This window comes from Anolis sagrei, chromosome 10 (assembly GCF_037176765.1).
Source record: "Anolis sagrei isolate rAnoSag1 chromosome 10, rAnoSag1.mat, whole genome shotgun sequence".
NCBI classification, from domain to species: domain Eukaryota; kingdom Metazoa; phylum Chordata; class Lepidosauria; order Squamata; family Dactyloidae; genus Anolis; species Anolis sagrei.
Window position 1 is genome coordinate 12,376,680 of NC_090030.1, and position 144,179 is coordinate 12,520,858.

The 144,179-nt window shown below is 43.8% G+C and overlaps 2 protein-coding genes across 2 annotated transcripts; both read left to right on the top strand.

The window, feature by feature from the left end:
- Positions 1-570: 570 nt before the first annotated feature.
- Positions 571-42,379, top strand: LOC132762995 (sodium/hydrogen exchanger 2-like). The gene is made up of 12 exons (XM_060756299.2): positions 571-964; positions 3,663-4,126; positions 7,280-7,530; positions 9,912-10,129; positions 11,976-12,172; positions 16,274-16,363; positions 20,369-20,439; positions 21,427-21,591; positions 23,189-23,300; positions 24,283-24,417; positions 39,576-39,642; positions 41,571-42,379. Exons 1-12 carry the CDS (start codon positions 706-708, stop codon positions 41,708-41,710), a joined length of 2,169 nt encoding a protein of 722 aa, XP_060612282.2. The 5' UTR covers positions 571-705; the 3' UTR covers positions 41,711-42,379.
- A 4,552-nt stretch (positions 42,380-46,931) lies between these two features.
- Positions 46,932-68,111, top strand: LOC132763156 (transmembrane protein 182-like). Its single transcript, XM_060756545.2, has 5 exons — positions 46,932-47,206; positions 48,829-48,949; positions 57,630-57,728; positions 60,675-60,812; positions 67,229-68,111. The coding sequence occupies exons 1-5, from the start codon at positions 47,054-47,056 to the stop codon at positions 67,456-67,458; spliced, it is 741 nt and encodes a 246-aa protein (XP_060612528.2). The 5' UTR covers positions 46,932-47,053; the 3' UTR covers positions 67,459-68,111.
- Positions 68,112-144,179: the final 76,068 nt, after the last annotated feature.

A 144,179-nucleotide genomic window follows, 5' to 3' on the forward strand; every position in this document is an offset into this window, starting at 1 on the left:
GTGATACCAGATGAGAGACTCCCTCCTGGGCACACAGAAGACTGGGTGACTTGGAAGGCGCTGAACAGACTGCGCTCTGGCACCACGAGATGCAGAGCCAATCTTAAGAAATGGGGCTACAAGGTTGAATCCACGACATGCGAGTGTGGAGAAGAGCAAACCACTGTCCACCTGCTGCAATGCACCCTGAGCCCTGCCACATGCACAATGGAGGACCTTCTTGCGGCAACACCTGAGGCACTCCAAGTGGCCAGATACTGGTCAAATGACATTTAATCAGCTACCAAGTTTGCAAAATTTGTGTGGTTTTTTTTATCTGTTTGTTTGTTTTGTTCTGTTAGAAATGTGGTACAATGTTCTGGTTGCAGATGACACGATAAATAAATAAATAACCACCATAATCTTCTTTGCAGAGCAGTAAAAGAGAAAAGGTTAGGCACAGGATTGCTGCAATTCAATTTAAAGATAATTATGCTATTTTTCTCACAAGGTGAGGAGTCCAGTGTCAGATGCCCTCTCCGCCCAGCCCAGTGGTTGCTTTCCTCTCTCATGCCCATCTGTGTCATTTGGAGCAGGCTGCAGGGTGCATTTAACTAGAGCAGCCTCCAGAAGAACAGCCAGGCAGAAAGAGCTCTAAGAGCGGGCATCAGCCGGGCAGCCAGTCCTCTCAGAACTTCCCCCAACAGAGAAGGGTTCAAGAGGGAAATGCAGAGCCCGATCCCTGGAAAGGTGGCACTGCCAGGGTCATGGCTCCTGGGACCCTCGGCTTGCATTCTCCTCTCCATCCGGGCAGCTGCGGGTCTCCAGAAATCTGCAATGCTGCAATCTCTTGAGGACCTGGACTTGGAGCTGAAGGGGAATGAGTCCCAAGCTCACCCAATGTTCTTCTCTTTGGACTACCAGCATGTCCAAGTACCCTTTGAAATTACCTTGTGGATCATGTTGGCTTCTTTGGCCAAAATAGGTAAGTGGTTGGAATGTTATCCAAGGCCAGAAGAGGGCTTTCTAAATGGACATTGAGGGTAATATATTTTATTGGTGATGTATATGACCTGTCAGAACTCCTTATCATTGTTGTTGCTCTCGATGATGCTAACTTTACAAAATGAACTTCATACTAGACACGTAGAACGTCAATATTCAGAGACAGTATACTCCATTGCTTCTATATATTTGACAGTGAGGAACTAGATCCATCATTAAACAAAATAAGCATGTATTTAGGGTATCGAGGGAAGAAGGACACTAAAGAACTTTTCAATTGCTGGATTTTCTATGGATCTTATGGCGCCAAACTGCAAAGGTTGCAGCTGAACTAGGTTCCACAATAAACAACTTTGCATTTAGTACAAAAGTAGGAGAAATATTGTCAAAAATAAATAAAATGGAAGTATATAAGAATAAACATCATTTTCCATCTTATTGTAAGTTTTGTTTCTTATTGGAAAAAATACATAGTTTTATTTTACAGTTTATTACTGTTAATATTTTGAACTAGATATATATGGAGGCATCAAAATCTTTTAAGTTCTTAGGGCCTCTAAAGGTCTTTTGTCACTGGCTTGCACTTCAAAGAAGTTGGCAGGAAAGGTTTTGGTAAAAGGTTTTCAAATCTGATCAGGAAGGCCTTAAACTGAATCATCTGGGGGAATTATTTGCAAAGGCAGGACTTGATCAGGAGAGAATTCTCCAATTGTCATAGAGTGAACTGGGCAAGAAGAACAAGAATTCAACAAAGAGAAGGCGAAACACTTAAATAGGCAGCTGCGGGGATGGCCCATGGTCTTTGGTGTCTCTGCATTAAATCACAAAGCATGAGAAATAAACAAGATGAACTTGAACTCTTCATGCAACAGAACAAATTGATACAATTGGTATCCTAGTGGGGTGAGTCTCATGTTTGCAATGTAGTAATAGAGGGGTATAACCTCTATGGAAAATAAAATATAGACCAAACAGGAAAGGCAAACTCTCTGCTTTTGGGTCTGTTTCAACCATGATTTAGTCTGGTCTCTAACAGAGCCCAAGTGGCAGTATTGGGAGTCTCTAGTATCTAGTTCTGATGTTTATCATTTCAGAATTAATATCTTGTGACTTGTATACTGTATTCATTTAGACCAGTGGGACCACTTTGACCAGGGACAACTTGACCAGGGACTACTCTCCAACATTAGTACCAAAAGGGTTACAAATCAGTTTTTGGTCATCTTTAGATTTGGTTTGGTTACTTGGGGTGCTGATTCAGAAAATTGCATTGGATAGCTCTAGTTTCTGATACAGAACATATACCATCCAGTAGTTGCCATCTGCTCACCCACAGAAAACCATATTCAATAAGCCTCGTCACTATAAGAGGGTTTTGCAAGACCAGCCGCTCTTGTTGCAATGGTGTAATAATGATGAGCCCGCAGACCATATTTTAGTTCTTGCAGGCCAGTGGTGGTCCATGGACCACAAGTCGGGAACCACTGATTTAGACCCCGCGTTAGACTAGAGCTCCCATCATCCCTGACCATTGGCCCTGTTGGCCAAGGCTGATGAGAGTTGGAGTCCAAAACACATTTGGAGCCCAAATTAATCAACCAAATTGAGGCGATGTATTGAGAACAAGCTTCAGAAGATACACGGACATTTTCCTCCTTCTTAAAAGCTCAACCTGCTTTAAGAATAATTAATAAACCAGTCTGATTATGGGCACTCAAAAGCCTTGAGAAGCATGGGCCAGCCGCAAAACTCTCTTTTGAAAAAAGCAGAACAATTTCCCTAAACATTAGGCTGAGATAACCACAATGAGCAGCTTTTAGGTATCTAATGAGCAGCTATTAAAATATACATAATTCTAGCTATTTTGGAACACACGGTCTGAGGTCCACAGAGCTGCTTTGGACACAAAGACATAAGAGCTCCCAGTGAAAATTTTAATGTTATATTCCTTTAAAGGTCCCTTTTCCAGTGTTGTCTGTAAAACTCAAGCCATAACCTTTCTCTCTGTGGAATTAGGTTGTGTTGATTTTTGGACCTTGGTTATCAGTGTTAACTTGCATGTAGGCCATGGAACAGAGTGAGGGAAGAAAATCTGTTTCTGTCATGTCTGTTTGGATGGAATTTTGGATGGAATTTTCTCCTTAGATTCCTATTAGGCTTGTCCTATTACTCAAGCGTGTATGCTTTCATCTATTCTCTCTCTGTAAAAATCAATGTATATTTGCATGGTTGTATCAAAAAGGCAGTTGCTAGGTGAAGTGGCCCTCTGTGATGAGCAGCTATTAAAATATACATAATTCTAGCTATTTTGGAACACACAGTCTGAGGTCCACAGAACTGGATTGGCTGGTGCTAGGTGAAGGGTTAGCTGCTGCCATGGAATCATGGGAGTTGTTGTTTTATAAGGTCTTTATCCTTCTCTCGCCAAACTACAAATCCCAGGAGTCCATGGTAGATAAAGTGGTGTTAAAATGCAGTGTAGATGCACCGTAAGGCATAGTGAACTTGGTTAAATGCACCATGCAAATGAGAAGAGACCCAAAACTCACACTACACTGAGAAGGGTGGCAAAGTGGTAAGAAGTTAGCGCATAAGACAAACTAAATGGAATGAGGATACACAGCCATTTTCTGTAAAGGTCTGGAATTCCCTGTTCATGTTGACTCTTCCCTTGGCAGGCTTCCATCTGTTTGAAAAGCTACCTTCTGTCCTGCCTGAGAGTTGCTTATTGATCTTTGTGGGACTGATCATGGGTGGGATCATTTACGGCCTCAATGATAAATCCCCTCCGGTCATGGACAGCGACATCTTCTTCCTCTACCTCCTTCCACCCATTGTCTTGGATGCCGGATACTTCATGCCCAGCCGCCCCTTCTTCGAGAACATTGGGACCATCCTCTTGTACGCTGTCGTGGGGACGATATGGAATGTCTTTGGGATTGGATTCTCGCTCTATGGCATTTGCCAAGTGGAGACTTTCCAGCTGAGCGACATCTCTTTGCTCCACAACCTTTTGTTCAGCAGCTTGATTGCAGCCGTGGACCCCGTTGCTGTATTGTCCGTCTTCGAAGAGATACACGTGAACGAAAAGCTTCACATTTTGGTATTTGGAGAGTCCCTCCTCAACGATGCTGTAACAGTTGTAAGTAGATGGAAAGCAAGGATAATAACAACAATAATAGTATACTTTATTTATATTCTGCTCTATCTCCCTGAGGGGACTCAGAGCGGATGACAGAATACATATATGTCCCACAAACAGGATATAATTAACAAAGAAAGACAATACATAGATCAGTGTTTCTCAACCTGGGGGTCGGGACCCCTGAGGGGGTCGCAAGGGGGTGTCAGAGGGGTCGCCAAAGACCATCAGAAAACACAGTATTTTCTGTTGGGCATTGGGGTTCTGTGTGGGAAGTTTGACCCAATTCTATCAGTTGTGGGGTCCAGAATGTTCTTTGATTGAAGGTGAACTATAAATCCCAGCAACTGCAACTCCCCAATGTCAAGGTCTATTTTCCCCAAACTCCACCAGTGTTCACATTTGGGCATATTGAGTATTTGTGCCAGGTTTGGTTCAGATCCATCATTGTTTGAGTCCACAGTACTTTCTGGATGTGGGTGGACTACAACTCCAAAACCCAAGATCCATGCTCATCAAATCTTTCCAGTATTTTCTGTTGGTCTTGGGAATTCTGAGTGCCAAGTTTGGTTCAATTCCATCATTGGTGGAGTCCAGAATGCTCTTTGATTGCAGGTGAACTATAAATCCTAGCAATTATACCTCCCAAATGATAAAAATGAATCCAGCCCCCGACCCCACCAGTATTCAAATGTGGGCGTATCAGGTATTTGTGCCAAATTTGGTCCGATGAATGAAAATACATTCTGAATATCAGATATTTACATTACATATTAAACCGAGGCTGGATGGCCATCTGCTAGGGGTGCTTTGAATGCAATATTCCTGTTTCTTGGCAGGGGGTTGGACTGAATGGCCCATGAGGTCTCTTCCAACTCTATTCTTCTATCATTCATAACAGTAGCCAAAATTACAGTTACGAAGTAGCAACGAAAATAATTTTATGGTTGGGGATCACCACAAAATGGGGGGTTGTATTAAGGGGTCATGGCATTAAGAAGGTTGAGAACCACTGACATAGATAGAGGCAAGGCTTCTTTCATTTTCACTTCTGGCATCTGGAGGCTGCCTTGGGGAGGTGCTGTTGTCCCATTTTCCATGCCGAGGAACCTGTTGTCCATGGACACCTTCCTGATCGAATTGCCATCATGACTTCTTCAGGGTGCCTTTAACCTCCCCCCACAGCGGTACCTATTCATCTATTCACATTTCTGTTTTTGAACTGCTAGGTAAGCAGAAGCTAGGGCTGATGGTGGGAGCTTACCCCACCTACGGTTTGAACTGCCAACTTCCAGTCAGCAATTTTTTTTGTAGCTGGTGGTTTAACCCACTGTGCCTCCACATGGCCTCCATGTTGGCTTATGAGATGGCCATGTTGGCTGATGAGTAAACAATTCATAATATAAGCTCTATTGCAGGCATGGGCAAACTTTGGCTCTCCAGGTGTTTTGGACTTCCACTCCCATAATTCCTAACAGCCTGTTAGGAATTGTGGGAGTTGAAGTCCAAAATACCTGGAGGGCCGAAATTTGCCCATGCCTGCTCTATTGGATTCATCCTGTATGGGAACTGGAGGGGGCTGGGTAAATGAGCCAGGCATATTCTCCAACACTGTGTTATTGTCCCTTCATTGATCCACATGTGCATTTGAGTTGTTTAACATTTACATGAAGCTGCTGGAAGATGTCATCCAGAATTCTGGAGTTCAATGTCTTCTGCACGCAGATGATGTCCATCTCTATCACTCCTTTCTACCCTGAACCAGTGCTTGCCCGCTGTGACGGTCTGGATGAGGGAATCCAGACAAGACAGAGATTCTCCTGGTCAGTTGCAAGACTGAACAGGGCATAGGGTTACAGCCTGTGTTGGATGGGGTTACACTCTCCCTGAAGACGCAGGTTTGCAGCTTGGGAGTGATCCTGGATTTATCGCTGAGCCTTGAACCCCAAGTCTTGGCGGTGGCCAGGGGAGCATTCTCAAAATTAAAACTTGTATGCCAGCTGCGCTCGTACCTTGGGAAATCAGATTTCACCACAGTGGTCCACACTCATGTTACATCATGAATAGACTACTGCAATGTGCTCTCCGTGGGGTTGCCTTTGAAGACTGTTTGGATGCTTCAAGTAGTCCAATGGGCGGCAGCCGGTCTGAGTCCCTCTACGGAGGTAGAGAAGATCGGGATACAAAAGTTTCAAATAAATAAATAAATAAACAAACAAATGGGTGGCAGCCAGGTTTCTAATTGGAGCAGGGCACAGGGAGCACACAACTCCCTTGATGCACCAGCTCCACTGGTAGCCGGTTTGCAACTGAGCATAATTCAAAGTGCTGGCTTTAGCCTAGGTAAAGGTAAAGGTTTTCCCCTGACATGAAGTCCAGTCGTGTCTGACTTTGAGGTGTGATGCTCATCTCCATTTCTAAGCTGAAGAGCTGGCATTGTCCGTAGACACCTTCAAGGTCATGTGGCCAGCATGACTGCATGAAGCACCATTACCTTCCCACCGGAGCGGTACCTATTGATTGATTGATTTAATTATTTATTTACTTCGCTTATATACCGCAATTCTCAGCCCTTTAGGGCGACTCACATTTGCATGTTTTCGAACTGCTAGGTTGGCAGAAGCTGGGGCTGACAGTGGAAGCTCACGCTGCTCCCTGGATTCGAACCTGCAACCTTTCAGTCAACAAGCTCAGCAGCTCAGCGCTTTAACCCACTGTGCCACTGGGGGCTACTTGGTTTTAGCCTATAGAGCCCTAAATGGTTCTGGCCCAGCTTACCTGTCCGAACGTATCTCCTCCTATGAATGATCTCAGAGATTAAGATTGTCCAGGGAGGTCCTGCTCTCAATCCCACTCCTTCGCAGGCACGACTGGTAGGGACGAGAGACAAGGCCTTCTCAGTGGTGGCACCTCGGCTGTAGAACTCCCTCCCCAGGGAAATTAGATCAGCCCCCTCCCTCCTGTCCTTCAGAAAGAAAGTTAAATCCTGGTTGTGGGACCAAGCGATAGTGCAACAATTGATATCTCAGTGCAATAATAAACAATTACAGGTGACAATTGGAATGGTTCTTGACTTAATAGTATTTTGTGAAATGGGTCTTGTGCTCCTAACCAATGTATTCTGCTTCCTTTCATGGTTTCTGTCTTTCCCAGGTGTTATACAAGCTATTCAGGTCCTTCTGTGAAATGCCATCGATCAAAACAGCAGATGTGTTTGCAGGAATTGGGAAATTCTTCATTGTCGGGATCGGCGGGGTCTTGGTTGGCCTCCTGTTTGGCATGATCGCCGCCTTCACCACACGCTTCACCAACAACATCCGCGTCATCGAGCCCCTCTTCGTCTTCCTCTACAGCTACCTGTCCTACCTGACTGCAGAAATGTTCCATCTCTCTGGCATCGTGGCGTAAGTAAATGGAGGCACTCAGGGGCAGAAAGTTTGTGAGAGGCTAAATATTGATCCAAACTGAACCCATGCTGCAAAAGAGAGCTGAATGTTTCATAGAATTGTGAGAAGGACAGGGGTATAAAAGCTTCTGGAAAATTGGCATAAGGACAAAGCCACCATTCTGTTTCTATAAAGAGGCAGAAATGAGGATTCTTCAAATGAAGTCAGACTATAATATGAGCATTTGGTGTTCGGAAATATATTTTTTTTACAAAATATTGAGAACTTTGAGATTTTCCTGAGCTTGTCAGTGTTTTAGTTGTACACTGTTTGTGAACATTTACTGTTGCGGTTGCTGTGAGTTTTCCGGGCTGTATGGCCATGTTCCAGAAGCATTCTCTCCTGACATTTTGCCCACATCTATGGCAGGCATCCTCAGAGGTTGTGAGGTCTGTTGGAAACAACCTCTGAGGATGCCTGACATAGATGTGGGTGAAATGTCAGGAGAGAATGCTTCAGGAACATGGCCATACAGCCCAGAAAACTCACAGCAACCCAGTGATTCCGGCCATGAAAGCCTTAGACAACACATTCATTGTTGAACTGGGAGCCATAATGGAGAATGTGTCCTGGGGTGCATCTGCACTGTAAAATTAATGCAGTTAGACACCAGTTTCTCTGCCATGGTTCAATGCCATTCAGTCCTGATAAAGACAGGCCAATTTTTTAAAAAAGGAGAAAAGGAAATGAAGACTGGAAATTACAAAGTGATTTCACAATTACACAAATATATTCCTCTTACTTAGTTTCTTAGAAATGCGTTTGTGACCATCAATATATGGAAAACTTGCTTTTATCCATTATAACACAGTGGTTCCCAACCTCTGGTCCATGGACCACCAGTGGTCCCCAAGAACTAAAATATGGTTCACGGCCTCACCGTGGCTACACCGTTGCAACTACTGGATGGCATATGTTCTGTATCAGAAACTAGAGCTGATGTGGTCTATCCAATGCAATTTTCTGAGTCAGCATCCCAAATAACCAAACCAAATCTAAAGTTGACCAAAAACTGATTTGTAACTCTTTTGGTACTAATGTTGGAGAGTGGTCCCTGGCCAAGTGGTCCCTGGTCAAAGTGGTCCCTGGCCAAATGATCCCTGGTCAAAGTGGTCCCTGGTCAATTGGTCCCTGGTCAAAGTAGTCCCTGGTCAAAGTGGTCCCTGGTCAAGTGGTCCCTGATCAAAGTAGTCCCTGGCCAAAGTGGTCCCTGGTCAAGTGGTCCCTGGTCAAAGTAGTTCCTGGTCAAAGTGGTCCCTGGTCAAAGTGGTCCCTGGTGAAGTGGTCCCTGGTCAAAGTGGTCCCTGTCCAAAATGGTCCCTGCTCAAAGTAGTCCCTGGTCAAGTGGTCCCTGATCAAAGTGGTCCCTGCTCAAAGTAATCACTGGTCAAGTGGTCCCTGATCAAAGTGATCCCTGGTCAAAGTAGTCCCTGGTCAAGTGTTCCCTGGTCAAAGTGGTCCCTGGTCAAAGTGGTCCCTGGTGAAGTGGTCCCTGGTCAAAGTGGTCCCTGTCCAAAATGGTCCCTGCTCAAAGTAGTCCCTGGTCAAGTGGTCCCTGATCAAAGTGGTCCCTGCTCAAAGTAATCACTGGTCAAGTGGTCCCTGATCAAAGTGATCCCTGGTCAAAGTAGTCCCTGGTCAAGTGTTCCCTGGTCAAAGTGGTCCCTGGTCAAAGTGGTCCATGCTCAAGTGGTCCCTGGTCAAAGTGGTCCCTGGTCAAAGTGGTCCATGCTCAAGTGGTCCCTGGTCAAAGTGGTCCCTGGTCAAAGTGGTCCCTGGTCAAGTGGTCCCTGGTCAAAGTGGTCCCTGGTCAGGTGGTCCCTGGTCAAAGTGGTCTGATCAATGTGGCCCCTGGTCAAAGTGGTCCCTGGTCAAAGTGGTCCCTGGTCAAAGGAGTTCCTGTTCAAAGTTGTCCCTGGTCAAGTAGTCTGTAAGGATGTCACCCAGGGGATGCCCAGAGGTGTTACCATCCTGTGGGAGGTTTCTCTCATGTCCCTGCATTGGGAGCTGGAGCTGGCAGACAGGAGCTCACCCCACTCTCCAGATTCAAACCGCCAACCTTGCGGTCAGCAGTCCTGCCAGCACAAGGGTTTAATCCATTGTGCCACCAGGGGCTCCTAGTATTGGTTTGAGCACTTGACTATATGCAGACCAGGGTTTGAATCTGTACTTAGCCATGAAACCTTGGACAAGTCACGCTCTCTCAGCCTTAGAGGAAGACAATGGCAAACATCTCCTGGAGAACTCTTGCCAAGAAAAGACAGCAATAGATTTGCCTTCTGTTGGAAATAATTTGGATGTGCACAACATCGTTATTATGCCATTTTTTCCCCTTCCAGAATCATTGCTTGTGCAATGGGCATGAAACGTTATGTGGAGGCCAACATCTCCCTGAAGTCCCACACAACCATAAAATACTTCATGAAGATGTGGAGCAGCGTCAGCGACACCCTCATCTTCATCTTCCTTGGAGTCTCCACCATCGGTGACAATCACGAATGGAGTTGGCCCTACATTTGCTTCACAGTCATTTTCTGTCTCCTTTGGAGAGCATTAGGTAGGAAGGGGTTTACAAAAAGTATCTTTGGGAAGAGGCTCTTGTGGTCAAAGAACATTTCCCTCCAGGAATATAATGGCACACTGGCCTGCGTTCAAGGTTGGCCCTCAATTAAAAGGGGACCCAAGCAAGATCATTGAATGTGTCATTGAGTAGAATATGACCCCCATATCCATGGGACAGGTGCCTGTAGTTTTACTTATCCATGTCCCACAAAACATATCCTCTCTGGGCTTCTCCTGGGTCCTTCAGCATGACTCTATGGTAGTGCTTTCCAAACATTTCATGTTGGTGACACACATGTATACATACATCAATGAATAAACAAAAACATTAAAGCCAACCAATTAAAACATAACATTAAAGCAACAATTAAAATCACATAATCCAGGTCAGTACGGGTCGTCATTAAATTAATTTATAATCTTTTATTGCCTTGCTCCCATTATTGACCGAAAGCCTAATCTCAGAGCCAAGTTTGTAGTTTTTTCTGAAGGCCAGCAGGGAGGGAGCAAATATAATTTCACCAGAGAGGGAGTTCCATAGATGAGGGGCCACCACTGAGAAGGCCCTGTCTCTCATCCACACCAGTTGGGCTTGTGAAGGGGGTGGGACCGAGAGCAGAGCCTTCCCAGAAGATTTTAACCTCTGTGATGGTTCATAGAGGAGATATGTTTGGACAGGTAAGATGGGCCGGAAACATTTAGGGCTTTGAATTCTGCTCGGTAGCAGACTGGCAGCCAATAGAGCTGATGCCACAGGAGTGATGTCTTCTCTTGCAATCTGACTGTTTCCTGTTGGATCAGCAAAGCAGAGGTTTACTAGCAAAGTGGAGGTTAAACCAACCCCTTATAAGAAATACGGACACATACATAAATTGTAATAAGTACAGCTGGCGGGAACGGCTGGCGGGAACGAGGGACAGGGCCTTCTCAGTGGTGGCCCCTTGGCTATGGAATGCCCTCCCTAAGGATATCAGATCGGCCCCCTCCCTTTTAACATTTCGAAAGAGAGTCAAGACTTGGCTCTTTGAGCAGGCATTTCCAAATACAGTGTAATAGACATAGGAAAATGAAATGGTTGGACGATGTGATTGGACAATGTTTTTAATAGGAGACCCTAATGTTCATGTCTTTATTGATTTTGTTATGGTTTTATTATTTGATTGTTTTTATTGTATTGAAATGGTATTTTATGGTCTTGGCACCAATTGTAAACCGCCCCGAGTCGCCTGTGGGCTGAGAGGGATGGTATATAAATATAGTAATTAATAAATAAATAAATAATAACAAAATGTATGAGAACACATCATATCTCATGAAACACTTTCCTATATATGTATGTATGTAAAGGTAAAGGCTTTCCCCTGACATTAAGTCCAGCCGTGTCCGACTCTGGGGGTTGGTGCTCATTGCCATTTCTAAGCCGAAGAGCCGACGTTGTCCATAGACACCTCCAAGGTTATTTGGCCGGTGTGACTGCATGGAACGCATATATATATATGATGTCCAAGATTGTTGTCATTTATGAGTAATAATTGGTAAGCGTTTGCAAGAATTAAAAAAGTATAATTAATTAATAAAAAAACCCCTACCTATTATTTTAATGAGATGTATGAAGTTGATGGGATCAACATAGCTTTTGTATATTAGGTAGAATATTAGGCTGGATCTACACTACCATAAGTTGGACTTGCATAAGTTGTGCTGTAAGCTACAGTAATCATTTGTAACTGTTCAGCATTCATATTTAACATAAATGAATAATAATAATAATAATAGTAATAATAATAATAATAATAATAATAATAATAATATCTTTTGCTATCCCTTTTCATTTCTTTCAGGAGTTCTTGTCCTGACGTTCATCATAAACAGATTACATGTGAATACTGTGACATCCAAGGACCAGTTCATTATCGCTTATGGCGGCCTCCGAGGAGCCATCTGTTTTTCTCTGGTTTTCTTACTCCCCGACTTTCCGAGAAAGAAGCTATTTATCGCTGCAACAACCGTTGTTATCCTTTTCACTGTTTTTGTACAGGTAAGTCCTGGTTGTTTTCTTGGGAGGGAGAGCCAATACTCCAGAGGACAGGAGCAGAATTCAAAATGATCTTGACAGATTAGAGAAATGGGCCAAAACTAACAAAATGAAGTTCAATGGGGACAAATGCAAGATACTCCACTTAGGCAGAAAAAATGAAATGCAAAGAGACAGAATGGGGGACGCCTGGCTCGAGAGCAGTACGTGTGGAAAAAATCTTGGAGTCCTCGTGGACAACAAGTTAAACATGAGCCAACAATGTGATGTGGCAGCAAAAAAAGCCAATGGGATTTTGGCCTGCATCAATAGGAGCATAGTGTATAGATCTAGGAAATTCATGCTTCCCATGCTCTATTCTACCTTAGTTAGACCACACCTGGAATATTGTGTCCAATTCTGGGCACCACAATTGAAGAGAGATATTGACAAGCTGGAATGTGTCCAGAGGAGGGCGACTAAAATGATCAAGGGTCTGAAGAACAAGCCCTATGAGGAGCGGCTTAAAGAGCTGGACATGTTCAGCCTGAAGAAGAGAAGGCTGAGAGGAGATATGATAGCCATGTATAAATATGTGAGAGGAAGTCACAGGGAGGAGGGAGCAAGCTTATTTACTGCTTCCCTGGAGACTAGGACGCGAAACAATGGCTTCAAACTACAAGAAAGAAAATTCCATCTGAACATGAGGAAGAACTTCCTGACTGTGAGAGCCGTTCAGCAGTGGAACTCTCTGCCCTGGAGCGTGGTGGAGGCTCCTTCTTTGGAAGCTTTTAAACAGAGGCTGGATGGCCATCTGTGGGGGGTGTTTTGAATGCGATTTTCCTGCTTCTGAACACGAGGAAGAACTTCCTGACTGTGAGAGCCGTTCAGCAGTGGAACTCTCTGCCCCGGAGTGTGGTGGAGGCTACTTCTTTAGAAGCTTTTAAACAGAGGCTGGATGGTCATCTGTCAGGGGTGATTTGAATGCAATATTCCTGCTTCTTGGCAGAATAGGGTTGGACTGGATGGCCCATGAGGTCTCTTCCAACTCTTTGATTCTTTGATTCTGCTCCTCCTTTTTGACCACTATAGCCCCTATTGGCCTGTGTCCACAGAGGGTCACGGGCATGCCATTGCCTCCATCCCCTAACCATAAATTGCCCTACAAGCACGGAAGCCAGCCAGCTCTCAATGTAGTGACTACACATTCCCAGAACTGAAAGAAAGAAGCTTAATAGCTTTAAGATCTGGGAGAGGGGAGGAGTGGAATCAAAAGAAGCCAGAATTGAGGTTACTGGAACAGAGCAATCATTTACGTGATTGCGTCTCAGAAGTGAACTGCCTTCCTGGCCCTTCCTCCAAGTCACAAGACATTCTCACACATAGACTCTTGACATTTTGGGGAAATCAGTTTCAAATAGCAGTGGAGTTTTACATCCCTATTACAGCCTCTAGGACGGTGTTTCTCAACATTTCTAATGATGTGACCCCTTAATACAGTTCCGCATGTTGTGGTGACCCCCAACCATAAAACTATTTTCGTTGCTCCTTCATCATTGTAATTTTGCTACTGTTATGAATTGTCAGGTAAATATCTGATATGCAGGACGTATTTTCACTCACTGGACCAAATTTGGCACAAATACCCAAGGTGCCCAAATTTGAATACTGGTGGGGTTGGGGGAATCATAGAATCATAGAACCAGAGTTGGAAGAGACCTCATGGGCCATCCAGTCCAACCCCCTACCAAGAAGCAGGAATATTGCATTCAAATCACCCCCAACAGATGGCCATCCAGCCTCTGTTTAAAAGCTTCCAGAGAAGGAGCCTCCACCACACTCCAGGGCAGAGAGTTCCACTGCTGAACGGCTCTCACAGTCAGGAAGTTCTTCCTCATGTTCAGATGGAATCTCCTTTCTTGTAGTTTGAAGCCATTGTTATATGTCCTGGTCTCCAGGGAAGCAGAAAACAAGCTTGCTCCCTCCTCCCTGTGACTTCCTCTCACATATTTATACATGGCTATCATATCTCCTCTCAGCCTTCTCTTCTTCAGGCTAAACATGCCCAGCTCTTTAAGCCGCTCTTCATAGGGCGTGTTCTCCAGACTCTTGATCATTTTAGTTTCCTTCCTCTGAACACATTCCAGCTTGAGATGACTGATTTTGGGAGTTGTAGTTGCTGGGATTTATAGTTCACCTAAAATCAAAGAGCATTCTGAACCCCACCAACTATAGAATTGGGCCAAACTTCCCACACAGAACCCCCACGACCAACAGAAAATACAGTGTTTTCTGATGGCTTTTGGTGACCCCCTCTGACACCCCCTTGTGACACCCCCACTGGTCCCGAACCCCCAGGCTCTAGGACTTGAAGGTACTAGCAACAAGTAATAGGCAGAAGAAGAAAATGAAAATGTGTGAAACAAGGTGGGCTTCGAGTGCCATCTTGTGGTTAAATTAAATCTTTGATTTTAACTGGACCTTATATTCTTACTTTTAACAGATTAGTTTTGTTGTGTGCACCTTCATGTCTTTCTGACCTATACCAATGCTGTTGGACTTAACCAGAGTTGCTGGATGAGAGTTCATCAGGCGCATCTTTTCAGAATGTGAAAGCATGGGTGGTGTCCAAGCTTCACCTTCTGAAATTCTGCTTGCGATGAAGCTACTCATATCAATCATGTCTCCAAAAAAGGAAGACTACTACTCTGTTGTCGAAGGCCTTCATGACCAGAATCATTTGGTTGCTATGAGTTTTCTGGGATGTATTGCCGTGTTCCAGAAGCATTCTCTCCTGACGTTACACCCACAGGCATCCTCAGAGGTTGTGATGTCTGTTGGAAATTAGGCATGTGAGGTTTATACATCTGTGGAATGTCCAGGGTGGGAGAAAGAATCATAGAATCATAGAGTTGAAAGAGACCTTGTGGGCCATCCAGTCCAACCCCCTGCCAAGAAGCAGGAAAATCGCATTCAAAGCACCCCCAACAGATGGCCATCCAGCCTCTGTTTAAAAGCCTCCAAAGAAGGAGCCTCCACCACACTCCAGGGCAGAGAGTTCCACTACTGAACAGCTCTCACAGTCAGAAAGTCCTTCCTAATGTTCAGGTGGAATCTCCTTCCTTGTAGTTTGAAGCCATTGCTCCACTGCGTCCTAGTCTCCAGGTCAGCAGAAAACAAGCTTGCTCCCTCCTCCCTATGACTTCCCCTCACGTATTTATAAATGGCTATCATGCAGGGCCGTAGCCAGAAATTTTTTTTGGGAGGGTTGAAAATTTCGGGGGGGGGGGGGGGGGAGGGAGGGGGTTGAAAATTTTAGGGGGGGTTGAAAATTTTGGGGGGGGGGGGGGGTTGATTCCTGTCTCCTAGCTCACACTGAAGCAAAGAGCACAGCAGGGGGCAGAGCAGCCTTCAATAGCCTGCAGCTCCGCCCCTGTCAACCACCTCCACCAAGTCTGGCCTCCTTAATGAGAACATACAACCCCCCCCCCCCCCACCCAACTTGGTTGCTTTGCTACATTGGCTATTGCTGCAAGTAATGACAGTGTGAATAAATTGTCAATATTTGCTTGAGATAGTGCTTGCAGTTCTGGAGGGACTCTTAGCATGGGAATTTGATTAACCAGTTAAAATTCCTGAGCAAACCAGGTTTTTTTTAACCTGAAAAATTTCAGGGGGGGGGGTGAACCCCTAACAACCCCCCCCCCCCGGCTACAGGCCTGCTATCATGTCTCCTCTCAGCCTTCTCTTCTGCAGGATAAACATGCCAAGCTCTTTAAGCCGCTCCTCATAGGGCTTGTTTTCCAGACCCTTGATCATTTTAGCCACCCTCCTCTGGAACATTCCAGCTTGTCAATATCTCTCTTCAATTGAACTTTTGTCTGGTAGAGGCAAGTGTGAATATTGCAATTGGCCACCTTGATTCGCTTTGAACAGCCTCGTGTGAGGAGGGGGCTTCCCATTTCGTGCTTCCAAAGAAATGGAAGAAATGAAAGAAATGGTAGGAACATTGCCTTTGACAATGCATGGTAGGAACAAATTTTGTGCTCATGCTTAGTGATGAGAAGATATCATGTATTAAATGTGTACATTTTCTTCTTGCTGCGCCTCTGTTTTGTACTACAGGGTATGACCATTCGTCCCCTTGTTGACTTGCTGGATGTCACCAGAGAACAAGAAAGTGCTCCCACTGTGGGAGAACAAATTCACATCCGGGTAAGTCTCCATTCACTGGGATAGGAAATTATGGGTGGCTAAGGAGGTGCGTTAGCCCCCAGAAGACCTTGGAGGGGTATCTGCTCCTATATTTAATAATAATAAATAATAATAATAATAATAATTATTATTATTATTATTATTATTTATTTTATTTTGTTGGCACAAACCAGTAAAGGTGGTCCCAGTGGTGATTGGCACACTGGATGCAGTGCCTAACGACCTTGGCCTGCACTTAAACACAATCTGCACTGACAAGATTACCATCTTCCAGCTGCAAAAGGCCACCCTACCGGGATTTGCACTCATTATTTGCTGATATATCACACAGTCCTAGATACTTGGGAAGTGTCCGACGTGTGATCCAATACAACTGCCAGCAGAGTGATCTTGTTTGCTGTGGACTCATCTTGTTGTGTTTCAAATAATAATAATAATAATAATAATAATAATAATAATAATAGGTTGTTCTAGCTTTTTCGGGTTGCATGGCCATGCTCTAGAAGCATTTTCCTAGTTTCCAACAGATCTAACCTCTGACGATATCTGCCACAGATGCAGGTGAAATGTCAGGAGAGAGTGCTTCTAGAACATGGCCATGCAACCCGAAAAAGCTAGAACAACCTATTATTATTATTATTATTATTATTATTATTATTATTATATTACCCTAGAGGTGGGGAGGGGCAAAATATTACTGTTGGCGGTGTTGCTAATATTATTACTCTAGAGGTGGCGAGGGGCAAAAATATTGTTGGTGGTGTTGCTAATATTATTACTCTTGAGGTGGTAAGGGACAAAAATATTATTGTTGGCGGTGTTGCTAATATTATTACTCTAGAGGTGGCGAGGGGCAAAAATATTGTTGGTGGTGTTGCTAATATTATTACTCTTGAGGTGGTAAAGGACAAAAATATTATTGTTGGCGGTGTTGCTAATATTATTACTCTAGAGGTGGTGAGGGGCAAAAATATTATTGTTGGTGGTGTTGCTAATATTATTACTCTAGAGGTGGTAAGGGACAAAAATATTATTGTTGGCGGTGTTGCTAATATTATTACTCTTGATGTGGTAAGGGACAAAAATATTATTGTTGGTGGTGTTGCTAATATTATTACTCTAGAGGTAGGGTGGGGCAAAAATACTGTTGGTGGTGTCGCTAATATTATTACTCTAGAGGTGGTAAGGGACAAAAATATTATTGTTGGAGGTGTTGCTAATATTATTACTCTAGAGGTGGTGAGGGGCAAAACTATTATTGTTGGTTGTGTTGCTAATATTATTACTCTAGAGGTGGGAAGGGGCAAAAATATTATTGTTGGCGGTGTTGATAATATTATTACTCTAGAGGTGGTAAGGGGCAAAAATATTGTTGGTGGTGTTGCTAATATTATTACTCTAGAGGTGGTGAGGGGCAAAAATATTATTGTTCATGGTGTCGCTAATATTATTACTCTAGAGCTCGTGAGGGGCAAAACTATTATTGTTGGTGGTGCTGCTAATATTATTACTCTAGAGGTGGGGAGGGGCAAAAATATTATTGTTGGTGGTGCTGCTAATATTATTACTCTAGAGGTGGTGAGGGGCAAAAATATTATTGTTGGTGCTGCTGCTAATATTATTACTCTACAGGTGGCGAGGGGCAAAAATATTATTGTTGGTGGTGTTGCTAATATTATTACTCTAGAGGTGGTGAGGGGCAAAACTATTATTGTTGGTTGTGTTGCTAATATTATTACTCTAGAGGTGGTAAGGGACAAAAATATTATTGTTGGTGGTGTTGCTAATATTATTACTCTAGAGGTGGTGAGGGGCAAAAATATTGTTGGTGGTGTTGCTAATATTATTACTCTAGAGGTGGCGAGGGGCAAAAATATTATTGTTGGCGGTGTTGCTAATATTATTACTCTAGAGGTGGTGAGGGGCAAAAATATTATTGTTGGCGGTGTTGCTAATATTATTACTCTAGAGGTGGTGAGGGGCAAAAATATTATTGTTGGTGGTGTTGCTAATATTATTACTCTAGAGGTGGTAAGGGACAAAAATATTATTGTTGGCGGTGTTGCTAATATTATTACTCTTGAGGTGGTGAGGGGCAAAAATATTATTGTTGGTGGTGTTGCTAATATTATTACTCTAGAGGTGGTAAGGGACAAAAATATTATTCTTGGCGGTGTTGCTAATATTATTACTCTTGAGGTGGCGAGGGCAAAAATATTATTGTTGGCGGTGTTGCTTTTTTTTTTACCATGTCAGGAACGACTTGAGAAATTGCAAGTCGCTTGTGGTGTGAGAGAATTGGCCGTCTGCAAGGACGTTGCCCAGGGGACACCTGGATGATTTGGTGTTGCTAATATTATTACTCTAGAGGTGGGGAGGGGCAAAAATATTATTGTTGGCGGTGTTGATAATATTATTACTCTAGAGGTGGTAAGGGGCAAAAATATTGTTGGTGGTGTTGCTAATATTATTACTCTAGAGGTGGTGAGGGGCAAAAATGTTATTGTTCATGGTGTCGCTAATATTATTACTCTAGAGCTCGTGAGGGGCAAAACTATTATTGTTGGTGGTGCTGCTAATATTATTACTCTAGAGGTGGGGAGGGGCAAAAATATTATTGTTGGTGGTGCTGCTAATATTATTACTCTAGAGGTGGTGAGGGGCAAAAATATTATTGTTGGTGCTGCTGCTAATATTATTACTCTACAGGTGGCGAGGGGCAAAAATATTATTGTTGGTGGTGTTGCTAATATTATTACTCTAGAGGTGGTGAGGGGCAAAACTATTATTGTTGGTTGTGTTGCTAATATTATTACTCTAGAGGTGGTAAGGGACAAAAATATTATTGTTGGTGGTGTTGCTAATATTATTACTCTAGAGGTGGTGAGGGGCAAAAATATTGTTGGTGGTGTTGCTAATATTATTACTCTAGAGGTGGCGAGGGGCAAAAATATTATTGTTGGCGGTGTTGCTAATATTATTACTCTAGAGGTGGTGAGGGGCAAAAATATTATTGTTGGCGGTGTTGCTAATATTATTACTCTAGAGGTGGTGAGGGGCAAAAATATTATTGTTGGTGGTGTTGCTAATATTATTACTCTAGAGGTGGTAAGGGACAAAAATATTATTGTTGGCGGTGTTGCTAATATTATTACTCTTGAGGTGGTGAGGGGCAAAAATATTATTGTTGGTGGTGTTGCTAATATTATTACTCTAGAGGTGGTAAGGGACAAAAATATTATTCTTGGCGGTGTTGCTAATATTATTACTCTTGAGGTGGCGAGGGCAAAAATATTATTGTTGGCGGTGTTGCTTTTTTTTTTACCATGTCAGGAACGACTTGAGAAATTGCAAGTCGCTTGTGGTGTGAGAGAATTGGCCGTCTGCAAGGACGTTGCCCAGGGGACACCTGGATGATTTGGTGTTGCTAATATTATTACTCTAGAGGTGGGGAGGGGCAAAAATATTATTGTTGGTGGTGTCGCTAATATTATTACTCTAGAGGTGGTGAGGGGCAAAAATATTATTGTTGGTGGTGTTGCTAATAATATTAGCAACACCACCAACAATAATATTTTTGCCCCTCACCACCTCTAGAGTATTTAACCATGTTGTGGATTTCAAAGAAGGCTTCTCCGTCATTATATGGGTTTGGGAGCCCACAGAATATGATGGAAATACACCCCACACCCCAGTTCTAGTCCCTCTGGGTTCAATGAGATGTAGTCATGCCCGTTAAAGTGGATTGTCAGCACTATAATTGTGTAGTGTGAATGGACACCTGGAATCAAGGTGGCTTTGAACAAGAAAATGTAATAGTATATGTGGTAGTTTTTCAAAGGTTAGAAGAAATTATGAAGGCAACTTGCACTATGTTTTTATTTCTTGGAGTAATATGCTCCATGATAAAAATGTGCCATTGTTTTGTCTGTGGGCTGCTGATGCTATCTCCCAATGCAACCGTGTAAAGCAAATCCTCCTCTCCCTCTTCTTTTCTTTGTTTAGTTCTTGGATCATTTGTTGGCTGGCATAGAAGATATATCAGGACACTGGGGACAGTATTATTGGAAAGACAAGTAAGGATTTGCTAAAAATACAAGTCTCTACATGTGCAAAGCGGAGAGACAAAACAACAACTTGCAAGTCTGATTTCTGTTTGCATAAAGTTCCCGCGAGGGATGGCGCTCAGCACCGTTCAGCCTCATGTCACATAGCAGATAATGGTTGCCTAACAAAAAGAGCCAGTCTTCCCTTTCCTTTGCTTTCTTTAAGCACAAATGTGGGATAGGAATACAGTCAGTCCTCCATAGCTTGATGGGGTTAGGGGCACTGGACTGCCACTAAAGTGGAAAAGACCATGCAAACCCAGTGGACACCAGTGGAGCCCCAGTTATGTAATGGGTTAAACCCTTTTGCCGGCAGGACTACTGACCGAAAGGTTGGTGGTTCGAATCTAGGGAGAAGGGTGAGCTCCCATTTGTCAGCTCCAGCTTCTCATGCGGAGACATGAGAGAAGCCTCCCCCTGGGCAACAACTTGAAGATGGCCAATTCTCTCACACCAGAAGCAGCTTGCAGTTTCTCAAGTTGCTTCTGACATGAAAAAAGTGGACATTGACCGTAGGATTGATCTACAAATGCCTCGAAACTCCACCAATGATAGAATTGGGCCAAACTTCCCAGACAGAACCCTCATGATCAACAGAAAATACTGTGTTTTCTGATTGTCTTTGGTGATCCCTCTGATACCTCCTTGCGACCCCCCCCCCCCCCGGGGTCCCGACCCCAAGGTTGAGAAACACTGACCTAGAGATTCCTAGATAGAACATAGTAATCAAATACATCAACAATCAATTTTGCAAGAGACGTATTTGCAAATGTGGTGGGCCAAGTGTATTTGATTGCATTCCTGTGGCCATATCCCGAAAGGACCATTCTGTTTCCTAATGGCCAACATAATCCTGTTCATGAATCCTTTCTCAATGGAGGTTGAAAAAATCTAAATAAGCCAAAGCCTTGCTCTATTTGCCCAAGAACTCATTCTCCCTTTTTCTTTCTTGGACAGATTGGAATACTTCAACAGCAAATACCTCCAGAAGTTTTTGCTCCGGGAATATGTGCAACCCAAGTCAAGCATTGTGCTTCTCTATGAGAAACTGGAGCGGAAGCATGCCATTGAGCTTGCGGAAGCAGGACAGCTCATCTACGGGCCAGCCCATACTTCACTGCTGTATGTACCTTTGGCTGTTTCTTTGCTGAATTCATGGAACCCTCTTAGGCTGAAAGTATACTCATGCTATCCAGTTGACATGGCTCTTTTCTATGAAATGTGTGGATTTATAGTTCCATGGGATACTTAGACATCTCTGCCAGAGAGCTCTAGCACTGTCATTCAGTGAATTGCACTAAAAGGTTCTAAGTAGGGCCTTGACTCAGAGATTCAGCCATTTGGATAAATTAATTGCCACTCCCTCAAATATACTTGTTCCCTCTTAGTTGTGTTCCTCACAGTAGTCAAGGGTAGAAGGTAGATATTTTTAAACCAGACTGTCATGTGGAGCTGCAGGGAGAGGCGGGTAATACAATTATTATTATTATTATTATTATTATTATTATTATTATTATTATTAGAAACACAACAAGATGAGTCCACAGCAGACACTCTGCTGGCTGTTGTATTGGATCTTACATCAGACATTTCCCAAGTGTCTAGGACTGTGTGATGTATTGGCAAATAATGCGTGCAGATCCCAGTAAGGTGGCCTTCTGCAGCTGGCAGATGGTAATCTTGTCAGTGCCAATTGTGTTTAAGCACAGGTCAAGGTCTTTAGGCACTGCTCCCAGTGTGCCAATCACCACTGGGACCACCTTGACTGGCTTGTGCCAGAGTCTTTGCAGTTCAATCTTTAAATCCTCATATCGTGTCAGCTTTTCCAGTTGTTTTTATTGTTGTTTTATTATTGTCATCGCCACCATCATCATCATCATCATCATCATCACACAACCACCACCACCACTACCAGCACCATCAGCAATTCCTCAACATTTATTGCTGTTCATTAGTTCAGGGGCAAAACGTATGTTTTGTGTACTGAAAGTACTGGGTTTTGTGTATCACATCACCATTTGAAATTACCCTATAGTGAGTGATGAATATGTGTGTTTGTTTGGGAGGCTCACAGAACTGGTGTCATCTTGAGATGCTAATAGGTTTCATGGACACATATTCTGATCTGTTTTATGGCAGTCTTTCATGTAATACTCTGAAAACAAGTTTTCAATCATTTTCCATAATATAAATAAACAAATACATAGTAGCTTTACACATGGCAACCTTCACACTGGAAGGCTTCTCTCACACTGAGGTTTACCTCACACTCCTCAGGAGGACACTAGCTTTTGCCCACTTACTCTAACAGGCTTCAGTCTACTTGCTCATGTCAGGACGACACTAGCTTTGACCTAGTAATTTTTCTATTCCTAATTTCGGTCTATTTTGATATTTTATCTCCACTTAGCATTCATAGCTCTGTTTCCTGTTTGTCTCCTTGCTCCATAAGCACATTTATCATTCTGTATGGTACTGTTTTTATGTTATGTTTTATTGTGATATGTTTTTATTTGGCTTTGTTTTGATGCTATCTTATTGTGTTATGTTTTTAACTTTGTGCTCCCTGGGCTTGTCTCTACTTCAATCTCCTTGAGTCCCTTAGGGGAGATGGAGGCAGGTTTAAAAATAAAATTATTATTATTATTATTATTATTATTATTATTATTATTATTACCACTACCCTTTTCCATAACTTCTGACTTTCTCTCCTTCACAGCAACAGCGACAAACCTGCCTCCACAGTCAATGACTCGGAGAGCCTCACCATAGATATGGTGGATGACATCCAAAAGATTTTGGAGAGGAATCTGTACAAAACAAGGAGAACGGTATGGGGAGGTTTCTTTCCCAGTAGATAATGCAAACCATTACAAACAAGTAGTTGGGCAGAAGCCATTTTCTGATTTACCTGATGCCTGATGACAATGCTGTGTTCAAGAGCATCCTGCAAAATTCAAATGGCAGCTCTGACTCAGCTATTCAAGTTTGAGGGGGCAGAGGCAGATTATAGTCCAATCTAAAATGGTGAGAAGTACGAAGACTAATCATGGAAGACTAATAAGAGGAGATAGGTGGTCACTATGGGCACCATCCTCTTAAATATGTCATCGTAGAAGTCATGGATGGCCAGACCAATGAACCCAGAAGTTGATTTGATATCTAGGATGTCTGGGGTACCTTCACAGTGTGCTCTTGGCATAATAAATTCCTCTGGAGACTTGAGATTACAGCACCCAAAATTCCTTACCTTTGGTGGCTCCTCCACTCTATTCCTCCTCTACTTATATCCCATTTTCCCCCACAATTGGGAGTCAAAGGGATCAATAAATTAAACTTATTATGCATAATTAAAACATATAAAAAAGGCAACACCGAAATGGAATTAGAGCCTCCCATCTTGTTGTTGATGGAGAGGCAATTCAGGTCACAAAGGAACAAGTGGTGTTGGTTTATGTGCCCTCAGTGAGAAAGGAATTTCTTCCCCACTGAGACTAGACCATTTCTTCTTCATTGCTTATTCACTGCATTTTTTCCTGCTTCATCCTCTACATCCTTGGGAACAGTAGTGTTGGGTAGATTGTCAGATTTTGTAGGAGCTGGATGATATGCAGAAGGATGATATGCAGAATAGCTCCTTTTGCTCCACCTAAAAAGAGGAATATGTGTATGCAAGCTACACTGAGATATTTGTAAGTCATGGACAGGATGCCACCACTTGTCTAAAGTACATACACCCCAGGTCATAGTGATTGTGAACAGCAAAACAATGACCAGCCTTTTTTCTATCTTGCTTGGTTTGTACATTGCCAGGTGCCAGCATATAACAGGCATACTCTTCCTGGAGAAACTGAACCAGTGGAACAAGCAAAGCAGATTCTGATCCTCAGACAGAAGAGCTGGCAGATCCACATGAACAGCAGTGACTCTGATCACTTGAGCAAAGAGGTATGAGGAGGAGTATTGGGGGAAGCTGACCAAGATCCCCAATTTTCTTCACATATGCATTTGTCATCTAAACATTGTATCCCAGACATGGGCAAACTTCAGCCCCCCAGGTGTTTTGGACTTCAACTCCCGATAAGCTGTTAGGAATTGTGTGAGTTGAAGTCCAAAACACCTGGAGGGCTGAAGTTTGCCCATACCTGCAATAGAGCTTATATAACAGTTAATATAATATTGCACTGTCCCCCGGATTACCAGGTAGCCCTCAGGGATGGGCAAAGAGAAGCCCATTTGACAGCTAACAGACCTCCATCTTCTAGTGTGATTGCAGTTGTAGGGCTGGAGGTGGTCCAGACAGTAGACTAAACCAAATGAGTGATGTAAAATTTTGGAACCTTTAGCTCCAAAATCCATGGTTGACTCCTAGTTTTATTATGAGTACTATCAAGTATGTAAGTCAGCTATCAACAGTATTTGCATAGCTATTGGCTGGTCCTCATAAAGGTATGGTGTGATTGTATGTTGTGAATTGTTTTCTCATAAGCCAGCATAGCCATCTTCGAAGCCAACATGGGGGCCATGGTTAGCACAGAATGTTAAACCACTAACTACAAAAAATCTTGCTATCTGGAAGGTTGGCAGTTCAAACTGCAAGTGGGGTGAGTTCCCGCCATCAGCCCTAGCTTGGCTGTTATTGTGGGAGTTGAAGTCCAAAACACCTGGAGGGCCGAAGTTTGCCCATGCCTATCAGTGGTGGATGGTGGCTCCCATGTTAGTAGGGCAATGGAACTGCTCTGGGTTTTGATCATTTGAAGGAGCTCTCCAAGGTGCTGAAACCTAGGGTTCAGCTATTTGAATAGCTCCTTTAAAGTATGGACTAATGCAGTGGTTCTCAACCTGTGGGTCCCCAGGTGTTTAGGCCTATAACTCCTAGAAATCCCAACCAGTTTACCAACTGTTTGGATTTCTGAGAGTTGAAGGCCAAAACACCTGGGGACCCACAGGTTGAGAACCACTGGACTAAAGCCTCTACTTCCAGCAGCTGCCACAGCTGCCAAGATTCCTAGGTCCTCATGGTCAACAACATTCACCCCATTCTTCCACCTGAGACTCTGTGGATTGTGTCCAACCAAGATTACACATTTGTTTCCAGGAAAAGAGCTATCTCCTTTCTATTTCTCACAGAACTTCCTTGTGTGATTCATACTAGTACTTCTATGCTCCGGGGGACTGGCTATCATTTTTCCATAACATGTCAAGAACCACCATCATATTTCTGCCTACTAGTTATAATGGTTTCCTTTTTCCTGGACCCAATGGCTTGGAGACTAGCACAAGTCCAAGGGTTGAATTGGTCTGTGCTGTATGTAATCTTTTAAATAGCAGGAATGAGAAATGGAATAATGTCGTGGAGAAGCAAGATATAATATGGTGGCTCAAGAAGTGGAGCCAACTGTTTACTATCTTCACAGATTGACCCATACATGAAGATAACAAACAGAAATGAATTTCAGTGTGTTTCAAATTTTTGTTAAAATTGTCATATTTTCATTGCAAGACCAAGTGTACTTCACATTCCAAATTTGCACATATATTTATTCAGAAAATATCGCACAGATTTTCAACATGCAAGTGGATGAAGAGTATTCAACTGAAAAAAGCCCAGCAGACAATTCAGTCCCCAATTTGGTACAGTCCAGATTACTCCTCGCATACACATCAAAATGCCATTTTTTTTGTAATTCCTAAGGCCTTGTGCGAAGCAAAAATGTATTCTTCATTTGACCACAAGGTGAAGCTGTTGCAATTATATTTGCAAGATCAAAAGAAAAAGGAAAAATAATGAAAAAATGTGGAGAAATAACGTAAATCATGATGCAGCAAACCAATTCAATGGAACAGATAAAAACGTATTAACAGTGAGATATAAGAATTTACTTGATGTGCACTTGCATTTTACTTGTTGCTATGTGCTTTCAAGTTATTTCCGACTTATGGGGACTCATCACACTTGAGCATCTATCCACTTTGAACCCACTTTAAATTCTGTGACTGTCTCCTGCAGAATTCTGGGGTTGGTAGTTTAGGGAAGCCCAGGACTTCTCCAGATGAGAAGGGCCCTTCCCTAAACTACAAACTCCAGAATTCTGCAGGAGGCAGACACAGTGTTTAAAGTGGATTAAAGTGGATAGGTGCTCAAGTGTGATGAGGCCCTTGGGTAAACTTTATCATGGAGTTTTCTTGGCAAGATTTGATTTGAAGGGGTTTGCTTCATCTGGAGAAGTCCTCCTTGCGCTCCCACCTCCATTGCAGGCGTGACTGGTGGGGACGAGGGAGAGGGCCTTCTCAGTGGTGGCCCCTTGACTCTGGAACTCACTTCCCAAGGACATCAGGCATGCCCCAACTCTGGCAGTCTTTAGGAGGAGCCTGAAAATGTGGTTGTTCCAGTGTGCCTTCCCAGAATAATGAATTCTCAGCATTGTGCCCTCCAAATGCACTTTACACTGATTTAGGATTGTTGTACGCTCCCACTAACGCTCCATCTCTCCTACCTTATTCATGCCTAGCATTATTTTTAACTTCAATTACATTTGGCCCAGACATAGATTTTAATTGTGTGTTGTATTATTGTCATTGTATATTGCTTTTTTGTTTATGAGTTTTATTGAATTTGTTTTACTGTTGTTGTTATTGCTTGTACTGATGTATTGTGGGCTCGGCCTCATGTAAGGCGCACCGAGTCCCTTGGGGAGATGGTAGTGGGGTATAAATAAAGATTATTATTATTATTATTATTATTATTATTATTATTTTGCCTTCCTCTGAGGCTGAGAGAGTGTGACTCATCCAAGGTCACCTAGGGGAGTCTCCATGGCTGGGCACTGGATGTGTGACTAGCCTGCTTTCCCCAAAAGTAGACATTTTAGTTTTTCGGTGTACCCAGAGGGGATTCACAACCTCCCTTACATGGAAGACCCATGGAGGAATCCTTGCTGTTGACTAGATGATTAGGGAGAGGTGAGTGATAATGCTTGGTGTCTCAGGATTCAGAGAGGTTTTGCTTTGGGTTAGCTTGTTATCCCTCTACTGCACACAACGGGACCAGAGCGGAAAGCTACAGGCTGCTTTGGGATGTTTTGATATAAATCATCATGATGGGAATGAACTTCGCTTCCCTGGGCTCATGCACTGTGCCCTCACCCTCCAGAACAGGAGCGAGATCCAATTACCGATAGCCTGTGTCACATCGCTTTTGGCTCTTCCTTTAAGAAGATAATATTGCTCTTCCACTGGGAATTCTTTCATTCCAGGGCAAAAGAAAGAAAAAAAGAAGAAATGAAAGAAACGCATTTTGTCAATTGAAGAAAGAGAGTTCTCATAATTGAGCATTTTACTATTGCACCGAGATAGGTGGGAGATCTCAAATCCACTTTGAAAATAAAACGAGAGAACAATTGTTCCTAAATGGGGGCCTTCCAGTTATTTTGAACTTCAGCACCTCAAAGTCCTGGTCACCTTTGGCTGGAGTCCAAAATGGATGGAGGTCCAACATTTGGGAACCACTGGCATACCAAATCAAATTCCGGTAAGATGGCGGACAGCTAACAGCGGAACTTCCGGTAAGATGGCGGACAGCTAACAGCGGACTTGCAGAGCGGGGCCGGTGAGATTATCTATTCGAACCCAATCCCCCTCATCCAGCCTCCCCCCAACCACCAACTGCCACCATTGGCTCCCAGAGGTTCGAAGGAACCGTCTGGGGGGCATATTGGTGAATTTCCATCTAAAGAAGGGAGATAAGAAGGAGAGGAGGGAAGAAAGGGAAGAGAGGGAGAACGCCGAGGCCTTTCCACGCAGGCCTTTCCACTCAGGGCCTAAGCAAGCGTTCCCTCCAAACCAAGACTGTGGCTGCCGGATTGCCTAACCCTCTTTGAAATACAGCTCGAGAGGTGTGCATTGGGCCCCTGCCTGTCCCCTCACGCCATCAGGGAAGCGGGACTGACCTGTGCTCCGTTCCGGACGCCATTGTGGCTGGAGGGCTGCACTGCTCGGCGTTTCGTGGACGCTCTGTTGCCGATGCCGCCCCTCTGCTGCGTCGCCCGCAGCTGCTGGGCGCCCCACCGCTGATGCCTGTTGCCCGGCCACCAGACCATCGGGAGAGGAGCAGGGCACAATCCGTGCTGTTGGGGCGGCCGACGCGCGGGGCCGGCGTGCGGTTTCTTCTCGGCCTGGTTTCCAGCTGTCGCTCCGCCTTCTGCTGCTCCGGCCGTTCGGCGGCCCCTCGGCGGCGCCATTTTCGTCGGCGGCCGCTTTCCCGGGCCCGGGGGGCTGGTCTTCCGTCGTGCTGGTCCCCTGCCGTTGGCAGAGGTGTAGGCGGCCCCTTTCGCCGGCGGCCCCTTCCGCCGGCGCCCGGTGGATGTCTGCGGCGCTCTGGGTGGTGCTTCGGGGCGCCTCTGGCGGCGCCATTTTCAACGTTAGCCGCCTGGTTCCATCGGGGCTGCTGGCTGCTGGCCCTGTGGCTGGCCGACTGCCTTGCCGCCGAGCGCTGGGCCCAGCCACCGTCTGCGTGCCGCGGCTGCCATCCGCTGCGGCCCTTCCATCTGGACTTGTTCATCCTGCTGCGGCCCTCCCATCTGGGCCCTTCCATCTGGGCCTGTTCATCCTGCTGAGGCCCTTCCATCTGGGCCCTTCCATCTGGGCTTGTTCATCCTGCTGCGGCCCTTCCATCTGCGGCCCTTCCATCTGGGCTTGTTCGTCTCACTTCCTGGCCGTTGGGCCAGCTAGGCTTCTTCAACTTTGCCTATGAAATGGTGTGAACTGACCCTTGTGTAGACCGCTATGTGTAGACCGCTGTGTGTAGACCGCTGTGTGTAGACCGCTGTGTGGACCTTTTGCTGGCTATTTTTGTAGATTCCTGTGTAGACTGCTGGCTTTTTCGCGGCTACTTATTGAACAAGAGTGTGATTGACCACCTGTGCTGCCCCATCCCCGATTTATCATCTCCGGAAGCCCATCCGCTGGTTTACCAACCGTCTAGAGACTTACCGGGGTCATAGCAATATTTAGTTAACTACCACTATTTCCACCCATAAGGGGTAGTCATATAATACCAACCAGTACATTCCTGGTCATTTATTGTCATCTGTCTCCATTGTGTTAAGAACGAATAGAGCACTTAGGCGCCTGCCACCTGCTGCTAGATTGCACCAGCACTTACGCCCCTTTCCCGTCCCTCTGTGCCGCACTTTATTATCGCTAAGTAGAGCACTTTAGACCTAGCACTTTATTAACGTGCCCTTTATGAATGTGTGTTGCTGCTGACTAAATACGATCATTTACGATCACTGACGGGCTGCTCCGAAAACCTGTGCACTTTAAGGAACTGTTCCATTGAAGCAGCCGGAAACATCGACTACCATCTGTATCGCTGCTACCCATGTGGTCCCCTGCCCCCATTTGTGTACTGTCACTGTTACTCTTGTGTAGTGGAGGGGGCGGAAGAGGAGGTGGGCTGGAGCCTGAGATTGAAAGTGTGGTGGGGAGGGGGGAGGAGGGGGGGAGGGGATGCTGGCAAGAACTAATAAACCTAACAACAAGCGCAGGAGAATGTAATCTCAGGGCTCTGGACTGCGGCATGGAGGGAGGGAGGTGTTCCACTAGCCGAGGGGCCCCCATAGAGGTCGTGGTGGGAAGGAGGAGATGCGGGAGAAGGAGACCTCGAATTCGGCCTAATTCGGACCGCTTATCCAAATTAACTATTCCCAATCGGTCTCCTAAGGTAAATTGGTGTAACCAGGTGAGCGGGCCCTCTGGCTTGAAGGTGGTGTTGTTGAACGCCAGATCTGTCAACGGAAAAACAATCTGGATTCAGGATTTAATCCTGGAGGAGCGGGCAGATCTGGCGTGCATCACGGAGACCTGGCTGGATGAAGCGGAGGGCGTAAATCTCTCCCAGCTTTGTCCTCCAGGGTTCTCCGTGCAACACCAACCAAGAGCCGGAGGACGGGGAGGCGGTGTCGCAGTGGTCTATAGAGATTCCATCCATCTGACCAGGAGCCCCATCCCACAGACCACAAATTTTGAATGCGTCCACCTGAGGGTGGGTGACCGGGACAGAATAGGGATTCTGCTAGTGTACCGTCCACCTCGCTGCACTACAGTCTCCCTACCTGAGCTAGCGGGGGTGGTCTCGAGCCTGGCGGTGGAGTCCCAACGGCTTCTTGTGCTGGGGGACTTCAACATCCACGCCGAGGCAACCCTCACAGGTGCGGCTCAGGACTTCATGTCCGCCATGGCAACCATGGGGCTGTCCCAACGAATAACTGGCCCCACCCACTGTGCTGGACACACATTGGACTTGGTTTTCTGTCAGGGATGGGAGCAGGGTGGCGGTCTGGAGGAGCTGTCTATCTCTCCGTTGCCATGGACCGACCACTTCCTGATTAGATTTAGGCTCACTGCGCCCCCCAACCTCCGCAAGGGTGGAGGACCCATTAAGATGGTCCGCCCCAGGAGGCTAATGGATCCGAACGGATTCCTGACGGCTCTTGGGGAGTTTCCCGCCACCTCGGTAGGTGACCATGTCGAGGCCTTGGTCGCTCTCTGGAATGGGGAGATGACCAGGGCTATTGACAGGATCGCTCCGGAACGTCCCCTCTCAAGTAACCGAGCTAAACCAGCCCCTTGGTTTACTGAGGAGCTGGCAGCGATGAAGCGAAGGAAGAGGGTTCTAGAGAGCGTGTGGCGCTCGGACCCAAGCGAGCCAAACCGAACACGGTTTGTGTCCTTTTTAAGGGCATATGCCGCGGCAATAAAAGCCGCAAAGAAAACTTTCTTTGCGGCCACTATTGCGTCTGCAAAAAACCGTCCGGCGGAGTTGTTCCGGGTTGTCAGAGGTCTGTTAACTCCCCCTATCTCAGGTGGGAGCCCTGACAATTCGGCAGCGCGCTGTGAAGCATTTGCTCGGTTCTTTGCAGACAAAGTCGCTTTGATCCGCTCTGGGCTGGACGCCACATTAGATGCAGTCTCCGTGGATGTGACACAAGCACCTGCTCGTCCGATTTTGTTGGATTCTTTTCAGTTTGTGAAACCCGAGGATGTGGACAAGATACTTGGAGGAATGAGACCCACCACGTCCATCCTAGACCCCTGCCCATCCTGGCTTCTAAAGGAGGCCAGAGGGGGATTGGCCGAGTGGGTAACGGTGGTGGTTAATGCCTCCCTTCGGGAAGGCAAGATTCCAGCGAGCCTAAAACAGGCTATTATAAAGCCGCTGTTGAAGAAACCATCACTTGACCCCACTAAATTGGACAACTTTCGGCCTGTTTCCAATCTTCCCTTCTTGGGCAAAGTCATGGAAAGCGTGGTGGCCTCACAACTCCAGGTATTCTTGAGAGACACGGATTATCTGGATCCGGCACAGTCTGGTTTCAGACCGGGACATGGTACCGAGACGGTCTTGGTCGCCTTAGTGGATGATCTGCGCCGGGAGCTAGACAGGGGGAGTGTGTCCCTGTTGGTGCTCCTGGACCTCTCAGCGGCCTTCGATACCGTCGACCACGGTATTCTTCTGGGGCGCCTTGCAGAGATGGGTCTTGGGGGCACTGCTCTGCAGTGGCTCCGGTCATTTCTGGAGGGTCGTACTCAGAAGGTGTTGCTGGGGGACTCCTGTTCAACGCCACAGCCGTTGACCTGTGGCGTTCCTCAGGGTTCCATCTTGTCCCCCTTGCTGTTTAACATCTACATGAAGCCGCTGGGTGAGATCATCCGGAGTTTCGGGGTGCGGTGTCACCTGTACGCAGATGACGTCCAACTCTGTCACTCCTTCCCACCTGCTACTAAGGAGGCCGTCGAAGTCCTGAACCGGTGCCTGGCCGCTGTAATGGTCTGGATGAGGGCGAACAAACTGAAACTAAATCCAGACAAGACAGAGGTACTCCTGGTCAGTCGCAAGGCCGAACAGGGTATAGGGTTACAGCCTGTGCTGGACGGGGTCGCACTCCCCTTGAAGGCGCAGGTTCGCAGCTTGGGTGTGACCCTGGACTCATCGCTGAGCCTGGAGCCTCAGGTTTCAGCGGTGACCAGGGGAGCATTTGCACAGCTTAGGCTCGTGCGCCAGCTGCGCCCGTATCTTGGGAAGTCTGACTTGGCCACGGTGGTACACGCTTTGGTCACATCCCGCCTCGACTACTGCAACGCTCTCTACGTGGGGCTGCCCTTGAAGACGGCCCGGAAGCTTCAGCTAGTCCAACGCGCGGCAGCCATGTTGTTAACAGGAGCAGGACGCAGAGAGCATACAACGCCCCTGCTGTCCCAGCTCCACTGGCTGCCGATTTGCTACCGGGCCCAATTTAAGGTGCTGGTGTTATCCTACAAAGCCCTAAACGGTTCTGGCCCAAAATACCTTGCAGACCGCATCTCGGCCTACGAGCCCACGAGGGCCTTGAGATCATCCGGGGAGGCCCTTCTCTCGGTCCCGCCTGCCTCACAGGCACGTCTGGCGGGGACGAGGGAGCGGGCCTTCTCGGTGGTGGCCCCCCGGCTGTGGAACACCCTCCCTGCTGAAGTTAGACAGGCGCCCTCCTTGATGGCCTTTCGTAGGGGCCTGAAAACATGGCTCTTCGAGCAGGCCTTTCACTGAGTGTATATTGGAATGACACGGGAATGAACTAGGACTACGAATTTCGGCTATGACCCCAGGACTTGACGAAGCGGATTTTTAGTATAAGTATATGTTATGTTGTATGTGTCTGGTTTGTATTGTCGTGATTTATTGTACACTGTCTTCTTTGTTGCTGCTCACCGCCCCGAGTCGCCTTCGGGCTGAGAGGGGCGGTCAATAAATGCAAGAAATAAATAAATAAATAAATAAATAAATAATTCAAAGTTTCAGGTTCATTATTTTTCCACATTGAGCATCTGCTGCAGTGGTCCTCAACCTTCCTAATGCCATGACCTCTTAATACAATTCCTCATGTTGTGGTGACCCCCAACCATACAATTATATTCATTTGCTACTTCACAACTGTAATTTTGTTACTGTTATGAATCGTCATGTAAATATCTGATATGCAGGATGCATTTTCATTCACTGGACCAAATTTGGTACACATGCCCGATACGCCTAAATTTCAATACTGGCAGGGTTGGAGGGGATTGATTTGGGAGTTGTAGTTGCTGGGATCTATAGTTCGCCTACAATCAAAGAGCATTCGGAACTCCACCAACAATGGAATTGAACCAAACTTGGTACCCAGAACTCCCATGACCAACAGAAAATACTGGAAGAGTTTGGTGGGCATTGACTTTAAGTTTTGGAGTTGTAGTTCACCTACATCCAGAGAGCACTGTGGACTCAAACAATGATGGATCTGGACCAAACTTGGCACAAATATTCCATATGCCCAAATATGAACACAGGTGAAGTTTGGGGAAAATAGACCTTGACATTTGGGAGTTGTAATTTCTAGGATTTATAGTTCACCTACAATCGAAGCACCCCCTGAACCCCGCCAACTATAGAATTGGGCCAAACTTCTCACACAGAACCCCCATGACCAACAGAAAGTACTGTGGGGTTGGGAGGAATTGACAGTGATTTAGGGGAGAGAATACCAACTGCCGCTTCGGGCCAGAGTGAAGAGAGAGGGGGCCAGGGGACAATTTCACCTTGGCTCCTGTGCTATGCTAATAATATAATGTAAAATAATATATTGTATATACATATAATATTTATAATATTATAATGTAATGCAATATAATACTACTACTAGTAATATGATATTATAATTATATATTTATACTAGCTGTGCCCTGCCACGCGTTGCTGTGGCCTATAGTAAAAGTTTTCGAAGTAGAGGTAGATATCTGGACTATTATGAAAGAATGGTACCTACCTATTCTTTCCCCCCTTTTTCTTCCCCTTCCCCTTTCTCTCCTTTCTTACTTTTCTACCTCTTTTTTTCATTCCTTCTTTTGCTCTTTGGTTTCATCCTTCCTTCTCTCTTTCTTCCCTTCCCTTCCCCTTTCTCTACTTCTTCCTTTGTCTCCTTTCTTCCCTCCCCGTTTCCTTCCTTCTTTCACTTTTTATTTCCTTTTCTCTTTCCTTCCTTCTTTATCTCTTTCCTGCCTTTCCTCCCCTTTTTCTTTCCTTTCTACTTTCTTTTCTTCTTTCCTTCAGTACCTCTTTCTTTCCTTCCTTCTCCCCCTCCTTCTCTCTTTCCTTCCCTCTTTCCTTCTTTCCCTCCCTCCTTCTCTCTTTCCTTCCTTCCCCCTTTCCCTCCTGCATTCCTTCCATTTTTCTCTTTCTCCTTTCTTCTCTCCTTCTTTCCTGTCTGTTCTCCTGCAATACTATGGTAGAGTCCCTTCTAACTCTATTCTATGAGTCTATTTAATATAGTAATATTTTGAATTTAAAGGTATTTTTGTGGAGGGTTTTTTCAGTGATGGTCACTCCTTGGATTGCGAGGAGTTTTGTTGCCAAATTTGGGGTCATTTGGCCCAGTAGTTTTTTTGTTTTTAAGGTGCTCATTACGCACAGAGCATTTTTTTATATATATAGATTACATGAAATATTACTAATAATATAATGGTATAGTACAATATAGTAATATTTAATACTGATATTCTACTATATAATGAGGGAAGGATAGTAGAGGTAAAGATGAAGTACTTTGACCACATAATGAGAAGACAGGAAAGCTTAGAGAAGACAATTATGCTGGGGGAAAAGGAAGGAAAAAGGAAGAGGGGCCGACCAAGGGCAAGATGGATGGATGGCATCTTTCAAGTCACTGGATTGACCTTGAAGGAGCTGGGGGTGGTGATGGTCGATAGGGAGCTCTGGCGTGGGCTGGTCCATGAGGTCACGAAGTATCAGAAACGAATGAATGAATGAACAACAACAAATAATAATATAGTGTGTGTGTGTATGTGTGTGTGTGTGTGTGTGTATATATATATATATATATATATATATATATATATATATATCTTGCAAGCCACTCTTAGTCCCCTTCAGGATGGGAAGGGTGGCATATAAATGTTGTAAATAGATAAATAAATAAATACCTGCTCTCCCCTCCCTGGTTGGAGTCTCAGAAACAGCCCTCCCCTTGGCTGAGAGACCATCTGAGAGGCAAGACAATCACAGCAGAGGAGGGCTTTTGGTGGGAGGATTCGCCGTCTGTTTCCAAAAAGGAAGAGAACTACAGGTGGAGAAATCTTCAACCTTGTCTGTCAAAGGGGTTCCTAAAACTATCAGAAATATGTGCTTTCTGATGGTCTTTGGTGATCCCTCTGAAAGCTCCCTCGTGATCCTTCAGGGGTCTCAAACCCCAGGTTGAGAAACACTGATCCAATGAGATTGACCCCAAAACCCACAATAGAAAATCTCACAGTGTCCTTGATAAGATTGAGAGAGAATGAGAGGATAATATAAGGAACTATAGCAATCTGGAAGGTTCTACCTCTGCGCTGCCCTTTCTGTTTTTCACCCTTGTATTTCTAGAGTCCTTTAGAGCATGTCTGTTGGATAACCTTCTCAGGAGCTATTCAACTGCTGTTCAACTTGTTGTTACTGCAGTTGCAGAGGCTTCAGAAAACAATGGACAAAGAGCACCAGGCCCCTTGTCACCAGGGAAAAGAGACAAAGCTACCTGGAAAACTGAATTGGGAGCCATCCAATGTTAGTTGGCAGGCTAGGTTTTTGGGCCCAGTTGCCAGGTCGCACCTCCGTCAAAGGCTGACTCTTTGCTTTAGAAGCACAGCAGACACATTCAGGCTTTCTGTCTGTGAGCAGGAGTTCTTGAGGAGTGAAGATTAGCGTTTTAGCAGAAAGGACGGCGCTCTCATTTGCTCTTCTTAGCAAACTCTCCAACAGCTACTTGTCTCTGAGCCAAGAAACCCCTGTGTATAAGAAATGGGCCAAATTTAGTTCTATTTTGCTCAGTTGGCAGGTAGGCTGCTTTCCAGATTATGTTAGGTGAGTGTGTCTAAGACGGATTCAATTTTTTACATCAATGGAAGGAAACAAAATTGTCTGTAAACATAGTTTTCGCTGTCCTCTTAACCTGTGATGTGCGGGTTTTGTGTATATTTAGTCAGTCAGTAGCCTTTATTTCGGTCAACAAACCATCGGCTAAGTCAAGTGAAAGTAGAATGATGAAATACAACATCATATTTAGAACTTCTTCACTATCTTGGAAACAAATGGAAACAGGCTGGTTGGGAGAAGTTCAGATGGAGGTTTATACAAGTAGTTTAAAAGCAGTATTCAGAAACGAGAAGATTAGAGTTGGAAGGAGCTTCATGAGCAGCCAAATTCAACCCTCTTTTGGAATCGGAGACCCTATTTGAAGTCTTTCTATCCTACCCACTATACCCACAAAAGAGTACTATGACCACAGCTCTAGATAAATAAAAAATAAATATGGTTGTCTGTTAAACCATTATTTTGTGGATTTGATTATTCACAAATCTTATGAATATGGTTAAATATGGTTTTCTGTGGGCAAGCAGATGGCGACTACTGGATGGCATATGTTCTGTATCAGAAACTACAGCTGATGTGGTCTTTCCAATGCAATTTTCTGTAACAGCACTCCAAACCACCAAACCAAATCCAAAGTTGACCAAAAACTGATTCACAACCCTTTTGGTACTAATGTTGGAGAGTGGTCCCTGGTCAAAGTGGTTCCTGGTCAAAAAAAGATTGGGAAGCATTGAGTTAAGTCAGTGGTCCTCAACCTGGAGTCCCCAGATGTTTTTGGCCTTCAATTCCAGAAATCCTAACAGCTGGCAAAGTGGCTGGGATTTCTGGGAGTTGTAGGCAAAAAACATCTGGGGACCCCAGGTTAAGAACCACTGAGTTAAGTGATGGAACCAAGGCATGTCTCCTGTCCTGACCCTCTCCAGCTTACTTTAAGAGCCAGCTGCTGGATTGGATTCGGCAAGTTCATTCAACTTCTGAGTATAATGAGGGTGGTGTTTCCTCCCCTCTCCTGTCAGTGAGCAACGATACAACAAAGACTTAAGACGAGGATCCTGGTTCTGATTGTCGCAGCCAAACTTGCTGGCAGGAGGCAGGGTTAAAATGTCCTCTTCCTTGCACCCTGATTGGAAGCTGGCTCTTAAGATGGACATAGTGGCATTTACATAGGTTTCCAGTAAGACTAATCAATGCAGAACAGTTACGGATCTATAACTCTAGGCTATATAAACATAGTTCCAATACAGAATATCAACCATAATTATGTATTTATTTGATTCATACATATTTCAACTAAGGACCTGAGGGTGATAGTAATAACTTAGCTGCAAAAGTTCTAACTGCCAAAGGCGCCAAACGTCTGGACGTCAACACAGCATACCTCCTTTCTGTCTGTTCTGTCCTGTCTGTCCAAATGACATTGAATGTTTGCTGCTTATGTGTACTGTGTTCCACCCCGAGGCCCCTTGGGGAGATAGACAATATAATATATTGTATATACATATAATATTGATAATATTATAATGCAATACAACATAATACTACTACTAATAATAATACGATATTACAATTATATATTTTATATTACATGTACTATTACTAATAATATTACTGTATAATAGTATAGTACAATATAGTAATATATAATACTAATATTATGCTATAGTAATAATATAATATATTATATTTATATATTACTTGTAAGCTGTTTTGAGTCCACTTCGGGGTGAGAAGGGCGGCATATAAATGTCATAAATAAATAAATAATAAATAAATAGGGTGGTATATAAATAAAGTGTTATTATTATTTGAAACACAACAAGATGAGTCCACAGCAGACACTCTGCTGGTTGTTGAAATGGATCACACGTCGGACACTTCCCAAGTATCTAGGACTGTGTGATGTATTGGCTAATAATGCGTGCAGATCCCAGTAAGGTGGCCTTCTGCAACTGGCAGATGGTAATTTTGTCAGCGCCGATTGTGTTTAAATGCAGGCCAAGGTCTTTAGGAACTGCACCCAGTGTGCCGATCACCACTGGGACCACCTTGACGGGTTTGTGCCAGAGTCTTTGCAGTTCGATCTTTAAATCCTCATATCGTGTCAGCTTTTCCAGTTGCTTCTCTGTAATCCTGCTGTCATCTGGGATTGTGACATCAACGATCCATACTTTGTTTTTTAACACGATTGTGAGGTCAGGAGTGTTGTGCTCTAGAACTCTGTCTGAATTCGGAAGTCCCAGAGGAGTTTGGCGTGTTCATTCTCTGTAACTTTTTCCGGCTAGTGATCTCACCAGTTCTTTGTTGCAGGCAGATGGTATTTGTGGCACAAGTTCCAATGAATCATTTGAGCAACGGTGTTGTGCCTCTGCTTGTAGTCTGTCTGCGTGATCTTCTTGCATCTTCTTGTGATCTATTGTTTCATCTGCTTCCTTGCAGAGTCTACATTTGGGATCTGTTGTTGACTTTTCAATTCTGGCTTTGATGGCATTGGTTCGAATGGCTTGTTCTTGGGCTGCCAGTGTTGTTGTAGTTGTAGTTGTTGTTGTTATTATTATTATTATTATTATTATTATTATTATTATTATTATATTGGCCTGAATATCTCCATGAAAAGCTGGAATGTTAAATAGCCTCTGACTGTCTGTCTATATGTGCCGTGTGTCTATGGCATTGAATGTTTGCCATGTATATGTACATTGTAATCCACCCTGAGTCCCCTGCGGGGTGAGAAGGGCAGAATATAAATACTGTAAATAAATAAATAAATATTAATTGTATTGGTTGCAACTACCATGCCTACCAGTCCTAGGGAATGGACTCATATGACCAAGCGTTGAATGCCATGTCCACATTTCTATAACTATCATTGATTCAATGGATATACTATACTTGAGACAAATAGTGACTCCAGTGGTTCTTAACCTGTGGGTCTCCAGATGTTTTTGCCTTCATCTCCCACAAATCCAAACAGTTGGTAAACTGGCTGGAATTTCTGAGAGTTGTAAGCCAAAACACCTGGGCACCCACAGGTTGGGAACCACTGAGGTAGTTGGAAATCATAGAAATCATCTTTGTAATTCTGTTCTTTCCAAAGGCCAGTCTTTATGATATTGTCTCCAAAACCATTATTTCTAAATTATGACATAATTCTCTTTCTTCCTCCTCACAGAAGGATGGATCCTATTCATTGGACGGTGGAGCTAACTCCAAACTCAAGTTGTGCAGGTCCCTTACTGGTAAGTTGCATTATTAGTTAGTTAGATAAATCAATCAATGAATTGGCTGACAATTTAAGACAGTGGTTCTCAGCCTTCCTAATGCCGTGACCCCTTAAAACAGTTCCTCATGTTGTGGTGACCTCCAACCATAACCCTAACATTATGAATCGCCATGTAAATAATGATCTGCAGGATGTATTTTCATTCACTGGACCAAATTTGGCACAAATACCCAGTATGCCCAAATTTGAATACTGGTGGGGTTGGCGGGGGGATTGATTTTGTCATTTGGGAGTTGTAGTTGCTGGGATCTATAGTTCACCTACAATCAAAGAGCATTCGAAACTCCACCAACAATGGAATTGAACCAAACTTGGTACCAAGAACTCCCATTACCAACAAAAAATACTGGAAGAGTTTGGTGGGCATTAACCTTAAGTTTTGGAAGTGTAGTTCACCTACATCCAGAGAGCACTGTGGACGCAAACAATGATGGATCTGGACCAAACTTGGCATGGATACTCAATATGCCCAAATCTGAACACAGGTGGAGTTTGGGGGAAATAGACCTTGACTTTTGGGAGTTGTAATTTCTAGGATTTATAGTTCACCTACAATCGAAGACCCCCTTGAACCCCACCAACTATAGAATTGGGCCAAACTTCACACACAGAACCCCCATGACCAATAGAAAATACTGTGTTTTCTGATGGTCTTTGGCGACCCCTCTGACACCCCTTTGCGACCCCCTCAGGGGTCCCGACCCCCAGGTTGAGAAACACTGATTTAAGATATATACAATTGGTCCTCCGTATCTACATATTAAACTTTTGTGGATTTGATTATTCACAATTTTTTTTATGAATATCATTACTCAAAAAAAATCTCTAGATCTTCCAGTGTGATTCTATGGTCAGCTTCTGCCAGAGATTCCTAGAGATATATTCTTTCAGTTCCATTTTCACAAGAATTCTGCACTCCTAACCCCAGTGAAACCAACAAATTCAACAACAGCCCTATAGCTTCTAAAATTTGAAGCAAGTGATTTAATAAATCCCTAAAATAAATAAATAGGAGAAGCATTTGTGTTTGTCGCTTGGTCTATTGATTCATCTACACTGTAGAATTAATACAGTTTGACATCAACTGTATTGATGCCTGGGCTTAGCACAGCAGGTTAAACCGCCTGCTACAGAAAATCTTGTCGATCAAAAGGTTGGCAGTTCAATCTCGGGGTCGGGGTGAGCTCCTGCCATCAGCCACAGCTTCTGCTTACCTAGTAGCTCAAAAACAGCAACATGAGTAGATAAATAGGTACCACTTTAAGCGGGGAGGTAATAAAAGGCACCCATGAGGACATGCCGGCTATTTGATCGGGAGGACGTCTACAGACAACAAAGCTCCTTGGCATGGAAGATGGCGCGACAGCACCTACCCTTGGCTGGAGTTGAGCACAGCCTCCAGATGCTGGAGATGGAAAAGATGGGAAAGCCTTTGCCTCTGTTTATGTATTGTCTGTCTTTGTTAGTTGTATAATAGCATTGAATGTGTTCTGTAATCCGCCCTGAGTCCCCTCAGGGAGAGAGAGTGGAATATAAAATTATTATTATTATTATTATTATTATTATTATTATTAATCACTTAAGCTGCCAAGGCTGAATGCTGTGGAATCATGAATTTTGTAGTTTTACAAAGTTTTTAGCCTTCACTACCAAAGAGTGCTGGTGCCTTTCCCAAATGATAACTCCTATTATTCCATTGCATTGAGCCATGGTAGTTCAAGTGGTGTCAAAGTGCATTTATTCCTCAGTGTAAACGCACCCTTTGATGCAAGATATCCTAGCTACCATGCTAATTTTTTTAAAAAATCTTGTCAAAATTTTGTTTGGATCCTTTTTCTTTCCATTGACTAACAACAAGTGCCATATTTTTTCTTCCTTCTGCAGCCAAACATGCCAGGAAAGCACCAAACGTAAAATCTAACCGGTCAAGATCAGTGGGTTTTATCATACCTCTGCAGAGAGATTCTTCCCAGTGGATTAATGATGAAGAAACAGCCAAAAGTCCAATCTCAGAGGAAAAGTAACATTGTACCATTCTTGGTTTTTCTTTTCCCTCCATTTTGCTTGTATTTATATCTATATTTATTTCTTGATTCTGTAGATATCATAGAAACAGTACAGTACAATACTTGTACATATGGAGGATATGTTCCTGTACTTACCATGGATGTACAGGACATTAGGAATGAGAATCCAGAGGCTGCACAGATATTGTTGACAAATATCAACAACGTTGAAGGAGGCTGCAAGTTGTAGTTTAATACCACATTAACTGCTATGGCTCAATGCTATGGAAACCTGGGAATTGTAGTTTTGTGAGCTATTTACCCTTCTCTGCAGAGAGCGCTAGTGCCGGAACAAATCCCAGCATTCCCTAGGATGGAGCTAGGGCAGTGAAAGTGGCATCAAACTGCTATAATTCTGTAGTGTGGATGGTCTCCAAGAGACGGTGCAATGAGTTGATCTGTAGGTTGGCAGATCAAAGATGTGGGCTCCATTTCGTCTTTCCTAACCATCTGTCAAATATCATGAACATGATGAACAGAACAATGTTGCATAATGGTTAGTGTGTGAGACCAGAATTGGTCAGGGATTTCATATGGGACAATCATGTTTGCTTGTAAGTGTTAAGATGCGCTTTATTCTATGCCCAGCATGTATATCTGTAAATAAACTCAAATAACACCAAAATACTATAAGTCTCCAGTATCTTCTAAAGTGAGCAAAACTCATTGATGGGTTGATGAAGCTTCAGCAAAACAACGTGACAGGTATAGAACAGAGGATCCCAAATAGGATTCCCTTCTTTCAGCCTTGGAATCTGTTTGCCATCAACAGAGGTGGCCCATTTGGATAATATCAAATAGTTTAAGAATCCAATCTTCTATACTGGGTATCTCCTTCCGTTTCCAGGACTTGGCCAATATTATCCTCGCTGCCGTACTCAGTAGAAACAGGATTTTGTCCTGATTTTCCAAATGGAAGAACTATCCCAAAGATTAAAAGGAACAAACAAAAAGACTGACTGGTCAGGACTCAAGGACTTTATTACAAAAAGAGGTTTTCCACTATTGATAGACTGGTCCAGCACATAAGAAAGGCTTTCGACAGAGACTACGCCGGTAAAAAAGAAGGAAGAAAAATACAAATATTGGAAATTAGAACAGAGGAATCTACATTCCTCTCTTCTCCACGATACGCACAGAGGACGTTGGGAAGTCAGACCACAGACACAAAAGGGTAGAGGTGGAGGGAACCTCTGTATTTATTCATCATCTCTCACTATTATTTCCTTTATTATTATTATTATTATTATTATTATTATTATTATTTCTTCTTTTATTTTTCTTTTCTTATTTTTTTTCTATTCTCTCTACGCTGCATTACTGTATGAAAACATAATAAAAATTATTATAAAAAAAAAAACAGAGGTGGCCCTAGGTAATTTTCAATGGTAAGCAAACAGTATTTTGCCCCCCACCCCCACCCCCAACCAATCACTGATATATATTTTCTGTTTGTCGTGGGAGTTCTGTGTGCCATATTTGGTTCAATTCCATCATTGGTGGAGTTCAGAATGCTCTTTGATTGTAGGTGAACTATACATCCCAGTAACTACAACTCGCATATGTCAAGGTCTATTTCCCCCCAAGAGCGCCTCAAGAGCGCACCTGGGCAAAATCAACTATACTGCAAATCCTTACTTTGCGTAATGGGTTGAGCCGCCCCGGCCATCAAGAAAGGTTCATAGTTGTGATTAGAGATGTCAGCTCAGGATTGTCCCAGGTCCTGATGTTTCTGGGCAAAAACCTGAGACTTGGGCACAACCCCTGATGATAACATTAAGCATTATGCATTAAGTGCCAACCATACCTGCTCATAGCTAGTTGGCCAAGCATGAAGTTTCAATTAGTGCAGTTTTTCTCAACCTGCCATGATCCCTTAATACAGTTCCTTATGTTGTGATGAACCCCAACTATGAAATTATTTTTGTTGCTATTTCATAATTGTCATTTTGTTACTGTTAAGAATTGTAATGTATATACCTGATATGCAGGATGTGTTTTCAGTCACTGGACCAAATTTGGGAGACATACCCGATATGCCCAAATTTGAATCCTGGTGGGGTTGCGGAGGATTGATTTTGTCATTTGGGAGTTGAAGTTGCTGGATTTATAGTTCACCTTCAATCAGAGAGTATTCTGAACCCCACCAATGAAGGAACAGAACCAAACTTGGTACACAGAACTCCCATGACCAACGGAAAATACGGGAAGGTTTGGTGGGCATTGACCTTGAGTTTTGGAGTTGTAGTTTACCAACATCTAGAGAGCACTGTCGACTCAAACAATGATGGATCTGGACCAAACTTGGCATAGATACTCAATATGGAGAAATGTGAACACTGGTGGAGTTTGGGGGAAAAAAGAGCTTGACATTTGGGAGTTGTAGTTGCCGGGATTTATAGTTTGCCTACAATCAAAGAGCCCCTTGAACCCCACTAACGATAGAATTAGGCCAAACTTCCCACACAGAATCCCCATGACCAACAGAAAATACAGTGTTTTATGATGGTCTTTGCTGACCCCTCTGATATCCCCTCATGACCCTACTGGGGACCCCCAGGTTGAGAAACACCGAATTAGCGATTAGTGTATTGATACAGTGCATATAAGCCAAGTTTACCCAAACAACAGCAACAACATACTTTATTTATATTCCATTTCAACAGCACAATAATAATATACTTTATTTATATTCTGTTATATCTCCCTGAGGGAGCTCAGAACAGATTACAGAATACATATATGGCAAACATTCAATGCCATCATACAATAACAACAAAGACAGACAGTACAGACAGTGCTAATGGCTTCCCCCCTTTCATCTCCGGCACCTGGAGGTTGTGCTCAATTACTGCCCATGGGGAGGTGTTCTTGTTCCATTTCCATGCCAAGGAGCCTATTGACCATGGACATCTTCCTGATCCAATTGCTGCCATGTCTGCATTGGTGCCTTCTACCTCCCTGTTAAAGTGGTACCTATTGATCTACTCACATTATTGTTTTTGAACTGCTAGGTTTGCAGAAGCTAGGGCAACAGCAGGATCTCATCCCAACCTGCAGCTTTGATCTGCCAACCTTCCGGTCAGCAATATTTTCTGCAGCTGGCAGTTTAACCCACTGGTTACACACAGGGATTTTTTTATTTCTGTTGAAACACTGCCCAAAAGCATCAAAGAGCATCCTTTTGGCGACATTCCTTCTGATGGTGTTACTTGAAACACCCTTAGTGATACCACTGCTTTGCACACCCGAATGAGCACTTATTATTTGTTTTGATATTCAGTTGTGCAGTGCAACAAGTCGTTAATGCATGGCATCAATGAGGTCCCTTCCACACAGCCCTATATTCCAGTATATCAAGGCAGAAAATCCCACATTATCAGAGTGTGGATCTAGATAACCTAGTTCAAAGCAAATAGGATGTTTATTTAGCACAGCTGATAAATCACCAGCAACTAGAAGATCTGTCAACTGAAAGGTTGCAAGTTCAAAGCCCTGGGTCGGCGTGAGCGATTTACTGTCAGCCCTGCTCACTGTTTACCTAAGCAGTTTGAAAACAGCTTTAGCTGTAATTAGAGAAAGTAAGTACTGCTAAAAGTGGGAGAGGTGTTTTATGACACCATAAAGTAAGAATATCAGAAAATGCTGGATGACCAAAAAGGAAGGAGGAAGTCCTGATGGCTCTTCGCCATAGAGAATGGAGCAATAGCACCTCCTGTGGCTTGACACACCTTCCTGGCTTGACACAAAGAAAACCCCCAGCTGGACACTGAGTCAACACTTCCTTTCTGTTCTGTCTGTCTGTGTATTATCTATACAAAAGTGGCACTGAATGTTTGCCGTGTTATGTGGTCCCCTTCGGGGTGAGAAGAGCAGAATATAAATAAAGTATTATTATAATTATAATTATTATTATTGTGGGATTTTCTGCCTTGATATTCTGGGATATAGGGCTGTATGGAAGGGCCCTGAGTGGGCCCGTAGCCGGGGGTGGGGTGGTGGTGGTGGTGGTGGTGGGTGGTTGAGGGGCTTCAGCCCCTCCCCCCCCAAATTCTCAGGGTGGTCCGTGAGAAGGCCTTACTGGTACATTATTTAAACTGTTATGTTATTCATATCATGATCTGATCACCATGCTCAATATATCCCATATGCATGGGGGTATTGCGATAATGATACAAAAGGTTTGCTAGGGTAGATCCTGAGCCCCCCCTGAATCAAACTCAGCCCCCCTGAATCAAACCCAGCCCCCCTGAATCAAGCCCAGCCCCTCAAATCAAGCCCAGCCCCCCAAATCAAACCCAGCCCCCTAAATCAAACCCAGCCCCCCTGAATCAAGCCCAGCCCCCCTGAATCAAGCCCAGCCCCCCAAATCAAACCCAACTCCCTGAATCAAACCCAGCCCCCCAAATTAAGCTCAGCCCCCCGAATCAAACCCAGTCCCCTTGAATCAAACCCAGTCCCCCTGAATCAAACCCAGCCCCCCTGAATCAAACCCAGCCCCCCTGATTCAAACCAGCCCCCTCGAATCAAACCCAGTCCTTTGAATCAAACCCAGCCCCCCAAATCAAACCCAGTCCCCCAAATTAAGCCCAGCCCCCTGAATCAAGCCCAGCCCCCCCGAATCAAACTCCCCCTGAATCAAACTCAGCGCCCCCCCCCCCCGAATCAAACTCAGCCCCACCAAATCAAACTTAGCCCTCTCAAATCAAACTCAGCCCTCCTCCCCTCCCCGAATCAAAATCCTGGCCCTGAGTGTAAAGTTTTTGCTTCGTCTTCTTGATGGAGAATCCCGCTTGTTTTCTTGTGGGTTTAATTCCTTCGGATTCGATTACTTGTAGATTTGAAAGATATGGTCTCTAAGAATCTCTCAATCTTCCAGTGGGACTTTATGCTCAACCTTTCTAGAGATTCCTAGAGATATGTTTTCCCAGGTAAAATATAACATTTTTTTTATTTGTGGTTTTCCCCACTTAATGTGGTTTCAGTGCCCTGTACTTATAGGGCACACATTTTGGATTATCTCAGTGCAGAATGCCAGGGCTGTGTACAGCCAATGGCCCTGCCTTAATGCCTCAGCTGTTTGGCAGCCCCAAGTCATCTGCTTTTCATAGCCCTCTCCTTCGTGCCCCATGAAATGCACACCAGTCGCGAAACGATGCCAACCTAGTATCTTAAAATAGAGCTCCATTTTTTCATGTTCCCTTCCCCTATCTATCTGTCTGTCTGCAATACTCAAGAGCTTTCCCATCTTGGCTCCTTCGCTTCCTTTTGTGCCCCCTTCCTGCTCTTTGCCTTTCTACCATGAAGATCAAAATAGCTGCCTTTTTAGCAGGGATTCTTGGAGTCCTCGGCGTCCTCCTTTTCCTTGTAGCCTTTGGGACTGACTACTGGCTCCTCGCCACAGAGACGTGTGGAGGATTTGAACCTGAGAACAGTACTCTTCATGCCAAGGAGGTAAAAAAACAAACTACAAACACCCCAAGAAATAGTTTTCAGATAGCCTTTTGTAGTCTTAGGAAATTCCCATCCACTGGGAATGAGAGTGTCAGAACTTGCAACTTGGAAAAGGAAGCAATTGTGCATGCTTCTGTGTTACCCAGTTTCAATACGTTCTTAAACATTCAGAGGCTATCTTCTAAAATCACTTGCAGATTTGATTGCTTGATTAGATCAACCAAAAGAAACTCAGATGATTAATCAACTTATATTTCTATAGTTGGGCGATGTTCTTACTCAATGCAAGAGTATGAGCAGGATTTTCCTCCCTTGTGCATGGCTTTGAATGTTTCAGTTCTGGCAAATGACTAAGGAAATGTATTGTCGAAGGCTTTCATGGCCGGAATCACTGGGTCGTTGTAGGTTTTTCGGGCTGTATGGCCATGTTCTAGAGGCATTCTCTCCTGACGTTTTGCCTGCATCTATGGCAAGCATCCTCAGAGGTAGTGAGGTCTGTTGGAACTAGGAAAATGGGTTTATATATCTGTGGAATGACCAGGGTGGGACAAAGGACCCCTCAAGAAAATTTGCAGGATTTTTTGGAGACAGTGCTGATGGAATCGTTCCAGGAGTTGCATGGGATGTCTGTAGATTGTCCAAGTCTCGCAGACGCATAGCAGGGTTGGGAGGACAATAGCTTTATAAACAAGCACTTTGCTATCCCTACAGATGTCCCAGTCCTCAGACACTCTGTGCTACAGTAACCTACAATCAAAGCACATTCTGAGCCTCACCAACGATAGAATTGGGGCAAATTTCCAACACAGAACCCCCATGACCAACAGAAAATACTGTATTTTCTGATGATCTTTGGCAACCCCTCCGACACCCCCTCTTGACCCCTCTTGACCCCCTAGGGGTCCAAACCCCCAGGTAGTTTTCATCTACAAGGAAATAAGTTCCATTGTATACACTAGGCTTGACTTCCAAAAGTTAACCCTTCTCATAATTGGACTTGTAATGGGCAAATGTTAGGCCTGCATCTCAAATCAAGGCAAATTTCAAAGGATATGTCATATGGCTCCAGTGTCATTCAGTGTGTTTTTGTCACCTTTTTGACTTTTTTTTGAGAAAGGGAAACTTGCAAAACATGCTTCTGCCCAATATCCTTTAGTTTAGGAATGAGTTTATTAGCTCTTATGGGGACATTGGCAATGCATTGTCAACAAAGAGTGAACAGATCTCCAAAAATGGGAAGTGAAGAGGATAAAGGACAAAATAAATTTGGAAGTATAGAAGTAAATATATCTGATTATAGAGAGAATGAACTATTAGCTTACCTACTCAGTCTGCCATCCAGTTGTTGCTTTGCCTCTTCTCTCTTCTTTTCAAAACTCCTTTTCTCACTTCTCCATGATGGCACTTCAAGCAGCTCTGAAACTTGCTCAAAGGGAATGCAACTTTTTCCAGAATTGGGCTTCTAGAAGCTCTGAAGACTGCTGGAGGTACAGGTGGGATTTGATGGTAGATTTCAACTCATGTTTCTAAATGATTAACTTTTGTGCTAAACTAGATGAGAGTGAAACAGAATGATTTCCCACAACACATCTATATACCTAGGTGTGTGTTATGTTTTAAAGGTTGGGAGAGAAGCTTGGAAGGAGCAGAATGAGATCCTTACCTTTCACCATGAAGGTTTCTTTTGGCGGTGCTGGTTCTTTGGTGAAGATTACAAAGAGACCATATGGAACTTCTGGTTTAGTGAGTACAAAAAATGTGGCATTGTAGTTTCTTCTTCTAACCAAAATGCTTCTACTCAAAATTTAAAAACATTTGCTATCCTCTCTTTGGAAGTACAGTTGGCCCTCTACATTTGTGATTTTAACATTTGCGAATTTGATTATTCATAGATTTGATTCATATGGTCCCCTTCTACCCTATATCCCAGAATCCGATCCCAGATTATCTATTTTAAACGAGATTATATGAGTCTCCACTGGCAGGTAGCCTGGGATAAGCAGATAACCTGGGATCATATCCTGGAATATAGAGGCAGTGTGGAAGGGGCCATGGTCTGCTTTTAGGTCTTCTGATATGGCTCTACAATCAACTCCTGGTGGAAAGTGACCAAGTGTATTGTTTAATTTGAACCCCCCATCTCTAAAAAGTAATATTCCTCAAAAATATGAATCTCATATCCACAGGGGATATGTTCCAAGTACCCCTGTTGATACCAGAACCCTCCCGCAGAATATTTTTGGGAATGTGTCTGTGAAACCAATGCTATCAAATCAGTCGATAAGGAGTAGAGTTGTGCACGGAATTTGTTTCTCCTGTTTCCTTTATTTCTTTCATTTCTTTGCGAGCACGGAACAGGAAAGTCCCTCCCAGTATGAAAAGCAGCTCAACATGAAAGAGAACAGGAGCAGGTCCTGGCTCCTGGCCTGTTTTTCAGCATCACAGAGTAAGAGCCAGTTGGCTACAGGCAATGGTAGGCACGGGTGCTTTCTTAGCCTGCATGTCACATATATGCACTCTTTTTCCAAGGACAGAGAGTGCATGTGTGGTGTGCAAGAGCGTCTATACATGCCAGTGCCTGCAGCCGAATATTTCTTACTCTAGAGTAAGAGGTGCTTGCCTGAAGGTACTGGCAGGCGCAGATGCTTTCTGGGCCTGCATGCCACACATATGCACTGTCTTTCCAAGGAGAGTGCATGTGTGGTGTGAGGAGCACCCACACCTGCCTGTGCCTGCAACCAAGCGCTTCTTACTCTAGAGTAAGAGGCACTCAGCTGCAGGTACTGGCAGGCACAGGTACTTTCTGGGCCTGCATGACACACATATGCACTCTCTTTCCAAGGAGAGTGCATGTGTGGTGTGCAGGAGCACTCACAACTGCCTGTGCCTGCAACCAAGTGCTTCTTACTCTAGAGTAAGAGGTGCACGGCTGCAGGTACTGGCAGGTGCAGGTGCTTTCTAGGTCTGCATGCCATACATATGCACTCTCTTTCCAAGGAGAGCGCATGTGTGACATGCAAAAGTGCCCATACCTGTCAGTGCCTGCACTCGAGTGCTTCTTACTCTAAAGTAAGAGGCGCTTGGCTGCAGGTGCTGGCAGGCACGGGTGCTTTCTGGGCCTGTGTACCACACATATGCACTCTCTTTCCAAGAAGAGTGCATGTGTGGCGTGCAAGAGTGCCCACACCTGTCAGTGCTTGCAGCCGAGTGCTTCTTACTCTAGAGTAAGAGGCACTCGGCTGAAGGTACAGACAGGCACAGGTGCATTCTGGGGCTGCACACCACGTGCATGCATTCTTTTTCCACTCTCCTTGGAAAGAGTGTGCGCATGTGGTGTGCAGGCCTAGAAAGCGCCCGCACCTGCCAGTACCTACAGCCAAGTGCCTCTTACTCTAGAGCAGAAACAGCAGGTAAGAAGACGCCTCCTTAAAGCACACACCAGGAAGGGGAGCCTGGGTGGGAAGCCCTCCTGCCCCATAATGGGCCTATAGACAATTATTTATTTATTTATTTATTTATTTATTTATTTAGAGGTTTTCTATACCGGCCTTCTCAACCTCGACAAGGGACTCAGGTCGGTTTACAGCATATATAAAGTACAATCATATAAAAGAACAACAGGTACACATCATTACATATTAAAATAGTACAACACAGTACAATAAAAACATCATCATTACATCATTACAGTTTCCTACGCCAAATCGTCAATCCAGTCAAAGTCATAGTCATGCTCGTAGTCACAGTTCATCATAATTCATCACAGGGAAAGGTTCTAGGTTCAGTCCTCGAATGCCACATTCCAGAGCCAGGTTTTTAGTGATTTCCTGAACGTCAGGAGGGAGGGGGCAGATCTAACCTCTAGTGGGAGGGAGTTCCAAAGCCGGGGACCCACCACCGAGAAGGCACTGTCTCTCGTCCCCACCAACCATGATTGTGAGAGTGGTGGGACCGAGAGCAGCCCCCCCCCCCAATGGAAGATCTTAATACCTTGATGGTTAATAGGGGAGAATCTGTTCGGACAGGTAAACTGGACCAGAGCCATTTAGGGCTTTATAGGTCAAAACCAGCACTTTGAATTGTGCCCGGAAGCTGATCGGCAGCCAGTGGAGCTGGCGTAACAGAGGGGTCATATGGTCTCTATACCCCGCCCCTGTTAGCAATCTGGCTGCCGCACGTTGGACTGATTGAAGCTTCCAGGCAGTCTTCAGAGGCAACCCCACGTAGAGAGCGGATCCACATAAAATGGATCTTTTGGCACCAAAGAGTAAAAACAGATATTTGCCTTCCTGATTTTGGGAGGGTCCCAAAAAACAGATCGGGTCCCCACCAAAAGCCATGACATAAAACAGGTCAAGGTTTACCCTGAATGCACAACCCTAATAAGGAGGTACTAATGCTTATATGTCAACTGAGGGTTCACCTATAGCAGTGGTTCTCAACCTGTGGCTCCCCAGGTGTTTCAGCCAACAACTCCCAGAAATTCCAGTCAGTTTACCAACTGTTAAGATTTCTGGGAGTTGAAGGCCAAAACATCTGGGGACCCACAGGTTGAGAACCACTGATCTACAGTGTAGAACTGATGCAGACCCCTTCCCCAGCAAACCTTGCCAAGCACAACATTGAAGTGTAGGCATATCCTGTTGTCGCCTCCTGCCATTTCACAGCTCTTCAGCCTTTCTTGCGGTCCAAAGGACACAATTTCACTGTGCCACTGTACATAAAGAAAAGAGCACCCATAGATTTTGGTATCTAGATGAGTTGACGTGGGTCCTGGAACCAGAATACAATGATACCAAGAACGCATTGTATTCTGATCCCATTATTATTATTGATCATGGGCATAATTCTTAGAGGCACCTTTCACTTTTTTCCCATGGGAGATATTCGGCGTATCTGTGCATAGAATTATAGCCCAAACTCTTCTAATGGCTTCTCTTATCTTGTATTTGCAATACCAGCTCACAAAGTGCAGATATAATTCTGGATTGCAGCACTAATGTAATAACGGAAGCTATCCAGCCCTAATTATTATAATACGTTGTATAACGGGATATTACCTTAAGTCAAATGATCAAATTAAGCATCGCTCAAAACCCATTCCCACAGCACAAGATAGACTTGATAACCAGCAGATCTTTTATTACTTTTGGTGTCGGCATTAATGAGACTGATCACAGCAAATTCATTTTGCTGCTTTTTTAAAAAATTAGATGCAATAATTAATGCAGAAGAAATTTCATTACTCACTTAGTACGGACGAATGTCCATTTATTATAAAGAGCCCCAGTTCCGTGGGAAGTATTTTAAAGTAAAGTGGATAATCATTAATTAATTTGTTTAACATTCATCCTATTACCATTCAACACGATGAGCCTCAGTGGCATTAATATTGATGGTGCACCTTTCCTGTGATGGTCCCTCGACTTTCTAGGAAGTATGTTGTTGGCAACACGAAAGTAATGATATATATACACACATACATATACATACTGCAAGTCGCTTCTGGTGTCAGAGAATCGGTCGTCGGCAGAGACATTGCCCAGGGGATGCCCAGATGTGTTACCAACCCTGAACGGACTCAGATGTCTAGTGGGAAGATCAAAAGACAACCTGGCAAAATGGCACTACCTAAAATAATCCTCCACCTTGTGCGACTGTGGAGCAGAACAAACAACTCTACATCTGTATGCTTGCCCACTATGCCATGCCTCATGTAGAGAGGAATAATTGTTGGAGGCTACAGACAATGCTGTTGCTGTTGCCCGTTTTTGGTCAAAAGATATTTAGCCACCTGTGCTCCGTCTATTTTTATCAGTTTTATACTAATTTGTGCAATGATTTTGATATGAAATTTTAAAAAACTTCCTGTGGGAGGCTTCCCTCATGTCCCTGCATGGGAAACTGGGGATGACAGAAGGGAGCTCATCCCATCTCATGGATTCGAACCACCGACCTTCAGGTCAGAAGTTCAGCTGGCACAAAAGTTTAACCCATTGCACCACTGTGGCTCCTGGTGGTAACCAGTGGAGGTAACCACTGGAGAAAGCATTATCTATCGGGGCACGATACACATTGGAAAACAGGTTAGGGAGATCTGATGCACATCAGAAGAGTCCAGTGCCTTGATATGCATGTTCTCTGTTCACTCGGATGTTTTTGTAATGGCCGTGTTATATGGCTAAGAACCTTATGACACACACCTCAGAAAACACATATTTAGTAGGCGATCCATTGTTTAAGAATGCTGAAATAAGTATTTGAAAAGTTTTTTGTGTGTCAGGAGAGACTTGAGAAACTGCAAGTTGCTTCTGATGTGAGAGAATTGGCCACCTGCAAGGATGTTGCCCAGGGGATACCCAGATGTTAAGATGCTTTACCATCCTTGTGGGAGGCTTCTCTCATGTCTCCGTGTGGGCAGCTAGAGCTGACAGAGGGAGCTCATCCACGCTCTACTCCAACCTGTCGGTCTTCAGTCCTGCTGGCACAAGTGTTTAACCCATTGCGCCATCAGGGTTATAACACATAGATTGCAGTGTAGAACCACCACTAATATAAATTACGCAATATAGGACATTTCTTGGCATATTTTATTCTCTTTAACTGCTCATATGGAGAGGCTTAAGAGAAATTTCCATTTGAGTGGTTTTAGATGCTTCAGAAAGGTACATAATATGTAGTGATGGATGAACTCTCCTGAGCGTCTTTGAAATTCAACTCCTCATTTGCCAGTTCTGTTGGGAAGCATGCAAATCACTCAACTGTTGACTGGGTGTAGATGCTGCTGCACACATATGCAACACTCTGCTATATTCCTTGGGTGTTTTGATTCCCAGCATGAGGCGTCAGGGCAAGAGAAGTACGTGCCTTCATGTTGCCTGTTGACTCATGACGGTCCCATGACTTCCATGGGATTTTCTCAAGCGAGTTGCATATTTGATGACTCATGGATTTGATTCAAATATTCTCTCCAAGGATGTCTCCATCCTCCAGTGGATGTTTATTTATTTACTTACAGTCTTTATATTCCGCCCTTCTCACCCTGAAGGGGAATCAGGGTTGATCACAGTCCACACCTACTGTTCTGGTACAGCTGTACCAGGACCCCCAACTTTATTTGCTTTGTATTAAATGTTTGTTTGCAGTCCTAGGTTTCAGGGACTCTGCAGATAGGTGGCTTCCTTTGGTTGCAGTCATAGGGCAAGTCACCTGTCCATCATCGTTAAGTTTTGGTTCCGCCTTTTGCTCAGGGCAATTGGGAAAGGAAGAGAGCCATTTTTAGTTAGTCTCAGCAAGGAAGGCTAATGTACAGGATGTATGCAAGCTTCCCCTGTACAAAAGCTTCAACCCTTAAGATTTTCTGGGGGAAAACAGTCTTAAGAGCACCCAAAGATTCCCAAAGATTCCCAGGGAAACAGCCCTAAAGCTCTGAGGAATTTCGGAGGGAAAAACAGCTTTGAATATCTAAGAACTCCAGCTGAAGAGACTACAGGCCTTGCTGGTAGGTCCACTCGGTGCTTTGAGATGCAGTTCAACCCGGTAGTGGTGCCCACATCAGTCAGGTTTAGGTTCACAGTCAGCCTGGGAGAAGTTAGAAAGGGATTTTCCTTTAAAGTAAAGTAACAGTTAGTAGCCACCAGTTGCACAAAAGCCTGGAAGCATTTGTTTAACCTTTTGAAGACAAGAGAAGTTTCTGTTTGATTGTTCATTAATAAAAGACTTTGTTATACTTCACAAGCCATCTAAAGGTCATTTGTGGTGGAAAACCTCTGAGAACTTCTCTTTGGGCCCCCTGGCTTCCCACTGGGCAAAGGCTGCACGTCATGTTCTAAAGGAAATTCTTTACAGGCCCAGCGCACAACAGAACACATACACTGCAAACATTCAATGCTGTTTTAGACATACAAGACAGACAGATAGAGGTATTTTGGCATTTTCCAACTTTGGCGCCTAGAGGTTATGCTGGATTCCAGCCACATAGGGTGCTATCATTTCATCCACTATGACTCTGAGTTCTTTTGATTGTCGTATTTCCTCCTTGTTCTTTGATCGCCTGCATTTTTATGGTGTTGTAAAATACCTCCCCGCTTTAAGTGATGCGTAATTTTCCTACTCACAGTTCAGCTGTTTTCAAACTGCTTAGTGGACAGTAAACTAATAATAATAATAATAATAATAATAATAATAATAATATCCCAAATATAGACTCTGAAGATGAAACAATAGATCATATCCTCATCTGCTGCAAGAAGACTGAGCAGACAGACTACAAGCAGAGGTACAACACCGTTGCTCAGATGATTAATTGGAACTTGTGCCACAAAGACCATCTGCTTGCAACAAAGAACTGGTGGGATCACAAGCCTGAAAAGGTTACAGAAAATGAACACGTCAAACTACTTTGGGACTTCTGTATTCAGACTGAGTTTTGGAGTACAACACTCCTGACCTCATGATCGTGTTAAAAAACAGAGTGTGGATAGTCGATGTTGTAATCCCTGGTGACAGCAGGATTGCAGAGAAACAACTGGAAAAGCTGACACGATATGAGGATTTAAAGATTGAACTGCACAGACTCTGGCACAAACCAGTAAAGGTGGGCCCAGTGATGATTGGCACACCGGGTGCAGTGCCTAAAGACCTTGGCTTGCACTTGAACACAATCGGTGCTGACAAGATTACCATCTGCCAGCTGCAAAAGGCCACCATATTGGGATCTGTACACATTATTTGCTGATACATCACACAGTCCTAGACACTTGGGAAGTGTCTGATGTGTGATCCAATACAACACCCAGCAGAGTGATCTTGTTTGTGGTAGACTCATCTTGTTATGTTTCAAATAATAATAATAATAATAATCATCATCATCATCATCATCTTTATTTATACCACACCACCATCTCCCCAAAGGGACTCAGGGTAGCTAACATGAGGCCAAGCCCAAGAATTACAATAGGTAAAGGTAAAGGTTTTCCCTGGACATTAAGTCATGTCCAATTCTGGGGTGTGATACTCATCTCCATTTGTAAGCCGAAGAGCCAGCGTTGTCCATAGACACGTCCAAGGTCATGTGGCCGGTATGACTGCATGGAGTGCCTCTACCTTCCCGTGGGAGTGGTACCTATTGATCTACTCACATTTGCATGTTTTCAAACTGCTAGGTTGGCAAAAAGCTGGGGCTGACAGCAGAACCTCACGCCACTCCCCACATTCAAACCTGCGACATTTCAGTCAACTAGCTCAGCAGCTCAGCAGTTTAAACCACTGCGCCACCGGGGGCTCCAAGAATTATAATACAGCAAAGTAAAATGCAAGAACAAATAATAACAACAAATAAAATGCAAACAATAACAAATATACAACATACAAACATAAAATAAAATGGTGAAAGAATAAAAACACAGTGGGCAGGCCAACTGGGTGAAATAAGTAGATGGAGTAATGTGTAATGTGCAGATGGTCTTTGTGGCACAAGTCCCAATTAATCGTTGTTCGCCCTTCTGAGTTCTGCGGGGAGAACTCAGAAGGGCGAACAATGTGGTTGACCTTCATTAAGGGACGAGAGAAAGTGCATCAATTGGACAAATCTGTACTGAATTAGGTTTAACAGTCGGGTGCTCAATCCAACTTGGGCTTTGAACTTGCTACCTTCTGGTCAGCAGTGATCTAATGTTGCTGGTGATTAACCAGCTGTACTACAGCCCGGCCCTATTGACCACAGAGTCAACAGGACACAGTGTACAGTTGGACCTAGAGGTTTCTGGAGATGCATCCTCTCAGGTTAATGTGCTTTTACAAGGGTCCTGCTCCCCTAATCCCAGAGAATGTGGAGGGCTGACTGTACCGTCCACTGAAACATAGCCTACAGCAGCTGCCATTCTCATGTTGTCCCTCTTCCAATTATTTATCAGGTCTAACCCTTCTTAGCTTCTAAGACCAAGCAAGGATCTGTTGCCAGAAGCACCTGGAAATTAAATTGCCCTCAAAGAGGAAAACACAATGGACACAGAGGGCTAGAAGAAAGCTTACTTAAGCACTTCAGTCACATAGGTTTCCCAGCAATCAATGAGAGTTTCATCAAGAGTAAGGGATAAAGAACTTTGTAGTTCTTCAAAGCTTTGTAGTTTCCCCTCTTTTCACAACAAAGTGAGTTTCAGAAAGAGTTTAGCTTTCAAGAAGTTCTGTGCATGCCCTTTACAAAGCCAGTGGCTTTTGGCTTCGCATCTGCCGACGGTGCATGCACAGAATCTCACCTGACAGGCCAAGATGCCTTGGAAGAAGAGCATTTATCTGCTCATCCAGCCATGTGTTAATAGTGGGGCAAAGTTGCATCCTGAAGCAGGCAGTTGCACCTTTGGATGAACTCACATAGGATAAGAAACAACACAAAGTGAACTACTCTCTCTTCTTTTTCCCCCAGCTAGCCAAGCACATCCTAAACACTGCATGCATGGCTACTTATTTCCTATGCCAATTGCTCTTGGACCGTATCCGCATCCGTCCTATGATGCAACTGCAGGTAAGTTCTGTTCACATGAAAAATATTACTGCATATTCTTAACCGGGGACATTCCATTGTGTTTGAGTGGGTGGAAGAAATGGAATAGTAGCAGATTATTTGACCTAGATCATATTGTTCTCCCAGTATTGCACACAAAGTGGTTTATAATAAAAATAGAAACAAATGAGGCATGTGGACAATTTCATCAGAAAGGAAGAAACCATGAAAATGAACAAAATCTGGCTGCCAGTACTAAAAAACTCTAAAATTATAACAGTAAATAAAAAAACTCAAACACAGGGGAACTCCAGACAAGAAACAATCAGGAACACCGAATCACCTCTCAACAAAGCAATTTCCCAAGCAGTAACAAGCCACACCTAAAAACTGTCGGGCCATTAAAAATGCTAATCAAGGGGGCAATTGAAAGATTCACACATTGCTCCAACAGACAAGAGTTCTTTCTCCCACCCTGGACCTTCCACAGATATATAAACCCAATTTTCCTAGGTTCTTGTGGGTTTTTTCGGGCTATAGGGCCATGTTCTAGAGGCATTTCTCCTGACGTTTCACCTGCATCTATGGCAAGCATCCTCAGAGGTAGTGAGGTGAAGATGCTTGCCATAGATGCAGGCGAAACGTCAGGAGAAATGCCTCTAGAACATGGCCCTATAGCCCAAAAAACCCCACAAGAACCTAGTGATTCCAGCCATGAAAGCCTTCGACAACCAATTTTCCTAGTTTCCAACAAACCTCACAACCTCTGAGGATGCTTGCCACAGATGCAGGCAAAATGTCAGGAGAGAATGCTTCTAGAACTTGGCCATACAGTCCGAAAACCTACAACTCAAAGGAGCTAGTACAATACATGGTGCAAAAGTTTTAACAAATAGGCATCCTCAGAGCATAGTCATTGTACTTCCCTCTAAAAAGGCCACTATCCAAAAATCTATTTTTTAGCCATGTAGTATCCCAATTAAAAGGTTGGCATTGTAGAAATGCATTCTCTCAATTGTTTGGCACATCAAGAACCCCCCCCCCCTAAATGTGGGGTCATCCAGATGAAAACACTGTCTGGGAGTGAAAAGGCGTCTGGGGTCTCAAAACCACAAACAGACGCCATGAGCAAAGTGAAGGAGTAAACATTTATAAATTTCTATTTAGAAATTACAAACTATACCTTCATATATCACTAAGCCAATTATGTTTCTTGGCACATGTGCATTTGGCAGGCCATAGAGGCACATCCCATAATGATCCTATACAGTAGAGCCTCGCTTATACAACATAAACAGGCTGGCAGGACACTGGATAAGCGAAAATGTTGGATAATAAGGAGGAAAAGCTTATTAAACATCAAATTACATTATGATTTTACAAATTAGGCACCAAAACATAATGTTTTACAACAAATTGACAGAAAAAGCAGTTCAGTACATGATAACATTATGTAATACAGACAAGTGTTTTCTTTCTGTCTCCCACCCTGGACTGCGTTGGATAATACAGAACATTGGATAAGCAAATGTTGGATAAGCGAGACTCTGCTGTAGTTAATTATTTCTACTTCATTGGTGTGGAAATTTATTTCTTCATTTATTTTGTTTTTATCCTGCATTTCTCTTGATATTGGGACTCAAGACAGCTAACAATAAATATGGAATCAGAGAACTGGAAGAGACCACAAAAGCTGGAAGAGGTTGAATCTTGCCCTTCCCAGTTGTTGTGGTTGAGTGCCTTTCAGAGTTATGGCAACCCTATGGTGAACCTATCATAGCGTTTTCTTGGCAGCTTTGTTCAGAGGGTGTTTGCCTTTGCCTTCTTCAGTGAGAATGTGACTTGTCCAAGATCACAATTGCACTTCCATGATTGAGTCTTCAAATCTGGTCTCGAGTTCAGTGCTCAAAACACAACACCATGTTGTCCCCATCCTAGTAGAACTGGGAAAATGTAAACTGTTATGCGCGGGTGGATCTTCTCATTCAGTAGTTAGCCATCTCTGGTGTTGCTTCACCAAGTGTCCCAGTTTTCACTTGTGAAATGTTGACAAGTAGGCCATATGGATTTTCTCCCTTTCCCTCTTTGCAGGGATTTCAGTGAAACCTGAACCTAGATCAGGGTTCCCAAAGCTAAGGTCCACAGTCTAAGGCCCTCCAAGGTCATTTACCCAGCTACTGTCCTAAATTTTAGACCTACAACCTTATCAGGTTTGAGTCCCTCTACAGAGGTAGAGAAGATTGGGATATAAAACTTTTAAATAAACAATAAGTAAATAAATTTGGTGGCATATGCCAGTTCCTCTTCATTTTTGTCACGGAGTCCACTGGCTCCCATCCCATTACGTACATCTGCTTCTGATGGGGCTCCATGGCAAAAGGAACTAATGTACACAGCCATGATAGCAACACAGAAGGCTTCCCATGTTGCATTAAGATCCATAGGGTGAAACCAGGTGGGAGAGACGCTTCCCCCATGGGACATAACAGCAACGGGTTCTCCAAATCTCCCATGGATTCACCACTCTACGTGGCAATTCTGGTAGCAAATGTGATGAGGTCCTAAGGGTATGAAACAACTTGAAGGCACACAACAGCAACAGTCCTAATTAACTTGACTATCTCGTCGGCCAAAAGTGAGCCAACACTTCCTATTGAAATGCTGGTATGATTATGTTGGTTAAAATTGTTCTTCATTTTAAATATTGGGTCATTCTTTCGTGTTTTCTTGTACTACAAATAAGATATTCATAGTGTGTTTAGGAATTTGTTTATGGTTTTTTAAAACTATAATCTCTCCCTCTCCCCCCCCCCCCCCCAACAGTCTGAGGAACCGTGAACCAGCCCTTGGCTTAACAAGTTTGAGGACCCCTGTTAGATGAATTGGGGTTGTCACACATGCTTCAGAAATCAGTTCTACTTATTGTTGGGAATCTCTAAATGTTTTCCTTTCCACTTGTGCATGCAGTGTACCGGGGCTTCTGGACCGCGCTCATTGTGCTGGGAGTCACGGCGAGCCTCGTAGGAGGGTTTCTTCTGGTGTGCGGCGTGCCCTTTGTCAACGCAAGATTCTACAAAGTGGGCGGCGGATTCCTCCTCACAGCTGGTGAGATGCCAATTCACAATAAGTAGTTGTGTTGCTGCACAGCGATGCAACTATGTTGACTATGTTCTAATATTACTTGGCTACCATGTTTTGGTTTTCATCTGGAAAGTGCTGGCAAGTGTGGTGTATGTATGCATTTGTCATTTCTTGGACTTGGAGTTCTCATACTCAAACCAAATGAGTAATCTGTAATTTGCAAGATATCAAAACTTCAATCTAGCTGTTCTGTCGCCACTGGGCCTGTATTTAGTTGACTTTTAAAAATAGGATATGTAACCTTTGCCCAGTGGGAAGCCAGGGGCCTAAGGAGAAGTTCTCAGAGGTTTCCACTAGAAAAGAATCTTCAGATGGCTAGAGAAGTACAACAAAGTCTTTTATTGATGAAATCAAACAGGAACTTCAAGGCTTTCTTGATAAAGTATTGGTTCTCTCAATCTTGTCCACAGGGGACAGGCACTATCTTCAGTAAGGTTTTCTTTAAAGGAAAATTCCCCTTTTTAACTTCTCCCAGGCTGACTGAAATCCAACCCTCAATGATGTGTGCTCCGCTACCGGGCCGAACTGCTTCTCGGATGCCAAGTGGACCTACCAGCAAGACAGTGGATATTCTCCAGCTGGAGTTCTTTAGTCTTTAAGGCTGTTTTCCTGGAAATTCCCAAAGCTGTGAGAATGCTTCCCTGGAGTTCTTAGGAGACTCTTAAAGCTGTTCTCCTCTGGATTTCTCTTCTATTTCTGTTGGAATTTCTGTAACCCTGGAAATTCCTAAAGCTTGAAGCTTTTGTACAGGGGAAGTTACGCACAAAAGTTAACCTGGCTGAGACTAACTAACAAAATGGTTCACTTCCCTTCCAAAGCCCAAAAAGGGGGTGGGACCAGGGAACCTAATGATAATTGACAAGCAATTGACCCAATGACTGCAAGGTAAGGAAAGCCATCTAACTGCAAAGGCATAGAACTCTAAAATACATGCAGTAATCAACAAATAGCAAGATAAGCTGGAGCTCCTGGTGTGGCTGTACCAGAACACTAGCAATATATTTACATGAGAGTAAGAGGTTCTGAAAATAATTTGAGATCATTTACAATTTAATTAGGAAGAGCTGCTTCCATTATTGCAGATAATGTGGATTTTCCTGTTGTGATAATTTGGATTATATGGCAGTGTGAAAGGGACCCCAAATAATCTAGTTGAAAGCAGATAATCTGGGATCAGATCCTGCCCCAATCTCATCTAATTGTAGGGAGCCACGGGGGTGCAATGGGTTAAACCCTTGTGCCAGCTGAACTGCTGACCTGAAGACCTGAAGGTGGGTGGCTCGAATTCATGAGATGGGGTGAGCTCCTGTCTGGCAGCTCCAGCTTCCCATGCGGGGACATGAGAGATGGTAACACATCCTGGCGTCCCCTGGGCAATGTCCTTCCAGATGGTCAATTCTCTCACATCAGAAGCAACTCCAATTTATCTCTGACATGATTTAAAAAACTATAACTCTGAATTTTCTATCCTTTTCTTTGCTCATTTACTGAATTACACTTTTTTACAGAATTCAGTGAATGTTACGATCATCTCATTGCATTCTGCAGTTTCTGTATTGCCCAACTATATTGCCCATGTGTGTCATTACAACCCAAGAAATTATATATGATTTTGCCCAATTAGGGCCCACCATGAGCTATTGAGACTTTTCAGAGCTATTGTGACTTTAATTAGTAGTTTCCTTTTTATCGCTTTTGCTTCTCTTACCCCCCCCCCCCCAATTCAGTGTTGTTGTATTATTGATGAACAGCAAAAGGCTGATGAAATGTTTCTCCAATTCCTCTTCTTTCTCCTTTGACATTTTTTACTTAGCTAAGAAGCTTATCGTGATTTAGACGCTTTATGGCACAACGACATTATCTTCTGCCTTTGGACAAAAGCAGTGTAGAAATGGTTTTTCAATATTTCTCACTGTATTTCTAAGTCAGGGAAATTAGGGGAATGGGGCAGAGATTTCACTGAATTTCTCCGTGTAGGAATCTTACCAATAAGAGTACCACTATTTATTGCATTTTGCCGTTCTTCCGGACTCTGCTGGCAGCCGTTTTGTGCACCATTTTCTCTTCTGCAATGCTTTAGACAAATGGGGAGAAAATGACATGCCTCCCTTAAAATACTATGAGAAAAATCCACAAATTGGTCTTTTCCCCCCAATTCTTTGCGGGGAGGAAGAGAGTAAAAAAAGAGAAAATACTGAGTAATTTTCTGGGATGAACGTCTTCTTGGCTCAGCTCTACTTTCAGATCATTCTCTGGACATCAATTCGCATGAGCTGAGATTCCGAGCAACTCGATCTAAGTGTTTCCAAGGCCTAATTATGAGAATTTAGCTCAGCGGTGCGTCTGACGTAATTGTGCTGTGATATATTTTGATTGTCTTTCACAGTTTGCAGAGAAAATGAGCTGTGATTCAGAGTGCTTTAGAACTCGGGGAATAAGGATATATTAGAAATTGGTTTTGAGTATTGTTTTGTTAAAGAAACCCACAATTCCATGCCTCCCAAGATGACAGGAGATGAGACACGATTTTGGATCGTAAATCCAAATATAGGGTGCATCCAGACTGAAGTAAGGCCTTCAACAAGGTCCCCCATGATCTTCTGGCAAACAAACTAGTTCAATGTGACCTAGGCAAAACTACGGTGAGGTGGATCTGTAATTAGTTAAGTGAACAAACCCAAAGGGTGATTCTCCCCAATGCTTCCTCTTCATCCTGGAGAGAAGTGACGAGTGGAGTGCCATCAGCAGGGCTTCGTACTGGGCCTGGTTCTGTTCAGCATTTTTATTAATGACTTACAGAAAGGGTTAGAAGGCATTAACGTCATGTTTGCAGATGGGACCAAATTGGGAGGGAGAGCCAATATTCCAGAAGATAGGAGCAGAATTCATAGAATCATAGAATCAAATCATAGAATCAAAGAGTTGGAAGAGACCTCATGGGCCATCCAGTCCAACCCCCTGCCAAGAAGCAGGAATATTGCATTCAAATCACCCCTGACAGATGGCCATCCAGCCTCTGTTTAAAAGCTTCCAAAGAAGGACCCTCCACTCCATGGCAGAGAGTTCCACTGCTGAACGGCTCTCACAGTCAGGAAGTTCTTCCTCATGTTCAGATGGAATCTCCTCTCCTGTAGTTTGAAGCCATTGTTCCGAGTCCTAGTCTCCAGGGAAGCAGAAAACAAGCTTGCTCCCTCCTCCCTGTGGCTTCCTCTCACATATTTACACATGGCTATCATATCCCCTCTCAGCCTTCTCTTCTTCAGGCTAAACATGCCCAGCTCCTTAAGCCGCTCCTCATAGGGCTTGTTCTCCAGACCCTTGATCATTTGAGTCGCCCTCCTCTGGACACATTCCAGCTTGTCAATATCTCTCTTGAATGGTGGTGCCCAGAATTGGACACAATATTCCAGGTGTGGTCTAACCAGAGCAGAATAGAGGGGTAGCATTACTACGCTCCGGCGGGAAAGTAACGGCGCTCCATGCAGTCATGCCGGCCACATGACCTTGGAGGTGTCTACGGACAACGCTGGCTCTTCGGCTTAGAAATGGAGATGAGCACCACACCCCAGAGTCGGACATGACTGGACTTAATGTCAGGGGACTACCTTTACCTTTATTACTTCCTTAGATCTAGACACTATGCTCCTATTGATTCAAAACAATCTTAACAGATTAGAGAGATGATAGCCCAAAACTAACAAAATAAAGTTCAACATGGAGAAATGCAAGAGACTCCACTTAGTCAGAAAACAAAAAATTCAAAGATACAGAATGGGGGATGCCTGGCTTGACAACAGTACTGAAAGCGATCACAGGTTTAGGGTGATTATTCCAACTCCAGGATTCTATAATTCTATGAATGAAAAGTTCAAGATTTTCCTCCATTCTTTCCAATTTTGTACTGGGTTTAAATAAACTGATTGATACCAAGATCTGGTAAAAAAATATTCTGAGAGAAAAAAAAGTGTATGGACCTCCAAAATAAAATTCTCTGACTGGTGGTTCATTCCAGAACATTGGAAATGACAGCAAATTCCTGCATTTGGTAGACCTTTCTTTACGTGATAACAAGGACTTGGCTTCCTGTTCTTAATGGTGTTAACGCTGCCTTTTAACGGGAAAACAGAGAGAGTTAACACACAATTTATATTCACACTTGTTCTCTGAATGTTAAGCATTCCCTACTACAACCGTTACAAGCAGCTCGTACATCATATGTATTTGCACTTAGGAAACGCCAAGACGGATCTCGGTGTCTCATTATATTTTATTAGCATCTTGAAGTTTCTGCAAGGCAAGAAGGTGAGAGGAAAGGGGATGGCGCGATCCCTTTCCACTCTAATTAGCAAATTACAGACAAGCTCCGTAACTTCTAAAGAGAGCCTAGAGTTCATCCACTTGTCTCTACAAGGAGCCAATGATGTTGTGTGAGGCTATAATGTGAGAAAGGAAGGGCCAATCGGTCCTGGAGATCAGTCGTCTTTGAACCAGTATTTAGTGAACAGTGCACTCAGAGCTAAGGTGCCACCTTCCTTTGCGTGAGAAATTGGAAGTCAAGAGAGCTTTGCTATCAGCTTCATGAGAATATGAAGGCAAAAAGTATCATCACCCAGTTCAATTTTCAGGAAATTAGCCTCTCCCCAGAAACAACATTGAGACTGAAATGCAGAGGAAGTTTTGACCCTTAATGAATGGAAGCAGAAGAAAAATGGAAGCAAGCTGTAAGCGTTCTTTGCTCCAACTGTGTTGCTATGGGTTTAGTCTTCTTGTGAAAGAATATACCAAGATGAACAGGGGTTGAAGATACCATACATCTTTATTGTTCGGAGTACTAGAATCTCGTACTACTGTCCATATATTTTGTTGTTGTTCATTCATTCAGTCGCTTCTGACTCTTCATGACCTCATGGACCAACCCACGCTAGAGCTCCCTGTTGGCCGTCACTACCCCCAGCTCATATATACCTTATATATATTTGCCCCCAGTGGCTTACGTACTTACTTACTTAGGCGATCCCTCGTTTTCCGAGGAGGGTTGTCTTCCACTATTCTTGTGGGTCCGTATGTGGCTGTGGAGCCCTATTCTTGACCTGCATCTTCTTCCGCAGTGAGAGCATTGGTTTCTAGGTGGAAGGCGGTCTTGGTCAGGGTTGGTTTGATGTGCCTTCCTCTTGGCACACTTCTCCCTTTTGCCCTCCATTCGTGCCTCTTCAAATTCTGCAGCACTGCTGGTCACAGCTGACCTCCAGCTAGAGCAGTCAAGGGCCAGGGCTTCCCAGTTCTCAGTGTCTATGCCAGAGTTTTTAAGGTTGGCTTTGAGCCCATCTTTAAATCGCTTTTCCTGCCCACCAACATTCCATTTTCTGTTCTTGAGTTCGGAGTATAGCAACTGTTTTGGGAGACAGTGGTCGGTCCAGCGGAGTTGATGGCAGAGGATCATCAATGTTGGTGGTCTTAGCTTCTTCCAACATGCTGATGTTTGTCCGCCTGTCTTCCCAAGAGATTTGCAGGATTTTCCGGAGGCAGCGCTGATGGAATCGTTCATCTATGGACCAAGAAACCATGGCATACAGCCCCCAGTGGCACAGTGGGTTAAACCACTGAGCTGCTGAGCTTGTTGACCGAAAGGTTGCAGGTTCGAATCCAAGGAGTGGCATGAGCTTCCGCTGTCAGCATCAGCTTCTGCCAACCTAGTAGTTTGAAAGCATAGGTACCGCTCTGGCAGGAAGGTAATGGCGCTCCATGCAGTCATGCTGGCCACATGACCGCAGAGGTGTCTATGGATAATGCTGGCTCTTTGGCACTACACCCCACAACAAGGGTCCTCAAACTAAGGCCCAGGGGCCAGAAACGACCCTCCAAGATCATTTACCCGGCCCTTGCTCAGGGTCAATCTAAGTCTGAAACGACTTGAAAGCATACAACAACAACAACAACAACAATCCTATCTCATTAGCCAAAAGCAGGCCCACACTTCCCATTGAAATACTAATAAGTTATATTTGTTAAAATTGTTCTCCATTTTAATTATTGTATTGTTTTTAGGTGGGTTTTTTGCACTACAAATAAGATATGTACAGTGTGCATAGGAATTCATTCATGCTTTTTTTCAAATTATAATCCGGCCCTCCAACAGTTTGAGGGGCTGTGACCTGATCCTCTGTTTAAAAAGTTTGAGGACCCCTGCCCCATAACATCTGAAGATGCTTGCCATAGATGCAGGTGAAATGTCAGGAGAGAATGGCTCTAGAACATGGCCGTACAAAGACGTACAACAACGCAGTGATTCTGCATGAAAGCCTTAGACAATAAACTGAACTTCTTTTTTCATGCTTTCTTGTGTTGGGATTACATCTATTCTTTCCTTCTCTTTCAAACAGGAGGTCTATTTGCCCTGCTTATATTCATGTTTGTGATGTGGAAGGAATTTGCAGCTGATCTCCCTAAATATATACTTCTGGAAAGACATGAAAGATGCTTGGACGGCATTCCAGTCAATGTTTATTATGGGTGGTCCTTCATGTTCGCTGCTGCTGGAGTTCCCTTGGTGTTGCTTTCTGGACTTCTGTTTTACCTCGTTGGCCACAGCATCCTGAAGGAGTTGGCGTGAAAGAACTGGATCCCAGTAAAACCCTTAAGAGGAAGACACTTTGGTGCCATCTGAAGTGGGATGTTTCGGTAATATGGACACTATGTATAGAACCATTGTTGTGGTTTAGGTGCTATCAAATAATGCTGGAGAGTTACCTTAGTGGAAAATACAACATTAGTTACAGAATTACCGTATTCATAACTGAAAAATAGCCATTTTTCCTAGAAAAGGAGCCTTGACAAATTCAGATAGGGAACCCAGGCTCCTTCCACACAGCTGAATGTAATCCCACATTATCTGCTTTAAACTGGGTTATATGGCTGTGTGGACTCAGATAACCCAGTTCAAAGCAGATATTGTGGGATTTTCTGCCTTGATATACTGGGTTATGGAGCTTCCAGTGCTGCAGCAGGTTAATCCACTGAACTTTTGAACTTGCTGACCAAAAGGTTGGCAATTCAAATCTGGCAGAAGCTGGGGTTAGCTCCCGCTGCTAACCCCAGCTTCTGCCAACCTAGCAATTCAAAAACATGTAAATGTGAGTACATCAGTAGGTACTGCTGTGGCAGGAAGGTAACAGTGCTCCATGCAGCCATGCTGGCCACATGACCTTGGAGGCATCTATGGACAACACCGGTTCTTCAGCTTAGACATGGAGATGAACACCATCCCCTAGACTAGAGTCAGACACAACTAGAGTTCATACTAAAGGGAAACCTTTATCTTTTATTCTGGGTTATATGGCTGTGTGAAAGGGGTCCCAGTTATGGGAAGACACTGGGGATTTATACAGAGGTGGCCCTAGGTAATTTTCAATGGTAAGCAAACAATATTTTGGCGTCCCCCCCCCCCACCCCCAAAACCAATCACTGATATATATTTTCTGTTCGTCGTAGGAGTTCTGTGTGCCATATTTGATTCAATTCCATCATTGGTGGAGTTCAGAATGCTCTTTGATTGTAGGTGAACTATACATCCCAATAACTACAACTCGCATATGTCAAGGCCTATTTTCCCCCAAGAGCGCCCCTGGGCAAAATCAACTGTACTGCGAATGCTTACTTTGCGTAATGGGTTGAGCCACCCCTGGATTTATATCTAAACAATTAGCTTCCTGATAAAGTCATGAGTTGTTTGTGGCAGTCTGTTGGTCTTAAATTTATCTGAAACTTTTCATATCGTTCCAACTTCTCCTTTTCCTGAAAAATCTGTAATTTTTGTGAAGATATTGAGAATAGAGTTCTTTCACAGAACATTTTGCTTGCCTGCAACCTATATTTGCACCTAATAACAACAACAACGACAACAACAACAACAATAATACACTTTCTTTATATCCAGCCTTTCTCCCCTAGGGAAGTCAGAGCAGATTACAGAATGTACATACATAGGCAAACATTCAATGCTTTGGGTTGTAGGTTTTTCAGGCTATGTGGCCATGTTCTAGAAGCATTCTCTCCTGACATTTCACCTGCATCTATGGTAAGCATCCTCAGAGGTTGTGAGGTCTGATCACCATGGCCACCAAGTGCCACCATGGCTCCAACAATCAATGCTCACAACTTTTGTCTCCATATACAATGTGGTGGGGGCGGAATGACTGCTTGGAGTGTCTTATGCCTTTCCTGCCAAAGTGGTACCTATTGATCTGCCCACATTTGCATGTTTTCAAACTGCTAGATTGGCAAGAGCTAGGGCTAACAATGGGAGCTCAGCCCACCCCATGGATTTGATCTGCCAACCTTCAGGTCAGCAGTTCAGCAGCACAAGGTATTGTGCCACCATGGCGCCAGCAATCAATGCTCACAACTTTTGGTTCCATGTTTATATTACAGCGAGGTGGGGGCAGATGTGTTGTTGACTTCAGTGGGACATCAATGGTATCTCAAGATACAGCCTGTGTGAAAAAAACTGGTTATGTTTTCAATATTTATATGAAACATAAGTTATAAATATGCAGCATTAAATCCCAGTTGACCTCGCTTCTTGTTGGATGCAATGCGGACTGGTTGAAATGATGTATACTATTAGTTTTGTTTGTAAATGTTAATTAAAGGCTGTTTTTATATTAAAAAAATTACTGCAACTACTAGCATAATAAGGCAAATGCTAACATGTCTTTTAAATATTTTACGCAGAATGTTATATTGGGAGGACAGAAGAGAGGAGATCCTATTGATGACTAATTTCTCGAAAGTAATTAAGATGGTGATACAACAAACCCCACAACTATCCAGTACCCATCTCTATTCTGGAACTGTAGGAACATATGATTAACACACATTTTAATGGTGAAATTGCTTACATTAAACTTCAATGTGATTTTTTAAAAAACTCACTTCTTGCTCTGCACTTTGCAGTAAAAATGTTCTTCTGCTACATGTGTGCTGTCACGCGCTGGGCCTGTGAAAGAGTCTGTAGACAGGACGTGTTTTCTGAATGCCCAACGGGATGCTGGGGGTGCCTCGGCTGAGAGGCCTTTCGGATTTCCCCACACAAAGTTCTTTTAGAAAGTTCGACAAAGTTTTTATTGTTGCTTAAATCTTCAATAAATCAAACAAATACTTCAAGACTTTGAATCAACTGGTGGCTTGCTTAAATCTTGTCCACAAGGGACAGGCAACTGTCTTCATAAACTGTTTCTTCCTTCTACAAGGGAAATCCTTGACCCCTCCCTGGGCAAACTGCTTTTTAGGCTTTGCTGGCGTAGGACCCCTACTCCGGTTCAAATTTGCTTTATCGCTAGCCCGAGTGGTCCTTACCAGGCAAAGTCTCTGTGTAGATTTTCCAAGATGAAAGAAGGCTTTCAATTCTCAGTGTAGGCTGGCTGTAGAGTTGTGAAACTAAATTTCTCAACAAAGGCTATGCTGTAGTTCTCTGTAGAACTGTGGGACTGGATCTCCCCAGCAAAGCTATAAAAGACAAAGCTTTCTACAGGTGGAACTGATTCACGTCCTGTACGAAAGGCTTCTTTCTCTGTGTGAACTGAACTAGAGATCCCCCTTTCCCTTCCTTAACCCAGAAAAAGGGGCGGAACTAAAGAACATAATGATAATTGATGGGTCATTGGCCCTATGATTGCAAACCAAGGGAAATTATTGCAAAATGCATGGAACTTTGGAATACATGCAAACACTCAATAGAAAGGAAAAGAAGTTGGAGCTCCTGGTACAGCACAACATGTGTCCACCTGGACTGGGATGGTCGTGGTGCTGGAGATGATGGATTCAGTGGCAACTAAATCCAATTAAAGAAAGGTTTAGTGCTGCTTTTTTGGGGTATGTGTTTTACATTAATAAAGTTGATCCTATTTGTTGTTATTGTTTATTCGTTCAGTCGCTTCTGATTTTCGTGACCTCGTGGACCAGCCCATGCCAGAGCTCCCTGTTGGCCGTCACCACCCCCAGCTCCTCCTTTAAGGTCAAGCCAGTCCCTTTCAAGGATAACATCCATCCATCTTGCTCTTGGTCAGCCCCTCTTCTTTTTTCCTTCCATTTCCCCAAGCATCATTGTCTTAGAAGCTTTCCTGTCTTCTCATGATGTGGCCAAAGTGCTTCATCTTTGTCTCTAGTATCCTTCCCTCCAATGAGCAGTCAGGCTTTATTTCCTGAAGTATGGACTGATTTTATCTTCTTGCGGTCCAAGGCATTCTCAGAATTTTCCTCCATCACTACAGTTCCAAAGCATCTCTCTTCCTTTGCTCAGCCTTCCTTATGGTCCAGCTCTCACATCCATAGATTACTATGCGGAATACCATTGCTTCAACAATGCAGATCTTCATTGCCAGTGTGATGTCTCTACTCTTCACTATTTTATCGAGATTGGTCATTGCTCTCCTCCCAAGAAGGAAATGTTTTCTGATTTCCTGGATGCAGATCCTATCTATTATCTTGTTCATAATAAAGAACACCAGGGCCACCACCTAGATGATCCAGGCATGATCGGTTGTGAGGTTGGTAGATCAAGGCCCATCTCAAGGCCAGCCGACTTCTCAGTCTCCATGTCTGGTGAAGTCACATCCTCTGAGGTCAGAATGATCCATGCAATAACACTGAGGGGGTGTCAGTCACACTATCATCTCCTCACAGATCTTATGGCTGGATCCTTCATTCTCACTTCACAACAAGCAACTTCCATACTTTAGCTAAGTCATTAACCAGAATGGAAGCTGTAGTCAAGAAATCAGAAGAAGGACTTGGAAGGGCAGCTATGCCATCGTATTCCTCATCTCTAGGCATGATTATGAAAGCCTGAACAGTGAAGAATGCTGATAAGAAGAACAGCAACTCATTGGAGAGATGATGCTGGAGAGGAATTCTGTGGATGTATTGTCAAATACTTCCATGTCTGGAATCACTGGGTTGTTGTGTGTTTTCCAGGCTGTATGACCATGTTCCAGAAGCATTCTCTCCTGGCATTCTCTCCATCCTCAGAGACCTCACAACCTCTAAGGATACCTGCCATTGATGTGGGCAAAATGTCAGGAGAGAATGCTTCTGGCCATGAAATCCTTCAACAACATATACTATTGTTGGGTTGCTTTGAGTTTTCCGGGTGGTATGGCCATGTTCCAGAAGCATTCTCTCCTGATGTTTTGCCTGCATCTATGGCAGGCATCCTCAAAGACCTCACAACCTCTAAGGCAGTGGTTCTCAACCTGTGGGTCCCCAGGTGTTTTGGCCTACAACTCCCAGAAATCCCAGCCAGTTTACCAGCTGTTAGGATTTCTGGGAGTTGAAGACCAAAACACCTGGGGACCCACAGGTTGAGAACCACTGCTCTAAGGATACCTGCCATTGATGTGGGCAAAATATCAGGAGAGAATGCTTCTGGCCATGAAACCCTTCAACAACATATATTATTGTTGGATTGCTTTGAGTTTTCTAGGTGGTATGGCCATGTTCCAGAAACATTCTCTCCGTTCGTTTCATCTGCATCTATGGCAGGCTTCCTCAGAGGTTATGAGGTCTGTTGGAAATTAGGAAAATGGGGTTTATATATGTGTGGGATGTCTAGGGTGAGGGAAAGAACTCTTGTCATCTTGAGGCAAGTGTGAATGTTGCATTTGGCTACTTGATTAGCATTTAATGGCCTAGCAGTTTTCAAGGTCTGGCTTCTTACTGCCAGACCTAGAAATCCTTTGTTGGGAGGTGATTAGCTGGCCCTGTGGATACCTCAAACTGCTAGAGAGACAAAAAAATCATTTCAGGACCAAATGAAGCCTGAGCTCTTCCAAGAATCCAAGATGACTAAATTGAGATGGCGATACTTTGGACATATTATGAGTAAATACAACTCACTAGAAAAAGCAATAAGCTAGGCAGTAGGAAAAGTGGGAGACTATGCTTCAGTTGGATGGACTCAACAATCTTTCATTCAAGGAATTGCCCATGAAAGAGTCACCATCAGTTGAACAACTCAGTCCCAGGTGGAGTTGTCGAAGACTGTGCAAATATAAAAACCCAACATTTTGAGCCTGGCTTCGAAACATAGCCGGCAGAGATGATGATGAAGCATAGGCATGATATCATGATAACCTTTAGGATGATGTTGGGGCTTTCTCAAATCCTTGAGTAATAATATTGCTTTATAAATTCTCTCTTTGGATAAATTTGACATTTCATAATCTCTTTGATGTCAAGATATATGCTTATGGGTTGGAATAAAAGATGGGAATCCAGCAAGAGTGCGAGATTTACAGTCCTTTGCCTTTCACCAACCCCATAAAACAACCCAAGCGTATACAAATGATGATCTTGTAAGAACCGCGCTCTCAAGAGAAGCCGTGAGAACGGAACGTGAAACCCACCCGCCTTATTGATCCCTACGAAACCAAAAGATCCTTAAAGATGTGAATTGGGAAGTGAATTTTACATGAGAAAATGAAATATTTATTAACTTTCTCCATCTGTTCTTTTAAAAGATTAGTTTCGTGTCACCTAGTCATTTATGGAATACGTTTAATTTAATCATGCATTCATGCCTTGGGGAAAAGCCATTCCTTGGTGACTTCCCAGGTCTCTTCTAGAAGAGGTTTGAAATTGCTGGTTTTAAAATGTGATGTCTAGCTTTGCACCATGATGTACGGTCAGGGCCGTAGCCAGAAAAATTTTTTGGGAGGGGTTGAAATTTTTGGGAGGGGGGGGTTTTGAAAATTTCGCGGGGGGGGGGGTTTGAAACCTACCTCCTAGCTCACGCTGAAGCAAAGAGCACAGCAGGGGGCAGAGCAGCCTTCAATAGCCTGCAGCTCCGCCCTTGTCAACCACCTCCACCAAGTCTGGCCTCCTTAATGAGAGCATTCAACATTCCCCCCCCCTCCCCCCAACTTGGTTGCTTCACTACTGTTCTGTCGCGCGCTGGGCCTGTAAATAATTGTCTTTAGAACAGGATGTGCAACCTTTGCCCAGCGGGAAGCCAGGGGGCCTAAAGAGAAGTTCTCAGAGGTGTCCACCACAAACAGTCTTTAGATGGCTTGAGAAGTACAACAAAGTCTTTTATTAATGAACAACCAAACAGAAACTTCTCTTGTCTCCAGTAAAGTTAAGCAAATGAATCCAGGCTTTTATGCAACTGGTGAATTCCTAGTCTTGCCCATGAAGGACAGGCAACTGTCTTCAATAACTTCTTCTTTAAAGGAAAATCCCCGTTTTAACTTCTCCCAGGCTGACTGTAATCTAATCCTTACTGATGTGGGCTCCGCTACCGGGTCGAACTGCGTCTCGAACGCCGAGTGGACCTACCAGCAAGGCAGTAGATGTTCTCCAGCTGGAGTTCTTTGGTCTTTAGGGCTGTTTTCCTGGAAATTCTTTGGAGACTCTTAAGATCTTTCTCCCCCGGAAGGTCTTAAGGGTTGAAGCTTTTGTACAGGGGAAGTTTGCACGCATTCTATACATAAGCTTACCTTGCTGAGACTAACTAAAAATGGCTCCCTTCCCTTCCCAATTACCCTGAGCAAGGAGCAGAACCAAAACTTAACAATGATGGACAGGTGACTTGCCCTATGACTGCAACCAAAGAAGCCACCTATCTGCAGAGTCCCTAAAACCTAGGACTGCAAGTAAACATTTAATACAAAGCAAATAAAGTTGGAGCTCCTGGTACAGCTGTACTAGAACAACTACATCGGCTATTGCTGCAAGTAATGACAGTGTGAATAAATTGCTAATATTTGCTTGAGATAGTGCTTGCAGTTCTGGAGGGACTCTTGATTTTTTGCATCTCATAGACTTAGCAGCATGGGGATTGGGTTAACCAGTTAAAATTCACAAGTAAACCAGTTTTTTTTTAAAAAAAATCTGAAACATTTCGGGGGGGGGGGGTTGAACCCCTAACCCCCCCCCCCCCCCCCCCGCTACGGGCCTGTGTACGGTGGCAGCAAGTAAGGGGAAAAAAAAGCATTCCTGGGTTTGGATAAATCCACAATCAATAGATATTTGTGGCCATCATCCCAGTTTGGAACTGGTTCCTGGGGCAATTGTATAAATAATAATAATAACACCGGGATTGTGGCTCAGCTGGCTGAGTGTCAGCTGCATTAAGATCACTCTGACCAAAAGGTCATGAGTTCGAGGCCAGCCCGGGCTGGAGTGGGTGTCCAGCCATTGTGTAGCCCGTTGTCGACCTTTGCAACCCGAAAGACAGTTGCATCTGTCAAGTAGGAAAATAAGGCACCACCTTGTGTGGGAGGCTAAATTTAACTAATTTATGAGGCCATAAAGAAAACTCCGGGGAATGTGGAATGCGGAAGAACTTCATCGGTGTCGTTGATGGATGATGAAAAGCAGCAGCTCCCCTGGCGGCCAGAAAAAAGTTAAATAGCCTTGGTGTATTTGTCTGTATTTGTTGTCTGTCAAACTGGCATTGAATGTTTGCCATATATGTATTTACTGTAATCCGCCCTGAGTCCCCTGCGGGGTGAGAAGGGCGGAATATAAGAACTGTAAATAAATAAAATAAATAATAATAATAATAATAATAATAATATAATTATTTATACCCCGCCACCATCTCCCCAAGGGACTCGGAGCAGCTTACATGAGGCCAAGCCCAACAACACATCAATAAAACCAAAAGCAATAAACAAAAACAATAAATACAATACAATTAATATAAATCACATATAAGCAATAACTAATAAAGACACACAAGGATTTAAGAACCTATGGCTGGGCCAAATGTAATAGTTTAAAAGTTAAAAAATAAACGCTGGGCATGAACAAGGTAGGATATATCTGGCATAGGGTTTTAAAAGACAGATGATAGAGTGCAGTCAATCCTAAACCAGTAGTAAAGTGCATTCAGAGGACATATTGCTGGGAATTTTCCTTATTCAGGGAAGGCACACTGGAACAGCCACATTTTCGGGCTCCTCCTAAAGACTGCCAGAGTTGGGGCATTCCTGATGTCCTTGGGAGGTGAGTTCCAGAGTAGGGGGGCCACCACCGAGAAGGCCCTCTCCCTCGTCCCCACCAATCGCACCTGCAAAGGAGGCGGGAGCGCGAGCTGGGCCTCTCTGTCCTATGCCTTTGCTTCACTGGTGAGTTTTTAATCTGGAACTTTGGTTTTTTAAAACATTATGGTTGGTGGAGCTCACCAGGCTGAACTATCTCAGTTTTTTTGTGGTCCAAATTCTATATTAGGATGACTTGACTTAGTTCCAAGATCAGACAGCAGCTGGTGCCTTTGTACATGCCTTATTTAGTTATTTATTTATTTACTACACTAGCTGTCCCCTGCCACGCGTTGCTGTGGCCCAGTCTAGTGATCTGGAAAATAAAGTAACGAGAAAGTGTTGGTTTCTAATATATGTAATTTCTTTATGCTTGTGGGTAAACAGCATTTGATTATGCTTTCTTGCCCTGGTGAAGGGAGTGGGACTGGGTGGCCTTAAGTATTTACTATTGGTCATGGGGGGTCTGTGTGGGAAGTTTGCCCCAATTCCATTGTTCATGGAGTTCAGAGTGCTCTTTTATTGTAGGTGAACTATAAATCCCAGTAACTACAACTCCCAAATGCCAAAGTCTATTTCCCTCAAGCTCCATCTGTGTTTCTAGTTGGGCATATGGAATATTTGTGCCAAGTTTGGTCCAGATCCATCATTGTTTGAGTCCACAGTGCTCTCTGGATGTAGGTGAACTGCAACTCCCAAACCAAACGCCAATGCCCACCAAACCCTTCTAATATTTTCTGTTGGTCATGGCCACATCTGGTTCAATTCCATCATTGGTGGAGTTCAGAACGCTCTTTGATTGGAGAAGAACGATAAAGCTCAGCAACTACAACTCCTAAATGACAAACTCCATTTTTTTGAGTGATGGTCACTCCTTGGGTTAGTATATATCTTGTGGCCAAATGTGGCACCAATTCGTTCAGTGGTTTTTGAGTTATGTTAATCCCATAAACGAACATTACATTTTTATTTATATAGATTTCTATACCGGCCCTCGCAGCCCAAGGGAGACTCGGAGTGGTTAACAATAGGCAACAATTCAATGCCAGTGCAGTTACAACAAATTAAAACAATCATACTTTAAAATACTAACAGCAATATAAAAACATAAAAATCATGCACAGCATTTAAAAACATTGTCAAAGTGTCTCCATCTCAAATCATTGTCCGGTTGCGTCATCAGTTGTCCATAATATCATATATCTATGCCATATTTGGGAAGGCCTGTTTGAAAAGCCAAGTTTTCACCATTCTTCGAAAGGACAGGAGGGAGGAAGCCAATCTTATCTCTCTAGGCAGGGCATTCCACAGTTGAGGGGCCACTGCTGAGAAGGCCCTGTCTCTTGTCCCCGCCAAACGCATCTATGAGGAAGGCGGGAGCAAGAGCAGCCCCCCCCCCCCCGAAGATCTTAGCGTTCTGGATGGTTCGTAAGGAGAGATACGTTTGGATAGGTAAGTTGGACCGAAACCGTTTAGGGCTTTATAGGCTAAAGCCAGCACTTTGAATTGTGCCTGGAAGCAGATTTGCAGCCAGTGGAGCTGACGCAACAAAGGATCACTATAAGTTGGAATAAGCTGGAAATGGGTGAAAGGTACACAAAAGCATGTTAGTAATATGCATGGTGTAATGAATCCCTTACCTTAGCTGTCTGGCTGAAGCCTAAGGGAGTGGGCCTGGCAAAGCCACGGCATCCATTTTAGAAAAGGGAGCCGGGTGGAAGCCATTTTAGTTAGGTTTTCCTTGAGGGGATGTGTTTAAGTCTTAGAGGGAAAATAAGAAGGCTAGGATTGGCTAGAAAGATGGGGGGCAGAGCCTAAGTGGTTTAGAGGAGAAAAGTGTCCTTTTAAAACAGAGGCTTGAAGTCCCAGTTAGTTGGTTGGAGTTCTGAGTTGGTTGGGTGTTAGAGAGAGTGGAAGAGTTGGTGTTAGTTCAGAGTGAGTTTGGGTTTAGAGAAGAAGATTGGGTTAGTCTTTTGTGATGTATTCAGAGTAGCTATTAGTAGATAGCTAGAATACTATGGTGGAGCAGGGCCCAGTTTGTGGATGGTTCAATTCCTAGGGAAGTCTAGTTCTGGGTATTTTTGTCTAGATTCCTGAGGAGTGGTTTTGGGGAGTTACTTTCAGAGATTAATTTCCTGAAGTAGTTTTCTGTGGTGGAACTTTGAAGACTTGTAACCCAGAAGAGTTTAAGATTTTGCTCTAATGCAACCACAAGATTTTCATGCCAGTATTTTCTGAAACCATTAAGCATTTGTACCTGAATTATTTCAAGCTTGTTCAATAAACATTCTTGTTCTTTCATTAACTTATACCAGCCTCAGTGTATGTACCTTTGTGGTCAAAGTATTTCTAAAGTCAGCTTCACAGCAGCCACAAAGAAACTATAGTGGCACAATGTGTGTTACAGAACAAACTCACAATATTACCTCAGCCTGATTAATACTGGAATGGTGGCAGTGGAATTCATTTGAAGAAGCGTTTTAAGACTCTCAATTTTAGTGTTTCCCAGTTCCTACCTTTTAAAACGCTAAGTGTCTCTCACCTTCTCTGCTCTAATCTCCCCTGATATTGTCCTATTCAGTGGGATATATTTCAACAATTGGAGCCCCCAGTGGCACAGTGGGTTAAACCCCTGTGCAGGCAGGACTGAAGACTGACATGTCACAGGTTCGAATCCGGGGAGAGGCAGATAAGCTCCCTCTATCAGCTCCAGCTCCTCATGCGGGGACATGAGAGAAGCCTCCCACAAGGATGATAAAAACATCAAATCATCCAGGCGTCCCCTGGGCAACGTCCTTGCAGACGGCCAATTCTCTCACACCAGGAGTCACTCCTGACATGACAAAAAAAAAAATCAACAATTCAAATAAAGAGAAATTTAAATATACAACTGTTTCAACAACCATACTCCCTATTCCTTTTGATGGCTTTATAATTTTGGTGAGCACCCATTCATATTTTAGGTGGTGCCTGGGTGTTATACATGACATGTGGAGGTACATAAGGTAAAGGTTTGCTCCTGTCCAGTTGTGTCTGGACATTAAGTTCAGTCATGTCTGACTCTGGGGGTTGAGGCTCATCTCCATTTCTAAGCCAAAGAGCCAGCGTTGTCCGTAGACACCTCTAAGGTCATGTGGCAATGTACATGGAGGTACATAGACACATACAATTGCCAATGGGAATTTGTTACAGGCAAAACTGAGAAAGCTGTTTTGAGTTCCTGATGGGATAAAACAGCAGTGGAATTTTGAAAAAATTCAGGATTCCTTCGTGTGATATTTGCACGTCCCTGAAATGTGCCCAAACACTGTCTGAAGTGAAATTTCAAAAGTGCACTTGGAGACTTCAGTTCAAGCGGAGCAAAAGGGTTTTGATCTGATCAGCCAAGTTCTTGAGGGCAGAGTCAGCTCTATTCCACTCCTTTCTCTTGCTTGGATTGAGGGTCTTCAGACCTGATCCCTTCAGCAAGGGCCTAGGAAGCTACAAAGCCTCATTTGAGGTCTCCAACTGGGAGCACATTTCTTGCAGCCAGGTAGCAAGTGGGCTTTTTTTTCAATCCTAAGGATTTGCGCTCATATACTTAAAAAAATAAAGAAAAGGAACACCATCGGCTTCCTCAGCCAGTGCTGCGAACACTTCAAAAGACATCAAAGGCAAGTGTCACCCGCAGCTCCGGTGAAAGAGAAGGCCGAAAGAGGTCTGGGGACTGACGATACTGCCGGTTTCAGAATCTTAGAGTATGAAGTAGTTCTTGTTCATTCTATATTAATTAAAATGGAGAAACAGTGGAAGGGAGAAAGCTCTTCCTTTTTGAAAAAGAAAAGCTCATTTAACAACCAGACTGAAATATTTAAGTTTTAAATGAGTTAACAAACTTCATTACCAGACTATTGCGTCATCTATCTGCACAAGGAGCAGCCAATTTTCAGATGTTTTGTGTTTGTATATCAACCTATGGGGAATGCCATGATTTCTAAAGGGGTTTCTTAGGCTCAGAGTCGGTTTTGCCAGTTCCTTTCTCTGAAACAGAGCCTACAGCAGCTGGTAAGTCAATGATGGTCTCCCATCCAAATACAAGCTGTGACGGCGCGTCTGGCACCACTTGTATGTAAATATATAGTTGAATTGTTTGGTTATTTACAGCTGTCTATCAATGTTGTTTTATATCAATTGGCTTGCTCCCCCAGCTCAATTGTTTGGCTCCACCCCTTCCTAGGGAGGAGGGCAGTGTTTTCCTTTACATTCCACCATCAAAAGTGTTAGGGTTCAGCCTGAGTTTGAACCTGATTCTCTGTTTGTACCTCCTGATGCTAATGAAAATATATTTACTGATGCTAATGAAAATGTACTTCCTGATGCTAATGAAAATGTACTTCTTGATGTCAATGATCCTGAAATTAGTGACAATGCTCCTGAAATTAGTGAGGAAGAAACTTCTGTAGATTTGGAAAATGAAAGTACCAGTCTACATAGGGACCACCAAACGCAGCGCCCAGACACGCATCAAGGAACATGAAAGGCACTGCAGACTACTTCAACCAGAGAAGTCAGCTGTAGCAGAGCACCTGATGAACCAGCCTGGACACAGCATAACACAGAAATGCTGGACCACACCAACAACCACCATGTCAGACTACACAGAGAAGCCATTGAAATCCACAAGCATGTGGACAATTTCAACAGAAAGGAAGAGACCATGAAAATGAACAAAATCTGGCTACCAGTATTAAAAAAAACTCTAAAATTATAACAGCTAAACAACAGAGAGGAAAAAACCAGGCACAGATTAACACCTCCCAGGAACAGATTTTCCCAGGCTCAGGCAGACCTTCAAATGCTAATGAAGGTGATCAGCTAAACATTCACACCTAACTGCAGCAGGGAAGAGCTCCTTGCCCCACCCCAGCCATTCCACAGATATATAAACCCATTGTCCTAATTCCAACAGACCTCATACCTCTGAGGATGCTTGCCATAGATGCAGGCGAAACGTCAGGAGAAATGCCTCTAGAACATGGCTCTATAGCCCGAAAAAACCCACAAGAACCTAGTGATTCCAGCCATGAAAGCCTTCGACAATACATTGAAAGTACCAGTGTTCATGAGAATGTTTCAAAGGGAAGCGATGACCTTTCACTCCCTTCTGCACCTGGGAACTTTAATGAGAATAGAAGGGGGCAGATCTGGCAAGACAGAAGTAAATCACTCAGCTTGCGAAGGTCTTTGAGATTACAGGAAAAACAAACAAGGGCTTCAAAGCAGGGAGGCGTATCACAAAACCAATTCCTGGGCTTTAAGTGCCTTCCGCCGGGCTGACTTTCTCAGTTCAGGCATCGTTTTAGATTGATGAGTACTTTGGCAGTTCTCCCGGTTTTCTTGGCCATCGTCTTGAAAGATTTCTAGGACACCAAGTACGGTTAGTGGATTGCTAACAGGTTCCAGTATTTTACAGTGTGGCTTTGGGTTTTGTCTTGTTCATGGACATTCATGTTTGCTGATTTTGCTGTGGCTTTTGACTTTGCATTTTCCCTTTATTTTGTAACCATTTTTCATCAATAAAAAAGGATTGTTTTTTCACAGTTAAGTGTGGTGGATGGTTATCTTAGAACCTCATTTTCTGCTCTGGGTTGCAACAAAAAGCTCAACAGATGGACGTGCGAAAGGCTTGGCTCAAAGCCCTTGGTCAAGTAATTTCTTACCACCAATTCTCAGATTTATACCCTTAAGATTCATACTTCATGCCCAGCTTATCTCGACGACGTTGAGGAATCTTAAGTGCCTTCAAACCAGTCCTTTGGCATCAAGAGGAATACTTTGTGCCTTCAATATAGGCGATTGGATTGGGGCTATGAGTGTTCCGACCTCATAACTATTGAGAAAGGGGGAACTTGGAAGCTACTCAGCTGGAAAACTCCTTGGACCCAAGACAACCAGAGACTGTAATATATATTTTCTTTACTCCCCTTTGTGAACAATAAAGCCTATTTAGAGTTATCTATTGTGTTTTGTTGGTCCTGAAGAGTCCTAGTTCTCTAAAGGAAGGCAAGAAGCAATCCCCTGGGGAAAAGTTGCCACGTCCTTGTTTTTTCACTAAGAACTTTAGCCCCCAGGCAGCGACGGCACACAAGCCAAAACAGACCCTGCTTGGCTTCCAAAATCAGATGCATTTAAAGTATTTAGGCAGTACAGTGGTCCTTTGATATCAGCTAGATGTTTGGTTCTATGACTCTCAATGGTGTTACTAGGAGACCCCAGTGGCACAGTGGGTTAAAACCTTGTGCCTGGAGGACTGATAACCGACAGGTCAGAGATTTGAATCCAGGGAGAGCACGGATGAGCTCTCTCTATCAGCTCCAGCTCCCCATGCAGGGACATGAGAGAAGCCTCCCACTGCACAATACGATGGCACTACTTAGGCTACTCCACTTCTGCAACATTGAACTAAATGCAGATGTTCTGCCCTTGACAAGAGGGCCCAACATCTTCCTTGTGGGGAAAGTATGTATGTATGTATGAGAGATCAATAGAACTCCAGCTTTTTGACAAGGATAAATGAAGGGGAGGCATTTGCTGTTCTGCTAGGGTAAAGGTAACGGTTTTCCCCTGACATGAAGTCCAGTCGTATCCGACTCTGGGGTGTGGTGCTCATCTCCATTTCTAAGTCGAAGAGCTGGCGCTGTCTATCGACACCTCCAAGGTCACATGGCTGGCATGACTGAATGGAGCGCTGTTACCTTCCCACCGGAGCAGTAACTATTGATCTACTCACATTTGCATGTTTTCAGACTGCTATGTTGGCAGAAGCTGGGGCTGACAGTGGAAGCTCATGCTGTACCCCAGATTGGAACCTGTAACCTTTCGGTCAACAAGCTCAGAAGCTCAGAGCTTTAACCCACTGTGCTACCGGGGGCTCCTGTTCTGCTACAGAGAGTAAAACACCTTTGGTCCAATATGGAACCACTGCTTGCTTGAACATCAACACTGTCCAGACTCACTTGCATTTCTTGATGGTGCATCCTTTCTCAGGTTCTGTTCTTTGACATTGCAACCCGGATATACATTCCCACAAACTCAGATGAGCAGAGAAGCCTGCATGAGATGTCAGGTGATGCGCCATCACTACTAATAAGAGAAGTCCTTGCATCCTGACCCTGGAAGCCTTGGCTCCATTGTGCCACTATGGTCAACCTTCTATATACAAAGCCAGCACTTTGTTGCAGATCTAAGATTCCTCCCCATCATTTAATGATGGAGTACGTGAACAAGTACTTCCCTTTGTCTGTCCTGAATCGCCTGCCATTGAGATTCCCAGGACATTCATAGTATCAGTAACAGAGGGAAGGAGGGAAGCCTCACACACCCAATCTTTGTTGGAAGAAATAAAATAAAATATGTTTGATTGTTCATCACTTCTGACTGTGTCTCTGGTTTCCATTTCCAAACATCCTTTGGTACGTACACGCTTTAATTGACAGGTACGCTGTACGCCGAGTTACAAGGGAGGTGGAAAGACCGTGAGGTGAAGGTGTGAGTCTAAGAAGCAACAGAAGTTGAAATGGCACTGTTTGAAATCCACAGGCACTAACCTGAACTTAGTTTAACATTTTCTCTTGCGGGGAAGCAAGGCCCAGGCTGCGTGTGTGGGCCATTGTTCGGCATATAATGGATGAGCTGTTGGCTTGCAGAGTTACTGAACTACCCAGCCTTTTTCTTCCTATCGGCTCTCCTCTCTATCTGTCTCTTTTCATTGGGGAAAAAAGTGCTTTGAGATAGTCCTCGAATGAAAGTTGTCCTATTTAAGGGGCGGAGGGGGGGGGGGGACCAAATCTATGCCATTCAGCGAGAGAAGGAGCAAAGTGGTTGGATCCTGGCAAATGCAGCTAGATTCTTTCTTTGAATCTGAAGTGAATCTGCAAAAGTGTGCCTGGAGCCTTGTAGCAAAAAGAGAAATGACAAAAGAGAAGTACAATAAAAACCCTATATCTGTAGGAGATACATTCCCCAGACTCCCTGTGGATAAGCACTGGCCAAAAATTTTGACTCTACTTGGGCTGGAAGTATATAATAGAAAGACCTAGAGAGGCCTGCAAACACTTTCAAGGGGGATACTTTTTGTAGCAAGTGCACAGCGAGTTAAACTGCTGAGCTGCTGAACTTGATGACCAAAAGGTCACCGGTTCGAATCTAGGGAGTGGGGTTCTGCCAACCTAGCAGTTCGAAAACATGTAAATATGAGTAGATCAATAGGTATCACTTCTGTAGGAAGGTAACGGTGCTCCATGCAGTCATGCTGGCCATATGACCTTGGAGGTATCTACAGACAACGCCGGCTCTTCGGCTTAGAAGTGGAGATGAGCCCGCCCCCCAGAGTTGGATACAACTAGTCTTAATGTCAGGGAAAACTTTACCTTACAGGTGAAACTATAGCAATCAGATCTGTGGATTAGGGAATTGTACTGCATTGGTAGATTTTTACTCTTCTTTTAATCCAGAAGAGCACATACATGGATGCTTACAATAGAACTAACACCATTTATTTATTTCATGTCAAAAGCATTGCATAAATAAATAAGTATAAAACTGATAGAAATAGAGGGAGCACAAGCAGCTAAATAATTTTAGACCAAAAACGGGCAACAGCAATCACATTGTCTGTAGCTTTAAACAGTTCTTCCTCTGTGCAGGGCACTGTGGGCAAGCATACAGATGCAGAGTTGTCCGTTCTGCTCCACAGTCACGCAAGGTGGAGGATTCTTCTAGGTCGTGCCATTTTGCCAGGTTGTCTTTTGACCTGAGATGAAGAAGAACACAATTTTTGTGTGTGTCAGAAGAGACTTGAGAAACTGCAAGTCGCTTCTGGTGTGAGAGAATTGGCCATCTGCAAGGACGTTGCCCAGGGGACACCAGGATGTTTTGATCTTTTACCATCCTTGTGGGAGGCTTCTCTCATGTCCCCACATGAGGAGCTGGAGCTGACAGGCAGGAGCTCACCCGCTCCCTGGATTCGAACCGCTGACCTTTCGGTTGGCAGTCCTGCTGGCACGAGGGTTTAACCCATTCCACCTCTGGGGGCTCCACCTTGAATATTGTAACCAGAGGCGGACCTAGGTAATTTTCAACGGTAAGCAAACAGTATTTTGCCGCCCCCCCCCCCCCGCCAACCAATAATTGATATATATATTCTGTTCGTCGTGGGAGTTCTGTGTGCCATATTTGGTTCAATTCCATCATTGGTGGAGTTCAGAATGCTCTTTGATTGTAGGTGAACTATACATCCCAGCAACTACACTTGCCGCACTTTCTCCCTTGCCTGGCCCGCTTTGGGTCCGGAGGCATGCCTGAAGACCGCGGCGTGTGCACCAAAAGTCACCTCTTCTCCTGACTTTCTCCTCAGCCATTGGGACCAAGAGAGAAAGAGAGAGAGACAAAGGTGGAGATGCCCACCTTTCCTGAAGGTAGGCGCAAAAACAAAGGAGGGAGCGGAGGTGGGAGATACCTCCAGCCGGAGGGGCTCTCTCTCTCTCTTGGTCCCAATGGCTGAAGAGAAAGTCAGGAGAAGAGGCGACTTTTGGTGCGCACGCTGGGGTCTTCAGACACGCCTCCGGACCCGAAGCAGGCCAGGCACGGCGGTTCCGCCCCTTGGCCCACTCGCGGATTGGGGAGAGGAGAGTAGGTGGGTGGAGCGCCAGGGGATTGGGAAAGGGAGCCGGTCATGGGGAAGGGATCGAACGCAGAGAATGATTGAGCGCCGGCTCTGCTCGCGCACCCGGTGGCCGGGTGGAGCAGGAACGAGAGGGGCTAGGCGAGGCTCAAGGGCCCGGCCCCTTTGGGAAGAGGATCGCCCAGCAGTGAGGCAAGAAAGCTGAGGCTCCCCCCGGACTGCTAGGGCTGTTGTGAGCTGAGGGGGCGCTCCTCAAGTGGCGGTCTAGGGGCATTTACAGAGGCGCCTCTGCGCCCCTGGCAAAAAAAGTGTTCTGCGACCGCTTACTTCGCGTAATGGACGAGCCGCCCCTGATTGTAACTGCCTAACATGATCTTGGCCTACATTTCCAGCAATTTGCTTCTCTTATATGTCAGCTAAAACCTGTTGCAGGCCCCAAAATCTTCTGCTTGGGCCAACCCTAAATGCCCATATAGGACCTGATGAGAGATGATGATTTGTGATGGACTCACAAATTTTTCAGAGACGTGGCTGAACCAGTCCTACAGACCAATCCCTCTCCATCGTAGTATAATCACTGTGTCATCCTGCTCTGTTTTATTTACACTCGTCCCACCCTTTGCTCAATTACATGCATAAATAAAGCCCGCCACAAAGGCTGACTCATGCCTTTCCCCTTTTCATGCTGCAAGCACCAGCAGAAGCACAACATGCCAGGGACTGTTGAGGGATGGCGCGATTCCTAATTACGGATAATACAGCTAATCAGGACCAATCAACACGTTATGATCTTGACTTCATATTTTTGCATAATGTTAATTATAATTGCCGTTGCCACCGGTTGTGCCGAATGCTGGGTATCATCTTTGGGTTTTCAATGCACTTCAGGTGACATGGTTTCGGAATTTTTATTTTATTTACAAAAGCATCTTTGGGTATACATGTTAGGTGTGGCGGAGGAAAACACAACCTCCATAAAGGTTACCTGCAACACACCAGGTTCTTACAGCAGGGGGTGCTCTGGCTGTAAGTTCCTTTTCAGGAGAGACCTTTCGGGTGTTTTGCTTGGACTCATTTGGTATTTTCTATTTCATCTAGTGCAGTTACTTAAGGACAGGAAAAGAGAAAGAGCAAGGAGCGGGAGAAGGAAGGGGTGTTGGTTTGTCTGAATATTATTAAAATGGAGAGTTAATGTACACAAATACCTTCCAGCTATCAACACGGAGGGGAGTTTGTTTAATTAAAAACATTTTGAGATGAAGAAGAATGCAATACTGTGAATTTGAAGTGGGTCTAATTCCTCCAAAAGCATAACAAGAACCTTCAGGCTTTAGAGGAGGAAAATAGGCTAGCAGAAGTATTTCGGTTTGCGGGTGACGTGCTTAGTAGGGTTCTCTGTGATCCAGCAGGGCAGAACTTGCTCATCTAGGAGCTTCACATTCAAACGTGGGGGGAGTTTGAGGCACATTTCAGTCATCCCATGTTTTCCCCCTGTATTTCCCTGTCTTTCGCTTTCGTTGGTGCTACTCAACTCCTGAAAATGCATGTTGGGCTCTGTTCCCATGCACTGCAGAAACAGAGTGATTTTACTGTTATTTATTTATTTATTTATTTACTGTCCTTGTATACCGCCGTTTCTCAGCCTAACTGGCGACTCAACGCGGTTTACAACAAAATATACAGTGCACAGTATACAATTAAAACCATAAAAACATAATACACAATATTACACGTAAATCACAATCCAATACATCTCCTAACTAAAATCCTGGTCCAATTTCATCATCCATATTACCAATCCGTAATCAACACATTCATTGCACCGAATTAACCAAATGCCTGCTTGAACATCCAAGTTTTTAGTCTTCTTTGGAATACCATCAGCGAGGAGTCTGATCTTACCTCCATGGGAAGGGCGTTCCAGAGCCGAGGGGCCACCACAGAAAAGGCCCTGTCTCTCGTCCCCGCCAGCCGCACCTGTGAAGCAGGCAGGATAGAGAGCAAGGCCTCCCCAGAAGATCTTAGGGTCCTGGTGGGCTGATAGGCCAAGATACGTTCGGATAGGTAGGTTGGGCCAGAACCGTTTAGGGCTTTAAAGGCCAACGCCAGCACTTTGAATTGAGCCCGGTAGCAAATCGGCAGCCAGTGGAGCTGGTGCAGCAGAGGAGTTGTGTGCTCCCTGCGCTCCGCTCCAGTTAGTATCACGGCTGCCGACCGTTGGACTAATTGGAGCTTCCGAGCTGTCTTCAAAGGCAACCCCACGTTATCTGATGGCCTCTGTGGGATTCCTTTTGCGAAGCGCATGGAAATGAAGCCCAGTTGGATATGATGAGGTCCTTAGATTAATTCGTATCACAGACTCAGAGCTCCAACTAGATCTGGCCTCGGTTCCAGCCTTCCTTATCAATGAAGACAGCAGAGATCTTGCCTCTCCTATGGCATGTTTAACAAACTAAGAGGTCCCTATTCATCGAAGGGCTTTCATCCTGGCTCGTTGTCATGCTCTCCCATCAGCTGTACTTGAAGGATGCTTCCGGAAGATCCCTTTCCCAGAGAGACTCTGCCTCTGTGACTCGGGTCATGTAGAAACAATAGAACATGTGCTCCTTCAGTGCCCGTTCTACAGGGATATACGTGCCAGGCTTATCTTACCTCTGATATACAAGCACCCAGGACATTCAGGACAATTTTATACCCCCCTGCTACTTGCAGATACTAATTCAGCTACAACCTACAGTGTTGCAAAGTTCTGTGCAGCAGCGTACAAAATCTGTCAGGGAATGACTAGTACCAAAAGTTAACTGTGTGTCCAGTAATCATCTTTCCTGAATCTAAAATTTGGTGATGGATCTGGGCATGTGTTTTCCCCTCACCCACATGGTGCTTCAGTAGATATATTTATATTTTTAATGTACTAAACGTACCAAGTTTGTATGAAAATGTGATTTCTATTTCCTGTGCTGGTCTATGACTGAAATAAATGATTTGATTAGATTAATTTACACCTGTGCATTCTATTATCAAGGTGGCAAGCACTAGGAGACATGAGGGAGAAACAAGTGATGGTAATACATGGCAGGCAAACCAGCATTGAAGTTGGACTGTTGTCCTTTGTCAGGGTCTCTATAACACAAAACCATGTGTGATATGAAGGTACCCAATCCAGTAGATATCCATCATCTACAACAGTGTTTCTCAACCTTTCCGGTGCCTTAACTCCTTAATACAGTTCCTCATGTTCTGGTGACCCCCAACCATAAAATTATTTTCGTTGCTGTTTTACAACTGTAATTTTGCTACTACTATGAATCATAATGTAAATATCTGATATGCAGGATGTATTTTCATTCACTGGACCAAATTTGGCACAAATACCTGATATGCCCAGATTTGAATACCGGTGGGGTTGGGGCGGGGCGGGGGGATTGATTTTGTCATTTGGGAGTTGTAGTTGCTGGGATTTATAGTTCACCTACAATCAAAGAGCATTTTGAACCCCACCAACAATGGAATTGAAACTTGAATTGAAACAGAACTTCCAACAGAAATTACCGGAAGGGTTTGGTGGGCATTGGCCTTGAGTTTGGGAGTTGCAGTTCACCTACATCGAGAGAGCACTGGGGACTCAAACAGTGATAGATCCAGACAAAACTTGGCATGAATCCTCAATATGCCCAAATGTAAATACTGGTGGAGTTTTTTTTGGGGGGGGGGGGGAGACCTTGATATTTGGGAGTTATAGTTGCGGGGATTTATAGTTCACCTAAAATCAAAGAACACTCTCAACATTCAATACTGGCAAGGTTGGGGGAGGGGGCTGTTTTTGAATTTTGAAAAACACCAAAAAGGAAGAGAAATACTGGCAGCTTTCGCTACCAAAAGAGTTCCTAAGACCATCAGAAATATGTATTTTCTGATGGTCTATGGTGACCCCTCTGAAACCACCTCACAACCATCCAGGTTGAGAAACACCGATCTACAATAGTGTGACTGTAATAGAATAGAGGGTTGGTGTGATAAAGACCTATGATGTACCGCTGAAGTAATGTCGATGGGCAGGAGGAATTCTCTAACACTCAAATCTACCAAAAATAGAAAACTCTACTAGGTTGGGTTGGTATTCTTTTATGTGTCTAGAATAGAACAGACTATTTCTAGCAGTAATAGGGTAAAGATGAAAATGTCTGGAAAGCGCCTTGTCTGTTCACAAGGAGACCACTTCTGCTCCAGCTATTATCGCTTGCCCTAATGTTGGCAAAACCAAATAATTGTGATGCTATTGATCTCAATGAGAGAGGCGAGTATTGGCTGAATGGAATGGCAAGCACTTAACTTTGACTGCAAAGTACCCATTGTTACGGCTTTTGCTCCGTTTTTATGTCCTTAGCTTATTTTCTGAGGCGGGGAGGGAGACATTTCCTAGATTTCAAATGCAAGTTTCACATCACTTCTCTCCCCTTTTTGTCAACCAAGCATGCCAGCGGAGAATATAAGTAAGTGCAAAAAATAAATTAAAAACCCTAAATACCAACAAGTAGAGAAGAAAGGAGGCAGGGGAAGATAAAACCTCACTTCTCATAAACAGACACTGAGATCACTGAGCAAATTTGTATATAAAAATTCAGTGGCTGTTGCTTTTATCAGCTCTCTGGCGCTAGGCATGTGACTGATGATTCATAGCACCGAAGAGTGCATTTAATCATGCTCCCTGCATTCCAATGGAGAGGCACAGCCTGGATACAGGAGACAGAGCAGAAATCTTGACATGTGCAGTTGGGGTGGATGGAAAAGAAGCAATTTCAGGCTTGTATAGTGAGGATGTTTTCTGAATAGAAGGGAGACTTTAAGGAACGTGAAGGAGAGACAAAAAGATGCATTTGAGAGTGCATCTATACTGTGGAATTGACGCAGTTTGATACCACTTTAACCGCTATGACTCAATGTTATGGGATCCTAGGAGTTGTAGTTTTGCAAGGTCCTTAACTTTCTCTGGTGCCTCACCAAACTTTACTTACTTACTTACTTACTTACTTACGTGATCCCTCATTGTCCAAGTATGATGGTCTTCCAAGCGTAGTGTCTTGGCGATGAAACAGATGTGATTGTGGGCACTATTCTTGACTCGCACATTCTTCCACAGTGAGGGCATGGGTTTCCAGGTGAAAGGTGGTCCTGGTCACAGCTGACTTGATGTGCTTACCTCTTGGCACATTTCGCCCTCCATTCAGGCCTCTTTGAATTCCACAGCACTGCTGGTCACAGCTGACCTCCAACAAGAGCGCTCAAGGGCCAGGGCTTCCTAGTTCTCGGTGTCTATGCTATAGTTTTTAAGGTTAGCTTTAAGATCATCCTTAAATCTTTTTTTCCTGTCCACCAACATTCCATTTTCCATTCTTGAGTTGGGAGTATAGTAACTGCTTTGGGAGATGGTGATCGGGCATCGGAGTTGATGGCATAGCAGAATTGCTTCAATGCTTCTTCCAGCATGCTGACATTTGTTTGACTGTCTTCCCAAAAGGTTTGCAGGCAACGCTGATGGAATTGTTCCAGAATTTGAGTGTGAAGTCTGTAAAAAGCCTACTTTTTGCAACGTATAACAGGGTTGGGAGGACAATAGCTTTATAAACAAGCACCTTGGTCTCCCTATGGATGTCCCGATCCTCAAACATTCTCTGCTTCATTCGGAACAAGGCTGCACTTGCAGAGCTCAAGCGGTGTTGTTAACCCAGATCAGGACCATCTTCCACCTGGAAACAGATGCCCTCACTGCGGGAGAACATGCAGGTCAAGAATAAGGTTCCACAATCACCTACATACCCAACGCTAGTACACTGAACTTGGAAGACTATTTATTTATTTGCAGTATTTATATACCGCTTTTCTCACCCCTAGGGGGACTCAGTCAACGAGGGATCACCTAAGTAAGTAAGTAACATTTGGAATAAGGCTGCACTCGCAGAGCTCAGGCGGTGTTGTATTTCACAATCAAGGTTGACTTTCGTAGAGAGGTGGCTGCTAAGGTAGCAGAAATGGCCAACCAAACTACAGCAAACTACACCAAATTACAACTCCCAGGATTCCATGGTAGCATAAAACATCAGAATAAGCTAGAATCACACAATTAGGGAATTGGACGGGACCATCGAATCCAATACGCTGTCAAATTTTATTTATTAATTTTATTTATTTTAAACACTTATATTCCGCCCTTCTCACCCTGAAGGGGACTCAGAGCGGAGCACAACATATACATGGCAAACATTCAATGCCTGGGTACAATACATAAACATTAAAAAACATTTATCTAAATACTAAAATACACCATTTAAAATAACACAATTTAAAACCATCCTAACCATCCGCATCAAATCCAATTGGCCCTGTCATCTTTCCCATTGTCGCTTCATTGCCCTGTCCCGAAAGCTTGGTCCCACAGCCAAGTTTTTACCATCCTTCTAAAGGACAGGAGGGAGTTCCATAGCTGGGGAGCAATCACTGAGAAGGCCCTGTCCCTCATCCCCACCAATCGCGCCTGTGACAATGGCGGGACGGAAAGCAGGGCCTCCCCAGAGGATCTTAATCTCCGTGATGGTACATAGATGGTACAAATTTTCAGTGAATCAAATCATTGCAGACATTTCTAGAGCAATTAAAATGATAGCTCTAAGTTCCAACCACTTAGACCGGATCAGTGCTGCCTACGTCTTTGGGAGCATTCACACTGTAGAATAATGCAGTTTGACTGCAACGGCTCAATGCTCTGGAATCCACTGAGTTGTAGTTTGGTGTGAGAGCTCCTAACAGTGAGAGCCGTTCAGCAGTGGAACTCTCTGCACTGGAATGTGGTGGAGGCTTTTAAACAGAGGCTGGATGGCCATCTATCGGGGGTGCTTTGAATGCGATTTTCCTGCTTCTTGGCAGGGGGTTGGACTGGATAGCCCACGAGGTCTCTTCCAACGCTGTGATTCTATGATTCTAAGTCACTTTAGTAGAGAGAAAATTAAAGATCTTGAAAAACTGCTTGCAAACTTGTTAACCCGATTTTATAAACTAGTAATAGCAATAGTGACTTTAATTTCCAAGGCTTCAATGTACACCTATTTTTGCCTCTTAAAATTGCTTTCTCAGAATCCTGACAGTATCACCAGCTCCTATTTGCAGAAAACATCCCAGTCTAACCCTATTTGGAAGGTACCTTCCCATACGCCTTGATGTAGTGTCAGGAGTGTTAAATCTGCTTTTCCATTTTTTAAAAGCCAGTTTAAAAACAGCTTTCTGTCAATGTCTCTTATACTTAAGTGAAAGCCATCCCAAAGCGTATCCATTGTTTTTTCCTCCCAGATAAGAAGATATAGGGGCTCATTACAACAGAGAGAAGTGTCAGCTACTTGCCATCGTCCCTCAATAGCAGGGAGTGAAGGGTGACATTTCCACAAAGAAAGAAGCAAGGAAATGAATACCTATTATGGAATATCACAAGGTCACACTTTAGTAATCACTCCTGCCCCAAAGACAGACATTTGGATGGTTCGGTGAACGCTGCCATCCCAATCTCCTCTGTTAATGACTGTAATATTTTTTCAAACCTTTTTTGGGACATATCCCAAATTTGGTGCCTGCAATTTCCTTTACTGGTGTCTGACAAAATATGTCCTCTCTGGCAATATGTTAGGCTTCCTCAAGAGGTTGGCCATAAGAGTCACATTGATAGACACACTAATGCCCAGGGAGGTGTCTTCTCTACGCATTTTTTAGATGCCCCAAGTGACTCTATGGCTGGAAGTTGTTCATTCAGTATATGATTTGCTATTTCCTACTGCTTTGTATAGTCATGTGAAATCTTGGAATATATCTCCTGTTGGAAATAGCAACCTTCTACAAGCCTCCTATACTAGTGATTTGTTATGTATTTAATAGGTTTGGTTGATAAAAAAAAATTTCAAAACTTGTTTTGGATGTAGAGGGCACTGGTGGTTTGATTCGGAAAAGAATTCCGAATTTTTCCAAAAAAAAATCCAAAATTTTCCGAAATTTCTGAATTGCTTTATTAATGGCGGACACGAATGCGCAACAGACCTTCTCCCTGTCATGGTTCTCTGCTGCCTTGCTCTTCTCCCCCCACCCTACCCCCACGTAAGTGGCTGCAAGACAGACAGGCAGGCAACAGACCTGTTCCCAGCCCTTCTCCGCTTGCCCTGCTCTTCTAACCACTCTTCTTCCAACCTCCCTTCACAAACTCCCTTCCCTTTCTCTTTCCTTTTCCCTTCCCAGGCTCACAATGAGCCTCTGAGACATGTGCTGCCCCGGCCCAAATTACCTGTCTGAACACACCTCCCCCTATGAATCATCACAGAGATTAAGATCCTCTGGGGAGGCCTTTCTTCTCGTCCCGCCATTGTCACAGGCACGATTGGTGGGGACGAGAGACAGGGCCTTCTCAGTGATTGCTCCCCGGCTATGGAACTCCCTTCCTGGTGAGATCAGGTTGGCCCCCTCTTCCCTGTCCTTTAGAAGGATGGTCAAAACTTGGCTGTGGGACCAAGCTTTCAGGACAGGGCAATAAAGCGGCAATAGGAAAGATGATCAGGCTAATGATTTGATGCAGATGAGTAGGATGGTTTTAAATGGTGTATTTTAATATTTTGATAAATGTTTTTTAATGTTTATGTATTGTATGTGAATCTGTGTCCTGGCATTGAATGTTTGCCGTGTATATGCTGTGCTCCGCCCTGAGTCCCCTTCGGGGTGAGAAGGGCGGACTAGAAATGTTTTAAATAAACAAATAAATAAATTATACAGTGCGATGGCTGCCATGCCTAAACCCCTCTCCAAAACATGCAAGCTGCTTGCCTCCAAATGCTGAGTCACTTCCGACTCACTTCCTGAGTTGGAAGAAAAATGGTGAGGGAAGCTTCGGAAGGGCAAAGGGACTTCTGGTTTTTTAAAAAAAATCAAAATCGCTTCAAAAAGGTAATTTTTCCAACTTTATTCTGAATTACGAAGATCCCAATGGAACCTAACCATACCTAGTATTTAATTCTGATTGTTAATTATGTTGTCAAATCAAATCATTTATTTCGGTCATTGACCAGCACAGAAAATAGTCACATTTTCATACAAACTTGGTATGTTGTATCAACCAGATACCAGATACAGTGAAGACATCGGCCCTTACACTTTGCTACTCTGCTGCTGAGTATGCATGCCCAATGTAGAACACATCTCACCATGCTAAAACAGTGGATGTGGCTCTTAATGAGACATGCTGCATTATCACAGGATGTCTACACCCTACACCACTGGAGAAATTACACTGTTTAGCTGGTATTGCACCACCTGACATCCACTGGGAAGTAGCCACCAATAGTGGAAGAACCAAGGCAATGACATCCCCGGCCCATCCCCTGTTTGGATATCAGCCAGGACACCAATGTCTTAAATCAAGAAATAGTTTTCTAAGATCTAAGGAGACACCTCAACAAGCGAGAGTCCAAAAGTGGCACCTCAATGCATGGCTCATACCAAATGACTCCCTCCTGGGCACACAGAAGACTGGGCAACTTGAAAGGCGCTGAAAAGACTGTGCTCTGGCACCACAAGATGCAGAGTCAACCTTAAGAAATGGGGCAACAAAGTGGAATCCACGACATGAGAGTGCGGAGAAGAGCAAACCACAGACCACCTACTGCAATGCAACCTGAGCCCTGCCACATGCACCATGGAGGACCTTCTTGCAGCAACACCAGAGGCACTCCAAAAGGACATTTAATAGAATGCCAAGTTTGCAAACTTTGTGTGTGATTTTTTAAAAATACAATACAGCAGTTTGGTTCGCTCCTGACATGATAAATAAATAAAATATTATGGTGCATGTGTTTATATTGGTAAGCAGTTTTCCCCTAAACTGTTGTTTGAGGATGTGGAAAGGACTGCAGAGCATGTGATCAGATCTGGGACTATTCAGACTGAGCTCCTTTTTAGAAGCCAGTGTTTTATTGTGTAGCATTTTTTGTATGGTTAATGTATGTTATGCATTAGACCAGTGGTTCCCAACCTTTTTTGATCAGGGACCACTTCACCAGGGACCACTTTGATCAGGGACCACTCTCCAACAATAGTACCAAAAGGGTTACGAATTGGTTTTGGGTCAATTTAGATTTGGTTTGGTTATTGGGGGGCTAATTCAGAAAATTGCACTGGAAAGACCATATGAGCTCTAGTTTCTGATACAAAACATATGCCATCCAGCACATATGCCATCCAGTAGTCACCATCTGCTTGCCCACAGATGTTTAATAATCTAGATCTGCTGTAGTAGGAGTAATCCTTCGTAGGCAGTCAACCTCTCCCCTCCCAACATCCCCATTGCCTTGGCTCTGTAAGAGGTTTTCACGAGACCAGTCATTCTCGTTGCTGAGTGGTTTCGAAGCAATGGTGTAGTAATGGTGAGGCCATGGTCCATATTCCATCTAAGCATTAGGAAGAACTTCATGACTGTGAGAGCCATTCAGCAGTGGAACTCTCTGCCCCAGGGTGTGGTGGAGGCTCCTTCTTTGGAAGCTTTTAAACAGAGGCTGGATGGCCATCTGTCGAGGGTGCTTTGAATGCGATTTTCCTGCTTGGGGTTGGACTGGATGGCCCGTGAGGTCTCTTCCAACTCTATGAGTCTATGATTTTCGTTCTTGTAGACCACTGGTGGTCCACCGACTACAGAATGAGAACCACTGCATTAGACATAAGACAGAGAAGAGACTGCAACAGAATTCCTGCAACAGAAAAAACAAGATTCCTTATTTTTGAGTAAATAATATCCAATGCTTGTTAGAAATAAGGCATGGCAATTAATAACATAAATCAGCATTGAAATATATTCCATTGGAGCCTCAGCCTGTTATTCTACTCACTTTTCCAGACTGGAAAACATTACCGTTGGGTGAAAGACAGACATGCTGATGGATTTCCTTGACGGGTCAAAGGGAAAATTCAGGTTGGCCTATTTTTCAAAAAATGTACTCAACCAAGAGTTGTTTTTCTTCTTAACGCATGCATTTCATTGCACTCTCTGGGGTTATTAGATACTATTTCAGGTTATAGCTGCTAATATTTTAGGCTATTTGTGTAATTCTCCCCAATCCTCCTCCCTGCCCTTTCTTCTCCTTCCTCTTCCCTTTTGGAGGCAGAAAGTGAAGGAAAGACAGGAAATGTTTGGATCTCAAAAGGGTTAGCCTTCATCATGATGAGATGGTGGGCAGAAGATAAAAGTGTATCAATTAGACTTTGCATTGCCTACTCCTGATATGCAATCCTAGAACCCTAGAGCTGGAAGAGACTCCCATGGGCCATCCAGTCCAACCCCTTGCCATGCAGGAAGGCACAATCAAAGCACTCCCGATAGACAGCCTCCGTGAAAAAGCTTTCAGAGAAGGAGACTCCATCACACTTTGAGGCAGCTTAGGCCACTCTCCAACAGCTCTTACTCTCAGGAAGTTCTTCCTAATATTTTCAATAGAATCTCTTTCCCTGCCATTTGAACCCATTGCGCCCTTATGCCTTGGTCTCTAGAGCAACAGAAAGCCGGTTTCCCACCTTTTTCTCGATGGGACACCCTTTTAAATATTGAAACACTAGCTGTTCCCTGCCACGCGTTGCTGTGGCCCAGTCTGTGTATATGTGTTTTGTGTGTATATATATCTGTGTATATGTGTATATATGTGTGTGTGTGTTTGTGTTTGCACATACATATATGTGTGTGTGGTTTTGTGCATGTATTGTAATGTATATTTTTGTTTTTTGGCTTTTTAAGTCTCTTCTGGTGTGTTTTTCAGTGTTTTTATGAGTGATGGTCACTCGTTAGCCTGATAGGTGTCTTGTATCCAAATTTGGTGTCAATTCACCCAGTGGTTTTTGAATTATGTTAATCCCACAAACAAACATTACATTTTTATTCATATAGAGTAACCTTCCCCTGCCACGCATTGTTGTGGCCCAGTCTGTGTATATGTGTTTTGAGTGTGTATATGTGTGTGCATATGTGTGTATATATTTGTGTATATGTGTGTTTGCACATATATGTGTGTGTGTCTGTGTGTCTGTAGTTTTGCGCATGCATTGTAATGTGTTTTTTATTGCTTTTTAAGTCACTTCTGCTGCGTTTTTCAGTGTTTTTATGAGTGATGATCACTCCTTGGGTTGTTGGGCATATTCTGTCCAAATTTGGTGTCAATTTGCCCAGTGGTTTTTAAGTTATGTTAATCCCACAAACAAACATTACATTTTTATTTATATAGATTATTTTTGTCTTCCCTCTCTACCTTCTCCCAGGTAAACATCCTCCAGGAGGAAAGGAGGGAGGAAAAAGAGAAGGAAGGAAGGAAGAATGGGATGAAGAGATGGATGGATGGATGGATGAAAGGAAGGAAGGAAGGAAGGAAGAAGGAAGGGTGAAAGGGAATGGAGGAAAAGAGGGAAGAGAGGGAGGAAGGAGAGAAAGATAGACAAAAGAGAAGGAAGGAGATAGAGAGAGAAAGGGAAGGAAGGAAGAGAGAAGAAAGAAAGGATGAAAGGTTGGAAGGGAAGTAAGAAGGGAGGGAGAACGAATGGGATGAAGAGATGGATGGATAGATGGAAGGAAGGAAGGAAAGAAGGAAGGAAGGAAGGAAGGAAGGAAGGGCGAAAGGGAATGGAGGAAAAGAGGGAAGAGAGGGAGGAAGGAAAGAGAGAAGGAAGAAAAGACAAAAGGGAAGGAAGGAAGGAAGGAAGAGAGAAGAAAGGATGAAAGGGTGGAAGGGAAGTAAGAAGTGAGGGAGAAAGAATGGGATGAAGAGATGGATGGATGGATGGATGGATGGATGAAAGGAAAGAAGGAAGGAAGAAGGAAGGGTGAAAGGGAATGAAGGAAAAGAGAGAAGAGGGGGAGGAAGGAAAGAGAGAAGGAAGGAAAGGCAAAAGGGAAGGAAGGAGATAGAGAGAGAAAGGGAAGGAAGGAAGGAAGGAAGGAAGGAAGGAAGGAAGAGAGAGAGAAGAAAGAAAGAAAGAAAGAAAGGATGAAAGGGTGGAAGGGAAGTAAGAAGCGAGGGAGAAAGAATGGGATGAAGAGATGGATGGAAGGAAGGAAGGAAGGAAGGAAGGAAGGAAGGAAGGAAGGAAGGAAGGGTGAAAGGGCATGGAGGAAAAGAGGGAAGAGAGGGAAGAAGAGAGAAGGGAAAAGGGAAGGAAGGAGATAGAGAGAGAAAGGGAAGGAAGGAAGAGAGAAGAAAAAAGGACGAAAGAGTGGAAAGGAAGTAAGAAGGGAGGAAGAAAGAGGGAGGCAAGGAAGCTTGAAAGAAAGAAGCAAGGAAGGATATGATGGTGTGAGAGAGGAGGGCCTGAGAAAAGAGCCCAAAGGGCCACATCTGTCTTGCAGGCCTGGGTTTGCCCATACCTGCTCCAGAACATGCTCTCGGATGATACATGAGTTCAACTTAGGCATCTAGTATTGTTGAAAAACCTAAAAATAAAATAGGAAACAAAGCTTAAAAACAACAAGGAGGAGGCTTTGTATGTCTTGAATGCATATGATTGCAAGGGAGGAAGAGAATCCCACCCTTAAAGAGAAGGCTGGTGAGCAGGTTGTGTGCGTTTGCCACATTTCTTTAGCGCATGGTTGTGGAGCTAATGTGCGGCGCATGTGATAAGGAGCTGCCGAGCCACACGCCACCATTGCCACCTAAAAGCAAATGAAACTGGCATAAATAATTGTGCCGTAGAAAGCCTTCCCGTTGAACCTTGCCTATCACTGACAATTTACATATCTTAGGAAAACCTTTGTCAGCTTCTGTCATTTCGGCACTATTATGTGCCTTTCTGGATAATTACCAGTTAATGTGAAAAAGCAGATGGGGGGGAAGGCGGGGTAAAAAAAAAAAAACCTTGAAATTTCCGATAGAGAATCCTCAAACCTCTCGTCTTATCTGCGCGGAGCAGCTTCCAGATTTCAAAAGAAGTTTGAAAACCTTTGTTACGAATGTCCCTGAATCCCAGTTTGAATGAACTGAATGACATTCAGCTGAAATTATTCAGCTTTTTTTCCCACAATTAAATTCCATTATCGTGAACTGTCAACGTAAAATGGAAGGTCTCTTAACTAATGTGTCAGTTGTTTGTGCGTATCCCCCCCCCCCCCCCCGCCATGCTTCATGGTGTGCATTGTGTAAAGCTATGTGAAGGAGGAAGAGGAGGAGAGTGAATCACCACAATTTTGCCGCGATGAGTTTCTAGACCTTTCATTATTGGACGGTGGCAATTTTTTTCTTTATTTCCTTCTTTCAGGAATGTTTTTTTAATAAAAAAAATAGGCTTCAGAAATGGAAGCAATGCTATGGAGGATTTGACTCTTCAGCAATTTGCTGAGTCGGGTTGCTCCTGGGCTCAACATGACCCAGCAGTTTCTTAAAGGATATGAGAGCTGCAATTCTGCAAGCTGTACAACTATCTATGTTCATTCCAGCAGCAGAAACATTTCACTATATTTTGCAAGCAGAGCCAACACAGGGAAGCTCCTTCATGCAAGAGAGATTGGGGGAATGCGATTATAATTATCGAGGAAAACACATCTCTCCATTTGGGAAAGACTGGCTGGAAGGGTTGAGTATTGCATTCCAGGAAACCATGCCTTCATCCTGGCTCAAGATGCATCTACACCAGGGTTTCTCAACCTGGGGGTCGGGACCCCTGTGGGGGTTACGAGGGTGTATCAGAGGGGTCACCAAAGACCATTAGAAAACACAATATTTTCTGTTGGTCATGGGGGTTCTGTGTGGGAAGTTTGGCCCAATTCTATCGTTGGTAGGGTTCAGAATGCTCTTTGATTGTAGGTGAACTATAAATCCCAGCAACTACAACTCCCACATGTCAAGGTCTATTTTCCCCCAAACTCCACCAGTGTTCACATATGGGCATGTTGAGTATCCGTGCCAAGTTTGGTCCAGATCCATCATTGTTTGAGTCCACAGTGCTCTCTGAATGTAGGTGAACTACAACTCCCACCAAACCCTTCCAATATTTTCTATTGGTCATGGGAGTTGTGTATGCCAAGTTTGGTTCCATTTCATCGTTGGTGGAGTTCAGAATGCTCTTTGATTGTGGGTGGACTATGAATCCCAGCAACTACAACTCCCAAAATCAATTCGTCTGAACCCTACCAGTATTCAAATCTGTTTGTATTGGGTATTTGTGCCAAATATGGTCCAGTGAATGAAAATACATCCTGCATATCCGATATTTACATTATGATTCATAACAGTAGCAAAATCACAGTTGTGAAGTAGCAACAAAAAATAATGTTATGGTTGGGGGTCACCACAACATGAAGAACTGTATTAAGGGGTCGCAGCATTGGGAAGGTTGAGAAACACTGTTCTACACAGTAGAATTAATGCAGCTTGACACCACTTTAAATACCATTGCTCAGCGTCATGAAATCATTGGCATTGTAGTTTTAGAAATATTTTTAGAAAATATTTAGCCTTCTATGCCAAAATATGCTTATTTATTTATCGTGTCAGGAGCGAACCAAAACAGTTGTATTGCATTAAATAAAACAGTCAGACAAACAAACAAAACACAAAGTTTGCAGACTTGGTATTCTATTAAATGTCCTTTGACCACTTGGAGTGTTTGGTGGGGATGACAGACAGGGCCTTCTCTGTGGTGGCCCCTCAACTCCCTCCCTAAGGAGGTTAGATCAGCCCCCTCCCTTTTGACCTTCCAAAAGAAGTTTAAACTCTGGTTGTGGGAGCAAGCATTTGCAGATTAGACTGTTTTTACTGGCAATGATGAGATTTTACTGGGCCACAATTTGGATGGATTTGTATGATGTTTTTAACCTGGCAAACTGTTTTAATGTCTATTTATATTGATCTTTTTATATATTGATTGCATTTTATTATGTGTTTTGTTGTTTGGCATTAAATTGTTGCCTGTTGGTAGCCGTCTTGAGTCCCTCCTTGGAGGTTGGGAAAGGACAGAATACAAATGCTCCAAATAATAATAATAATATAGATCAGTGGTTCCCAAACTAAAATATGGTTCATGGCCTATTATTATACTGTTGCAACAAGAGTGACTGGTCTCACAAAACCCTTTTATAGTGTCGGAGCAACAGGAATATCAGGAAGGGAGAGGCTGACTACCCATGAATGGCATGACAACAAGCCTCTTGACTGCTGCTTCTCCTCCTCCTTCCTCCCCCAGAGTGAGCTCCTGAAGGAGGCATAAGCTTAAGAAATATTAAAATTTAAAAGCTTAAACCGAAATGTTAGTATAGAGGTCATACAAAGTTCAAGGTTTTGGCTTTTTGAAAAGTTGCTATATTAGCGAGCTTACAAAGGAAATTGGTTTGTGGTTAAGCGCAAAGTCTGCAGGTGCGAGAAGGTACTTTCCATCAAGAGGTTGATGGGAGGGGGACAGGAAGAGTAAGGGTCAAGGTACTTTCTGTTGCAATCCAGAGCAGGAAACGAGGCCCTAAGATAACTATCCACCACACTTGACTGTGAAAAAACAATCCTTTTTTATTGAAGAAAAATGGTTACAAAATAAAGGAAAAATGCAAAGTCAAAAGCCACAGCAAAATCAGCAAACATGAATGTCCATGAACAAGATCAAAACCCAAAGCCACACTGTAAAATACTGGAACCTGTTAGCAATCCACTAACCGTACTTGGTGTCCTAGAAATCTTTCAAGACGATGGCCAGGGAAACCGGGAGAACTGCCAAGGTCTTCATCAATCTAAAAAGATGCCTGAACTGAGAAAGTCAGCCCGGCGGAAGGCACTTAAAGCCGAGGAATTGGTTTCATGATACGCCTCCCTGCTTTGAAGCCGTTGTTTGTATTTCTTTTAATCTGGAAGACCTTCGCAAGCTGAGTGATATACTCCTGTCTTGCCAGATATGGCCCCTTCTATTCTCATTAAGGTTCCCAGGTGCAGAAGGGAGTGAAAGGTCATGGCTTCCCTCTGAAACATTCTCATGAACACTGGTACTTTCATTTTCCAAATCTACAGAAGTTGCATCCTCACTAATTTCAGGAGTGTTGTCACTAATTTCAGGATCATTGACATCAAGAAGTACATTTTCATTAGCATCAGGAAGTACATTTTCATTAGCATCAGTAAATATATTTTCATTAGCATCAGGAGGTACAAACAGAGAATCAGGTTCAAACTCAGGCTGAACCCCAACACTTTCCATGAAAAAAAAGTTTGCAAAAACAGAGGAGGGGACGGCAGTCATTTGCAAACGATGGTGCCTGTGTGCACTTAACGCGGCTGTCCCTCATAGCTATGATGAAAATAAAACCTTGTTTTTGATCTTTTTTGGGACTGTCTCCTTCCTTACATGCTCCTGTGACCTGGACCTTAAGTATTGGAGATTTAGCGTCTAACACTCCGAGAACTGGGAAGCCCTGGCCCTAGTGCGCTCTAGGTGGATGTTAGCTGTGACCAGCAGTGCTGTAGAATTTGAAGAGGCACGAATGGAGGGTGAAAGAGAGAAACGTGCCAAGAGGACACATCAAGCCAACCCTGACTGGGACTGCCTTCCACCTGGAAACTGAAGGCTTCACTGCAGGAGAACATGCGGGCCAAGAATAGGGCTCCACAGCCACCTACGTACCCACCACCAGGACACCGCACTTGGAGAACAATCTTACTTGGACAACGAGGGATCGCCTAAGTAAGTACAAGTCAGGTATTGCAGATTTTAGTGGATCTTCTGCTCCCTCTGTTTGTTATGTTTGCAGTAAAATTGCAGGCTGAACTAGCATTGTGTTCTTTGCTTCCCTACCATTTCTTCTATTTTATTGGTTTGTACGTGTGTTCATAATGGAAATGCACGTCTACGTCCCACCATTTCACCGAACATCTGTTGGGTGCAAATCCAGCTTATATAAAACAGGCAGAAGAAAGCACCTTGACTTGGAAATAAATTAAAGCAATGCCTCTGCCTCTGGCCATAGAGATCAGTGGATGGCTGTCATCTGTGTAAATATGCAAAACCCAAAGAGATGATGCGTGTTGTTGCAATGATAAGAATACATTACTTCAACATATGGATTGTTCAGTTCTACCTCATTTCCTTTCTAGTTGATGGATCATTATGCTACTTACAGGAATTAAAGATAATTAAAAAGTTAAAGTAGGGAAGCAAGATGTATACAGTGATAATGCGGGCCCCTGTGGTCTGGAGAATTTCATTACATCCATTCAGTTTGATACACCATTATCCCCAGTGGAGACTGGTGGTTTCCATGTCAGTGGTTGACATCCTCCAAGGTATTTATGGCATCGTAAGCTGACGTATAATCACATAAAGGTGAATTGTGACATTGTGCTATGCTAATATTCTCAGGAAAGGAGCAGAAACATATCTAAATCTCTGGGATGTCTGTGCGAATTGAGCCAACAGCATGCCATTGCACCAGGAGGTCTATTGCACCAGGAGCATCAGAATGCTACAAAACTGTGACATTATGGACTTTTAAGATAAAAACGTTGCCATGTGTTTACCAGAGAAATATGGTTATGGATGTCATGTAAAGTTTATATAATAAAAAATAATCATCATCATCATTGGAACTTGTGTCACAAGTACCATCTGCCTGCGCCAAAGAACAGGTGGAATCACAGGCCTCAAAAAGTTACAGAAAATGAACATGTCAAACTACTCTGGGACTTCCAAATTCAGACTGACAGAGTTTTGGAGCACAATACTCCTGATCTCATGATCGTGTTAAAAAACCAAGTATGGATCATTGATGTCGCAATCCCAGGTGACAGCAGGATTGAAGAGAAACAACTGGAAAAGCTGACACGATATGAGGATTTAAAGATTTAACTGCAAAGACTCTGGCACAAGCCAGTCAAGGTGGTCCCAGTGGTGATCGGCACACTGGGTGCAGTGCTTAAAGACCTTGGCCTGCACTTAAACACAATCGGCACCAACAAAATGACCATCTGCCAGCTGCAGAAGGCCACCTTACTGGGATCTGCATGCATTTTTCGCCGATACATCACATAGTCTTAGGGAAGTGTCCGACTTGGGAAGTGTCCGACTTGGGAAGTGTCCGACTTGTGATCCAATACAACACCCAGCAGAGTGACTTTGTTTGCTGTGTACTAATCATTTTGTGTTTCAAATAATAATAATAATAATAATAATAATAATAATAATAATAATATCATTATCATCAGCATCATTTTAAGAAGAACGGCTACAGATTTTGATGAGAAAACCCAGAGGAACTGATGGTATCTTACAAAGAGCAAAGACATTGGGTTGATGTGAGTTTTCCAGGCTGTATGGCTATGTTCCAGAAGCATCCTCTCCTGACGTTTCGCCCACATCCATGACAGGCATCCTCAGAGGTTGTGAGGTATATTGGAAACTAAACAAGGGAGGTTTATATATCTGTGGTCTGGAAGGTCCAGGGTGGGAGTGTCTGTTGGAAGAAAGTGTGAATGTTGCACTTAATCACCTTGATTAGCATTGCAAAGCCTTGCAACTTCAAGGCCTGACTGATTCATGCCCGGGGAATCCTTTGTTGGGAGGTGTTAGCTGCCCTGATTGTTTCATGTCTGGAATTCCCCTGTTTTCTGAGTGTTTCTCTTTATTTATTGTCCTATTTTTAGAGTTTTTAAAATAGCCATATTTGGTTCATTTTCATTGTTTCATCCTTTCTGTTGAAATTGTCCATATGTTTGTGGATTTCAGTGGATTCTCTGTGTAGTCTGACATGGTGGTTATCAGAGTGGTCCAGCATTTCTGTGTTCTCAAATAATAGGATGTGTCCAGGTTGGTTAATCAAGTAAGCACTTGATGAACCAACCTAGACACAGCATATCACTTGAGAACACAGAAATGGACAAGACTTACAATAAGGGATATTTATCAGCCTTATGGGAAGGGGACCAGTGTAGTGTGATGGTCTGAGCTTTGGAGTCCAAGTTTGGCCATGGAAACATATCTTGGGTAAGTCACACTTGTTCAGATGCAGAAGAAGGCAAGGACAAACCCTCTTGGAACATGATAGGTTCTCCTAGAATCATAGAATCAAAGAGTTGGAAGAGACCTCATGGGCCATCCAGTCCAACCCCCTGCCAAGAAGCAGGAATATTGCATTCAAATCACCCCTGACAGATGGCTATCCAGCCTCTGTTTAAAAGCTTCCAAAGAAGGAGCCTCCACCACACTCCGAGGCAGAGAGTTCCACTGCTGAACGGCTCTCACAGTCAGGAAGTTCTTCCTCCTGTTCAGATGGAATCTCCTCTCTTGTAGTTTGAAGCCATTGTTCCGCGTCCTAGTCTCCAGGGAAGCAGAAAACAAGCTTGCTCCCTCCTCCCTGTGGCTTCCTCTCACATATTTATACATGGCTATCATATCCCCTCTCAGCCTTCTCTTCTTCAGGCTAAACATGCCCAGCTCCTTAAGCCACTCCTCATAGGGCTTGTTCTCCAGACCTTTTATAATTTTAGTCCCTCTCCTCTGGACACATTCCAGCTTGTCAATATCTCTCTTGAATTGTGGTGCCCAGAATTGGACACAATATTCCAGATGTGGTCTAACTAAAACAGAATAGAGGGGTAGCATTACTTCCCTAGATCTAGACACTATGCTCCTCTTGATGCAGGCCAAAATCCCATTGGCATTTTTTGCCACCACATCACATTGTTGGCTCATGTTTAAGTTGTTGACCACAAGGACTCCTTAGGGTTGCCATAAGTCAGAAATGACTTGAAGACACACAAACATAACAAAAACAAACCAGTCCTGTAACAACAAGCTTCCCAGTCTTCAAGTAGGAGATGTCCCTTATAATAAGAGGAACTTGGCAACCCTATTACCTCAAGCCCTATTTTGTATTTGTAGCTGCCAATGATTCCTTGGTGTACTGATAATCTGGGTTGTAATCATATGCGGGAAGCCGAGCGCACCTCTTCTGGGGCCGGCACTTAACAATCTATTATATTGTAATTAAGCTTGGCCATGTTTACACTGCGTGATGATGAAACATAAAGATTAATTTACCTTTCTGTCACTGTTGCAAGAACATGCCACGGCACCATCCCATTAAAACACAGTGGTAGTAGCAGCAATAAAGCCCTCCAATTATTTTATATCGCCCCAAAGTCTATCTTAATCCATCATTTTATGCAGGGTTATCTCCATTTATTGCTTTCCCATCTATTTATGTGAGGGCAATTATTGCAAATTATTTTGTGTATGTTTTAAACAAGACTGTGATACTTTTCCATCAAGAAAACAATCCCCAAATTGCATTCTATTTGCCATTTCCTCTCTCACGGAGCCGGAGAGATGGAGCATTGTTTATTTGTCCAGAGAACCTGACAGTGTAGGTAATCCTTGCCAAGCAAAGTGGCTACATTGGTTTTGACTTCAAGGGATTGCGCCATGATGCAATTTAAATTGGATCTTCAGAGTGTCTGTCCGATTGAAAATTAAAGCAAAGGGATGCCTGCAGCCCCCTCTTCCTTTCATGCCGACACAAAAAAGGTGGGGAGAACTTGGCCGAAGCAAAACAGAACCCAATTTATTGCAGCAACCTGCTCTTCATTTCCCTGGAGGGACAGAGAGATCTGCACGTTCAGCAGAAATGAGAATAATTCTCCTCTCCTTTTACAAGGTCAAAGTTTGCCTTTTTTGCATACAAGAAAGGGTCACACCCACTTCACTTTGTGGGAAGCTGAGGAACCCCATCACACATTCCAAAAAATGTGAAATATCATTTCCTGCAAGTTCTTCCAAAGCAAACTTGGGAATACTAGAAAACCTACAGTGGGTGAAGTGAGCCCTCAGTATCCATTAGGGTTTGGTTCCAGGACCTTTGTGTGGATAACAAAATCTGTTCATGCTCAATGATATATAAAGACCAATAAAATGGTTTCTCGTATTTTTTCATGTCAGGAGTTACTTGAGAAACTGCAAGTCACTTCTGGTTGAGAGAATTGGCCATCTGCAAGGACGTTGCCCAGGGGATGCCCAGATGTTTGATGTTTTACTGTCCTGTTGGAGACTTCTCTCATGTTCCCACATGAGAAGCTAGAGTGGCCGTCTGCAAGGACGTTGCCCAGGGGATGCCCAGATGTTTGATGTTTTACTATCCTGTTGGAGACTTCTCTCATATCACCGCATGGGAAGATTTGGCCATCTGCAAGGACGTTGCCCAGATGTTTGATGTTTTACCATCCTGTTGGATACTTCTGTCCCCCAATGAGAAGCTAGAGTGGCCATCTGCAAGGACGTTACCCAGGGGACGCCCAGATGTTTGATGTTTTACTATTCTGTTGGAGACTTCTCTCATGTTCCCACATGAGAAGCTAGAGTGGCTGTCTGCCACGACGTGGCCCAGAGGATGCCTGGATGTTTGATGTTTTACCATCCTGTTGGAGGCTTCTCTCATATCACCGCATGAGAAGATAGAGCAGCCGTCTGCAAGGATGTTGCCCAGGGGATGTTTGGATGTTTGAGGTTTTACTATCCTGTTGGAGACCTCTCTCATGTTCCCACAGGATAAGCTAGACCAGCAGTCTGCAAGGATGTTGCCCAGGGGATGCCCAGATGTTTGATGTTTTACCATCCTATTGGAGACTTCTCTCATATCCCTGCATGAGAAGCTAGAGTGGCCATCTGCAAGGACGTTTCCCAGGGACATCCAGATGTTTCATGTTTTACCATCCTGTTGGAGACTTCTCTCATGTCCTCGCATGAGAAGCTAGACCAACCATTGCAAGGATGTTGCCTAGGGGATGCCTGGATGTTTCATGTTTTACCATCCTGTTGGAGACCTTTCTCATGTCCCCGCATGAGAAGCTAGAGCAGCTGTCTGCAAGGATGTTGCCCAGGGGACGTCCGGACGTCTGATGTTTTACCATCCTGTTGGAGGCTTTTCTCATGTCCCCGCATGAGAAGCTAGAACTCGACAGACGGGAGCTTATCCCGCTTCCCGAATGCAAACGGCCGACCTGTCAGTCAACCAGTTCAGCTGGCACAAGGGTTTAACCCATTGTGTAACCCACCAAGGGCTCCTGTAAATAATGGATACAGAATCTGTGCATATGGAGGGCCAACTGTATTTAAGTGGAATCAATCTTGTCTGTCCACTGTAAGTCCTCTGGGGGTTGAGGTTGAGGAGGGAACTGGATATGTTTAGTTTGGAGAACAGACATTGGTGGAAATGGTCTTCATAAAGAAGTAAAAATCTACACATATTTCAGCTCTGTTTTATTACAGTTCTTTGAGTCCTATTTGGATTTCACATAAGTGATTGATCTTCATAGGGGCTGTGGTTAGCACAGCAGGATTAAACTACCAGCTGCAGAAAATCTTGCTGACCGGAAGGTTGGCAGTTCAAAACCGTGGGTTGGGGTGATTTTCCACCATCAGCCCTAGTTTTTGCTTACTTAGCAGTTTGAAAACACTTACTTACTTACTTACTTACTTAGGTGATCCCTCGTTGGACGAGTAAGATGGTCTTCCTTGATGACTATTTTTGTGGGTTTGTAGGTGGCTGTGGAGCCCTATTCTTGACCCGCATCTTCTCCCACAGTGAAGGCATTGGTTTCCAGGTGGAAGGCGGTCCCGGTCGGGGTTGGCTTGACGCGCCTTCCTCCTGGCACGTTTCTCTCTTTCACCCTCCATTCGTGCCTCCTCGAATTCTGCAGCACTGCTGGTCACAGCTGACCTCCAGCTGGAGCGCTCAAGGACCAGGGCTTCCCAGTTCCCAGTGTCTATGCCAGAGTTTTTAAGGTTGGCTTTAAGGCCATCTTTAAATCTCTTTTCCTGTCCACCAACATTCCGTTTTCCATTCTTAAGTTCGGAGTAGAGCATCTGCTTTGGGAGACGGTGGTCAGGCATCCGGACAACGTGGCTGGTCCAGTGGAGTTGATGGCAGAGGACCATCGCTTCAATGCTGGTGGTCTTTGCTTCTTCCAGCACACTGACGTTTGTCCGCTTGTCTTCCCAGGAGATTTGCAGGATTTTCCGGAGGCAGCGCTGATGGAATCGTTCCAGGAGTTGCATGTGATGTCTGTAGACAGTCTACGTTTCACAGGCATAGAGCAGGGTTGGGAGGACAATAGCTTTATAGACAAGCACCTTGGTATCCCTACGGATGTCCCGGTCCTCAAACACTCTCTGCTTCATTCGGGAAAATGCTGCACTCGCAGAGCTCAGGCGGTGTTGTATTTTGGTGTCGATGTTGACTTTGGTGGAGAGGTGGCTGCCAAGGTAGCGGAAATGGTCAACATTTTCTAATGTTACACCATTAAGTTGTATCTCTGGCATTGGGGAGGGGATGGCTGGTGACTGCTGGAAGAGCACTTTGGTTTTCTCGATGTTCAGTGACAGGCCAAGCTTCGTGTATGTTTCTGCCAAGGTGCTTAGAGTGGCTTGTAGATCTTCTTCTGAATGTGCACAGATGACATTGTCATCAGCATACTGAAGTTCTATAACAGATGTTGTTGTAACCTTGGTTTTGGCTTTCAGTCTGAGGTTTGAAAACAGTAATGTGAGTAGATCAATAGGTACCATTTTGGTGGAGATATAAACGGTGCTCATGCAGACATGCCGGCAATTCAATCAGGAAGGCATGCATGGATAACAGGCTCCTCGGCATGAAAAATGGAACAACAACACCTCCCCATGGCTAATTCAAGCACTGCTTCCAGATGCAGAGATTAAAAAGAGGGAAGCCTTGCCTTTGTCTATTCACTGTCTGTCTTTGTTATTAATTTTATAACAGCACTGAATGTTTGCCATATATGTATTCTGTAATTGGCTCTGAGTGCCCCCAAGGAGATAGAGTGGAATATAAATAAAGTATATCATCATCATCATCATCATCATCATCATCTTGTTTTGTAATGGACTTTAAATATGCTTGCCGCCCCCCTTCCCCTTCCCCTTCCCCTTCCCCTTCTTCCCCTTCTTCCCCTTCTTCCCCTTCTTCCCCTTCTTCCCCTTCTTCTTCTTCTTCTTCTTCTTCTTCTTCTTCTTCTTCTTCTTCTTCTTCTTCTTCTTCTTCTTCTCCTTCTCCTTCTCCTTCTCCTTCTCCTTCTTCTTCTTCTCTGTCAGTTTGGCTTTAACATATGGAGACCCTGTGTATGAAAGCAGATTTCACCCAAACATTAGGAAGAACTTGATGACAGCAAGAGCTGTTCAACAGTGGGTTAAACCCTTGCACCAGCAGGACTGAAGACTGATAGATCGGAGGTTCAAATCCGGGGAGTGTGTGGATGAGCTCCCTCTATCAGCTCCAGCTTCCCATGTGGGGACATGAGAGAAGCCTCCCACAAGGATGGTAAAACATCAAAATATCTGGGTGTCCTTTGGGCAACGTCCTTGCAGGCGGCCAATTCTTTCACACCAGAAGCGACTTGCAGTTTCTCAAGTCACTCTTGACACACACACACAAATCCTCTGAGGATGCCTGCTATTAATGCAGGCAAAATGTCAGGAGAGAATGCTTCTGGAACATGGTCATACAGACTGGAAAACACACAACAACCCAGTCATTCCAGCCATGAAAGCCTTTGACAAAACAGTGGAATATGCTGCCTGGGAATCTGGTGGAGTCTCTTTCTCTGGAGATTTTAAAGCAGAGAGTGGATGACCATCTGTCAGGAGTGCTTGATTGTGTGTTCCTGCATGGCAGAAGGGAGTTGGATTGGGTGGTGCCTGTGGTCTCTTCCAACTCTAGGATTCTGTGATTTTATGTATGTGAGACATATACATTATAAAGTATATCACAATTGATTCTAAACAATTTAAATTGATAGCTTGAGAGGACTCTGATACAGTAGACCAATGGGAATGGAAGGAAAATTAGGAGGGAAATGTACCAGAGTGACATAGCAGTGTCCATCCCAAATAAATATAAATGCACATACAACACACAGGCTTCTGTTTTCTGCCTTGGTTTTATCTTTAATGTATTATCATCATTGTCTATAAACAAAACACTTAATGACTATTTGCTCCTTGGTTTCATTCTTTTTTTCTTCTCTCCCTTGTTTTAAGCTTCTCCTATCAAAATGTCCAGGAATCCTTGAGAATTTTTTTCACAATATCCCACCATTTGTTCTCTGCCTTCTCTCCTTAGAAATGCATTTTGACTGAAATGGTCTTTGAGCTTTGAAGTGTCTTTTAGGGTTTTTTTAAATTAAAAAAATCTGATTCAAAATTGCCTCGAGTGGCACAACAGTAATTGGCAAAATGCTAAGGAAAGAGACGAAAACGCACAATAGCAACTGATTGTGAAGCTGCGTTTATCCTACCCATCCAAACTTCATTAGACAGCCATTAGTAAGTTGGCGGGCAAAGGCTTTGTATCCCTCCGTAGTTTGGGGAAACAGTGATTGTTGGGACTGGGTTCTGTGCCAACCAGCAATAGGCATCTGTGCAGCCCAAGAAGGAAGCCAATAGCCCATCCTCTGAGGCTTCCAACTTGGGAGTTCAACTGCTGAGCTGCTGAAAGATTGGTGGTTCGAATCCAGGGAGCAGGGTGAGCTCCTACTGTTAGCCCCAGCTTCTGCCAACCTAGCAGTTTGAAAATATGCAAATGTGAGTAGATTAATAGGAACTGCTTCTAGAGCAGTGTTTCTCAACCTGGGGCTTGGGACCCCTGGGGGGGTTGCGAGGGGTGTCAGAGGGGTCATCAAAGACCATCAGAAAACACAGTATATTATGTTGGTCATGGGGGTTCAGTGTAGGAAGTTTGGCCGAATTGTATCATTGGTGGGCTTCAGAATGCTCTTTGATTGCTGGTGAACTATAAATTCCAGCAACTCCAACTCCCACATGTCAAGGTCTATTTTCCCCAAACTTCACCAGTGTTCTTATTTGGACAATAGAATATTTGTGCCAAGTTTGGTACAGATACATCATTGTTTGAGTTCACAGTGCTCTCTGGATGTAGGTGAACTACAGCTTCCAAATTCAAGGTCAATGCCCACCAAACCCTTCTAGTATTTTCTCTTGGTCATGAGAGTTATGTGTGCCAAGTCTGGTTCAATTGTATCGTTAGTGGAGTTCAGAGTTCTCTTTTAATTTAAATGAGCCATAAATCCCAGCAACTACAACTCCCAAATGACAAAATCAATCCCAACCCCACCAGTATTAAAATTTGGGTGTATTGGGTATTTGTGCCAAATTTGGTCCAGTCAATGAAAATACATCCTACCTATCAGATATTTACATTATGATTCATAAATTCAGCAAAAGTACAGTTATGAAGTCCCACCAAAAATAATATTGTGGTTGGGGGGTCACCACAACATGAGGAACTGCATTAAGGGGGTCGCAGCATTAGGAACATTGAGAACCACTGTTCTAGAGGAAGGTAACAGGACTTTATGCAGTCATGCTGGCCACATGATCTTGGAGGTGTCTACGGACAATGCCGGCTCTTCGGCTTAGACATGGAGATGGGCACCAACTCCCAGAGTTGGACACAACTAGACTTAATTTTGATGCCGAACCATCCCCCCTCCCTTTCTGTTTCCTTATGAGTTAATAGAGTAGAGACGCTCCCATAGAAACGTCAGGAGAAATGCCTCTAGAACATGGCCATATAGCCTGAAAAAACCCACAAGAACTGAGGGACCATAGAAATCCATTGATTTCTGCTTCACTTTTAGGGTGGATTTTGTGATGTTGAATTGGAGACCAGGGCATAGCGATAACAACATGGTATGTGCCTTGTGTAAGATTTCCACCAACACTTCCTAATCTGTGCATGGTTTTACTCCAGTTTTTCTGTTTTCGTTATTCTCCCATAAACCCATTATTGTTCATTCCAGGGAATTCTCAATGAGACACTTGCTTAAAGTATCTGAAGTGCTCTCCCAGTAGCTCCATCTTTTCTGTGCTGTCCGCTCAGTGAAACCATCAGTGCCACTTTGTACCAATAGATAGGCTTCGTGTTGAAGCTGCTACTTGTGACCTTATTCGCCATCCAACAGCGTCCACTTCTAGGCTGGCTGCTGGGAGCGGAAGGAAGCCACCCCGGTTCCAGGCTGTATTCCTTCACACCGGAGCCTTTGAAGTGCCTTTTCATGCCTTTGCTTCAGTTCAGTTCTTTACATCCCACTGGGCTCCATTTATGGAAAGTGTTCAATGCAATTCAAGCCATTGTCCATCAAAGTACATTTCTATTACTTTCTCATCCTTGCGTTGCTTCCTATGGCATGCTGTACTGGTCTCTGATCACACCGCAGCACACAAAGATGACAGCAATCCGAAAAGTCTTTGTCCATGAATAAGTGCAAGTGTTTTCCATTTGGGTTGCCACTTTCCATGACTTTAAAACTGCAGTAGAATATATATCTATATTTATATCTATATCTATATATATAAATTTGTTAGGGGCATCCAACGAGGAAACAAAACTCAAAAACCCCCCAACGAAACTGTACCAAAATTGCCATGCCCATAACACAACCCACAAGGTACAAACATATCTACTCAAAATGAAAAACAACACAACAACACACTCACAAAACGGCAAAACAACAAAACTCAAAAAACCCCAACGAAACTTAACCAAAATTGCCATGCCCATAACACAACCCACAAGGTACAAACATATCTACTCAAAATGAAAAACAACACAACAACACACTCACAAAACGCAAAACAACAAAACTAAAAAAAAACCAACGAAACTTAACCAAAATTGCCATGCCCATAACACAACCCATAAGGTACAAACATATCTACTCCAAATGAAAAACAACACAACAACACACTCACAAAACGGCAAAACAACTGAGCATGCGCATTGGTGCCCAGTCGCAAGTTCCCTGGCGCGCGCACACAGTTCCCTCTGCGGAAGCCATGCCCACTCCAAGCCCCGCCGCGCCGCTTCCTGCACACCCCCCCGCCGCACGCACACACACAACCCCACGCTCCATCACTCCCCCCGCAGCACACACACACGCAACCCCACGCTCCATCACTCCCCCCACCGCCACACACACACGCGCAACCCCACTCCCCCCCGCTGCCGCACACACACACACAACCTCACGCTCCATCACTCGCCTGCCCCAATCTTACCTCCTTTTACTTCATGCCACCTCCAAACCCCACCGCACCCCTTCCCGCCCTGTCAAAATCCAGGAAAGACAGGAAGGAAGGAAAGAAGGAAGAAAGAGAAAGGGAGATAAAGAAAAGGGGGAAGGAAGGAAAGTTAGAGAAAGAAGGAAGAAGAAAAGGAAAGAAAAGGAAAGATGGAAGGAAAGAAAAGAGAGACAGCAGAAGAGAAAGAAAAAGGGGGAAGGAAGGAAAGAGGTAGAGAAGGAAGAAATGAGAGACAGAGGGAGGGAAAGAAAAAGGGGGAAGGAAGGAAGGAGAGAAGGAAAGAAAAAAGGGAATGAAAGAAGGAAAGAGGGAGTGAAGGAAGGGGGAAGATGTAGAGAAAGAGGGAGGGAAGGAAAGAAGGAAAGAGAGAAGGAAGGAAAGAGGCCAGAAGAGAAAGAAAAAGGGGGAAGGAAGGAGATAGAGAAGGAAGAGGAGAAGGAAAGATGGAAGGAAGGAGGGAAAGAAGGAGAGAAAGAGGGAAGGTTGGCCATAGCAACGCGTGGCGGGTAAAGGTTGTTATTTCTATGATTATTATGATGCTATTATTCCTCTGAGACCCTTTTAGGGGGAATGGGAGAGGTGTCAGGTCCCAGAGGCAATGCATTGCATTATTGTTATTGTTATGATGGTGGTGAAATAAAAGGAAATAAAAAGCGAAAGAAGGAAGCAAACAGGGAGGGAAGAAAGGCAAAGGAAGAAAGGGGGAGGGAATGAAGGAAAGAGAGAAGGATGAAACCAAGTAGTGAAAGAAGGAAAGAAAGAAAGAGGGAGAGAAGGAAGAAAGGAGAGAAAGGGGGAAGGAATAGGTAGGTACCTCTCTTTCATAATAGTCCAGATATCTACCTCAACTTTGATAAGTTTTACTATAGGCCACAGCAACGCGTGACAGGGCACAGCTAGTCTATCAATAAAAATGTAATGTTCGTTTGTAGGATTATCATAACTCAAAAACCACTGGACGAATTGCCGCCAAATTTGGCCACAAGACACCTACTAACCCAAGGAGTGACCATCATTTGGGAATTGTAGTTCCTGGGATTTATAGTTCACTGGCAATCAAAGAGCATTCTGAACTCCACCAATGATGGAATTGAACCAAACAAGGCAGCTTTCCCTTCTTCTATTCCTTTGATTTTGAAAATGCTGCACAATGACAAATCTAGCTGCTTTCATGTGGACGATATTTGCTGTTGTTCAGCGAAATATAGAATTCAAAGACACCACAAAAGCCATCCAGTCCAAACCCCTGCCATGTAGGAATCAAAGCACTCCTGACAGATGTTCATCCCGTCTCTGTTTAAAAGCTTCCCAAGAAAGAGACCCCACAGCACTCCAAAAAAAGTGAAATTCCAGCACCAAACAGCTCTTACCATCTGGAAGTTCTTCCTAATGTTTAGATGTGTCCATTCAATCGGACTCCAACGCACAGTATTCTTGACAAGCTTTATTCAAAGGAAGTTTGCCATTGCCTTCCTGCAAGGCTGAGAGAGTGTGACTTGCACAAGGACACGCAGTATGTTTCCATGCCTGAATGGGGATTTGATCTCTTGAAGTCTCCCCCATTATACCAAAGTAGTTCCTGTGATCACTATTTATTCCAATTTTATTAGTTCAGGAAAGGATATGTAGATGAAGACCTTAAGGTAAAGGTAAAGGTTTCCCCTAACTCTGGTGGGTGAATCTCATCTCCATTTCTAAGCTGGAGACCAGGTGTTGTCCGTAGACACTTCCAAGGTCATGTGGCCAGCATGACCGCACGGAGCGCTGTTACCTTTTCGTCAAAGTGGTACCTATTGATCTACTTACATTTGCATGTTTTCAAACTGCTAGGTTGGCAGAAGTTGGGCTAACAGCAGGAGCTCACTCCGCTCCCTGGATTCGAACAGCCAACGTTTCAATCAGCAAGTTCAGCAGCTTAGCAGTTTAACCCACTGCGCCACCGGGGGCTCCTTTAAATGAAGACTTTATATCATGGGAACTACAATTCCCATGATTCTATAACATGAAACCATGGCAATTAAAGTGATTTCAGACTGCAATATGTCTACAATGTAGATGCACCTTAGATCACAGACCACTGTATTCATATTGTAGGAAAAGAGATTCTATCTGAACATTAGGAATAACTTCCAGATAGTAAGAGTTGTTTGACAGTGGAATGCATTGCCTTGGAATATGGTGGAGTCCCCTTTGGTGGTTTTAAACAGAAGCTGGGTGGCCATCTATTCAGAGTGCTTTGTTTGTGTATTCCTGCATGACAGAGGGCATTTAGACTAAATGTGTATTGTGATCGCTTCCAATTCTATGATTCTATACCACATAGAATCATAGAGTTGGAAGAGACCTCATGGGCCATCCAGTCCAACCCCATTCTGCCAAGAAAGAGGAAAATTGCATTCAAAGCACCCCTGACAGATGGCCATCCAGCCTCTGTTTAAAAGCCTCCAAAGACTGAGCCTCCACCATACTCCAGGGCAGAGTGTGGTGGAAGCATACAATAGAATTACTACAGAAAAGATAGCTGTCAGACATTCTGGATTTTGATTCAGATATGTTTATTTATTTTATTTATTTACTACATTTATATGCTGCCCCTCTCAGCCTTCCAACAACTCGAGGCAGTTTACAAGGCAAAATTCAATGCCATAGAAACACAAGTACAATATAAAAATGATAACATCCATAAAATAACAATCATAACAATAACAATAAAACATAAATCAATAAGTTATCATTAAAAACACTGTCCAGTCACATCGTGTAGTTGTTCCAATTCCTATGCCTGTTACTCAATATTTGCAAATGCTTGCTTGAATAGCCATGTCTTGAGTTTTTTCTGAAATGTTAGGAATGAAGAAACCAATCTGATCTCCCTTGGGAGGGTATTCCATAGCTGAGGGGCCACCACTGAGAAGGCCCTGTCTCTCACCCCCACCAGACGTACTTGTGACGAAGGCAGGACTGAGAGCAGGGCCTCCCCAGATGATCTTAAAGTCCTCGATGGTTCATAAGGGGAGATGCTTTTGGACAGGTAAGTTGGGCCAGAACTGTTTAGGGCTTTATAGGCCAAAGCCAGCACTTTGAATTGTGCCAGGTAGCAAACCGGCAGCCAGTGGAGCTGGCGCAGCAGGGGGGCTGTATGCTCCTTGAGAACCCCTCCTGTTGGTAACCTGGCTGCCAACTGTTGGACAGTTGAAGATTCTGGACAGTCTTCAAAGGCAACCTCACACAGAGCACATTGCAGTAGTCTATATGGGATGTAACCAGAGCGTGGACTACTGTGGCCAAGTCAGACTTCCCAAGGTACGGGCGCAGCTGGCACATAAGTTTTAATTATGCAAAGACTCCCTTGGTCACCTCCAAAATCTGGGGTTCCAGGCTCAGCGATTAATCCAGGATTACAGCCAAAATGCGAACCTGCATCCTCAGGGGGAGTGTAACCCCATCCAACACAGGCTGTAACCCTATGCCCTGTTCGGCCTTGCAACTGACCAGGAGGACCTCTGTCTTGTCTGGATTCAGTTTCAATTTGTTAGCCCTCATCCAGACCGTCACAGCAGCCAAGCATCGGTTCAGGACCTGAACAGCCTCCTTTTCTTAATGCTGTTGTGATTTTTCCCATTGTTATTATAACAATTGTGTTTTGTTTGTTTGTTTTTACTGTATTGGCCACATTTGTGGGTGTGACATACATTCTGTAAACAACCAAGCTCGGTTTTTTACTAACTCAGGCCTGCAAACATAAACTTTGGTCTCAGGGAAGAATGCTAATTAAAGTTCCATTGACATTTTAAGCAAGCAGGAAATAACTTTACATGCAGTTTATTTAAAACACACCACAAAATATCCTAGAGATAGACAGCTGGCAGATCCAGCCAGGTCATAAAACAGATCTGCCCGCAAGCAGCGCACTGATCATCCCCATGTGCTGGATTGAAAAGTTTATAGAGCAGTCTTCCATGCGGCTACTCAGTGGCAAGTCCCGTGATGTCCAAGGGGGCTTCCTTCCAAGTAAGCAAGTACCGGGTTGCAGCCTTGAAGTCTCTGCGACGTCACATGTGGGTTCCAGTCCCATCAATTTTCTCTGGCTTCAGGGTTTCTCTTCAGTGGTTGGGATGTAAATTCCGAGACTGCGAAGGTGAAAGTTGTAAATTATCAAGCACTGTCAACTTCAATCTACTGTGCTTCGTGCCTACCTGATGTGGCACCGATATGCTTGTCAGTCACCCTTGCAAAACATTAGCAACCTCTATTATTCCAATGCTGCGAGTGACTGTTAAAACCTCATCCTCTGAAACAAAGAGGGCCAAGGGGTTACGTAAAGGTATCGGACTCTTCACCTAGGAGAATATTTGATTGAGAGGTTTTTAGCAGAGTGGCCATTTTCAAATAGTGATCAAAATGGGGTTGTGGTGGCAGTATTCAGATATGGTGTTACTAAAGTCCTAGGCGCTCCATGCAGTCATGCCGGCCACATGACCTTGGAGGTGTCTATGGACAACGCTTGCTCTTTGGCTTAGAAATGGAGATGAGCACCAACCCCCAGAGTCGGACACAACTGGACTTAATGTCAGGGGAAAACCTTTACCTTTACCTAGCATATATTACATTATATTATATTATATTGATATAAATTTTAGGTGATATGCTTAAGAGGAGCCCCCGGTGGCACAGTAGGTTAAAAGCGCTGAGCTGCTGAACTTGCTGACTGTAAGGTCACAGGTTTGAATCCAGGGAGTGGGGTGAGCTCCCGCTGTTAGCCCTAGCTCCTGCCAACCTAGCAGTTCAAAAACATGCAAGTGTGAGCAGATCAATAGGTACCACTTTGGCAGGAAGATAATGGTGCTCCATGCAGTCATGCCAGCCACATGACCTTGGAGGTGTCTACGGACAGCGCCGGCTCTTACGCTTAGAAATAGAGATGAGCACCAACCCCCAGAGTTGGACACAACTGGACTTAATGTCAGGGGAAAACCTTTACCTAGCATAAAGTACATTATATTATATTATATTGATATAAATATTATATCAATATAATGTGATGCAAATGTGAGATCAATAGGTACCACTTCTGCGGGATGGTAACGGAACTCCATGCAATCATGCCAGACACATGACCTTGGAGGTGTCTACGGACAGCGCTGGCTCTTCCAATTAGAAATGGAGATGAGCACCAACTCCCAGAGTCGGAATGACTCTCCTTAATGTCAGGGGAAAACCTTTACCTTATATGTTTAAGGTGTATATGAAAAATAAATTAATTTCATATCTAGATGTGGACCTCATCTCTACAATATAGCATTATGCACATAGTAAGGATAAAGGTTTCCCCTCACATTAAATCTAGTTTATTCCAACTCTGAGGACTCTCTATTTCTAAGCTGAAGAGACGGGTGTCTGTAGATGCCTCCAAGGTTATGTGGCCAGCATGACTGCATGGAGCACTATTACCTTCCTGCCAAAGCAGTACCTATTGATCTACTCACATTTGCATGTTCTCGAACTGCTAGGTTGGCAGAAGCTGGGGCTAACAGTGGGAGCTCACTCCATCCCACAGATTAGAACTGCTGACCTTCCAGTCAGCAAGTTCTGCTGCTTAGTGGTTTAACCCGCTGTGCCATGATGGCCCCTCATTATGCACTTATGTATATGCAAAAACAGGGGTGGAGGGGAGGATAAAAAGTGTGACAATTATGCAATGAATTATGGTAACGATTCCCATCTTCCCACATTTTAAATTGATACTTTTTCAGTGATCTTATTTTTATTAAACAAGCAAGCTCTACATATGTTAAGGCTTTCTTTGTAAAATAGTGATTTGTTCCTTGATCATTTGAATTGTTTCTTGCAGATCTTCACCCCAGACTCTCTACTTGTGACAGTTTGCCTTTCGCGTGCTTTCTTTCTCTGCTTTTAGGTCTCTTTGTTTGACGTGCCTCTGATTTATTGGATTTGTAAAGGTGACCTTAAATATCTCAATGGTAATAATTCCTTCAAGTGTTTGAATCAGCAAATACACGATGTTCATATTTTGCATTATAGACTGTAGGCTGTTTAAATCTGGGTAAGCCATTTCGGCAATATTAACACTGTAGGCAAACTGCTACTAAAAGTTTAAATGTCAGCGAGAGGGGTTCCTTCCTCCTTGTATTAGATCTAATGCAAACAAAGCATTTTCCTATTTCTGGAGTACTGAGGCATAAAATACCAGCCAACAGTAAAGGTGCCAAGTGCCAATGTCTCTGAAATAAACAAGGGCTGGATTTATGAGAGGATGTTTCCTATTATGGAGTGTTTTAGCTGTTTGTTGTTCTTCATTTGTTCAGTCGTTTCCAACTCTTCGTGACTTCATGGACCATCCCACGCCAGAGCTCCCTGTTGGTCGTCACCACCCCCAGCTCCTTCAAGGTCAATCCAGTCACTTCAAGGATGCCATCCATCCATCTTGCCCTTAGTTGGCCCCTCTTCCTTTTTCCTTCCATTTCCCCCAGCATCATTGTCTTCTCTAAGCTTTCCTGTCTCCTCATGATGTGGCCAAAGGACTTCATCTTTGCCTCTACTATCCTTCCCTCCAATGAGCAGTCGGGCTTTATTTCCTGAAGTATGGACTGGTTGGATCTTCTCGCTGTCCAAGGCACTCTCAAAACTTTCCTCCAACACTACAATTTCAAAAGCATCGATCTTCCTTCGCTCAGCCTTCCCTAAGGTCCAGCTCTCACATCTGTAGGTTACTACAGGGAATACCATGGCTTTGACTAGGCGGATCTTTGTTGCCAGTCTGATGTCTCTACTCTTTACTATTTTATCGAGATTGGACATTGCTCTCCTCCCAAGAAGTAAGCGTCTTCTGATTTCCTGGCCGCAGTCTGCATCTGCAGTAATTTTTGCACCTAGAAATACAAAGTCTGTCACGGCCTCCACGATTTCTCCCTCTATTTTCCAGTTGTCAATCATTCTTGTTGCCATAATCTTGGTTTTTCTGACGTTTAGCTGCAACCCGGCTTTTGCGCTTTCTTCTTTCACCTTGATTAGAAGGCTCCTCAGCTCCTCCTCGCTTTCGGCCATCAGAGTGGTGTCATCTGCATATCTGAGGTTGTTAATGTTTCTTCCAGCAATTTTCACCCCAACTTTGCATTCCTCAAGCCCCGCACATCGCATGATGTGTTCTGCATACAAGTTAAAAAGGTTGGGTGAGAGGATGCAGCCTTGCCGTACGCCTTTCCCAATCTTGAACCAGTCTGTTGTTCCGTGGTCAGTTCTGACTGTTGCTACTTGGTCCTTGTACAGATTCCTCGGGGGGGGGGGGGGGGGCAAGGTGGCTTGGTATCCCCAGACCACCAAGAACTTGCCCCAATTTATTATGATCCACACAGTCAAAGGCTTTAGAATAGTCAATGAAGCAGAAGTAGATGTTTTTTTTTTAAACTCCCTGCCTTTCTCCATTATCTAGTGGATATTAGCAATTTGGTCTCTCGTTCCTCAGCTTTTACATCTGGCAACTCTCTCTCCATGTATTGCTGGAGCCTTCCTTGCAGGATCTTGAGCATTACCTTACTGGCATGAGAAATAAGGGCTGCAGAATATGGTAAAATTAGACCTGAGAAAGAGAGGCTCTTTACACCATGAATGTGTTTCCTCTGGATTATCAGACTGGATCTCCTCTAATTCTGGGAGAGTTACAATGACTCCACAGTGTCAAGATAGGTATCGAGGGCAGATATCTTGTATATTTCAATAAACCTACTAATCATAGAATCCTAGAGTCGGAAGAGACCTCATGGACAATCCAGTCCCACCCCATTCTGCCAAGAAGCAAGAAAATTGCATTCAAAGCACCCCCAACAGATGGCCATCTAGGCTCTGTTTAAAAGCTTCCAAAGAAGGAGCCACCACACTCCAGGGCAGAGCGTTTCACTGATGAACAGCTCTCACAGTCAGGAAATTCTTCCTAATGTTCGGATGGAATCTCCTTTCTTGTAGTTTGAAGCCATTGTTCCATTGCATCCTAGTCTCCAGGGCAGCAGAAAACAAGTTTGCTCCCTCCTGCCTATGACTTCCTCTCATGTATTTATACATGGCTATCATGTCTCCTCTCAGCCTTCTCTTCTTCAGGCTAAACATGCCCAATGTTCAGATGGAATCTCCTTTCTTGTAGTTTGAAGCCATTGTTCCGTGTCTTAGTCAACAAAGGAATTTCCCAGGCAGGAACAAGCCACACCTAAAAACTGTCAGGCCATCAAATGCTAATCAAGGTGGCCAATTGAAATATTCACACCTAGCTCCAACAGACAAGAGTTCTTTCTCCCACCTTGGACCTTCCACAGATATATAGACCCAGTTTTCCTAATTTCCAACAAACCACACAACCTCTGAGGTTGCTTGCCAGAATGTTTCTAGAACATGGCCACACGGCCCGAAAAACCTACAACAACCCATTATTATTATTATTATTATTATTATTAGTCATGCCAATGGTCCAATGATTGTAAATGTCAACACCAAACAATTATGCGGTTGTTAGTCAAGCACAGGGCATTGTAACTGCCCAACAGGATGCCAGCCATTGTTTCATTTTGTGCCAGGGATATAAACCCTTGCCAATTTCATTATTGAATGCAGGGACAAATAATAATAGTTGTTTTCTCCTAGCTGTGTGAAAAAAACAAGCATCTTTTCTCCAAAAAAACAAAACAAAACAAAACAAAAACAAGCACCCACAAGCCACACTTTCAGTCTTCACCACTTGGTGGAGTAGAACCTTTTAATAACAAGTTTTACATCGTCTGCTCCTTCAACATTTGACATCTCTGCAAATGATACACCAGAAAACTAAGAAAGGACTCTCAGATTCCCATAGATTTATAGCAAAATCTAGGAAATTTATCATGGATTGATTTATAGCTTATAACACAAAGTTTTTCATAAGTCACTTTCCTGACAGGCCATATTTCTCCGCCTGACCTTCTACTATAGGCAGCTATTTCTTTCTCACTAACAGAACCTTGAGCCAACATAGAAAACTGGCTCCCCAGCACTTAGATTGGCCCATGGATAAGTCAACCCAGTCTTTTGGAGTTAACTTTTTGACTAAAATTTCTATACTTATACATGAATTATTTGTTGTATAGTTCCTAGTTTCTGCCACAACATGACAACACTAAGCTGAGATCATGCCCCAGAGGTGTAGCTTTGCTGACCCCTGAAGTCCACCTTCAAAGCTATCCAGAGGAATTGATTCTTGTGGCATGGACAATTGGAGTGCTACCTACTTCTTACCAGGAAATGTGACTAAAGGTTGTGATAGGACCCCTCAGGAGTTTGCTTCTGCTACTCCCAGCACCATTGTGGGACATCTGCTTGGCTTTCAAGGTGGGTTTGGGGACACTTACATTCATTATAATGATACCACAATTGTGAATGTGAATGGGAAGCACTTGTGTAGTTGCACATCTAATGCACATTATTATTATTGATTCTCAGGATGTCATTTCCCATTATTAATGCCTACTCCAGCTTTCTCAAGCTCCCTTCTTGCCCAAAAGTCCAACCATGTGTGAAGAGGATGAGCTGATCTGACGTGATGTAACATAACGTTGGGCAGTAGCAACAGCAGAGGGACAAAAACAATTCACAGAAACCCAAAAACAATGTATAATGTGAGATTATTATTTATTTTTATCTGAAGCATTTATATTCCGCCCTTCTCTGGGTAGAGCACAACATATATATATATATATATATATATATATATATATATATATATATGGCAAACATTCAGTGTTGCGACATAAAAACCATAGATATACCCAAACATTAAAATCACTTATGTCCACTTTAAAATCAGTTGCTTAAAAACCTTCTCAGGGCACCATTCTATTATGGCCTCATTGCATTGCCCCAAAGGCTTGGTCCCATGGCCAGGTCTTCACCATCCTTCTGAAGGACAGGAGGGAGGGGGCTGATCTAATATTGCCAGGAAGGGAATTCCATAATCGGGAGGCCATCACTGAGAAGGCCCTATCTCTCGTCCCTGCCAAACGCACCTGTAACGATGGTGGGACTGAGAGCAGGGCCTTCCCAGAAGATCTTAATCTTTGTGGTGGTTCGTAAAGGGAGATACGTTCGGACATGTAAACTAGGCCAGGGCTGTTTAGGGCTTTATGGACCAAAACTAGCACTTTGAATTGTGCCCAATAGCAAACAGGCAGCCAGTGGAGCTGATGTAACATGGGAGTTGTGTGCTCCCTGTGTGCCTGTATGCCACCCCAGTTATTAACCTGGCTGCCTCTCATTGGACTAGATTACTCAGCAAACTTCATGGCTGAGTGAGGGATTTGATTCCCTTGTCTCAAAGGCAAACAGACTCAATCCCTTTGGGCACTTCCAGACAGGCTCTATATCTCAGGATCTGATCCCAGGCTTTCTTCTTTAAACTGGATTATATGAGTCCACACTGCTAGATAATCTAGAATAAATAGAAAACCTGGGATCAGATTCTGGGATATAGGAGATGTCTGGAAGGGCCCTTTGACTGCCCCTTTTCTTTGGTTATCTAACTCTGTTGTAAACGCTTTTCCCGCATGGCAGGGGGTTGGACTAGATGGCCCATGTGGTTTCTTCCAACTCTATTATTATTCTAATCTATTCTATCTTAAGTGAAGTTTTAAAGTTATTCCAGTGCTAGAAATTTGAGGAAAACTTCTGGGGGATGGAAAGAGCTCTTCCTTGGGAGGAACAATGTGTTGTCTCCCAATGTCACAATGCCAGGGCTCTGCCTTATTCAGGTAGAGATGAACCAAGCAAATACCCAGTTTGTATCAAGCACTTTAATTAAAACAGCACTTATTTTCTGGCTGTTTTAATAGTCCAAAATATAAAACATAAAGATTGCACTCAGCCACAGAATATAAAACAAAAACAGCAAACACTGTTGCAGGTTCAAGATAAGTCCGTAGTCAAAAGGTCCAGTCCAGTGGTCAAACGCCAAGAGTTCAATAAATAAAGTCCAGGGATCAAGAGTCTATACTGTCAAAAGCTAGTCCAAAGATTGAAGGTTCCAGGATTCCAAAGGTTCAGGAGACAGATCAGGACACTGAAAATCCACAAACCTGGGGGGAAACCAGCAGCATCTACCACCAAGATAAGACAAATACTTTTCTCCCAGCTGCAACCTATCTCTTGCATACCTCCACCCTTAATTGCTCTTACTTGCAGATTACTCAACCCTTTAGAACTAAGACTTACATTAACCCTTCCATCACCAACTGCATGGCCTACCACCAACAACCACCATCAACAGCAGAACATGATACATGACACCTAATCATGTTCCTCTTATAGCAGCTAGTTCTATACTGCTCAGGATACCTGTTAATAAAATGATAACAAACATTATAGAGAATTTACTCTTGATCGCCTCTGAGACACAAAGCAGAACACAAATCGTTTCATGTAATTTGTATTTAAGGATTAGCAGATACGATCGCTCTGTTGTTGTTTTTTGACACTCCTTTTAACAAGATGATATTCTGTCACCCTTTCTCCTCCACCTGCAAAATGCTTTCTTCCCTTCACTAGTGTCATTGCTTTCAGCAGAATACTCTGGGTGTTTCTCCCCTCCTGTATGCATTTTGTGCATGTGTTGCTTTCCGTGGATGGTTGGGGTAATTCTGACATTAGTCCCCAAAACTCCCCCATGGAGAGAATTGACTGTTGAGGAGGACATGGTCAAAGGTTTCACGCATCGCAATCAACCCATTTGTATTTAGTTTGAGACAAAAATTCCAAAAGAAATCTGTCAGCTAAGAAATGAAGCTGAAGTTGCCCGGAGCTGGTGAAGCATGTTGATCCAATTACAATGATCCACTCATATCCTTCAACCCTCCCCCTGCAAATCAATGTTCATTTTAGCTCAGGGGGTTTCCCTCTTTCCCCATATATGTCCTGCTTTTGGTAATGCAGAGGAACATCTGTAAGTGTATTCCTGATGCCTTGGCTTCAGGAAATTTCTTTGCCTCTGACCCCCCCCCCCCTCCAAGTTAGAATATTGAACTCTTTATTGATTTATTTTTTATTTTTGCATTTTTGTTCTTATGACAGCATGACAACTAGAATCTAAATTAGGATATTTAGATGCAGCTAGAGACCCTTGCACACTACCCAACGATGGTGTTATGGTTCCGGTTTGACTGCCAAATTGATTGTATAAAGGAATGCTGGGACTGGTAGTTAGTGAGGCACTAGAGCTCTCCAACTGACAGTTCTAAATATCTCTCCCCATAGTTCATATCTCAGGATTTCACAGGATGGAACCACAAGAGTTAAAGCGGAATTGAAATGCTATAATTCTCAACAGTTAGTCCTCTAGATTTATGGATTTCATTTTTGTAGATTTGACTATTCTCAGACTGACTACTGCACCTTTTTTATCTGAGAGAACACCTCTCTAGAAATATCTAGGTTGTCCATTGTGGCTTCATGGTCAGCTTCTACCATGTAAACATACTGGATGGCCTTGTGCCTGGTATTCTTTCAGTGGAAAGCTAAGGCAACCTCCTCTGAACAGCACTCACCAAGACATTTCCATGACAGAGTCACCATATGGTCTCCATAAAGTTCAGAATATAATCAACATCATCAACAACAATAACAACAATGAATTAGAGTATTTATATTGCTAACATAACCAGGAGGATTCTCCTGCTTTCTGTTGGCCACTGATCAGCCATTGTATGAAAATGAAGCTGGAACACTAGACCTCTAGCCTAAGCCAACAAGTTTCTTGCATTATTCAGTTGTTGTTGTTCATTCGTTCAGTCGTCTCCGACTCTTCGTGACCTCATGGACCAGTCCATGCCAGAGCTCCCTGTTGGCCGTCACCACCCCCAGCTCCTTCAAGGTCAGTCCAGTCACTTCAAGGATGCCATCCATCCATCTTGTCCTTGGTCGGCCCCTCTTCCTTTTGCCTTCCACTTTCCCCAGCATCATTGTCTTCTCTAGGCTTTGCTGTCTCCTCATGATGTGGCCAAAGTACTTCAACTTTGTCTCTAGTATCCTTCCCTCCAATGAGCAGTCGGGTGAGCAGTCGGGCTTTATTTCCTGGAGGGTGGACTGGTTGGATCTTCTCGCAGTCCAAGGCATTCTCAGAACTTTCCTCCAACACCACAGCTCAAAAGCATCGATCTTCCTTCGCTCAGCCTTCCCTAAGGTCCAGCTCTCACATCCGTAGGTTACTACAGGGAATACCATGGCTTTGACTAGGCGGATCTTTGTTGCCAGTCTGATGTCTCTACTCTTTACTATTTTATCGAGACTGGACATTGCTCTCCTCCCAAGAAGTAAGCATCTTCTGATTTCCTGGCCACAGTCTGCATCTGCAGTAATCTTTGCACCTAGAAATACAAAGTCTGTCAAGGCCTCCACGTTTTTTCCCTCTATTTCCCAGTTGTCAATCATTCTTGTTGCCATAATCTTGGGGGTTTTTTTTTATGTTTAGCTGCAACCCAGCTTTTGCGCTTTCTTCTTTCACCTTGATTAGAAGGCTCCTCAGCTCCTCCTCGCTTTCGGCCATCAGAGTGGTGTCATCTGCATATCTGAGGTTGTTAATGTTTCTTCCAGTAATTTTTACCCCAGCTTTGCATCCATCAAGCCCCGCACATCACATGATGTGTTCTGCACACAAGTTAAAAAGGTTGGGTGAGAGTATGCAGCCTTGCCGTACGCCTTTCCCAATCTTGAACCAGTCTGTTGTTCCGTGGTCAGTTCTTACTGTTCCTACTTGGTCCTCGTACAGATTCCTCAGGAGAGAGACAAGGTGGCTTGGGATGCCCATCCCACCAAGATCTTGCCACAGTTTATTCTGATCCACACAGTCAAAGGCTTTAGAATAGTCAATGAAGCAAAAATAGATGTTTTTCTGAAACTCCCTGCCTTTCTCCATTATCCAGCGGATATTGGCAATCTGGTCTCTCGTTCCTCTGCCTTTTCTAAACTTGAACATCTGAACATCTGGCAACTCTCGCTCCGTGTATTGCTGGAGTCTTCCTTGCAGGATCTTGAGCATTACCTTACTGGCATGAGAAATAAGGGCCACTGTACGGAAGTTGGAGCAGTCTTTCGCATTTCCTTTTTTTTGGTATGGGGATATAAGTTGATTTTTTCCAGTCTGATGGCCATTCTTGTGTTTTCCATATTTGCTGGCATATGGCATGCATCACCTTGACAGCATTATTCAGTAAGCTCTATTAAATTCAATTTTGCTTACTCTCAGTTAAAGCGATACTGATTGGGAATTATGGAAGTTGCAGTCTGATGCATCCGAAGTGCATATTGCAGCCCAGCCACCGATGTGACTTCTCTTTACCCAAAATAATGCTCAGTCAACAAGATATCGGTCATCTAAGTTAAAGCGTATTATAAAAAGAAATGTAATATAGAAAAAGCTAGTTCAAAATATATATTCCAAAGTAAAAAACTAGATAAGTCTTTCCAAAGTATACATAAAAGGCAGAAGCATGAATATATGCCGAACACTGGTTTCAAGAAACATTCCAAAATGTGGATTACAGTCATAATATTCTTGATGGAGCAAACTACATAGAAAATAAAGCCACAGAACTTAGACCAAGAGTTATATCCAAAATGTGACTCTCCAGTTCCAAATCAGGAAATTTGACATGAAAGCAAGACCCAAAATCTTCTATCCCAGAGCTCGTGAAAAACCTTCTCTTGAGAATACAAAGTTGCTCTCACAAAGAACAACTCACAAAGCTGACTTAAGAAACCAACTCCTTTCCATGAGGACACTAACAATCTACTACTGGCATTTCTTTGTTTATCTTTTAGATGCTGTGAGAACCTTAATTGCCTTTTCCTAGTGTTATAAGGCACTGAGAGATAGGCAATAACCCAGCCTTTTCCTCCTCCCTTGCATCATTCCCAGAGTCAGGCTGAGCCTCTGGCTGCATTTCATGGAAATATTCTCACTACAATCAGATCTGTCTGTGGAGCAATTCCCATCATCCGGAATAGAACTACTTTCTCCCCGAGGCACTACATTCACTATATATCTGAATGGTGACATATTCTTGCTCCGAATAACCATTCAGCCCCCTGTACCCATGGGTTCAACCATCCATAGCTTGAATGAAAAGTAATGCCTCCACCTTCGTTATTTGGGTTTGGATGGGTATATTTTAATAAACCAAATGCAGAAAAATCCTTAGAATGTGCTCTTTAACTACCACTATTCACTTTTCAACATAATCCCCCTGGGCAAGAGTTCCTCCAACAGTCTGTTCATACAACCGGTACCACTGTTGAGCCACTTCAAAGAGGACCTTGGGATAAACGCCACCCCCTTTGGCTGCTTCTTCTAATCAGACAATTTGATACATTTCTGCCAATGATGAACAAGTTTTCTGAAGCCATCACGGGAGAAGTTGACACTCTGTTTCCACAACCAGCATCTCATTGGCCCCCTGGGTACCCATCATGCACAGATCTTCCAATAGCCAAGCAAAGCAATAATGTGACCCACACATTCTTGTGAAATGCCAATTATGCTTGAAATTTCTCTCTGAGTGATATGACGATCATCCTGAATCAATCTGTCAACCTTTTGTGTGTGAAACTCGGTGGCTGCTGTCACAGGACGTCCAACTCTTTGTTTGTCATGCAAGTCAGATGTTCCCACCTCGAAATCTTTAAACTTATCTGCCCAACGACACACAATACTCACATCAACACAATAATCATAAACAGCTTGCATTCTCTGATGAATCTCCTTTGGGGTGACACCTTCTGCTGTCAAGAATTCAATGACTGCATGTTGCTTAAGCCGCATTGACCGACCGTCTGTGCAGGGTTCCATACTTCACATTTTAACAACACAACTGTTCAATGCTAAGGTTTCCCGCCAAAATGGAACTGTAGAGGAGAGTCCACTGAACAAGCCAGTACCTGCTGCATACCAGTGCTGCCATCTGTTAAGGAGTTATGAATGTGGAGGCGTTACTTTTCATTCAACCCTCGTATTCACTCCTGCAAAAACAAATCTAAAAGGAAATCTTGATTTTGTTACTTTATATAAGGGGCGCGATGTTACTTGGCCATTGTATGTAATCGGACTTGAGTTATGGGTATCCAAAGCAGATCCTGGAACCAAACCGCAGTGGATACCGAGGCAGGCCCGTAGCCAGGATTTCGTTTTTTTTTTGGGGGGGGGGGCTAAAAAATTTTCAGGGGGGGATTTCGGGAGGGGTGAGTTTTTGGGGGGGCTGAGTCTGAGTGAAAGAGGGTCTACCCTAGCAAACCTTTTGTATCATTACCCCAATACCCCCATGCATATGGGATATATTGAGTATGGTGATCAGATCATGATATGAATAAACATAACAGTTTAAATAATGCACCAGTAAGGCCTTTTCGTGAACCACCATGAGAATTTCGGGGGGGGGGGGGGCTGAATCCCCTCAAGCCCCCCCCCCCCCCAGCTACATGCCTGTACTGAGGGTCCACTGTACCAAGAATAAACCAGTGGTGGAAGTTTGCACACATTATTTCACTCCCTAACACTGCAAACCTATACAAAGCTGCTCGAAAGTGAAGTCTTCATCAAGTGCAACCAGGTTTACTCCTGAGTAAGTGCGTACAAGATTGCAGCCTTAATGAGAACATTTTTTAGTGACAGGCATAAAGTGTGCCCCTCGATAAAAGCTTCACCTGATCATAGCCGCTATTCTTTTAATACAATATGGGTATAAATGAGGTAAATGCGATACTAATAGCTTAATAATGCTTTCACTTTGTCACTGTTATCAGACCAACTGTGCTTCCCCGAAGAGTCAGAAAAATGTCTCTGCAAAGGGAAATTCTCGTGACAAGGGCATTGGCCCCTGCCAGTGAAAGAGTTTATGTATTATTTTGCCAGGAGAGGGCACTTGTGACGCTGTCTTTGGCGTGACAGTGTGTGTCTGGGAAAGAACAGCGTGTCAAACTGGGATTGAGGGAAGAGTGTGCAATCCGTAAGTGCCATATTACAAAATGGACTATGCATTATGAATTGGCAAGGGGCAAAGTGGCTCAAAGGAGAGGCACTATATTAGAAGTGGTTAATGGTGACAGTAGGAGGAGGATGACGACTTGCTCCATTCAAAAGCTTTACATTCCACAAAAGGCACATATGCAAAAAAAATTAATACCATAATTCAGGTTGGGCCTACATTGCAAAATTCATGCAGGTTGACATCACTTTCAATGCCATGGCTCAATGCTATGGAATCATGGGTGTTGTAGTTTTGCAAGGCCTAAGAGCATTGCTGCTTAACCAAACTACAAATCCCAGCATTCCATCCTATTGGGCCATATCAATTAAAGCGGTGGCAAACTGCATTCTTTCTACAGTGTAAATGGACCAATAATCAAAGTACTACAGGCAGGGGCGGCTCAACCCATTATGCAAAGTAAGCATTTGCAGTATAGTTGATTTTGCCCAGGGGTGCTCTTGAGGTGCTCTTGGGGGAAAATAGACCTTGACATATGCAAGTTGTAGTTACTGGGATGTATAGTTCACCTACAATCAAAGAGCATTCTGAACTCCACCAATGATGGAATTGAACCAAATATGGCACACAGAACTCCCACGACAAACAGTAAATATATATATCAGTGATTGGTTGGGGGGGGGGGGGGGGGGGCAAAATACTGTTTGCTTACCATTGAAAATTACCTAGGGCCGCCTCTGACTACAGGCGCAACCTTGAAAGCATACCAAATACAAGTTGCAAGATTAAAGGATGTTATTTTCTTCCTGAAGGCAACACCATGTGATTTTATCATTTTTCTTCCCGCTGCAAGAGAATCTTCCTTTTTCAAAGAGTATTTGCTGTTTGGCACCTCTTCTGTACAAAAATTTCATGTGGTACTTTTTGCATCAAAAGCAACAGTTTTCGAATGAGGAACAGCCTTTTCTGGACAGAAAACAGGGACACCATTTCATAGAATCATAGAATCAAAGAGTTGGAAGAGATCTCATGGGCCATCCAGTCCAACCCCATTCTGCCAAGAAGCAGGAAAATTGCATTCAAAGCACTCCTGACAGATGGCCATCCAGCCTCTGTTTAAAAGCTTCCAAAGAAGGAGCCTCCACCACACTCTGGGGCAGAGAGTTCCACTGCTGAATGGCCCTCACAGTCAGGAAGTTCTTCCTCATGTTCAGATGGAATCTCCTTTCTTGTAGTTTGAAGCCATTATTCCACGTCCTAGTCTCCAGGGAAGCAGAAAACAAGCTTCCTCCATCCTCCCTATGACTTCCTCCCACATATTTATACATGGCTATCATGTCTCCTCTCAGCCTTCTCTTCTTCAGGCTAAACATGCCCAGCTCTTTAAGCCGCTCTTCATAGGGCTTGTTCTCCAGACCCTTGATCATTTTAGTCACCCTCCTCTGGACACATTCCAGCTTGTCAATATCTCTCTTCAATTGTGGTGCCTAGAATTGGACACAATATTCCAGGTGTGGTCTAACCAAGGCAGAATAGAGGGGTAGCATTACTTCCCTAGATCTAGACACTATGCTCCTCTTGATGCAGGCCAAAATCCCATTGGCTTTTTTTTTGCTGCCACATGACATTGTTGGCTCATATTTAACTTGTTGTCCACGAGGACTCCAAGATCTTTTTCACAAGTACTGCTCTTGAGCCAGGCATTGTCCCCCATTCTGTATCTTTGCATTTTGTTTTTTTCTGTCTAAGTGGAGTCTCTTGCATTTGTCCCTGTTGAACTTCATTTTGTTAGTTTTGGCCCATCTCTCTAATTTGTTTAGATTGTTTTGAATTCTGCTCCTGCCTTCTGGAGTATTGGCTATCCCTCCCAATTTGGTGTCATCTGCAAACTTAATGGTCATGCCTTCTAACCCTTCATCCAAGTCATTAATAAAGATGTTGGACAGGACCGGGCCCAGGACGGAAACCTGCGGCACTCCACTTGTCACTTCTTTCCATTATGCTATTGTATATCATCCATGAATTTAGGTGTTCATGGGGGGTCCTGGAATCAAACCCTAGTGGATACTGATGGTCCATTTTAATAGACAAGATGTTGATGATACCATAAATCAGGGACCACTTGACCAGGGACCACTTTGACCAGGTACTACTTGACCAGGGACTACTCTCCAACATGAGTACCACTAGTTTCTGATAGAGAACATATGCCATGGTCAGCGACAGGGAAAGAGTGGCAGGTGGCGCGAAGGGAGTGGAAATAAAATAAAGAGGAAGGGGGCTCACGGACCAGATTTTCATCCTCATGGTCCACGGCCCACAGGTTAAGAACCACTGCCATAAATATTGTGGATTCAGGAGTGAATGGAGGAGAAGAAGCCAACCATACCTTTGAGTCCGTAATCTGTACTGGACTTTGAGTAATTGCTCCAAATCAGAGGTTTTCAAACCTTTTCAGCTGCAGAGCCCTTTTTGAAGTCAACGTTTCTTGTGGAGCCCCAAGAAATATTTATATATTATATTATATATTACTAGGCGATCTCTCATTGTCCAAGTATGATGGCCTTCCAAGTGCAGCGTCTTGGCGGTGGGAATGTAGGTGACAGTGGAGCCCTATTCTTGATCCACATGTTCTTCCACAGTGAGGACTTCAGTGTCCAGGTGAAAGACAGTCCCGATCATATATATGGCATGGGCAGGGCCAGTAGCAGAGGGATGGAGAGTGTTTGTGTAAATAATTCACATAGTGCAATAAAAAAAGGAAAGAAAGAACAATACAATGTTTAAAATGAAAAATAATTTTTAACAAACATAAACTTAACAGTATTTCACCAGAAGACACTAGGAGCCATCCAGTGCAAGTACCTTCTGCCATGCAGGAAAAACACAATCAAGGCACCTCCAGCAGATAGCCATCCAGCCTTTGTAGTAGTAATAAAAATGATGATAATGATAGCAGAAACCTCAGAGGCCATTGAATCCAATCCCCTTCTGCCATGGAGGAAAAGCACAATCTAAACATCCTCAACAGATGGCCCTTTGCAATAATAATAACCTTTACAACAACAACAACAACAACAATAACCTCACGATCGTGTTAAAAAAAAGTATGGATTGTCGATGTTGCAATCCCAGGTGACAGCAGGATTGAAGAGAAACAACTGGAAAAGCTGACACAATATGAGGATTTAAAGATGAAACTGCAAAGACTCTGGCACAAGCCAGTCAAGGTGGTCCCAGTGGTGATTGGCACACTGGGTGCAGTGCCTAAAGACCTTGGCCTGCACTTAAACACAATTGGCGCTGAAAAAATCACCATCTGCCAGCTGCAAAAGGCCACCTTACTGGGATCTGCACACATTATTTACTGATACTTCACACAGTCCTAGACACTTGGGAAGTGTCCGACGTGTGATCCAATACAACACTCAGCAGAGTGTCTGCTGTGGACTCATCTTGTGGTGTTTCAAATAATAATAATAATAATAATAATAATAATAATAATATCAACAGCAACAACAACAGAAACCCCAGTAGCCATCCAGTCCAATCCCCTTCCTTCTGCCATACAGGTAAAACATAATCAAAACACCTCCAACAGATAGCCATCCAGCCTTTGTAGTAGTAGTAGTAGTACTAGTAGTAGTAGTGTGCCGTTGCGCCTGGGGGCTATTATTCTCAATAAAGGAGGGATGGACGTGGCATCTTTCCCCCAGGGGATTGCTTCTTGCCCTCCTATAGGAAACTGGAACTCCCAAAAACCCAAAACGCTGTAAATAGCTCAAAATAAGTTTTATTGATCACAAAGTCATTTCTTTAAAGCAATGAGCTGGAAAACTTTAGAGGAGTGAAGGAAAAATATACATTACAGTCTCAATTAGTCCTGGGTCCAAGGGATTTGAAGCTGAGAAGCCTCACCAAGTTTCCTCTTTCCTCAATGGCTGTAAATGCTGGAGCAAACCACAATCCCAGTTCTGATGGCCTATGTTTTGAAGACTCAGGATCTTCCTTTGGTGCCAAAAGAACCGGCATGAAGGCGCCTGGGTCTCCTCAATAATTGTCCAGGATGATCTGGACATAAAGCATGAGTCCCAGGGGTAAAAAACCTCAGAACTGGTGCTAAGAGGTAACCTAAATCAGGGTCTTTTAGAATCAAGTCTCTTACGTCCATCTGGCAGGACCTCTGATGGCAGAATGAAGAAGAAAAGGAAATTCTCCCCTCTTGCAGGAAGAGGTGGAGCCAAACAGTACTGATTGACAGCTACAAGCAACCAATCCATACAACTATACATAAGCAAGGTAAAAGGGGCAGGATTAAGCATGGTACAACAGTTTAAATCTTACAACTAACAGTTCTATACATAGGTGGCGCCACTCGCGCCGTCACAAGCAGTAATAGCAGAAACTCCAGAGGCCATTGAGTTCAACTCCCTTCTGCCATGCAGGAAAAGCACAATTAAAGCACCCTCAACAGATGCCCATCTATTGGAGATGGAATTCATGTAACAACAACAACAGTAGCAGCAGCAGGAGAAACCCCAGAAGTCATCCAGTCCAATCCCTTTCTGCCATGTGGGAAATACACAAAGAAAGCACCCCCTGAGCAGTGGGAAGGAAATACATTTTGGAAGCAAAGAAAGCAGAGGCAGGGAGGGTCTGGGCAGGAAGGAAAATTTATTTATTATTTATTTCATTCACTTATACCCCGCCCTTCTCATCTCGAGGGGGACTCAGGGCGGCTTACAGGGAGGGCACAATTAGATGCCCAAATCACACAACAAGTAATCCAAAAATATAACAATTCAGCAGTTAGATTAAAACATCAATACACAATAAAATCTTAAAACCTAAAACAATCTCATGTCAGAGTCCATATATCAGAGTCCATACATCCGTTCTATTCCGTTTGTCCTTGTCTATCGCCAGGTCCTTGAGTTAGTTGTCAGAGTGACCAAAAGCTTGGTCCCACATCCAGGTCTTTAGTTTTTTCCTAAATGCTAGAAGGGAAGTCGCCGATCTGATCTCCCCGGGGAGTGAGTTCCACAGGCGGGGGGCCGCCACTGAGAAGGCCCTGCTCCTCGTCCCCGCCAGCCTCACTTGTGACACTGGCGGGGTCGAGAGCAGGGTCTCCCCAGAAGATCTTAAACTTCGAGGTGGGATGTAGAGGGAGATCCGTTCGGACAAGTACACTGGGCCGGAACCCAGAATTTGGGTGGTGAGAGTGGTGGGGGAGAAAGGGTCTGTCCCTGGGAGGATGCCGCTACTGCTGCTACTGTTGTTTGCAGCAGCTCAAAACTTTCCATGAATTTCTCAGGGGAAGGAAAGAGGAAGAGGTGGGAAGCAGCATGGCACCCTGGAGCTCCAGTGGCTCCGTGGAGCTCCAGTGGCTCTGCGGAGCACAATTTGAAAACCCCTGCTCCAAATCAACAATCAGTCACCTGGCTCTCACCGTGGCTGAGTGCTAATGCTGGGACTATTTTCTTTAATTTTGCTGCTAGAAAAGGAGAGATCATGCCACTGCAGCATTCCTACCCCTTTCCCACCCCTTATGCTGTCATCTGCTCCTCTCTGTTGCCCGCTGCGTGATGCATCTGGAGTTTTATTCATCATGGCAGGTGGGGAGGGAGAAGGCATAGGGGGGAAGTCTGGGAGAAGCCCTCGTTCCCCTTCTCTTCATTGAGCCGCTGAGAGAAAGGTAAAGGGGAAACCTCTGGCTGGCAACCCTAAATGGCACCCCGAGATGCCTAGGAGAGATCAACAAACCAGCGGAACCTGGCAGGATGGAAGCAAACACGATTAGATGCCTGGTGAGAATAACTTACAAGAGAAGGTTAAAAGATTTAAATACATGATGCTTGGCAGGGGATAATGATATTAGTGGGCAAATATTTGAAGACCGGGAGAGCCAAGGAGGGCACAAAATAATTGCGCAGAGCATAATTAGGGTAATATTTAATTAAGCATACTGAAATTGAGGAAGGGGTGATTTTTTTAAAAAAGAGAAACAGATGACTCTATGGAAAACTTGATGCATTTCTCTGTCAAACAAGTCCTGAAAGTAAGTTCTTGTGGGTTTTTTCAGGCTATATGGCCATGTTCTAGAGGCATTTCTCCTGACGTTTCGCCTGAATCTATGGCAAGCATCCTCAGAGGTGAGGTGAATGAGGTGAACCTCACCTCTGAGGATGCTTGCCATAGATGCAGGCGAAACGTCAGGAGAAATGCCTCTAGAACATGGCCATATAGCCCGAAAAAACCCACAAGAACTTAGTGATTCCAGCCATGAAAGCCTTCGACAAGTCCTGAAAGCATCAGTAGAAATCCTATTATTTAGCAGGAATATGCTTTCACTAGAGTTGCCAAGTCAGGAGCATCACATGCCTTGATATCAGTGGTGGCTTCTATAGGAGATGGAATCCATGGCAATGATTCAGTTCAGTGTATTGTCGAAGGTTTTCATGGCCGGTATCCATTGTTTTGAGTTTTCTGGGCTGTATGGCCATGTTCTAGAAGCATTCTCTCCTGACATTTCACCTGCATCTATGGCAGGCATCCTCAGAAATTGTGAAGTCTGTTGGAAACTAGTGTCCATGGCCACACAGCCCGGAAAACTCACAACAACCCATATTCAATTCAGTTTTATTTAATGCTTAGGCCATAGGTCTTTTGCATACAGGACAAACAAGTAAATACATATAAACACAATGATAAAATGCCAAACAAATCAACATTAAAAATACTACGTCAACTAGCTCTTGCATAGTTAGAAGCCAAGGAAAATTCAATACTATTGAAGACTTAAACAAGAGACCTTTGAAGAAAAGCGACCACACAATCTATATAAATAAAATGTAATGTTCGTTTGTGGGATCAACATAACTCAAAAACCACTGGACAAATTGACACCAAATTTGGACACAATACACCTATCAGGCCATTAAGTGTCCACCACTCATAAAAACACTGAAAAATACAGCAAAAGAGACTTAAAAAGCAAAAAAACAAAATTTACAATGCAACGCATGCACAAAACCACATATAAATACATGCAAACACACATATACACAAATATACACACAAAACACATATACACAGACAGGGCCACAGCAATGTGTGGCAGGGGACAGCTAGTTTATATAAATAAAAATGTAATACTCATTTGTGGGATTAACATTACTCAAAAACCACTTGATGAATTGACACCAAATTTGGACATAATGCACCTATCAGGCCAAGAAATGACCATCACTCATAAAAACACTGAAAAACACAGCAGAAGAGACTTAAAAAGCCAAAAAAGAAAATTTACATTGCAACGCATGCACAAAACCACACACACAGAGATACATATATGCACAAACACACATATACACAAATATATACACACATATACACACACAAAACACATATACACAGACTGGGCCACAGCAACGCATGGCAGGGGACGGCTAGTGGTTAGATAAAAGCGTCCATGTCAATGAAGTGAAGTAATTCTTTGCTTATTTTCTTCTTGAACACAAAAGTCAAGAGTAATTCTTGACATTGTTTTCCCCTTTCAGAAGCCACACAGTTTTTTTTGAAGCCAGTTCATAATTCGATTTGAGGTTGTTTTATGCAAGAAGTAATTCCAAACAGAAATTTTATTTTCTGCACAGAAAAAGCTGCTTCCTGTTCAAATCACTGACACTGCAAATAAATCTGGACATCTTTCTTGAAAGGCTTTTCACAAGACTTAAAAATGCATTTATTTGATGATAAGTAATATTTTTGAATAATATTTGGATCTCTAGCTCAGGTTTTGGATTGCTGCAAAGAATGTATTTGGGCATAGGGTTCATAATTGTGGATAACCCATGTAAAACTGGACTGGATTCATTGTCCCACCAATATGGGAACATGCAGCCACCTCTAGTTGAGATTTTAAGGCCCAAACCCTGAGACTTAGGGATAATATGAGATTCCTTTTCCTCATACCAAAGACCTAAGAAGAAAAGCAAGACATTGACAGGGCCAGCTAATTGCCTCCCAACAAAGGATTCCCCCAGGCATAAGAAGCCAGAACTTGAAACTGCTAGGCCATTAAATGCTATTCAAGATAGCCAACTGAAACATTCACATCTACCTCCAACAGACAAGAGTTATTTCTCCCACCCTGGACATTCTACAGAACCCTATATGGTTCCGGCCCAGTATATCTGTCCGAACGGATCTCCCTCTACGTCCCATCCCAGAGTCACAAGTGAGATTGGCAGGGACGAGGAGCAGGGCCTTCTCAGTGGTGGCCCCCCACCTGTGGAATTCATTCCCTGGGGAAATTAGATCTGCAACATCGCTCCTTTCCTTTAGGAAAAAACTGAAAACATGGATTTGGGACCAGACATTCGGATAATCGGGCAGATAAAAGGACTTGACAATGATTAGGAAATAATTAATGGAATAGAACTATGGAACTCTGAAAGACGAAGCGCTGAGCATGAGAATAGTTTTTTATAGTTTTTATATATGACATGTTATGTACTGATTGTTTTGATTGTTTTTAACTGCGATAATTGTTTTAGTCATGGTTTTGTATATTATGTGTAATTTGTATAGGCATCAAATTGTGCCTTCTTTGTAAGCCTCCCTGAGTCCCCACTCGAAGGTTGAGAAGGGCAGGGTAAAAGTAACCGAAATAAATAAATAAATAAACCTCATTTTCTGCCTTTCCAACAGGCCTCACAACCCCCGAGGATGCCTGCCATAGATGCAGGTGAAACGTCAGGAATATGGCCCTACAGCTTGGAGAACTTGCAACAACCCAAGACCTTGACACATGGGAAGCCTCAACTTAACCACTGCTTGAAGCCCTGAAGAAAAGAAAGGATAGTATAGGGCTGGGCTTTTGCACAGCGGATTAAACTGCCAGCTGCAGATAATCTTGCCGATGGAAAGGCCAGCCGTTCAAGTCCAGGTTGCGATGACCTCCCGCCATCAGTCCTGCTCCTGCTTACCTAGCAGTTCAAAAACAGCAATGCAAGTATATAAATAGGTACCGCCTTGAAGGAAAGGTAAAAAAGGCACCCCTATGGATATGCCGGCAATTCGATTGGGAGAATGTCTATGGATAACAAAGCTCCTCAGCATGGAAGATGGAGCAACAGCACCTCCCGTGGTTGGAGTCGAACACAGTCTATAGATGCTGGAGATGGAAAAAGATGGGAAGCCTTTACCTCTGTTAGTGTTTATGTACTGTCTGTCTTTGTTAATTATACAACGGAATTGAACGTTTGCCGTATATGCTTAACAGTAATCCGCCCTGAGTCTCTTTGGGGAGATAGGGCAGAATACAAGTAAAGTCTATTATTATGGCAAGGAAACCAACCTAAAAAGTTTCTATAGGGTGCACCTACATTATAGAAGTAATGTAGTTTGATACCAGTTTAGCTGTTATGGCTCAATGTTATGGTGTCATGGCTGTCGTTTGATGAGACAGCAGCACTCTTTGGCAACTAAGGCTCCAGTTTACTAACTGGAGTGACATACAGGGAGCATACCATCCCCTTGTTATGTCAGCTTCACTGGCTGCCGGTCCACTTCTGAGCTCAATTCAGAGGGCTGGGTCTGACCTATAAAGCTCTATACGGTTCTAGCCCAGCTTACTTGTCCAAACACATCTGCCTTTACATCCCACCTCGTAATTTAAGATCATCCGGGGAGGCCCTGCTCTCGCTCCCGCCAACATTGCAAATGTGCCTGGCAGGGACGAGAGACAGGGCCTTCTCAGCTGTGGCCCCCCGCTTGTGGAACGCGCTTCCAAATGATATAAGATCGGCTTCATCCCTCCTAGCATTCAGGAAGAAATTAAAATCGTGGTTTGGGGACCTGGCTTTTGGACAGCACACATAATTAGCACTTTGGTTGGAAATTGACTGGAAATGGCGATAGAGCTGATGATAATGTATTATTATTTTAACTAATGTTTTATGTACTGTTTTAATTAATGCTTGGTGTATTATTGTAATTGTTTATATGTAGTGGCATTGAATAATTGCCAAATGTAAGCTGTCCTGAGTCTCCCTTCGGGGGTAGAGAAGAGACGGGGTAGAAATACCAGAAATAAATAAATAAAATATTTTCTATAGGGTGTGCCTACATTATAGAAAGCCCTATGAAGAGCAGCTTAAAGAGCTGGGTATGTTTAGCCTGAACAAGAGAAGGCTGAGAGCAGGCATGTAGCCAAGGGGGGGGGGGGGGGGCTTCAGGGGCTTCACCCCCCCCCCCCGAAATTCTCATGGTGGTTCGCGAAAAGGCCTTACTGGTGCATTATTTAAACTGTTATGTTTATTCATATCATGATGTGATCACCATACTCAATATATCCCATATGCATGGGGGTATTGGGGTAATGATACAAAAGGTTTGCTAGGCTAGACCCTCTTTCACTCAGACTCAGCCCCCCCCCCCCCAAAACTCAGCCCCCTCGACCCCCCCTGAAAAAAAACTCAGCCCCCCTGAATCGAAATGCTGGCTACGGGCCTGGCTGAGAGGAGACATGATAGCCATGTATAAATATGTAAGAGGAAGTCACAGGGAGGAGGGAGCAAGCTTGTTTTCTGCTGCCCTGGTGACTAGGACAAAGAACAATGACTTCAAGCTACAAGAAAGGAGGTTCCATCTGAACATTAGGAAGAACTTCCTGACTGTGAGAGCTGTTCAGCAGTGGAACTCTCTGCCCCGGAGTGTGGTGGAGGCTCCTTCTTTGGAGGCTTTTAAACAGAGGCTGGATGGCCATCTGTCGGGGTGCTTTGAACGCAATATTCCTGCTTCTTGGCAGAATGGGGTTGGACTGGATGGCCCATTATTTATTATTATTATTATTATTATTATTATTATTATTATTAACTATATTTATTCCCCGCAAAATCTCCCGAAGGACTCGATGCGGCTTACAAAGGCCAAGGCCACCAACAAACAACAGCATACAAATACAACAATAAAACTCACAAGCAAATAATAAAACATCAAGCAAAACAATAATACAGTAAAAACAATGACACCGTGACACATTTAAAAACCTAAATGTAATGGACAATTTTTTAAAAAGTGCTGGACTTGACAGGTGATATGTAGAGGTATTTGGAGGTAGGTGCAATGTGCAGATAATCCTAAATCTCTAACAAAGTGCATTTGGGATTTGATGCCAGGAGTTTCCTAATCTGGAAAGGCACACTGGAATAGCCAGGTCTTCAGGCTCTTCCTAAAGACTGCCAACTTTGGGGCTTGTCTGATGTCCTTGGGGAGAGAGTTCCAGAGTCGGGGGGCCACCACAGAAAGCCCTGTCCCTCGTCCCCACCAAACGCGCTTGCGACGCAGGTGGGATCGTGAACAGGGACTCTCCAGATGATTGAAGAGGTCTCTTCCAACTCTATGATTCTAAATAATGGAGTTTGATGCCACTTTAACTGTTATGGCTCAATGGCTGTTGTTTGATGAGACAGCAGCACTCTTTGGCAACGAAGGCTAAGGAACTTGCAAAAGTACAGCTCCCATGACTATCCAATGTGAAAGATGCAGAAGAGTGAAGAACAGAAGGAAAGCGAAGTTTATTATGCACCGCTGAAAGAAATGCATGCATTTTCATGTTATTATGTCCCCCACTTCATATCCTCACATCAGCGTCCTCAATTGCATTTTCCGTCTCTGGGAGGAGAAAGGGTGGGGAGAGAGAAGAAGAGAGAGAAGGAAAAAACCCAACACAATGTGGTCATTTCAGTAGAAAAATAGAAGATATACAGTGTAATTAACAACCACATACAGCCACAAGTGAACGTACACACTCCCTTTTGATTGATCGTTGGAAGTTGCCTAAATTTGGGTGTTGACAATTCACAAATGACTCTGTTAAGACCTGTGCATGAAAAAAAAATGTGAGTGATTGTAGTAAATGAACAGCCATTAATCACAACCCACTGCCAGGCCTCCTGTAGCCGTGTACAGCAGCTTTTAATGTATGTTTCCCTAATTGGAAGTTACGGTAGTGGTGCAGAATCCCAAGTGAATAACAACTTCTGTTGTGCGGCATGCACAGCGGAAGCTTTCTTGCATTTTACTTTGGAAGATCAGCTGAAAAGTTGTAGAAATTTATGATGCCCCACCATTTATCCTCCGAAGCTATAAAAATATGCCAGCGGAAAGCCCCAGAAAGGTTTAACGTGTTGTCAAAGCGCTAATTTCATTCTTCATTATCTCCCCCAAATCTACATTTAAAGCCGGGTCCTCTGAACTACGGCGGGCTGTTGTTTAATGCATATCTGTGTGTAGATCTCTGACAGAAACCATTTTTCTTGTCTCTCTGGTGGCTCATATAGAAAGATTTATGCCCATTATGCATAAATTCTTTGTCTTGTAACATTATTCCAGCATCATCAGCAGAAAATACAAGGCAAGGCACCCACAGTCGCCACAAAATGAAATCTAGCTATTAGGCTTGGGTAACCACAGAAAAATTTGGTTC

Coding starts and splice junctions, on each gene's coding strand:
- LOC132763156 (XM_060756545.2), top strand. CDS start 47,054: ATGAAGATCAAAATAGCTGCCTTTTTAGCAGGGATTCTTGGAGTCCTC. Junction 48,950..57,629: donor CATATGGAACTTCTGGTTTA/GTGAGTACAAAA, acceptor TTTTTCCCCCAG/CTAGCCAAGCACATCCTAAA. Junction 60,813..67,228: donor CGGATTCCTCCTCACAGCTG/GTGAGATGCCAA, acceptor TCTTTCAAACAG/GAGGTCTATTTGCCCTGCTT.
- LOC132762995 (XM_060756299.2), top strand. CDS start 706: ATGCAGAGCCCGATCCCTGGAAAGGTGGCACTGCCAGGGTCATGGCTC. Junction 10,130..11,975: donor TCTCCTTTGGAGAGCATTAG/GTAGGAAGGGGT, acceptor CATTTCTTTCAG/GAGTTCTTGTCCTGACGTTC. Junction 24,418..39,575: donor CTGATCACTTGAGCAAAGAG/GTATGAGGAGGA, acceptor TCCTCCTCACAG/AAGGATGGATCCTATTCATT.